Source organism: Ascidiella aspersa, chromosome 2, assembly GCF_963924565.1.
Source record: "Ascidiella aspersa chromosome 2, kaAscAspe10.2, whole genome shotgun sequence".
NCBI lineage: Eukaryota > Metazoa > Chordata > Ascidiacea > Phlebobranchia > Ascidiidae > Ascidiella > Ascidiella aspersa.
This window is the reverse complement of record NC_139448.1, coordinates 2309342-2453520: the sequence shown is the minus strand read 5'-3', so window position 1 is coordinate 2453520 and position 144179 is coordinate 2309342. Positions and strand designations below refer to the sequence as shown.

The window sequence follows — 144179 nt, the reverse complement described above, 5'->3', positions numbered from 1 at the left end:
ACAGGAAGACATTCAAAAGATTTACCAAAACATGCCAACAAAACAGATCTGAAATATAAAACCTTTAAAAAAACCTGCAAAATGATAAAACGCATTACACTTTAAACCTGCTTATAACACGCGATACAGTACATCGAAACGAATAGTCAAATAGTTCACACCCTTCCGAACAACTTTCCTTACTCATTTGGGAAACCTGTCTTCCGCGCGCCTTACTTAATCGGCGTCAGAAACAAAAAGTGCATGCTGTCTCAAATGTGCTTGGGTTTATTGAGGTTTTATTTTGTGCAACGATCTTACTAAGTGAAAACACAACACACAGTTCTTTCGTCGAGGATCCACTTTTCATCACGGTTACTTTTCATTGCAAAAAGGTTCATTTCTAATCAAATGCAATGACCAATTTAGGAATATCGCATTAGCTTAAAAAAGAATGTATTTGCAATAAGAGTTCGTAATGGTTATCACAAATACAATAATAAATGTGCAAAACATCTACAATAGAAGGCGTGGCTGCCACGCGAATTTGCCAGTTGCGAATATCGAATACGTAACTTTTATGAAATAATTACAAAATGTTAAATCACAATTACCATCGCCAAACTGGACTGTGGAGTAACACGTTTAGGTTAAACAAAAGCCTTAAAAAAAATTCTTTAAAACAATAACGATAAGAAATGGAGCTCATGGCCGGACGAGAAGCTTTTCACAGTAAGACAACTCGTTGTTGGGATTTCTAAAATGGAAAAACAGAATTTCTGATTTTCCTGATCAAACCGCTTTTACTACCTTATGTACAAGTTTCTAATAGGCCTACGTTCAGATTTAACTGATTTTCAAGCGGTTGCCTTGCCCAGCAGTTTTATTGCTACCTATTCACGGGGACAGAAGAGAAAATTAAAGAGTGGGGAATAAAACTGCAAGGCAAGGCCTGATTCTGCCACAGAACATTTTTAAATTACTTCGGGCTAATCCCGTCAACTATCTTGAAAACCAGTTTCTACGGGGACCAGTCATAGCTCCAGGAAAAAGGAAAAGCAAGAACTAAAATTGATTTAATTTAACACGTTGTTTTAAAGAACGGTGTTAATTGCGCAACCCTAAAAAGATAACAAAACACCGTTCTTATTATTATTAAACACCCATTTACCCAAAATAAGGGAGGTTAAAAGCGCTGTTTAAAAGCTAAAGGGGGGTTGGGGGATCCTATGCCCTACGCGAGGTTTGGTGCCAATACCGGTTTGTATTGACTTGCGTTACACGGACAAAAGACAAGCCCGTGAACACAACCGTCGGAATCTAGCACGAAAGTCCCTATTTAGCTAAAACCGCCACACATCTACGACATCCTACGCAACTTGGTGGCGGCTTACCCCACTATTTGCAACGCGAAGCTAAAAGCAACCTATTTATTCAAAATGGTGCCACGAGCTCTTCTATGGGCCACCTACAACTTACCCTAACCTTCTCGTGGCACCAAAACTACGTTGCACCGCCAAGATTAAGCAAGGTTCCCTGCCCGAACCTTGTTTTGATCCAAGCGGTTTCCCTGCGTCAAAAGAGGTTAACACTAAAGCCTATAAACTCCACAGCCGAGATTGACGCGCGTGACAGCCACTAGTTGTTACAGCACCTCGTAATAGTTCTACGCCCCAGTGACGCATTAAACGAGATCATCCAAACAAAGTTTACCAACATGATGCTTTCCTCTACAGTAAGTCTTCACCAGAGTAACGCAACCCTCCCAAGATTAACATCATCGCCAAGAACTTCCAAACTTGAGAGCAGCTGTAACAGTCAGTATTTTCAACTTCGATCAGCTGATTTTTTATCAACGGAGAAATTTTTTTCGCAGCGCCAATTAAACCGTGGTAAACGGCCTTTGCATATTGACATTTATTTCTATGTTTATTCTGAGAGGGGCGTTTTTACTATGGACAGATCACTTAAAAATACTAAAACATTGTAGAGGAACGACGCATGTCTATTTGTGCTTGTAATTATAGCGTGTTCGCCTGGTAAAGCGTTAAATATTTCACCTCGATACTCATTTCCTTTCGTGGCCGTTCTGGCAAATCCAGCCGGCATTTCAACTCAATTAATCCCCATCGCAGTCGCTCTTGTGCTATATAGTGTCACGCTACTGCTGGATTAAACACTACAGTCAACGATGCATGCCTTACTGGCAACACGTGTTTTTACTGCGGTGTAAGCTCTTTTATTGAAATCGAGCTATGCTAAATTATGTGAATGTACAATAAATCTATAAGCGACCTGACAGTATGCTCTTTAAATTACAATGGCAGTTTGTTTTAGTTTCGATTTAGTGGAGTTCAGATAGTACGGTGGTCATGTCTCACCTGTTGAAATATACAACATTATATTTGTTATTGTTTAATTCGGGTATTCTGAATACGTTTACCGCCAATCCTTTTAAATGTCTACGTCAGTACTGGTGGAAATTAAAATAACAATGACAACAAAGTTTGCGCACTCACCAGATGTACGGTGTGGAGTTTAGTTGATGATTGTACGGTGTGGAGTTTAGTTGATGAATTTTTTAACTTCGTAACAGTTTTTTTGTCTGATTTTTGTAAATTTTGCTTTTGAAAATTCCAGAGAATATTTGTGACAGTTTTTCAACGGGGAAGACCTAAGGAAATTTTAGCAGCTTTGTGTGGGAAATTAGTGTTATTATTTGGAACAAATTAAGAGTTTGTGGTAATACACAGTTCTGTCCTATTTAATACCGAACTTTTTTCTTTTTAGTGGAATTTAAATTCTAACCTTGTGAGTTTTGCGTCGGCGCTTATTTAAACCTTGTTTTTTAAGTTAAGAATTTTTTTAACGGTGTTGTCAATTACAATAAATATGTTTTGTGTTGGTCTGGCTTTCCACATTCACGAGCGTATTTAGGGGGAAAGTGACTTTCCTCCCCCTAACCTTTTGGAGCCACGTAAACTAGTCTGAATTATGTTTCTAGCATGTATTGGTCCATTTCGATCAAATCGGTTTAGTCCAAAGGCGCCGTGCCTCTCATCGCCCCTTGAAAATAAAACTAGCGTGGTTTCCGAGCTGGATGCGCCACGCCATTGTGTCGAGTCGCACGCATTTCCACGTCGAAAGCAAAAAAGGGGGCTCATACGCCTACTTCGAGCCATGCTGCTGTTGTTTTGAATTTTGAGAATCTTAAACGGGCGTTCAAAACCAGTCTATGGCTTCTACTTTAAAAAAAAGTAACTATGATTTCGGTTGGACGTTTACTGTTGACGTGTTTGTAAATAGCAATGCCTGTTTAAAGCACAATAACCTATGTGCACCAATATTATCATAACATAGTTTGGAGCATAATGGTTGGAGGTTGTAATAAGTTGTAGTAATAATATTAAAGTTTATACACCGATATTAAGGCATTTTCGTTTTTCATTCTTCCAACCTAAAACTTGGCAAACGAAATGTGTGATGTTCCTAAGAGTACTTCTTTATACCGTCACATTTTGGCGTAATTTTGTGACGCCACGTTTTGACGTAACTTTGTGACGCCACGTTTTGACGTAACTTTGTGACGCCACGTTTTGACGTAACTTTGTGATGTCATTTCTGTATTTTTTCATGGCTCCCTAAACTATAGTAAAAGTGCTGCTATAGGCACACTTCAATTCTGCTATTTTGGTTTTTGCTTACAGATTTTCACGAATTTCGCAAGTTCTACAATCTTATCTGTTCTTGTGAGGTATTTTGGGTTGTGTAAATAAACCGAAATAAAAGATGTGTTATTAAATTTACAAGTTAAATAAAAAGTACGATTTTCCAGCGTTATTTATTACAAGGAACGAAATAAAGCTTTATGTCAACTAATAACAATGACAACTCTATTGAAAGCGTACTTCTTTGATATTATTTGCCCACGTCTTACGTATCTAAATAAGTGGGAGGTAGAAATGCTCATTCAGTCGCAATGATGATATTGCAACACAATAGACCAGTGCTTCTAAACAGAGAGTGGCGAGTCTTGATGTTTTTATTCTAACATTATTGAAACAAAGACAAAGTATATTCAATAGGCATTAATATGTTAAACTAAAGCAATATAATTCCATTTTCCTAAGTGACAAAAATGTAACTGCAACATTTTATATATAGTTATTCTACCAATGTCAGCAAGATTAAAAAATCTAATTTTTTTAACTAGAAAAAGTAGAGTGCTTAAGAATCCAGCCTTGTCATTCAGTAACAATGTTGTTAGCTGTAATACTTCTAAGTTGTCTGCTTACTGAAACTGTTGCTGTTACTTGGCATAAGTTGGACAACTTGGAATACTACGTTGCTCTTAATGATTCCAAGAACTTTAGTGAATCACGTTCTGTTTGTGCTGAAATGAATGCGACCCTTGCTAAAGTCAACTCGTCAAAGATTGAGATGTTTCTGCCAAACTTGGCAGGTACGATTTTACAATAGTTGTTCATAAACCTTGATGAAACATAATCTATATTCTATAATGTATTCAGAAAACCAATACGAATGAAATAACATTTCCTTGGAGTGAAATAAATTCGTATTGAGAACCTTAAACCTCTATGCTAAACTCAACAAAGGGTGCTTAAGTTCCACCCAAAATAGTGGAACAAAACGGCTATGCCAGAGTAATCTGTGCCAAAAAGGCGGCACCCAATCGTTCGGTTGTTATGTAGAGTTTTACGCGATTTGAGAGTTATTCCGACGGGTTTAAGTTTTATCCTTGTGGATAATGTTGCGCATTTCGTTTAATTTAGGCGCAAGTTTATTTAAAATATATTAAACACACCAAGGTTTTGGGATACTACCATGTAAAAAAATAATTGTGCTTTCTAAGTATATATTTATCCACTGTAGATGTTATTTGTCGTAGTACGTTGTTATAGATAGTTTTCGCATCGACAGGATATACAAGTTCCACGCAGGTTTTATTATTTTTCCCTACGGTGTTGTTTCTTGCGCTCTTTGTATAGATATCTACATCAGGTAGCTAGTTCCGTTGTAAATCTGTAAGTAATCTGTGCCAAAAAAGGCGGCGCGTAATCGTTTGGTTGTTATTTAGAGTTTTAGACGACTTGAGAGTTATTCTGACGGGTTTAGGTTTTATCTATATGAGGATGGTTTTGCGCATTTGGTGTAATTTAGACGCAAGTTTATTTAATATATATTAATCTCGCCAAGGTTTTGTTATACTAGCATTTAAAAAAGTCATAGTGTTTCCTAAGTATATATTTACTCACTGTAGAAGTTATTTGTCGTAGTAAGTTAATATAGATAGTTTTCGCATAGACAGGGTATATAAGTTCCACGCAGGTTTTATTATTTTCCTCTGGCGGTGTTGTTTGTTGCGCTCTGTGTATAGATATCTACATTAGGTAGCTAGTTCTGCTGTTATACACTTTCTGTCTTACATGTTATACTGCGCTATCACAAATAATTTCGCAGATATAATTGCATTATAGGTAGGCATGGCGATACTTGACATTTTATTTCGATACCGATATACGATATTTTGGGCAAAACTTAACGCGATTAATACCTGATGACAGCATAACTATGCTCAAATAAGTATGACAGATGAACGTGAATCTTTCAAATGTGTTTGTTTTAGGCTAAAATTAGCTTTAGATTAAATTGGAATTTTCTTATGCTATTTGTATTACGTTTTTTTGTGTTACAAAAGAGAATTGTGCCGCCAAAGCTTCGCTGTTAGCCTATACTTCGCTTAGTATATTTGGGTCGCCGCGAAAAACGGTTGAGAAACACTGATTTAATACCACCAGGTGTAAGTTGATCGGTAAATATACCAAAGAAATTCCAAAATAACATAGCATATACCAGGAGTGGGCAAATGTATTCAGTAGAAGAGCCATTTGCAGAAAATACCAGAGAGCGTCAAAAAAAGTTAAGAAAACAGAGGTTTGTTTGATTGACTAGCATACGCATAGTTTTCTCGCCACTCTAGATTATAACCTCTGTTTTTATTTTCCAATTATCGTTTTTTGCTAGCATAGAAGTCATCGTTTTTATTTTGCAGTGAATTTAAGCAGACTTAACTGAGCTTACTGTCTTAGCAATGAAATTGCGTTGACCAGGTGTTAACTAACTCTTCGGAATTCGGATCAGGATTGCCAGATTAAAACTTTGAAAAAAATGCCAAACCGTGAATGAAAAAAACCCAGAAAACTCCAAACACTAATCAAATCAATTCAAAACACATAAAAGACTATAAATAATACTATAAGTTGATTTGTAATAAATAACCTTCAAGGTTCAAACTAAACAAAATGAAAATTTTTGTCATTGGAAAAGCTCAGTTATCCTATGATCTTTAGGCGGAAAAGGTAATACTTTTATCAAGTTTTCTATTGAAAATACCTCTGCTTGATGAGCTCTCCCTAAAGCGCGGTATTTGCCAATTTTTTTAGGCTTCCTGCTAGAAGTAATAAAGTGTGGCTTTGCTAACTTAATCCATTTCACTGAACCGTTTGAGCGTCCAATACTTGACGTAAATTTTCTTTGTACTGCTCGCAATTTTTCCAAATGTGTAAATTGTAAAATATCGGGGCTTTTATTTTGTTTATTTGTGATTCGACTAGAAGAGCCACAAAAACATGCCGAAGAGCCGCATACGGCTCGCGAGCTGCAGTTTGCCCACTCCTGGCATAAACACTGTAATTATAACAATATTGATGCAACCTATTGATGATATAACGCGAGCGGCTCGGTTACATGCTATTGTTAACCTTCTATTTTTGGTTACTTCACCTTTAAGGTAGAAAACGCTGATTTGGATCCCAAATCTTGTGTAGAATTCCAAATTTAATTTGGCATCGGATCGGCTTCGATCCCAGTCGGATAAATACCGATAATAACAGTTAGCATTGAGTATCGGCCCCGATTCGATATTATCGGACATCCATAATTATAGGTCTTAATTGTGTCCTCTCCAATTTATTTTCAGTTCCATACAAGGGATTCTTCATCGGTTTAAAGCGAATCGCAAGTGCTGGTGAGTTCCGATGGTTGGATGGAACAGCTTTGCTGAATAACTCGTGGGCGATAAACGAACCAAACAACTATAATGGAGATGAGAATTGTGTCACCATTGGAATTTCCTGGATTACCAACTTACTGTGGTATGACATTCCTTGTGGAACAACATTCGGATACATTTGTCAGAGAAGCCTGGGTTAGTGAATCTTAGAAGAAAAATACCTTTACTTTATAAGCAGTGTAAAATAAAATATTATTTTTTAATTTTTTTGCGGTTAATACGCAACTAAAACATGCATTATCAAAAGATAGATTTCTATTTGACAAAATAATTTAACTCATCGTGCAAAAACAACAAGTTAAAAATACATCACATACAGATAGTTCATTCTAACGTAACTGTATATTTTAAAATATTATGCCGGTTGTTCCGACGATAAGGTTCAAATTTGTAAAGGTTTTTTTAATCCAATATGTTACAGAAAACGTAGAGACTACAGCAGCGGGCCCCGAAACCACTGCTTTATCTTTCCACCCCACAACTACTACAAAGAAAGTGTCAGCTTTTACTTCGTCTCATTTCACCAAATCTACAATGACGCAATCTACTCATCAATCATCGCCTGCTTTGTCAACCAACACAAACAACGTAGAACGTGTGGGTGTAACAACTCAATCTCAACAAACAGAAGTTCTGACAACATGCAACAGTAAGTTAAACTTGTATTAATGACAACAACAATATTAGTAGAAGTTTTTATATATGGCATCTCATAAATTACAATGAGAAAAATTGAAGTGACATTTTTATATTGCGATTTACTTATATTTAAAAAGTGAAATAAATCCGAGCGATAAATTAAATATTTTTAATCAACTAAAGTCAAAACCCTTTAAAAAAAGAATTTTATTTATTGCAAACTAAATGTTAACAACAAAGTCTCGCCCTTGCAAGTTATTCACAACAATAACTCGTAATCAAAGTGACATTTCCTCGGCAAATCTAAGTAAAATTTGTAAATTTTAACCCTAACCTTGTTTAGGTTGCTCTGTGTCAGCTTCTCAATACAACACACCAATTGCTTTACTTGTAGCAGCTCTTGTGATCATCTGCGTTCAACTGGTCGCTGTTGTTTACTACAGAATGTAAGTGGGACTCGAAAATATGTGTTTGTTGTTTTAAACTGACTTTGTCAAAGACGTATAGGGCTTTTATGATTTATTCAATAAAGTCAATTTCTTGTACTTTTATAGGAAGTTTCAAAAGGCACTGCGCTCCCAACCACCACAAGAAAGGCACCAAGGTTGGAAATAAACAACTATTGTTTTTTAGTTTCTCTAAACGTACTTTGATACCAATTAATTCACTGCTGGTAAAAAACTTGTATAAAAATGGATATAAAAAATCATTAAAAAAGTTCGAAGCTAAAGTCTTTATTTTCCATTTCCACAGTTGGTAAGCATAAAACCTCAATAACGACTCAAAAGCTTTTTAATTATTTCTTTGTTTTCTGATTTCGATTATATCTGTTTGCTTTTGATTTACAGAGCTTCAAATGCAACCACAATACGCTAACGTTGATTTGGTCGTCGAAGAAAGGAATCAGAATTCAGAATATTGTAAAATTGGTGAACTAGTTTCACCACAAGACATCGCTCTTTATCAAAACGTCCCAAAGTAAATAATGATTTGACCAAATAATTATTTTACACAAACCAATTTTACAAACTAAAAAAAAATATTTTACACAAACTAATTTGTTAAACTAAGAAACATTTCACAAACTAATTTGTCAAACTATCTGGCACAGGTGTTTTATATAAATTGTTAAGTGGGTTGTTTTATAATTGATTTACTAAGCAAATTTAGATCATTTTAAGGAGTTTTACTATGTGTATAGCAAAATGTAAAGTAAAATAAAGGCTTACTGAAACGTATTTCAGTTGAATTTTTTTAAATATATTTTAAACGTCGTGAGTAAACATGTCCAATGACACTTAATTCCAACACCGATCCCTAAAATGTTGAACCAACTATCGCGATCTGACCCGACACCAAATGTTTCATTACTATCTTAAACAAGCAAAACAAATTGAAACGTTCAATTGTATTTTACCGCTGATTAGGCCACAATTTGCTTAAACGTTAACAAGCTTAGTTTACTTCAACCTACTATTTTATGACAAATTTATATTTTAAGATAAAAATTCTTGTTTCGGATCGAAAACCATGAGCTAGAATTTCAATATTAACTTGATGTCGGAAGCGATACAGTATCGGACATGCACGATATTGTTACCTGGTAAGGAGTATCAGCTCCAATCGATATTATCGAACATCAATACTTGCGTGTATAACTTTTATCGCCAACTAAACCTGCTGTATTAGGCTCCCTCTATCAGTAAGTAATGGCGGCGTTCTTGTACTTATTTCATAAACCTTTGTTTCGTTTGTTTCTATTTTATGACAAATTAATATTTTAAGATAAAGATTCTTGTGTTGGATCGCAAACCATAAACTAGAATTTCAATATTAATTTGATATTGGAAGCGATACAGTATCGGACATGTACCGATATTGTTACTTGGTAAGGAGTATCGCTAACTTTCCTGCGCTCATTTCTAACGCGATTTTCAAAGTTTGCAACCCCCAAAGTAAATGTACTGATATATCATAAGTCAATAGCTAGCATTGAAGTTTCATTTCGACTGGTTTTATTGGATCAAAGCCTGACGACTGTTAAAAATTCTCTTGAAAGTTACAGCTTGGTTCGGCTTTTGATGAAAATATCGAACATCAATACTCGTGCGTATAACCTTATACCGCTAACCAAGCCTGTTGTGTATTAATTAGTGCTATAGCGACGTCCTTGTCCTTATTCATGAACTTTTGTTCCGTAAAATATTTTAGTTGTTATCTTTGTTTGGGTATACTACCCAGTGAGCAAGTCGCAGTGTCATAATGTCATTTTAAAATGACTTCAGGCCAAGCCAAGCATTTTTAAAATATAACAAGTCAAGGTCCAGTCTAAGTCATACGTGAGTCCAAGTAAACCCATAAAGCAATAAAATTAGAAAACTCGCCCGATTATATCAATTGAAATGACTCACAGGAAGTTTGACTGAAGTTCATTGAAAGTGGAGCTGTGCTGAATATTTTGAATTTACAATAAATCTATATGCGACCTGACAGTATGCACTTTGAAATGCAAAGACAATTTGTTTGGGTTAGATTTTGTGGAGTTCAGATAGCACGGTGGTCATGTCCTCCTTTTGAAATATACATTGGAGACCAATAAATACAAAAATAACAACAACAAAAAACACTTGAAGTCATTTCATCTCATTTACATGAAAAAACAATAAGTTTCGAACTCAAATATCAGATAAAAGACCTAACTTAACAAAGTATTTTGACACAATAACTTAAGTCAAGTTACGCCATTTGTCCAAAAGAGTTAAGTCAAGTAACGTTATTTCACCAATTGACTTGAATGCCCTTAAGTTAAGTCATTGACTTAAGTCATCGGCACAATGGTAGGCCGTTACTTTTTCCAACTTTCCTAAACTTTAAAAATGTGCATCTGATGCAAAGCATTTCTGGTGTATCAAGCGTTCGACAGTTCGTTTACTTGTGCTTATGCGTTAAGCATAAAACTACGACTGACTTCAACTTATAGGCTTTTTAATCTAAAATTTGCGGCTAGCGATGGGAGCGATATTTTAGTAAAACGCCACTATAGTTGGTACGTGGCCTTAAAAGGTTGAAAAGTCTGGGTAAAATAAGTTCCACAAACCACAAAACACAACAACAACATGGATTTAAATTAAAATAACAAAACAAGGTTTAAATATGGATTCAAATCGTAGCAAACCGAATAAATATTTCACACAGTAGTTTTTATTCATGACTTACACTTAGTTTGTTACCACAATATTTTGCCAAAGGTTTGTGAAAATTACGCATGGAAGTTTTTATTATAACTGAAAACACTTTTATTATTTTAATTACTTATATATAATATCTTCAAGGGAAAGTCGAGCAATTTTAGTTTACAGTTTAAGTTCCCAGGATAACACTCATAATCGTTAAACGCTCGTTAATAAAATAACATATATACAGTGGAGCTGGAAATAGTAAACGAAAAGTTTTCTGCGTTTAGATTCATTTTTGTTTCTAGTTTACATTTACTGCGTTTGTGCTTTGCTTGAAATAACATGTATTTGTGGGCCGCGTGTTAGTCGTACATTTACTTCACTATATATTTTAAAAGTTGGTGTGGCTAAGATTTTTATTATTGTCTCATCATGGTATAGGCCCACTTTCCAAATGGCTTTGAGACTGCCTGTCAAACTGTATTTTTTGTCAACTTTAACTATATGTTAACGCAAAATTTTCACGCTTCGTGCGTATATTCTTCGTTTTATAGTGTATGTTTTACAATATGGTATGGCGTTTTTTTCTGCATTAAGGCGCCGTGTAGCATGTCGCCTTTTCTTGGTGTCAAGAGCCTGAAGGGGTGGGTCAGATTAATGAGTCTTCATTTATATAATTGCCAAGATGAATCGACCACACTCCTACAAGATTTGAGATGGCCTGTCTTCGTGAGGCCAGACAGGTCCAATTCTTCCTTTAGTTCAGATACATGAACAGTCAATTTTGCTGTCTTCAGTCAAAGCTGTAAAAGCCTCTCTGCACTAGGCAGTCACAAAAGCACTCAAGTTTGCTGTCTGAGTAGAAGCTATAAAAGCCTCTATCTCTCTTTATATTGATTGAACACGCTATTTATAGACGAGAATCAGTTAAGAAAATTTCTGCGATAAAGAAAGATTTACGTCATTAATTCTTATAATACTTAACAAAATATCAAGTGATAACAAGGCGTGGTCTAAACCTTTTTCTCTCGACTCTTATAGACGGAAATAATATTTTTGTCCCAATATGGCTTGAACAAAAGCGCTTCGATCTACATTGCGACGTAACTGGCGTTCGATTCTAAAAATAATGGATTGTTGACAATAAGGCGAATTTCAAAACAAAGCGCTCACATTAAACGGATATACGTAACATCACATACAGCGCTGACGCATAAAAATTGGTGTAACAAGGCATTCGTTGCAAACTCTAGCAAGAGATATCGGCAATCGAATTTAAACAAAAAATTTCATGACGCAACATTAAGGCGATAAAACAAAGAATTAATTTGATGTGCTGACGTGTTGCGACAAGCCTAGGCTGACGCTGTGTGAACTTAGACTCCCTGCTAAATGCAATTTCTACTAAAATATATCTAGTTAAATATAATTTTCTATTTAACTTTGCAATATGGTTATTGTAACATGAGTAACATTTATTCAAATTTCAAAGCAAGATTGACGTAATGCATCCCTCTTACGTGTTTCTTGCGAACGTATTACATGTTTGCGGGTGCCGCCATCCAACCAAGGAGATGATTTAGTGTTAATCTTTTATGTATCAGGTACACATCTAAGGCAAGCGATTATCAACTAAAACCAAATAGACTTAATCATCCATGCTGTGTATGATTTTCTTTTTCACGTAGACTTAAATGTCTGCACAGGAAAACCAAGCTTAAAGAAAAAAAAAAAAACAGTTTAGAAGAGTGCCGAAAACAGCAGTGAAGTGTTTGAATGAATCAGCATCATGAATCTGAAATTTATTTTTTTGGGACGTGTATTTTTAACACAACCGCAATTTATACCTTAAGGTCTTGATAATATGTGCCTCATGACGTCACACTTTGTGACGTCATCGTTAAAATTTTTACCACTCGCCACATACAAAAGCAAAAGATTGAACTGCCGCGGGCCCCTGCCAACGCAGCCTTAAAATTTCTTGCGCTCTAAAAAAAATGTTTGCGCAGTGGAAGATTTTCTTAGAGGGAACTTTGGTTCTTAATGTTGCATCTTCCAACAAAAATTTGTTCAATACAAAAAGTGGTAATAAAGCTAAACCTTTGAAACAATTTATTAAGCAAGGTTGTCTACTTCAATATTTTACCAACTGGTTTATAAACCAGAGCAGCAATGATGCCAATGAAAAAAATTGCAATTATTTTGCCAATTCGTTATAACGAGAAATATTTCGTAACTAAGACGTTACCAAGGCTTTCTACACGTGCAGTGAACCGTATCATACGACCAAAACAAAATGAATTGGTTTAATAAGGAAAGGGATAACCTAACTATGGAGTTGCCACTTATTTGTTTAAATATTTGTTATATATTTACAAGTTAAACAACCTTTCAAGATGGCTGACCAGGTATGTTTTGGTATTAACAGTTTGTTTTTTTTACTTTAACCAGTTTAAAATCTTCAATAATCCTGTACTTTTGAATCACAAACAAATGTTAAGTTAAAGCCTTTAGAACACCTTTGTTAACCCTTTCATAAATTTTCTATAAATTAGGCCTTTAATACTAAGATGCAACAGGACCCCAAACAATAAAGTGAATTTGTGTGTAAATTGTGCAACGTAAAGTGTTTCTGAGTATGTGGTGCGCGTTATGTAGCAACAAGAAAATACTTTATATTTAAACAATTTTTGGCACTGGTCTTGAATCCACCTTTTTTACAGTAAGGTCATTCCATTGCTACTGGTACAGTGGTGGCACCATATGTCGTAGATTTTTTTTAAATTTCATATGTAGAAACTCCGTGCCATTCTATGAAAAGTGATACCAATTTTACCGAAATCTGTCAAATACTTTTTGATATATCAGCGATTGAAAATTGACCTTTTTCAGGCTTTTTCGTGATCGCTCATGCGTAAAAATTAAATGCAAATTTTGTTTGATCTTTTATGAACGTGTTTTAAATGGTAACTTAAAAATTACAAAGCATATCAGTTCTTCAAAATAAGGAGATTATGAAAATATATATTGTTGTATGATTTTGTATCACTACAGGCCACCAAGTGGCTAGTTTCACACATGAGAATTTGTGATCAGTCATGCATGACAAAACTTTGATCACCTATAGCGAAAAATACTCTACTTCGATTTTTTTGCAACTTAGCTTAAATGAAAGGTAATTTTGTTGGCTTTCTACCCTCCAAATATGAAGTGGGATATTTGAGTAGAAATGACAAAATTTGTTTGCTTTGTAATACAATGATGAAAGACGCACTATTATATTGTATAACTATGAAGGATAGTTGTGTGGTGCTTCCAGGAAGTCAAGAAACTTAAAGAAATCTGCTGGTACAAAAATGCACACTACAAGCCAATACATAGACCAATAATTTTAATCAGTTTGTGGAGAAAATTGCCATTAATTTTAATGTTTTGCAGCTGAAACACTTTATGCACAGTCCGTGCACAATAATACATATACTAACACAGAGAAGGATACTATACGATGTTAAGTACAAGTATATATGCAATATGCATATTGGAAGGCACCTCATACTATATTTAAGTAACAGTTTACTGCCAAGAGCTTAAATATTTAACAATGTTATTGCAAATCACTGCCCCTCATTCAGTTCCACCAGGGGCTGGAAACCTTTTTAGCTAAGGGAGCCATAAATGTCAAATATTCTTAGCAGGGCTGTTTATTTTGTTTTTATTTAAAGGACAGAACATAATATGCACCAACATTTAAATAGCTAAGTTTGCACAACTCTGATTATATAAAGAGATTCACTCGGAAGAGCAAAGAAAATTTGCTACTATGAGTAGTAAAAAGGAAATATAAAGTTAGGAAAGGAGTTCTGGCCGCTTGCAATTTTATTCAGGTTTTGCTGCGAAATGATTACTTAGATTTATCTGCAAGCAAGATTCTTTCACCAAAAGAACCATATAGCGCTCAAGCCATAGGTTCCCGACCCCTGAGTTACACAATAATAACAACTGTACAGTATGTTCTAAACAGCCCTTATTACTAAGTAATAACTAATAATACATCTGAAGATTCATCACTCATTAAGGTTGAAAATTTAATGGAAATAAACTTGGGTGCGATTTTCAAATCATGACTGAAATTAGCTGCAATTCACACTACCTGTTACAAAACGCTTATAAAGATGCGCGAGACCAGTAACACCACTTTTCCAAAATCAGGCTTTCATCAGACTTGGAGATGTGGTATTGTCCTCTTGATGTAACAAAATAGGACATTATATGTGGCACAAAAAATGATCCAATGGAAAAAAGCATTGGTCTTGCCTTTGAGGCCAGTAATATGAGTTTTGGTTGCCAAACTGTTTCAAATATTTGTTTTGAAGTGATTCCCAAGGACATGAAATCAGTTTCTTCCATTTGCAAGATGGGTTTCAGTCTGGAAAGACTTTAAAAGGTACTAGACTGTTCCACTACTTCAACTACTGGATGAAGTACTTATAGGAACAAAAAGGACAAGTTGTGACCTTAAATCTGCTGTGCAACCCAAAATTTGTGGCACCACTACACCTCTTTCCATGCCAACCCTTTCTCCTGGTGCTTATGTTGCAGTTGTATACGAGCATGACTGATACATAGGCTTGTTGTCACTGCTAAAGATGATGGTATATATGTCTGCATGTATCTAAAATGACCTGCTCGATCATATTACCGGCCTCAAAGGCCAGACCAAAGCTTTTTTCCATTGGATCATGTTTTCAGTCATGATTTGAAAATCGCACCCAAGCTTATTTCCATCAAATTTTCAACCTTAATGAGTGATGAATCTTTAGATGTATTATTAGTTATTACTTAGTAAAAGGCCTGCTTAGAACATACTATATAGTTGTTATTACTGTGTAACTGAATGAGGGGCAGTGCTTTGCAATAACATTGCTGAAAAATTAAGATCTTGGCAGTTAACTGTTACTTGAACATAGTATGAGATGTCTTTCAGTATGCATATTGCATATATACTTGTACTTAACATCGTATAGTATCCTTCTCTGTGTTAGTATATGTATTATTGTGTGTTTTGTTTGTTAGTAATGTTAGTATATGTATTATTGTGTGTTTTGTTCACCCCTAGCATCTATCTCCAGATTTCATTCACCCTTGTAAAAAAAACTTAAATTGATTTTGTTTTTGGAAATTCACCTGTTCAGTGAACAGCTTAAACCCCCAGAATATCCGCCCTGCTCGCAAGCTATCATCCATTTTTGACGGTTCACCCTTATTCACCCCTGCAAAAATTATTCACCCTTGGGTGAACCATTCACCTAATTAATAAGCACTGGTGTATAGTATCCTTCCTCTGTGTTAGTATATGTATTATTGTGCACGAACTGTGCATAAAGGGTTTCAGTCGCAAAACATTACAACTATTTGCAATTTTCTCCATAAATTCATTAAAATTATTGGTCTAAGTATTGGCTTCTAGTGTGCATTTCTGTACCAGCAGATTTCTTTAAATTTCTTGACTTCCTGGAAGCACCACACAACCATGCTTCATAGTTATACAATATAATTGTGCGTCATAACGCTTTTTCACATTCTACTACAAAGCAAACAAATTTTGTCATTTCTACTCAAATATCCCACTTCATATTTGAAGGGTAGAAAGCCAACAAAATTACCTTTCATTTAAGCTAAGTTGCAGAAAAATCGAAGTAGAGTATTTTTCGCTATAAGCGATCAAAGTTTCGTCATGCATGACTAATCACAAATAGTCATGTGTGAAACTAGCCACTTGGTGGCCTGTAGTGATACAAAATCATACAACAATATATATTTTCAGAATCTCCTTACTTTGAAGAACTGATGTGCATTGTAATTTTTAAGTTACCATTTAAAACACCTTCATAATAGGTCAAACTAAATTTGCAGTTAATTTTTATGCATGAGCGATCACGAAAAAGCCTGAAAAGGGTCAATTTTTAATCGCTGATATCTCAAAAAGTACTTGTATATACGCATGTATAATTAACTAAATTCACAGGAATTGGGGATGCTAATTTTTGACGGTTTCTCGGTATTGCAGCCATTTTGTTTGGATTTGCTTCCTAATATGACTTTAAGGTTTATTCATTAACGACCTCTGTTGTACACAGGGTGCAACCAACCTAATTATATTTCCTGCCGTCTAGCAGCAACTGTATTTCACAAAATGGTTTTAAATCTTTGTCATTTGTCTCACCATGCCAAAATGCTTCGGTTCGCATAAAATATATCTAATAGGCTTTAAATCCTCCAGCTCATATTCTTTGCTGCCCCTCAATGTGTTTTGTAAATTTAACTATTGTTAATGATTTTCACATTTTTTTGTAAATAAGTGAATTTAGCCATAGCAACCCCAAAGCGTGATCTTTCTAAATAAGACTGACCCTTCTAAAGAGCCATGGTTGGTAGGCAAACTCAACCTTAATACGGCTTAATCTCTTTTAAGTATTTGATTGGTATCATTAATGATTTGGAAATTACCATGGCAACATTTGTATTTACAGAACCTGTCATTCTCTTCAAAACTTACAGTATTTGACCCAAGTGAGTTTTTAACCAGCAAAGATGAAACTCACTACGTTGGCTGCGGAGGTTTTGCCCATGTTCGAATTTGTGAACATCAAAAGCTCGGAAAAGTTGTGGCAAAGTGTTTCGCAATCACAGGAACAAAAGACGTTATAAAAAAACGCCTCAATGAGTAAGACTGTTGTTTATTTTCAACATTTATTGCCTTTGTTGTTATTTTTTTCATCACAATATTTGTTGATTTTTTGCTACTGAAATCCCCTAAATGTCAAAATCTTTTTGTTTTTTTTGCTTAGCGTTAAAAGAGAAGCAGATGTGTTGGTTCGAATGACTCATCATCATATTGTAAAAATATATGGCACCACAAACTGGAATTTTAATATAGTTGCCATTATCCTGGAGTATATTGAGTGTGGAAATCTTGATGGTTTACTCCAATCAAGTGAGGAGATAAGTTGGGATCAACGATGCCTAATTGCCTCGCAAATTAATTCAGCTCTTAGATACCTTCACAACCATCCAGATGGTAAAAGTTTTTACCATGGAGATATCAAGCCAGTTAATGTGCTTCTCGACAAGCGCTTAAATGTAAAATTGGCGGATTTTGGTTCTGTAAATATGGTCAAAGCTACTGGGTGGGACTCTACAACATTAGATGTGGCAGCAACAACACAGAACACTGCACGTTATACAGCTCCTGAGCTGATGGATGAAATTGAAGCCAATCGAGGTGGTCCTCCTTCAGATATGTACAGGTGGCAAGTTATTTAAAAACATTTTGATGTAAATTTGGTAATTTTTAGGCAGATGCTTACAGTTTACCAATGTAAAACAAAAAAAGTATGTTAACTTATTAATTCTTTCAAAGAGAATAAAATTTAAAAAAGAATAAAAAATAAGTTTTAAATACATTAAAAGTAAGATAGTAATGTAATTGACCAGGTTTTTTATTTATTAACCTTCTAAATGGTGCAACTAACAGAAACCTGATTATTATGTTCACAGTTACGGCATGTTGTTGTATGAGATGATCTTCAGAACCCGGGTCTACGAGGGAGCACAAGTTTCCGAATTCCAGCTTTCCATTCTCATTTTCAAAGGTGAGAGACCTCGCTTGAACAAAGTAGAAGAGGTTAAAGCCTCTTTGACAAACGACAGAGATCGAAACATCGTCTCTCTTATGCTTGAACTGATGCAGAAATGCTGGAATGGAAACCCAACAAAAAGACCAACTGCCATAGAAGGTATTTCACATTTTGTCTAGTAACAAAAACAATAATTATTTTATGCTTTCTGTGTTTAAAATTATAGTTGGAAAATCTTTGGAAAGTGTAAATAAAAATGATTCTCCATTGGAGAGAGAGAAAAGGGCAATTTCCAAGAAGCTAAGGCGGCATCACAAAACAACTGAACAACTGACAAGCCTATCAAGTTTCCTTCCACCATTTAGGGAAGCCCCAAATTCCCCCACAGTAACAATGGGAGAAACATGTAAGTTTTGAGCTATTTATCTATTTTAGTGTCGAGCAAATTGTTTAATGTTAGAGTCATTGCAAGAAAATGCAAACAACAGTGGGCCGCAAAGTCACCATAATCAATATCGTATGTGATGTTTTATAACATTGGCATCAGAGTAGGTACATTATATGCCACAATGTTTCATATTTTATCCTAAAGTGTTGTATTAAGCCACTATATGTAATAACACAACTATGTACTTGCATTTCCAGCTGGAACAGTTATACATTCGACTCTATCAAACCTGAACTTCAATCAAAGTATCAACATACAAGAAAGTACCAACATACAGGAAAGTACCAACATACAGGAAAGTACCAACATACAGGAAAGTACCAACATACAGGAAAGTACCAACATGCAGGAAAGTACCAACATACAGGAAAGTACCAACATACAGGAAAGTACCAACATCCAGGAAAGTACCAACATACTGGAAAGTACCAACATACAGGAACGTACTGTCACCGACTCGCACATTGGATTACAAAAAGCTGGTAAATACCTTGTTTTATTGTTGTTACCAGATGAAATACCCGACGTTGCCCAGGTTAAAACGATTTTCTAATTGATAAGGGACTAGTCACTAATGCATAGTTGTGTACCTGCTATATAAATACACTACACCCGCAATACGCGCGATAATTTGTGAAATCAACCTGACTTTTGCGTGGTTTAGCAAAATGAAGCAATCTTTAATGCTGTGGGCTCTTCGTCACTATTACATATCACTTTATTCTCGGGTAGGTTTAATGAAGAGGCGGTAAGGCAAACTGCTTCAACATATATCGTCTTTAAAGGTGCACTACATTACACGGTCAGTAAATGCCACACAAAATATTTTTGCTTGTACACCTGCTATATAAAATACATTACAGCTGCAATACGCGCAATATTTTGTTAAATCAACGAAAATGATACACGGTCAGTAAATGGACATTTTTACATTAGGCCAGAGTAAGTTTTTTAAAGCCGCGTATTATAAACTATTCGAAAAGCCACCACTAACACATTAACCATCAAGACTTTTTTTACAGTTATTTTTACAGTTACGAAAAAGCTACATTTTTTTTTAAGTGTTACCGCACCTTGGACAATAATTACAAATTAAACAAAGTTCAATCTAAACAAAAAACATCGCTCTATTTATCATTGTGTCACTAATTGTGTTTCATGTTAAGCTTCGTCTAAGAGTGATGACGTCAAACATCAAAGCACTTCAAAAGGAAATGTTTGGAGATCAAAACCACAGAGTCAAGGTAATTTGCTTCCATGCATGTTGTCTTACATTCAATTTGATGTCAGCATTATTTAATAATTAGGATTTCTGAGCATATTACCAACATGAGTTTGTTGTATTGGTATTTGTCCAATGATAGGGTAGTAAGGTGCCGATCAGATGTTAAATAAACATTATGCAACCAATAAAACATTTAACTATGCGAAAGCTAGAACGCGCTGGTCTAAGATCCTATTTATCTATTTTTAACATAACTTAGTGATAATAAGAACTCTGAGATATGGCTTATGGCAATTGCTCGATTTAGGTGTTTAAAGTGTTAATGGACACGTAACAGTAAGAAGCCATTGAGCTTTGGCGTAAATCACTAAAATTGTTCTCGCGGATCAAAGTATGTTTAGGATACGACCCGTGGCGTGTAGTAGCAGTATTTGTTCGAATTGTGTGATAATTAAGCAAACACGTCATCCCAGTACCAAATGGCATACAACGTAAAAAAAATCCATGTTTATAAGCAGGCTGGCAGAATATTGCCAGGTTTCTGGTGACAAGCATTTTTGGCCTAAATTCTTCGGTTTTTGTTAGCGCCCCTAAACTAAAAATGATGTGGTCGTCTAAGAAATGTATTTTGCTTGCCACGTTGTGGCGATAAACAAGGCTATTATTAAGTGAACTAGTAAACAAAACGTTGCGCCAAAAGCGCAAAATTTTTTTTGACAAGGGACATGCGAAGGTACAACCAGGGGCCTGGGGGTGTACATGTCTAATTTTCTTACAAAAATTTAAAAAGTCCCTCGATGTGGTTATAATGTAGACGTTTGTATGTTACAGCCTTTATATAGTCCAGCTATATACAAAGCACATAAATTCCTGAAAGTGCGTGACATTGAATGAAATGATTACTTAAAACGAACAAAGCTCTATTAAAAATTGTTTATACGACAATTTACACCAATACACCGCTGAATATTTTGTAAAATCTTTTATTCTTGGAAACCTTTTTAAAAAAACGTTCGAGCTCAATTTTTTAGGTGTTTAAAACAAATTGAAAAAAATATTATTTGGATTAATAAGGATAAATTTCCAATTTATATTGCACGAAATATAGATATTGTTACAGTCAAAGTGCAACTTGCCACATTGACACATAGTATGCATATTACCCTTGGGATAGATTTGTTTAAAACAAAGACACATAAACCTATACTTTCCCACAAGTAAAGTAGGATGCGGCCCTTGTGAAAGCAGCAACAATATTAGGCCCGACATATTGTCAAAGGCGCTGTGTCCATAACAAATATTTCCCGGCCAAACATTTCTCGAGTATAGGTTGAACATAAATGTAAGATTCCATCAAGCTGTGGCCTCTTTATAACTATTACATATTATGTTGTACCCTGCGTCATTTGCTTAAACCACGTGTTATTGCTGATGATTTATAAAAGGCAACTTAATATGTTACAAAAAATAATGAACCATTGGAATAGCGCAATATCCTGGCTAGAGTGCTAAATAGTTCGTAAAATGGTTAAACGTTTTAGTTTTCCTAATCGTTGCACTACGTGAAGCTACACGTTCGGTAAAAGAAATTCCATATTATGTGTTTTTTTGGTAGCTTATAATAGTCAAACAGCAATGGCACTGGCAGTTGGTCGTCCCTACGCTAAAAAGTTGTTCTTTGTTAACCACCATTACATATTATGATGACCCATAACGTGTCAGTGTGCTTACATCTCGCTTTATAACTGATGATTTAAAAATTAGTTGTGGCAATGTCACATGCAACCGAAAGGTAATGTTCTGTGTTGTGTCTAAAATAGGTCGTCGAAATACACATTTAAAATAAAACTTAAATTTCTCTTTTTGTGGCAATTTTTGTGTTTTTGTAAATTTTTTTTGGCAATTTTTGTCTTTTTGGGAGGGGGGGCAATTTTTCTCTTTTTGTATTAGTTTGATCTTTTTTTAACATAAAAATTATGAATTTTTTAAATATAACAAAAAATGCCTAAAAAAACTAGATTTCATTTGGATTTTTCTTAGAAAAAATAAAATCCAAAGAGGTTCAAAAAAAGCCTAATGTTTTCAAATTTGGCTTTAAAAAATCCTAACTGGCAAACCTACATAGCTCTTGAGTGCCGGGTTTTATGCTTTGCCTAAACAGGGGCGTATCCAGAAATCCCAAAAGGGGTCCGTCCCGAATTTTCGACTTAGGGAATTCCGTACTTTCCGTCTGACGTTAATGAATAATGATGTCATAAACAGGGTAAGAATAATCAGAAACACCCAATTGCAGCCAGCAAAAGCGAACACGTGCGTCGTCCACACTCCTGCCAGGCGCCAACTGCGAAACCGCTTGATGTGTGTGCAATCGTTAACTTCAATATACGTGGTTTCGAGACTGACTATCAGCAGCGCAGTTTCAAAAAGTTCTATTTACGGACAACGCTAAATAACAATCACACCTTTCGTCACCTGCAATAAGCGAAGAGCGTTTTTCCCGGGTGTTATTATGCCACAATTAGCGCTAGGTTGGGTAATTGAACACTAAACACGTGGTCTTAGAATATGCTTATAGAGAATAATTCTGCGGTAACTATCATTATATAAAAATGGCGACTTCAAAACGCGCACGACAGTCACAGTTATACCACGTTTTAAGTTAAGAGAATCTTCAGTTAAAAACTCAACGTTGTTACTCAACATGGGATATTAGCGCAGACAGCGAACAGCGAGAAACATTAGCTGCGCCTAACTCGACGTTTTAAGCGAGAAAAAAAATAAAAAAGGCTTGACTTAGCTTTGTAAATTTTCGAATGCACACTTGCTAATCAGCCAACCTTAAAGAATAAGGAAAGGGAAAAAATATCCTGCGTTTACGGTCGACCCTTGTACAAACAAAAGACGAAAAACGGCGTTTTGCGTTTGATTTTGGTTTCACTTTAGCTTAAGACGTGCGACCGAATGACATTAAAAACATTGCCGCTTCGTACAGTGAGTTGAGCCCTGATAAAATCGATAATATCACTTACAAAAAGGGGTGTGGTCCGATAAATTTGTAGTTGCCCAAGTGTGTAGTATTAGCGTATTACGCAACAATTGGGTTTTCGGGTTTTAAGATATAATTTGTTGCAGATCGAACAAATTGAGTCCAGTAGGTCTGATAACAACAATTTTTGAACTCGTCAGATCACAAAGTGGGTCTCAATCAGCACTCGGCATGGGCGAACTGAACTCGCATTGCGAGCGCGGTTTATGGACAAAGTTCATTTTCTTTTAAACTTTCATCACGCCATTTTGAGTAAAATTTTGAACATGTTAGAATTCACTATTACCAGGGAAACCCGAATTTTATAATTACAAATGTAACCCCGAATTTTATAGAACCACCGCTCTTACTTTGTTCCAACCAAGTTTCAAACCCGATGTTCTTTTCAGATCCAACGCAATTTCTTCAGATCGGAGGTGAAGGGTCAGAACAAGACTGCACGAAGTATGACGTCACCAACAATGACATCACAATAATGCCGGTAACATTTTGTAGGTTATATGCTGAAACGATAACCTCTATAGTGAGTGACTTAAGGTTATTTGTCTCGTTAGTAAAGCTGAAAACACCGTAATGATCGATTGTAAACTCACCCAAAAAGTCATAACAGGCAAATACATACAGTTTTAACACTATAACCAACCATATGGGCAATAATAAAATTCGAAATTGATTATTCATTTTAAACTACCAAAACGCAGGGTTTCACTTAAAAAGTTCATTGAAAGTTAATTTATCCCGGTTAAAGGTCAAGTTTTTGTAATATCGCCTTCACAAATAGCTCATTTATCGAGATACAAGCGTCATTGTAAATGTTAAAACGATTTTGAGCAGAAACTAAACGAGGGAAGGTTTGGATCAACTTCGGTGAAGGTTGGGGATTGCGTTTTCACATGCGGTGGATGGGGTATCGCAAGTTGTGAAGTGCTCAACGTTATCACTGGAGAAAGTTGGGAGTTCGTGGCTCCAATGCCCCGAGGTCGGTGTTGGGCCGCATCTGCTGTTATCAACGGTGAGACATCGTTTGAACTAACTAAAGTTTTGTAAATTTATGGGTTTAATGTAAATATACTGAGATTATGTGAATCCACCACAGCATAAGTGTGGCAATGTTTAAACTATTTACGTCCGATATAAATGCAACAACATATCGCCACCCCTTTACTTAAGGGTAAACACATCAGTATAATGACGTCACAATTACAAACAAATTGCGCCAATTTAAGTCACTGATTTGATTAATGTCGAACTTAAAGTTAACTGAATGAGTTTTGTTGTGACCAAAACCACCACTTGCTTCTCAGGTTCAATCCTCGTCTCTGGTGGGTATGCTGGGGGCAAGCGTCATTCCACGTGCTTGCTGTATGACGTCACACGAAACTTGTGGTCCAAGTCACGTGACATGAATACTGCGAGGGCAAGTCATGCAATGGCGGCTTTGGATGGTGAGATGACTGTTGCGTCATAATGTAACTTGATCTAAGCGAGTAACCGGTTTAAAATATTAAAAGCAGGTCTAAGTCGGTTCTAGAAGTGTTGCTCTTGACTGCAGTTCTTTGTCTGGTTTGGTTCATTTTTTTACATTATTATCCCGGTTTCGTGGCTGACTAGGATGCAGCTCTACGAACCCCCAAAATACTAGATTTTACAGGAATATGCTTGAATAGTGTCAAAAACATCTCTTCGGTTGGTTTCCTTACTAGGACCACCTTAAAGAAAGTATAACCCAACTTTTGAAGTCCTGACCAAGAACTCATTAAAAACAAACATTCAATAAGTCGCTAACACAAAAACATTGGGAAACACTTGTTCAAACAATAGAGCAATGGTTCTTTAAACTGGGGTTCATGAAAGCCCAATTTAAATATTTGTGTATAACTTGAAAAAAACGATTTTTTAAAAGAAATTATATAATGAAAAAATGCTTTTGGCGCCCCTTTTTTATCTGGTTAATGAGGAACGTGTTTGGTCCGCGGTCTAAAAACATTTACTTGGCCACTGGCTTTAAATGTTTGACCTAAAACTTGTTCTCGTATCATCAAGGGGAACTCCAGTGTCTCACGGACTCCAGTTTAAGAATCCCTGTTTTAAACAGAAAGCGACAATATAAATAATTTTCATCAAAACACAATAAAAATGCTTTATGACATGAATTTGTGACGTCATCTCTAAAAACGTCATGCCTACCGACACCGTGGTTCATGCGAACCAAAAAAATGTTTAAGGGGTCCGGTTTAAAAATTGGCAAGAACTTCTGCAATAGGAATGCTGATACACAAACTAAAGGTGATAGAATTGGCATTAGTCATGTTCCCATTTGACTCTATTTACATCTTTATGTAGGTTTCGTGATTTGCTGGAAAACTTGTTGCTCTTTTTAGTTGGATAATGGTAAAATTATTATAAGGTCATCTTGAGTCTGGTGAGTCTGATTACTGTTAAGAGTCTGATTACTGTTAAACTTTACCACCATAATGTCGGCAGTGGACTTATATCAGTCTAAACGGGATTCATGCACAACAAAGGTAATTGTTCGCAGTTTATCTAACTGCAAATGAACAACCAACAGAAGACGTCCATTTGTGGTCGTGTCACAATCGCTGTCACAACGTGACGTCATTATTTGCCTTTTAGCTGTTTACATATCCTATTATGTCATAAAGCAGCATTGTTGCTTGTTTCACATCCAGATGTTGCTTATTCTATTGGAGGGAGTGATAACAACTCAAACCTCAGTTCATGTGAGAAATACCAGGACGATCGCTGGTTGGAAGTTCCATCAATAAACTATGAAAGGGGTGGATTAGCAGCTGTTGCATTCGATGGATGCATTTACGCAATCGGGGGTAAGCAATGTGTACGCGATAAGAACTAAACGGCAACAATATTCAACGCATCTAAATATATAATACCATAGTAATAAGACCAAAAGTCATAAAAAATCCAAATGCACTGTAATATCCACGACAGTATATTACCTAAACCTGTCGAAATACGCCATAAATTCATTGGAATGAAGCCTAAATCGCCAAATAACGCCTGAAACTGTAAGAAGACGAAATGTGACGATCGGGGGCCATCAGTCTGGCATCGGCCGTTTTGGTGTCGACGTTTGGGCGTCCTAGCTTAAACGGCTTCGTGAGGGCGCCGCTGTTTTGGCACCGGATTTTGGTCCTGTTTGTGGTTAGAATATGGGTTAGGGTGATATTTTTAGGGGAGATAGTACTGCACTTAGGGGTGAGGGTTTGGTAAAATGTTTTATTGGCATGATTCCGGCAAATTTATGTCTTTTTTTGAGGAATTTAGAAATTGTACGTTTTTACGACTATTAAGTATAGTACTGTACTTAGGGGGTGACTTATTTTCGAACTGTGTTTATTCCGACGTTGATGTAGTTCTTATTTCGATCTTATGGCTGGAGTCCTTTGCAGCATGTTAATGAGATCTGTATAAAATTAATTTGTTAGTGTTTGAGAAATAATCGATTCTACACAACGTCATAAAATTAACATGTTAATGTTTACACGGTCAGGATATTTTTTACATGTGCTCATTAAAAGGAAATATTTATTGTAATTTGGTAATTTTCTTGAGGCTAAACTTATTTTAATATTACAACGAATATACTCGGTTATTGACATTTTTATCTTAAATTGATAAAAGTATATTATCGTTATGTTATTTTATTTTTTTGCTTTAGTCACTCCGAAGCACTTTGGTTATCAGCTTAACGTTATATTTGTTACATTTATAACTTTGTTCAGTACGTTTCTTGCTTGTTTAGGTTATCCCGACACACAAACAGTGGAACGTTACGACCCAAGAACGAGCAAGTGGAGCGAGGTCGCATCAATGAACGTTGGACGTGATGACCACGGAGCTTGCGTTTTGCAAGGGAAGATTTACGCCGTGGCTGGGTGAGAACTTGTTTCAAGATTAAACGTTTATAGATAAATAACATTTTATGAGAATTTATTGAAAAAATAGCTTACGAATAAGATCACGAGTCACAGCTGTTTAATATTATTATGTCATGGAGTCTACTATACGTTTAACGAACCAGATATTGATTTTTAAGGAAATTAAATACCGACATAATTAAAAGTGGTTTTGAATCGACGTGCAACATAACTCTCGGCTTTGCAAAATTAAAAAAAAAAATTTAGTTCGTTGTTTTTTATTTTTAAGCTCAACATAACCGTGGTATTGATTTTAGGCGCAACGAGAAATCTGTTGAAGTTTACGATCCACGCGCAGACAGATGGACTCATTGCTTCGACACACAAGTTGTTCGCAACTACTGCAATGTTGTGGCCGTTTAAACTAAATTCAACTTAATATTACCTAGCGAGAATTAATTTAAACAATATTAATATTAACAAGCCGCAAACAAAATCAAACATTGTTTTTTTTCGCGGAACAAAACCAATTAACATTTCAATATAATTTTGTTTCACACAATGTCATCACCACTAACTCTAAATGTAAGTGTTTTAAAAAACGTTTGCCAAAACAGCGATCTTTTTATGGATTATAACGTATGCTATCAGCTTAAAAAAAAGTAGATTTTTCTGTTTTTTAAACGCAACATTTTCAAATAATTTGTAGGCCTACGCTTATATTTTTTTACATTGCTTGTTTTTTTTAATAAAATGAGAGTGTGTTCTTTGAAATTGTAAATATCCACTGTAAAAAATTTCCCAGTAAAGAAATATGCAAGAGTTGTTTGCTATTTCTAGCATGTAGTAGATTCAAAATGTGACAACTTTCTAACAAACGGCGCTTTAAGTTATATACATGAAACTATATACAACATTTAAAAGGTATGGCATACATGCTATATTTTTCACTATGTTAAAGCAAAAACGTTTCTTATTTACCTCAATGTTATGTTTTAACCCTCGGAGGGATTTTGTTTAACCCAAATGTGCCGTGCATTCTACACTCTCGTATAAGTAACATGTTTCGTAACTTAAATAATTAACATTTTCGGCTTTTTAAAACATGAAGATAACCTATTTTATTTCATCAGGACATGTGAAAGCACCGTATGTATATTAAGCTTCGTACAAACTTTTTATATGGATTCGGTGCAGCCATACACTGGTGGGGTAATTAGCAGGGGCGGATCGAACAAAGCGGATTGGTTCTTGGTTCATGACGTCACATTATGACGTAATGTAGTGACCCGATCTCAAAAAACTTGGCTCCCCTATTAAAAAATGGAACCGCTTGCCAGGCATACTTACCCACCCTAAGATGGATGGATATAATAAGGTGGGTTTGTCCAAGCATGGGTGTTGGTTTGCCCATCATGCTGCTCATAAAATTGGTTGCCTTTAATTAATTAAATCAATAAAAACAAGTGGTTGCCTTTACAAGTAAATGAATAAAAGGGGGGTTGCTTGCGTTTGTTATTTTTTATGCTATAGCCAAAACAGAAAAAGAAATCCGTCTCGAGTAAAAAATTCAGGAAAACAAAAAGATTTGCCAAAACATGCCAACAAAGCAGATCTGAAATATGAAACCAGCAAAAACTAACTGCAAAATAATAAAACGTATTAGACTTTAAACCTGCTCATAACACGCTATTCACAACATCGATACTAATGGTTGAAGAGTTCAACATTTCAAACAACTTTTCTTACCTATCTGGGAAACCTGTCTTACCGCGCGCCTTACTTAATCGGCGTCAGAAACAAAGTGCAATCTGTCTCAAATGTGTTTGTTTATTGATGGTTTTATTTCGTGCAATGGTCTTACTAAGTGCACACAACACACAGTTCTTTCGTCGAAGATCTTTTTTCATCGCGGTTATTTTTCATTGCAAAAACGTTCAATTTTAAGCAAATGTAATAATCCAATTTAGGAACATCACATTAGTTTAAAACAAAATGTCTTTGCAATAAAGTGCTCGAAACGGTTAGAAGAGTTCGTCACCAACATTCCATCTTGACTTTAACTTGCAGATGTCGTATTTTATCAAATCCTGCAAATTACCATAAACGCATGTGCCGATTACTGCGCTAATGGTTCAGAGCTGTGCAGTGGCTTACAATAAAGGTGCAGTGTTAAGTGAAAAAGCTCTGAACCAATCCTGACCTTTTTGCTTTTCACATATACAATAAAAGTGCAAAACATCTACAAGGCGCGGCTGCCACGCGAATTTGCCAGTTGCGAATATCGAATGTATTAACTTTTCTATAAATAAAAAATATAGTTAGTTCGCAATTAGCAACGTCAACATCGACTGTGGAGTAACATTTAGGATAAACAAAAGCCTTAATAAAAATGCTTCTAAAACGTTAACGATAAGAAATGGAGCTCATGACCGGACGACAAGCTTGTGACAGTAAGACAATTCGTTGTTGGGATTTCTAAAATGGAAAACTAGAATTTATGATATTCCTGACCAAAGCGCTTTAAAACTATTTGCACAAGTTTAATACGTTCAAATTAAACTGGTTTTCAAGCGGTTGCCTTGCCCAGCAGTTTTATTGCTACCTATTCACCGGGACAGAAGGGAAAATGTAAGTGGGGAAATAAATTGCAAGGCAAGGCCTGATTCTGCCACAGACCATTTGTAAATTACATCGGGCTACTCCCGTCAACTATCTTGAAAACCAATTCCTAGGGGGACCAGTCATAGTTCCAGGAAAAAGAAAAAGCTAGAACTAAATTTGAATTTAAGTTAACACGTTGTTTTAAAGAACGGTGTTAATTGCGCAACCCTAAAAATATCTAAACACCGTTCCGATTTTCATTAAACATCCATTTAGACAAAATAAGGGAAGTTAAAACTGCTGTTTCAAAGCTAAAGCCAGGGGGTTGGGGAATCCTATGCCATACGCGAGGTTTGGTGCCAATACCGGTTTGTATTGAATTGCCTTACACGGACACAAGACAAGCCCGTGAACACAACCGTCGGAATCTAGCACGAAAGTCCCTATTTAGTTAAAACCGCCACACTTCTACGACATCCTACGCAACTTGGTGGCGGCTTACCCCCTATTTGCAACGCGAAGCTAAAAGCAACCTATTTAATTCAAAATGGTGCCACGAGTTCTTCTATGGGCCACCTACAACGCACCCTAACCTTCTAGTGGCACCAGAACTACGTTGCACCGCCAAGATTAAGCAAGGTTCCCTGCCCGAACCTTGCTTTGACCCAAGCGGCTTCCCTGCGTCAAAAGTGGTTAATACTGGGGCCTATTAACTCGACAGTCGAGATTGACGCGCGTGACAGCCACTAGTTGTTACCTCACCTCGTAATAGTTGTACGCCCCAGTGGCGTATTAGACGAGATCATTTAAACAAAATGTACTAACCGAATGCTTTCATCTACAGCCAGTCTTCACCAGTATAACGCAGCCCTCCCAAGAATACCATCATCTCTAATAACTTTTAATTTGGGTATTCTGAATAAGTTTACTGGTAATAACACTATACATGTCTTCGTATTTACTATACCGGTGGAAATTAAAATAATATCAGGAAAAAAGTTTGCGCATTCACCAAATTTACGGTGTTGAGTTTAGTTTATATTTTTTTATTTCGTGACTGTTTGCTCTGATTTTCTTTAAATGTTGGTTTGAAAATTTTAGAGAATATTTGTGACAGTTTGTTCCACAGGAAAGATGTAAGGAAATTTTAAATTTTTGTGGGAAATTAGTGTATTTAAAATAAGTGAAAGGTTTAGTAACCCAGGATATTGTGGTAAATTCCACAGTTCCGCCTTACTTATTACCCGAACCTTTACCTTTTGACATACTTATATATGTTCTTTGATGCACTTGAAGTTTCTTTTGCGTTTTCCAGTTTACGAGAAATAAGTTTTCTGTGAAAAGTCAATACTATTTATCACAAAAAAGACAACCATTTCAATTTGAAAATCGAACACGTTATCAGCGAATGCCCACGACTTACGTATCTGAAATAAGTGGGATGTTAAAATGCACATTCAGACGAAATGCTAATGTTGCAACACACTAGATCCGATAAGAAAAGTTCGGATTACGAAACAAAGATGCCTTTTCAGGCGAAGTATCTTCCTTTTCAAATTAACACCTTTAAAAATAATTAAAGTTTACCTGTTTGTTTAAAACCAAGAAAGGGATAAAATAAATGTCTTTAATGTTAACTATGAAAAAACGGTAACTATTCTGAGAGCTTATTTCCTTCATACTGACTGGCCACGTCTTACATTTCCGCAGCAAGTAGGACGTTAAAACGCACTTTTAGAAAAAAATAAAACCTTTTGCTTTCCATTTTTTGCCTGTGAAATGAGTCACGCACCGTTCACAAGATAAATGTTTTTGTGTGATGACACTTATTTCCGTTGTAGATAAAAGTATTACACCTGTGTAAACGCGTTGATGTAACAGTTCCCGGATGCCAAATAAATCATTTCCGCTTTTTCGTGTCGCCTTTTCTCTTTCATGCAAACTCCCGACTTGTTTAAGCAAAAGCGGTATGTAAATATATACCAGTTAGCGTCAGTTAATACACAGAAAGGTTGTGTTGCTTGCCGGCTTCTGGCTTGCTAAACACCAGCCAACAAACACTGTGTGGATTTGTAATCAGACTCAGACAAATCTTGATTCATTAGGCAAAAAGACATTAAAGAGGCTCATAATTGACCCGCTTGCTTCAAATCGCTGCTTATTAAAAAGTCTACGAGAAAAAATAAACTAAACTAGTTTCAAGAAAATTGTAAGAAGCTTGGTCGTTTTCGTCGTGGTTTATATTTTTATACGTCATAAATAAGGATGTCGGATACTTTTTATCCCAAAACCGATATAATTTTGTATAAAAATCACTTTTAATACCAAATAATTCATTACTATCTTAAACAAGTTAAACAAATTGAAACGTTCAATTGTATTTTACCGCTGATTAGGCCACAATTTGCTTAAACGTTAACAAGCTGAGTTTACTTCAACCTACCATTTTATACAAATTTATATTCCAAGATAACGATTTGTGGGTTGGATCGCAAACCATGAGCTAGAATTTCAATATTAATTTGATATTGGAAGCGATACAGTATCGGACATGTACGATATTGTTTCCTGGTAAGGAGTATCGGCTCCAATCGATATTATCGAACATGCATACTCGCGTGTATAACTTTTTATCGCCAACTAAGCCTGTTGTATTAGGCTCCCTCTATCAGTAAGTGATACAACGGCGTTCTTGTACTTATTTCATAAACTTTTCTTCCGTAAAAACTTTGACTTGTCATTTTTTCGTTATACTAGTCATAGTCAGTAAGTCGCAGTGTTATAAAGACATTTTGAAATGACTTAAAACAAACCCAAGCATTTTTAAAATATAACAAGCTCAGAAGTCATACGTGTGTCCATGTCAACCAATAAACTATTAAAGTACCGATTATTTCACCAATAAAACAGCACTTGTTATCTAATCGTTTTACATGCGAAAAAAGTTTCGTACTCAAGTATTAGTTAAGTCATTTGTCCAAAAGAATTAAGTCAATTAAAGTTATTTCACCAAAGTGACTTAAGTGCCCTTAAGTTAAGTCATCGGCACAATGGTAGGTCGTTAGTTTTTTCAACTTTCCTAAACTTTGAAAATGTGCATCTGATGCAAAGTATCTCATGGTAAATCAAGTTGTATTAATTTGGCAAACAATATTTAATACTTGATTGCGATAAAAAGTTGAAAACGACGACAGAACTGACTGATATTTTTATGGACCTTGCTGTGATGGATTTAATGTTGAGGATGCAGTTTTGTTTTGCGTTCGACAGTTCGTTTATTTGTGCTTATGCGCGACAAATAAAACTATATACGACTTACTTTACCTTATAGGCTTTTTAATCTAAAATTTGCGGCTAGCGATGGGAGCGAGATTTTTTTTTTTTTTTTAAGTTGATAAAAATTAGTTAATGCAACAAAATGGTTTCTTTAGAAACATGGTACTATACGTAACTAGAGTAAAACGCCGCTATAGTTGGTACGTGGCCATAAAAGGTTGAAAAGTCTGAGTAAAATAAGTGTCACAAACCACAAAACAACAACAACAACAACATGGATTTAAATTAAAATAAGAAAACAAGCTTTAAATATGGATTCAAATCGTAGCAAACCGGATAAACTTTTGGTAAGGCCCCCTGGAGGTAGTAAAATCATCAAGAAGAGGAAAATAAAGTCGCGACTTGACTCATGGAAATAATTCTTCGGGTCGAAATACTTCCCATTCAGAAAAGCAACTTATCGTGAATCAAAAAACAAAGTCCATCTCGCCTTCTTACATCGAGAAGTTTCCGATCTGCGAACTATTGCTGCCATCTAGCGGAAAGTTCATGAATAAGCGGCCGTTAGTTTATTACCACAATATTTTGCCGTAGGTTTGTTCAAATTACGCATGGAAGTTTGTATTTTAAAGAAAACACTTTTATTATTTAAATTATGTATAATATCTTCCAGGAAAATTAAGCAATTTTAGTTTACAGAACTACCCTGCCAGAATAACACACATAATCGTTAAAAGTTCTTAATTGAAAGAAATATATATACACAACGTCTAAAAGTTTATTCTGGTTTTAAGTTACATTTGCACCAACAAACAGATTCTCAAACTCAGGCGACACTTTCGAATAAAGAGCGGAGCCGAAAATAGTAAACGGAAAAGTTTTCTGCGTTTAGATTCATTTTTGTTTATAGTTTACATTTACTGCGTTTGTGCGTTGCTTAAATAACATGTAGTTGTGGGCCGCGTGTTAGTCGTACATACATATTGTCTCAGCGTGGTTCAGGCCCACTTGACAAATGGCTTTGAGAGTGTCTGCTAAACTGTATTTTTTGTCAACTTTAACTATATGTAAACGCAAAATTTTCACGCTTCGTGCGTATATTTCTGTTAAATTATATTATAAATGCCGTTATTTCAAACAAAATTTGACTCCTTTATGGGCCATATACGTCACTTACCTTTTAATTGGAGTTTTGTCAATTTAAAACTTATCAATCGTATTTTATTTATTTTTTATACGCTTATTTTGCGCACGAGTTCGTTTAAGAAAAACAAGTGTTTCTAAGTTTGTGACATCATTATAATGACTCTAACTTAAAACATATATCCTGACACTGTTTTCGTAGTGGTTTTATGTGACTGGCTTTTAATAGTTCCGAAAAAAGTATTTTGGACCAGGACGAAAAAAGTTTGCCGACCACTGGTCCAACCGGTTTTCATCATCCATGCTGTGTATGATTTTCTTTCTCACGCAGACTTAAATGTTTACACAGGAAATCCAAGCTTAAAGAAAACAAAATGAGTTTAGAAGAGTGCTGAACACAGCAGTGAAGTGTTTGAATGATTCGGTATCTTGAAACAGAAATTCACTTTTTGTGGACGTGTATTTTGTGTCACTTTGTGATGTCATTTGTAAAATTTTTACGACTCGCCTTATATAAAAGCAAAACATTGCCAATTCAGCCTTAAAACTTCTTGCGCCCTAAAAAATGTTTGCGCAGTGGAAGATTTTCTTAGAAGGAACACTGGTTCTTCTTAATGTTGAATCTTCCAACAAAAATTTGGGCGGTGGCCTAGAATCCTACCACATTATTATTAAATCAACGCACTTTAATTGGGTTAGGGTGCGATTTAGCGTTTGGGTAAGGCCTGTGGGTGGTTCAAGTATTATTACTTTATTTATTATTTAATAATAATACTTGTCCCATCCTAACCCAAATCATGTGCGTTGTGGTAGGATTCTTAGACCAGCGCCCAAATTTGTTCAATACAAAAAGCGGTAATAAAGCTAAACCTTTTTACCAATTGGGTTATAAACCAGAGAAGTTTTATTCGCGAACAGCATAAAAATTTTAACAGTAATCAAAAAACATATTTCGCCAATTCGTTATAGCGAGAAATATTTCGTAAGTAAGACGTTACCAAGGCATTCTTCACGTGCAGTCAACCGTATCATACAACCAAACCAAATTAAATTGGTTTAATGAGAAAAATAATAAACTTACTATGGAGTTGCCACTCATTTGTTTAAATCTTTGTTACATATTTACTTGTAAATTATTTACGGATTGTACATTCTTCCTTTAATAATAATTTGTTTTGATACTGTACCTTTTGCTGGCGAAAAAAGTTTTGAAAAAGTTTTACTGTATGCTGAATGGAAGTAAAATGAGGAACTTCATGTAATTGTTCTACTCCATTATTGGGGTTTATTAAAGTTATATGAGCAATGTAAGACATAACAAGATGGCTTGTGGTTAGTTGATGCAAAGTTAAACAACCTTAAGATGGCTGACCAGGTATGTTTTGGTATTAACAGTTTGTTTTTTTACTTTAACCAGTTTAAAATCTTCAATAATCCTGTACTTTTGAATCACAAACAAATGTTAAGTTAAAGCCTTTAGAACACCTTTGTTAATCCTTTCACAACTTTTCTACAAATTAAGCCTTTAATACTAAGATGCAACAGGACCCAAAACAAAAAGTGCACTTTGTGTGCAAATTGTGCAACATAAAGTGTTTTAATTCTGAGTATGTGGTGCGCGTTATGCAGCAACACGAAAATACTTTATATTTAAACAATTTTGGGCACTGGTCTAGAATCCCACTTTTTTACAGTAATAAAATGAAGTGTTCAGCCACTGGGTTACTGCATATTGTTAGTGAAAATACACCCAAGCAAATCTGACTTGAGTAAACGCGCGAAACTTCTGTATGAAACTAAATTATCTAAAAATGAGTAATAGCCTACTGCTAAAATATTAATACGGGCTTTAAAAAACTTTACTATTTATGAGAAGTATATTAACATAATAGAAACGTTAGTATGGCTCCTGCAAAACTGACGTCACATTTATTCACTCATCACTCGTGTATGACCGAAAATATGTGACCTTAAATCAGGCCTGCACATCTAAAATGGTACAAGGGCCACAACAAAACGCTTAAAAGCCACAGTTCGGCGTTTTGGTCACGTGTATAGTGACGTTAAATTAGGCAATATCGAGTAATATTGCATGTTAAATGCTACACTATCAAACTTTTTAAATATTCAGCTGCGCCCGCACACCAACCAAAAATTGCTCAGTGCTTCAAGTATTCTATGAACGCTGTAAACCTGTAAGGTTATTATAATGTCGTAACTTACAACGTTCGGTAGCCTGGTGGTTTATTTTCAGCCGCGCAAGTTCAAGTCGAAATTTTATTTTCAGCTGCAAAACATCTCCCCAGCGCAATATCCAAAGTTTCCAATCTGGTATACAGATACTGGGTTACTGCATATTGTTAGTAAAAATACCACCAATTTTCACCTTGGCCCAAATTTCTTTGAACCTCTTCAGTATTTAACTTTTTGTATATTCGTTTCAATTGTCGTATTCAGTTCGTGCTGTTAGGTCTGCTTTTATGCTGTCCTGTGTATAAGCATGTCTAATTAACTAAATTCACAGGTTTTGGGGATGCTAATTTTTGGCAGTTTCTAGGTATTGCGTCATTTTATTTGTATTTGCTTCATAATATAACTTTAAGCTTTATTTATTTACGACCTCTGTTGTAAACAGGGTTCAACCAATCCAATTATATTTGCTGCCATCTAGCAGCAACTGTATTTTACAAAATGGTTTTAAATCTTTGTCATTTGTCTCACCATGCCAAAATGCTCCGGTTCGCATAAAATAAATCTAATAGGCTTTAAATCATCCAGCTCATATTCTTTGCTGCCCCTCAATATGTTTTGTAAATTTAACTATTGTTAATAATTTTCACTTGAGAAGGTATGGCATATCTCAACAAGATCTCGTAGGTGCACGGCCGAAATATAGTGGGTTGTCAACACATGTTCAATAAACTTTTCCAAAGTGTCACAAAAAAATTAGGAATCACTGGTTTCATTTATCCATTGCACATACTTTAATAAAAACATATTTATTAAATGCAATTTTTTTTTAAAAAAGGGTATTCAGCCATAGTAACCCCAAAGCGTGATATTCCTAAATAAGACCGACCCTTCTAAAGAACCATGGATGGTAGGCAAACTCAACCTTAATGGGGCTTAGTCTCTTTTAAGTATTTGATTGGTATCATTAATGATTATGAAACTAACATGGCAATATTTGCATTTACAGAACCTGTCATTCTCTTCAAAACTTCCAGTATTTGACCCAAGTGAGTTTTTAACCAGCAAAGATGAAACTCACTACATTGGCTGCGGAGGTTTTGCTCATGTTCGAATTTGTGAGCATCCAAAGCTCGGAAAAGTTGCGGCAAAGTGTTTTGCAATCACAGGAACAAAAGACGTTATAAACAAACGCCTCAATGAGTAAGACCATTGTTTATTGTCAACCTTTAATGCTTTTGTCGTATTTTTTAATAAAACCGCACACCCTATATAATTTTTCTACCAAAATGCAAACATTTATTTCTTTGTCAAACCATGTTTAATTTTTTTGCTCAGCGTTAAAAGAGAAAGCAGATGTGTTAGTTCGAATGACTCATCATCATATTGTAAAAATATATGGCATCACAAACTGGAATTTTAACATAGTTGCCATTATCCTGGAGTATATTGATTGTGGAAATCTTGATGGTTTACTGCAATCAAGTGAGGAGATAAGTTGGGATCAACGACGCCTATTTGCCTCGCAAATTAATTCGGCTCTTAGATACCTTCACAACCATCCAGATGGTAGAAGTTTTTACCATGGAGATATCAAGCCAGATAATGTGCTTCTTGACAAGCGCTTAAATGTGAAATTGGCGGACTTCGGTTCTGTAAATGTGGTCACAGCTAGTGGGTGGCAATCCACCACTTTAGATTTCGCAGCAACAACACAACATACCTTGTGCTATTCAGACCCTGAAGTGATAAAAGGTGGAAACATTGGACCTCCTGCTGATATATACAGGTGGGCAGGTTATTAAGTGTGTGTAAGTCACAGTAGGAGGAGACTTTAGTATATTACATATAAACAACAGTCCGAGCGTGGACACTCTTGGTGGCACTGTCATTTAAAACAGGCTGTTTCGGGTACTTTTAATCTGACAAATCATTATTGCGTACTGTAAAATATTTACAAGGCTGCAAAATAGTGGAATACAAATTATACAGTGTATGTGTATCCTACACTGAATAGTGAACAATACATATTTTTGTAAAGAATCAACATGTAAGATTTTTATTTTAACGAACCTCTCTATATTCCCGGTTAAAACATAATTGCATATTCCTACATGGTGTGTGCCTGTTAAGAGATCTATTTCTTCTGATTAAATTATAAATTTGTTTAAAAAATAACCATATTAGGAAATATTGTAACCCCATTCCTATTGTGATTGGCAGTTTGGGCATGATCTTGTATGAATTGACGACCAGAACAAAAGTGTATTCGGGAACCCCGCCGCCAATCATTGGTGTTCAAATTTTGGGCGGCATCAAACCAGATCTTGCCAAAGTAGAAGAGGTTGAAGCCTGTTTGACAAACGACAAAGATCGAAACATGGTATCTGTTATGATTGAACTGATGGAGAAATGCTGGGATGGAAACCCAACAAAAAGACCAACTGCCATAGAAGGTATTTTGCAATCTGTATACTAACAGTCGGTAATTAAAAAATGCTTCCTGTATTAAAAATTTTAGTTGGAAAATATTTGGAAAGCGTAAATGAAAATGATTCTCGAGTGGAGAGAGAAAAAAAAGCAATTTCGATGAAGTTAAGACGACATTACAAAACAACTGAACAACTGACAAGCCTATCAAGTTTTGTTACATCATTTAGGGAAGCCCCAGATTCACCCAAAGTAACAATGGAAGAAACATGTAAGTTTTGAGCTATTTATCTATTTCAGTGTCGAGCAAATTGTTTAATGTAAGAGCCATTGCAAGAAAATGCAAACAACAGTGGGCCGCAAAGTCACCAGAGTCAATACTGGTAGCAGTATTTGTTGCCAATTGTGTAATAATTAAGCAAACACGTAATCCCGGTGCCAAATGGCGTACACTGTAAAAACATCCATGTTTAAAAGTAAAAACAGCTAAGTGATGGCATGAATTTAGTTTTACCGTTACGAAAAAGCTGCGTCCAGCGTCAGACAAACCCGTAAGCCGTTTGAAATAAACTGCTTATTGTTCAAACTGAGATAACAAACGCAAACATTATTATTACATCACAACTAGCTAAATGGTTGCACACATTTGCAGTTCGTAACTGCTGTATTCAACATCGAAATGTATAAAATAGCGGGCAAAGTTTGTGTTGGTAAACGTTCGTTTTTTCGACCAGGTTTAGGGTATTTTTACAGAATTTAACTTATAAAATTAGGTTTAATGCCGTGTACCAAGATACTTAACTTAAATATCATATCACTGCAGGGCTCCCGGGTAGTAAGACTATAGGTAAAACTACCCAAGTCCGACGTGAGCAGTGCCAACCGAACTCGGGTTGTTTTTTAACCGATCCGTAGTCCTGGTTGCAAGTGCAAAACCAAACAAATAAAAATGTTGGCACGCGAGTTGTATTTTGAGATTATTTATTGACTGGCACACTGCATACGAAAGGTTGCAGACCCCTGGTGTAGCTTATTGTACAACAGCAAAGGCCTTTCAAATTCAAGTCTTTGTTTTGTGAGATTAAATTACATTTTATACTCAGTTGTGTCTAAAATGCAAAAATATATGTTTCCAAAAAAGCAATATTGTGCACTACCAAACTGTATCCAACGTAAAAAAACGCAAAATTTTGCGAAATTTATCTCAATTTTGCGTGGTTAGGCCTACACATAAAATAAATCATAATGATGATTTTTTTTAATGTGTTTGCCTCGTGGATAGAACATGTCTATGAAAAATGAATGTGGCAATTCACAAGTAACGTCAGAGGGCTAATAAATATGTAAATATGTTTGAAATTCGCATAACAGTTTTACTTATGTCTAAACGTTGCACTACCTAGGGCTACACGTTCGGTAAATATAAATTTCATATCATGTTTGATGTGTGTTTTTTTTATTTTGCTGTGATGGAAAAAGTACATTGTAAAACAGAAAATGCGATGATTGTCCCTTGACTATTGACCACTGATTGTGACTGAAAGTGTTTAACTAAATGCTTTCTCGACTGGCGTGGTATTAAAGTATGCTGAAGCCGCCTGTTCAGTCGATTGTTTAAACAGATTGGGATGCAAACAAAGTGCGGCGTTGTGTTGTTTCTGTGATGGTACGACAAAACACTCGACTATAGCACACAACACTTGGCTAAGCGTGTAATACAACTTTTAAGTGACGAAAACCCGAGACATTTATCGGTCCTGAATTATGAACAAACGTAACCGCGTGTTATTGCTGATGAATTTAAAAAAAAAGGCAAATTAATTTAAAAAAGGCAATTTAATATCTATGTTACAAAAAAGTAATGTTACGGATAGCGCAATATTCTGGTTAGAGTGCTAAATAGTGCGTAAAGTGGTTAAACATTTTAATTTCCCTAATCGTTGCACTAGGTGGAGCTACACGTTCGGTAAAAGAAATTTCATATTACGTGTTTTTTTGGTATGAGCTTATAATATAAAAACATCAATAGCACTGGCAGCTGGTCGTCCCTATGCTTTTAGCCGCTGATTGTGTGTAAAATGACAAATATTTAGCCACAATACCAGTAAAACCTCATATGGAAACGGCCTGTGTGAAAGCAGCAATTAATCGATTGGCATCATTTAAGGGAAATATGTAATCCCGGTGCCAAATCGTTCTCGGGTGGCCGTCAAGTTGTTCCCTGTTAATCACCATTGCATATTATGTTGACCAATAACGTGTCAGTGTGCTTACATCTCGCTTTATAACTGATGATTTAAAAATTAGTTGTGGCAATTTCACATGTAACCGAAAGGTAATGTTCCGTGTTGTGTCTAAAATAAGTCGTCGAAATACGCATTTAAAATAAAACCTTTCAAAGAAACACTGTTAATATTTGGCGAAGGCGATGGTCAGCCCTAACAAATACATATTTCCGGCGCCACATATTTCTCGGGATGGTTTAGTCAATAGGCGCTAACATAATCGACTACAACGCAGCTCTGTGATAAACTTTAGCACTTCAGTTTTAAACATAATTATTGTTAAATTGTGTCACTAATTGTTGTGTTTCATGTTAAGCTTCGTCTAAGAGTGATGACGTCAAACATCAAAGCACTTCAAAAGGAAATGTTGGGAGATCAAAACCACAGAGTCAAGGTAATTTGCTTCCATGCATGTTTCTTACACCCAATTTGCTGTCAGCGTTATTTAATAATTAGGGTTTGTGAGCATATTACCAACATGAGTTTGTTGTATCGGTATATGTCCAATGATAGGGTAGTACGGTGCCGATCAGATGTTAAAAGAATTTCAGCATTTCATCCATTGTTATTTAACTTCAACACAGGAAAAGGTGATTTTAAAAATATATTTTTGTCAGTGTGAATAAAAATTCGCCATGTTTTCAATGTTTAAGTAAACCGTGATATATAAAAAAAACTCCTAGGTTAGTTGGAGAAGTGAAATGTGGCAGCTTCTAACAAATTTGGGATTGTTTAACTGTTTTAACCACAACAAGCTAAGTTGTTGATTTTTTGCAACTATTTTAACCAAAATAGGTAATAAAAGATAAAAATTGTCATTTATAATTGGTACTTTTATCGTTGAAAACTGGTCGCTCATAACGCTTGAGTGCCGGGTTTTATGATTCGCTTACCCTACTTTCCGTCTGACGTTAATGAATAATGATGTCATAAATAGGGTAAAATAATCAAAAACACCCAATTGCAGCCAACAAAGTGAACCTTAGACGCAAAGCGAACAGGTGCGTCGTCAACACTCCTGCCAGGCGCTAGCTGCGTAACTGATTGATGTGTGTTAACTTCAAAAAAACTAAAAACAAAAAAGCCAAAAACTAAAACAAGACCCTGAAATATATGTGATTGATTTTGGTAGAATCATGCTTCGACTATCAGCAGCGCAAAAAATGTACGGGACTGCGCTAAATTACAATCACACCTTTCGCCACCTGCAATACTAAGCAAAGAATGCTTTTTCCGTGTGTTATTATGCCACGATTAGCGCAACATCTGCGCCGACCTTTGTGCCAAGTCAGCTAAAATACAAGCTGCGCTTGAGAGAAAATAAGTTGTGCCAAATGCGCACTAAACACTTGGTCTTAGAATATGCTTATAGAGAATAATTTTGCGTAAACTATCATTACATAAAAATAGCCGCGACTTTAAAACGCGCACGACAGTCAAAGTTATACCAGGTTTTAAGTTAAGAAAATCTTCAGTTAAAAAACTCAACGTTGTTACTCAACATCGGATATGAGCGCAGACAGCGAACAGCGAAAAAAATAGCTGCGCCTAACTTGATGATTTTAAAGACTTTAGGGTTGTAAATTTTCGAATGCACACTTGCTAATCAGCCAACCTAAACGAATAAGTAAAGAGAAAAAATATCCTGCGTTTACAGTCGACCCTTGTGGTTCGCTTTAGCTTAAGACGTGCGACCGAATGACATTAAAAACATTGCCGCTTCGTACAAAAAAGGGAGGTCCGATAAATTTGTAGTTGCGCAAGTGTGTATTATAAGCATTTTACGCAACAATTGGGCTTTCGGGTTTAAGAAAATTTGTTGCAGATCAACAAATTGAGTCCAGTATCAATCATCACTTGCCCGAAGCGAAATAAGAGCGCGGTTTATGAACAAATTAATTTTTTTTTAACTTTCATCACGCCATTTTAAGTAAAATTTCAAATTTGTTCAAATTCACTAATATCAGGGATCTCAACCAATCAGATCGCTCCAAACCAAGTTTCCAACCCGATGTTGTTTTCAGATCCAAAGCACTTTCTCCAGATCGGAGGTTACGAGTCAAAACGAGACTGCACGAAGTGTGACGTCACCAATAATGACATCACAATAATGCCGGTAACTTCTTTGTATGTTGTATGCTGAAACGACAACCTCTATAGAAGTGGTCTTCAACCTTTTCAACAAGCGACCCCAATTTGAATAAAATGAAATCAAAATTTACATTGTGACCCCATTTTGTGTCAGATACAGATACAAATAATCCAATTATCGCTGATACAAAGTAACTCAAGCAAATATGCGTAAATTATACACAATTCCAGAGAACTGTGGCTGCACATGTGCACAAAAAATGATTTCAGTTGGTTTGAAATTGCATTCAGTGCGATAAATGTTTTTGCCACTAGTTTTTTGCAAACGCGGCTCCACTTTGCATAAGCATAGCCATATGTCATGTTTACTTCCAAGCGATTCAATGTTACATTTTTAATATTATGCTAATTACGCTAAATCCAGCCCCACAAAGCCATTTAGGTAAACACGGAATAATTGCTTCAATAATATAATTAAAATTAGATAGAGTGGGGTACGTGGTGGATTGCATCAAATTGTATAAGCAGCTCTTAAGAGACTAAAATAGTGTGTGACGTAATCGTAAAGAAAACGAAATACATTGATCAAACAGTAGGAATATAATGAGTTTGGCGACCCCACAAAATTTCTAGGCGACCCACCGGTTGGAGACCACTGCTCTATAGTGAGTGGCACAAGGTGAGTTACTTAAGGTTATTTGTCTCGTTATAAAGGTGAAACCACTGTAATGATCGATTGTAAACACACTCAAAAGTCATAACAGGCGAATACATAAAGTTTTAACACTATAACCAAACATAAAAAGAAATTGATTATTATTTTTTAACGTGAAACCAAATCGCTGGGTTCCACTTTTAAAGTTCATAGAAAGTTGGTTTATATGTTAAAGGTCAAGCTTTCACAAATAGCTCGGTTGTCGAGATACAAGCATTATTGTAAATGTTGAAACGATTTCGAGCAGAAACTGAACATGGGGAGGTATGCATCAACTTCGGTGAAGGTTGGGGATTGCGTTTTCACATGCGGGGGATCGGTTGGTCTCACAACAATCGCAAGTTGTGAAGTGCTCAACGTTATCACTGGAGATAGTTGGGAGTTCGTGGCTCCAATGCCCGAAGGTCGATGGGGCGCCGCATCTGTTGTTATCAACGGTGAGACATCGTTTGAACTAACTAAAGTTTTGTAAATTTATGGGTTTAATGTAAACATATGGAGATTATGTGAATTCACCACAGCATAAGTGTGGCAATGTTTAAACTATGTACGTCCGATAAAATACAACAACATATCGCCACCCCTTTACTTGAGGGTAAACACATCAGTATAATAACGTCACAATTACAAACAAATTGCGCCAATTTAAGTCACTGATCTGATTAATGTCGAACTTAAAGTTAACTGAATGAGTTTTGTTGTGACCAAAACCACTACTTGCTTCTCAGGTTCAATTCTCGTCTCTGGTGGGTATGCTGGGGGCAAGCGTCAATCCACGTGCTTGCTGTATGACGTCACACGAAACTCGTGGTCCAAGTCACGTGACATGAATACTGCGAGGTCAAGTCATGCAATGGCGGCTTTGGATGGTGAGATGACTGTTGCGTCATAATGTAACTTGATCTAAGCGAGTAGGTTGAAATCATTAGAGGCAGGCTTAAGTCGGTTCTTAAGGAAATGTCTGCAGTTCAAATATAAATGTTAATCTTAGGTCGCATTTTTGCTTGGGTGAGATTTTATCGTTAAGTGTTGCTCTTGTCTGCAGGTGATTATTTTGGTTACTTTTTACATTATAATCCCAGGTTTATAGCTTGGAATGCAGACCACTTTAAACAACATTTAAACGAACTTTTGAAGTCCTGGCAAAAAACAACCGCCAAGTTTTGTGGCACTGAAATCCGCTGCTGGCAACTCGTATGTTTAATACCATGGGCCTGGGGCAGCTGGTGTTTTGTGAATAATTAACAAAGAAGCTGTTTGCTAAAAGTAAATATTTTACATTAAAGCGAGTTACATGGCAATTGTATTCGCCGTTATCCGAAACATCGTGTTTTATCTGGAAAGGAACAAAGCAAAAAAGATGCGAACAATATATGCGTTTTCAAACATTAATCTTGACAGCTGGTTAACTTGCGTATTACAAACATTAAAAAATATTGCAAGGTATGTGGAGAAAAACATAAATGCTTTTATTACGACGTGTAATGTTTAGCAAAAGGTTTCCATCCTCAGTTTTCTAATTGATTATTGATTAGTAGGACGATTATTTTTTGACCTAAAAATTAAGAAATTTTTTCCCTGAAAAATTAAAGTTTTGACAAATTTTGACCTAAAAATAATTTATTTTGACCTGTTAGAAATACATTAATTTAAATGACCTAGGCGTCGTGATTCACACGTTTTTTATTCCGTATATTGCTCTAATGAAGATATAATACTGTTAAAATGACTTATAATCTAAATCAAAACTTTTTTTTTTTTTAAATAATAATGAACGATAATTTAAAAAAAATAATGAACGATAAATTAAAAAAACGACCAGTTTCAAAAAGCTGACTATATTTTTTTAATTTTGTAAACGATTTATGTGCAATTTTTTTCGATTTAGACCAAAGTAACCAGAGTCTGATTACTGTTAAACTTTACCACCTTAAAGTCGGCAGTGGACTTATATCAGTTTAAACGGGATTCATACACATCGAAGGTTATTGTTCGCAGTTTATTTAACTGCAAATAAACTACCAACATAAGACGTCCATTTGTGGTCGTGTCACAATCGCTGCAACAACGTGACGTCATTATTTGTCTTTGAACTATTTACATCTCTTGTTATGTCATAAAGCACAAATTGCTTGTTTCACTTCCAGATGTAGCTTATTCCATTGGAGGGTTTAACAACTCATGCCTCAGTTCATGTGAAAAATACCAGGACGATCGCTGGTTGGAAGTTCCATCAATGAACTACGCAAGGAATGCATTAGCAGCTGTTGCATTCGATGGAAGCATTTACGCAATCGGGGGTAAGCAATGTGTTTGCAGCGGGAAAACGCAATAAGACGTACAAAGCAACAATACCTAAAGCAAAAAAATACTATAGTATTCAGACCAACGTCATTATAAATCCAAATACGCAGTAATATCCACGACAGAATAAGATATTAACCTGCCGGAATACTTCTAAATTCATCGGAATAAAGCCTAAAAGGCCAAAATAACGCCATGGTCCGGCATCGGCTGTTTTGGTGTCGATGTTTATGTGGCCTAGTTTGAACGACGTCGTGAGGGCGCCTCCATTTTGACACCTGATTGTAGGGGGGTTCGGTTTGTGGTTAGAAAATCGGCTAGGTTGGTATTTTTAGGGGAGATAGTACTGCACCTAGGGGTGAAGGTTGGGGCTAGTTAAAATGTTTTATTGGCATGTTTCTGGCCAATTAGGTCTTATTTTACCAAAGTGCAAGTATTTTTTTCAGGTTTTTAGATTTTTTTGCTCCAGGCACTCCGAACAAAATGACTTGGGCACTTTGGTTGTGAGCTTGGCGTTATATTTGTTACAGTTATAACTTTATCCAGTACGTTTCTTGCTTGTTTAGGTTTTCCTAACAAACGAACAGTGGAACGTTACGACCCAAGAACGAGCAAGTGGAGCGAGGTTGCATCAATGAACATTGATCGTTATTGTCACGGAGCTTGCGTTTTGCAAGGAAAGATTTACGCCGTGGCTGGGTGAGAACTTGTTGTAAGATTGAACGTTTTTAGTTCAATTGCACTAAATGAGATTGAGACTATTACGTTTAACGAACCAGATAATCGTTTTAAGTAAATTTTTAAGGAAAGAAAATTAGTGATTTTGAATCGACGTGTAACATTACTCTCGGCGTGAAAATTAAAAAAAATTAATCATTTCTAAATTGCAGTTTTGTTATTTTTATTGTGAATATTTCTATTTAAGCACAACATAGCTAAGTTGCATTGATTTTAGGCTCGACGAGAAATCTGTTGAAGTTTACGATCCACGCGCAGACAGATGGACTCATTGCTTCGACACACAAGTTGTTCGCAACTGGTGCAATGTTGTGGCCGTCTAAACTAAACTTGTCAAACTTAATATTAACAAGCAGGAACGAATTCGAACATTGTTTTATATAATTATTCGCGGAACAAAAACAAGTAACAGTTCAATATAATTTACTTAGCTGTGTAAGTTTTGTGTTAAGTGGTATATATCTGTGATATCTTAATATCTGTATTTGTGATAAAAGAGCGTTGCCCAATTACGGACAAATTATCCAGGGCAGTGCAGTAGAGTTACAAAGGTAAAGAAATGCTCGTGATGGCCTTTTTGATTTGCCAGTCTCAAGATATAATCGATAACCTTCATCGCTCATACCTTGTTGTACCTTGTACGTGCCAACATTTCCCAACCTGTGCTACATGTTTCACACAATGTCATCACCACTTAGTCTAAAATGTACGTGTTTAAAACAAAAGGTTTGCCAGAACGGCGACTATTTTGTGGATTATAATGTTTGCTATCCGCTCAAAGTGTAGATTTTTCTGCTTTTTTAACGCAACATTTCAAATCATTTTCAGGCCCACGCTTATATTTTTTACATTGATTCGTATTTTTTTATAAAATTAGAGTGTGTTCTTTGAAATTGTAAGTCTCCACTGTAAAACATTTCGCAGTAAAGAAATATGCAAGAGTTGTTTGTTATTTCCGGCCTGTAGTAGATTCAAAATGTAACAACTTTCTAACAAACGGTATTTTAAGTTATATACACGAAAGTATACAGCATTTAAAAGGTATGGCATACAAACTATATTTTCTACCAATGTTAAAATGCTGAAAATATTCTAGCATGAACTAACTCAAATCAGCCGAGGTAACGTTGTGCTAATGAAGGTCGAAGATGAGATGTATTAAGGTCAGCTCGGCAAGGTTACATGGAAATACAAAAGCAAGTTATTAGAATAAGACAGGCATAGCAAGGGCAAAAAATTGTACGTGCCTAACCCTATAACCATAATTCCTAAATTCTTAAACCATGCACCCTATTTGAAGCTAATCCCTAAACGAAACGTTTAAATCACATTTGTGTTTCAAGAGACCGCTGTTGTTGTTGTTGTTTGTTGTGGGAGTGAGGTTGTTTGTGTTTGTTGTTTTTTATGCTATGAACAAAACAGAAAAATAAATCCGTCCCGTGTAAAACATACAGGAAAACCTGCAACACAAGATTTGCCAAAACATGCCAAAAAAGCAGATCTGAAATATGAAACCTTTAAAAAAACCTGCAAAATGATAAAACGCATTACACTTTAAACCTGCTTATAATAACACGCGATACAGTACATCGAAACGAATAGTCAAATAGTTCCCACCCTTCCGAACAACTTTCCTTACTCATTTGGGAAACCTGTCTTCCGCGCGCCTTACTTAATCGGCATCAGAAACAAAGTGCAATCTGTCTCAAATGTGTTTGTTTATTGATGGTTTTATTTTGTGTAACGGTCTTACTAAGTGAACACACAACACACAGTTCTTTCGTCGAGGATCCACTTTTCATCACGGTTACTTTTCATTGCAAAAACATTCAATTCCAAGCAAATGCAATAACCTATGTAGGAATATCGAATTAGCTTAAAAAGAATGTATTTGCAAATTGCAATAAATAGTTCGTAACGGTCAGAAGAGTTCGTGACCAATATTCCATCTTGACTTTAACTTTTAGATATCGCAGTTTTACCAAATCATGCAAATTACCATGAACACATGTGCTTGTCGATTACTGCGCTAATGGTTCAGAGCTGTGCAGTGGCTTACAATAAAAGTGCAGTGTTAAGTGAAAAAGCCCTGAACCAATCCTGACCTTTTTGCTTATCACATATACAATAAAAGTGCAAAATATCTACAATAGAAGGCGTGACTGCCACGCGAATTTGCCAGTTGCGAATATCGAATGTATTGAATTTTCTTTAATAAAAAATTTAATTGGTTCGCAATCAGCAACATTAACATTGACAGTAAAGTAACAAGTTTAGGATAAACAAAAGCCTTAATAAAATGCTTCTAAAACGTTAACGATAAGAAATGGAGCTCATGACCGGACGAGTAGCTTTTCACAGTAAGACAACTCGTTGTTGGGATTTCTAAAATGGAAAACCAGAATTTCTGATTTTCCTGACCAAAGGGCTTTATAACCTTATTTACAAGTTTATTAACCGAAATCATCCGAACAAAATGTACAAACTGGATGCTTTCCAAAACAGTCAGTCTTCACCAGAATAACGCAGCCATCCTAAGAATGCCATCATCACAAGGAACTTTCAAATTCTTGAGCTGCTGATTTAAATAGCCAGTATTTTTACCTTCGATCAGCTGATTTTCAATCAACGGAGAAATTGCGCACCGCGCCAATTATACCGTGGTAAAGGTCTTTGCATATTAATATTTATTTCTATGTTTATTTCTAAAGGGGTGTATTCACTACCAACAGAGCACTAATAAATAACTAAAACAAACTATGTATGTTATTGTTTAATTTGGGTATTCTGAATACCTTTACCTTCAATACCTCTAAATGTCTACGTATTTACTGTTGAAATTTAAATAGTAATAGGAAAAAAGTTTTCACCAGATGTACGGTGTGGAGTTTAGTTTATAATAACAGTTTTTTGTCTGACTTTTGTAAATTTTGCTTTTGAAAATTTCAGAGAATGATTGTGATCAACGGAAAAGATATAAGGGAATTCTAGCAGCTTTTTGTGGGAAATTAGTATTATTCGAAACAAATAAGAGTTTGAGGTAATACCACAGTTCTGTCTTATTTAATACCCAAACTTTTTTCTTTTTAGTGCAATTTAAATTCTAACCTTGTGAGATATGCCTCGGCGCTTTTTTAAACCTTTCTTTATCATATAAAATTGTTTTCCTTTGTAAAATGTTAAGAAATTTCTAAAGGTGTTGTCAACTATAATAAAGATGTTTTGTGGTCGTCTGGCTTTCCACAACCACGAGCGTATTTAGGGGGCAAGTTACTATTTCCTCCCCCCTAACCTTTTCAAGCTACGTAAACTAGTCTGAATACTGTTTCTAGCATGTATTGGTCCATTTCGATCGAATCGGTTTAGTCCAAAGGCGCCTCTCATCGCGACGGCTTAAAACTGCAACTTCTTCTGTCGGCGGGCGAAATATTGAAAACGTAGTACTTGGCGGGCCGGAATAAGTACTGCCTAAGCTTGCATGCTTTGTGGAATAATGGCGGCTAATGTTGCACGGTACTCTTTAAACACGGCAACACTTTCATTGCACATCAAACATAGGCCAACTGTTTTCTTGCCAAATTAAAGAATAAACTAAGTACAGAACTTAGTAAACCGAAAATTAGTTTGTTTGGATGTTATAAGATAAATATATTTCTATTAGATTATACTGAGTATGCCTTTAGCAGCGAAATATATTTATCTTATAATATCCAAACATTCTTCATCATTTATGTGCAACCAGAAACAGATTTTGTTAAGTTCGACACTCCTTGTCAAACTTACGTTTCTTGGCAAATCCCTTGGAAAATATTTGTTATAAATTCTAAATATACTTTTAACCCAAAACAAAGAATCTAAATCTAAACAAAAAAAAACAAGAACTAAAAATCAACTAATAATCTCAAGCAAGTAGTGGGGGATTGCGGCAGAATGTGGCCGCGGGTCACATTATCATGTACGACCGGAAGATGTCTGCGAGCCGCTCGAAATCTCGTGGCGAATGTTGCCCGCCCCTGACTTGAACGATTTTAAGAAAACATTTGCACGAATTTCTTAAGGTCTACTATTTTATCTATTCTTGTGAGTTATTTTGGCGTTGTGCAAATAAACTGAAATAAAAAATGTGTTGTTAAATAAACAAGTTAAACTAGACGGGGGTGCGGTTGTTGTATATTTTGTCAGGGGGTATATTGTCAGGGCTTAGTGTTTATTTTTATTTTGTTTTAATTTTTTTTTTAAATTCATTTTATTTATTTATTTTTTTTCAATTTTTTTTTTCATATTCATTTTTTAATTTTTATTTTTTATTTTTTTTTTTATGTTTTTTATTTTTTTTTATTTTTTTTTTTTTATTTTATTTTTTTTATTTTATACTTTTTATTTTTTAATACTTTGTATTTTGTATTGTGTATTTTATATTATATATTTCATTATTTGTTTTTCATTTTCCTTAACTTGTTTCTGCAAGCAAAAACAGATATGGGCCGAAAACTTCCCCACTTTGATGCGAAAGGGGTTCAAATATGGCGTAGTATTTGGGGAATGATCGAAACATATATTTGATAAATAGAATTTGCGTAGATAATGTACATGGCCATTTTATTACATTTTGGCCAGAGCTTACGTGTTTTAAAACCAAATATTATCATTCTCCTAAAGACTTAAAATGGTTTAACGCCTATGGTTTGCAATACTTAAAAAAAAAACTTTTACTCGGTAAATTTTTACCATGGCTTGGTCCGAGCAATCACTGTTAAAACAGACTTTAAATCTGTAGTTTCAAACAATATGAAACACACTATTATGTGCCTAATACGCAAACTATTAAATCGAAAGTTTTGCTAGTTGTTTAGGCCTGATATTGGTATGGTGGTTGGAGCAACATGCACAACAGGTACTAACAGAGAGGCGTACACTGCCTTAAGATTTCGCACTTAAATTTGCGGCGGTAAATACACCCTATTGACACTTGATTATTAGGCGAAGCTTATCGCAAAGTAATTGGTCGCCCCAAAAAATGCTGACGCCGCATTGAAAGCAAGCATTATAAATGAGTCGCCGATATTCTGCCTTGAACATTCCTACTCGCAATGCTTCCCTCCGTTAATTGTACGGTGGGTGAAACTTTATTCACGGCCTTATCTCTTTGTGTATTACCGCGACAATACGATGAAATACGATTTGAAGAATATTTGAAAAAATCGTATTTGGAGAATATTTGCTATTTGCACCTGTATAGTATGTTACTCCAATCCAACATATCAACACACAATTTTAAGTTGTGTAGGCCTGGTGTTGATATGTTGGATTAGAGTTGCCACCAGATTTCGCATTTAAATTTGCGGCGGTAAAATAAGTTGTTTCTTAACAGCATTAAGTAATTTTACTAAAGAGAAGCCTCGTTTTAAAATGCAAGTCGCACGAGCCCAGTTTAAGACGTGACACTTCGCACAATGAAAGTCTCACGCGCGGGACAATAAAGCCCAGCAGGCGGTAAGTCGCTTCGTCACTTCACAAGCTGGACAAAGCAAGCGAATATGAACGAATTCTGTATGAAAGTTTTTCTGCTGCTAGATGGCAGTTGTTAGCTACAAAGTGCTAAAACGCAATATTTCAGGTTTTTACCCCCCAAGCAAAGGCCCCTGGGGGTGCAGCCTCATAAACTTTTATAAAGCACCTACATACCACTCTACGCCATGTCTGAAAATTTGAAGGTTCTACGATGTATACTTTTTCTATAAAGCTTCGGACAAAAACCGGTCTGAAACATACCATAGGAAACCAAAAAAGACTAGACGGGGGTGCGGTTGTTGTATATTTTGTCAGGGGATATATTTTCAGGGCTTAGTGTTTATTTTCAATTTTTACTTTATTTTAATTTTTTTTTTTTTTTTAATTTTTTTTTAAATATTTTGTATTGTGTACTTTATATTATATATTTTGTTTTTCATTTTCCTTAACTTGTTTCTGCAAGCAAAAACAGATATGGGCCGAAAAATTCCCCACTTAAGCCTTTGATGCGAAAGGGATTCAAATATGGCGTAGATTTTGGGAAATGATCGAAACATATATTTGATAAATAGAATTTACGTAGATAGTGTGTATGGCCATTTTATTACATTTTGGCCAGCTTACGTGTTTGAAAAACAAATATTATCATTCTCCCAAAGACTTAAAATGGTTTAACGCCTATGGTTTGCTATAGTTTTGCAAACTTTTACTCGGTAAATTTTTACCATGGCTTGGTCCGAGCAATCACTGTTAAAACAGGCTTTAAATCTGTAGTTTTAAACAATATGAAACACACTATTATGTTCTCAATACGCAAACTATTAAATCGAAAGTTTTGCTAGTTGTTTAGGCCTGATGTTGGTAGGTTGGTTGGAGCAACATGCACAACAGGTGCTAACAGAGAGGCGTACACTGCCTTAAGATTTCGCATTTAAATTTGCAGCGGACACTTGATTATTAGGCGAAGCTTATCGCAAAGTAATTGGTCGCCCGAAAAAATGCTGACGCTGCATTTAAAGCAAGCATTATAAATGTGTCGCCGATATTCTGCTTTGAACATCTCTACTCGCAATGCTTCCCTCCGTTAATTGTACGCTGGGTGAAACTTTATTCACGGCCTTACCTCTTTGTGTATTACCGCGACAATACGATGAAATACGATTTGGAGAATATTGGAAACATCGTATTTGGAGAATATTTGCTATTTGCACCTGTTCTGTATGTTACTCCAATCCAACATATCTACACACAATTATAAGTTGTGTATAATAATATAATAAATTATGGCTTTGAAGCGAAGGGGGTTCAAATATGGCGTAGATTTTGGCAAATGATCGAAACATACATTTGATCAATAAAAATTTACGTAGATAATGCTTACGGCCATGTTATTACATTTTGGTCAGCTAGCATGTTTAAAAAGTCAATATTTTCATTCTCTCTAAATGATTTAACGTCTATGGTTTGCTATACTTTTTCCAACTTTTACTGTGTAAATTTTTACCATGCCTTGGTCTGAGCAATCACTGTTGAAACAGAGTTTAAATCTGTAGTTTTGAGCAATATGCAAACACGTTTATGTGCCTAATAAGCCACGTTTTATATTGAAAGTTTTGCCAATTTAAATCCAATAAACGCAAGATTTAATTATTTATGACGCCATGTTATGACGTAGGTTTGTAACGTCGTCGTTAAGAATGCGTTAAACTTAAGCTTTTTGTTGTTGCGGCCCTTGTATAATTATATTTGCTTAGACCTGGTGTTGATATGTTTGAATGGTGCAACAATTACAACATGTGCTAACAGAGATGTGTACACTGCCTGTAGGATTCGCATTTAAATTTGCGGAGGTAAAATATTTTGTGTTGTAAGAGCAATAGGTTTTTTTACTTAGAGAGGCCTCTTTATGAAAGGCAAGTCGCATGTGCATAGTTTTACTAGGCAAGCCACTTCCAATACAAATGTTGCACGCGCGGGACAATAGGGCGCAGCAGGGATGCCAGCAGCCGCCTCGTCGCGACGCGAGCTGGACAAAGCAAGCGAATATGAACGAGTTCTGTATGAAAGTTTTTCTGCTGCTAGATGGCTGTCGTTAGCTACAAAGTGCTAAAACGCAATATTTCAGGTTTTTACCCCCCAAGCAAAGGCCCCTGGGAGTGCAGCCTCATAAACTTTTACAAAGCACCTACATACCACTCTACGCCATGTCTGAAAATTTGAAGGTTCTACGATGTCTACTTTTTCTATAAAGCTTCGGACAAAAGTCGGTCTGAAACAAACCATAGGAAACCATAGGAAACCATAGGAAACCATAGGAAACCATAGGAAACCAAAAAAGAACTAGACGGGGGTGCGGTTGTTGTATATTTTGTCAGGGGGTATATTGTCAGGGCTTAGTGTTTATTTTTATTTAGTTTTAATTTTTTTTTGAAATTGATTTTATTTATTTATTTATTTTTTTTCAATTTTATTTTTCATATTCATTTTTTAATTTTTATTTTTTATTTTTTTTGTGTGTTTTTTATTTTTTTTTTTTATTTTTTTTTTTATTTAATATTTTTTTTATTTTACACTTTTTATTTTTTAATATTTTGTATTTTTTATTGTGTATTTTATATTATATATTTCATATTTTGTTTTTCATTTTCCTTAACTTGTTTCTGCAAGCAAAAACAGATATGGGCCGAAAACTTCCCCACTTTGATGCGAAAGGGATTCAAATATGGCGTAGTATTTGGGGAATGATCGAAACATATATTTGATAAATAGAATTTGCGTAGATAATGTACATGGCCATTTTATTACATTTTGGCCAGAGCTTACGTGTTTGAAAACCAAATATTATCATTCTCCTCAAGACTTAAAATGGTTTAACGCCTATGGTTTGCAATACTTTTGCAAACTTTTACTCGGTAAATTTTTACCATGGCTTGGTCCGAGCAATCACTGTTAAAACAGACTTTAAATCTGTAGTTTTAAACAATATGAAACACACTTTTATGTGCCTAATACGCAAACTATTAAATCGAAAGTTTTGCTAGTTGTTTAGGCCTGATATTGGTATGTTGGTTGGAGCAACATGCACAACAGGTGCTAACAGAGAGGCGTACACTGCCTTAAGATTTCGCATTTAAATTTGCGGCGGTAAATACACCCTATTGACACTTGATTATTAGGCGAAGCTTATCGCAAAGTAATTGGTCGCCCCAAAAAATGCTGACGCCGCATTTAAAGCAAGCATTATAAATGAGTCGCCGATATTCTGCTTTGAACATCTCTACTCGCAATGCTTCCCTCCGTTAATTGTACGGTGGGTGAAACTTTATTCACGGCCTTACCTCTTTGTGTATTACCGCAACAATACGATGAAATACGATTTGGAGAATATTGGAAAAATCGTATTTGGAGAATATTTGCTCTTTGCACCTGTATAGTATGTTACTCCAATCCAACATATCAACACACAATTTTAAGTTGTGTAGGCCTGGTGTTGATATGTTGGATTAGAGTTGCCACCAGATTTCGCATTTAAATTTGCGGCGCCTTTGATGCGAAAGGGGTTCAAATATGGCGTAGAATTTGGGGAATGATCGAAACATATATTTGATAAATAGAATTTACTTAGATAATGCATATGGCTATTTTATTAAATTTTGACCAGCTTACGTGTTTGAAAATCAAATATTATCATTCTCTTAAAGACTAAAAATGGTTTAACGCCTATGGTTTGCTATACTTTTGCAAACTTTCACTAGGTAATTTTTTACCATGGCTTGGTCCGAGCAATCACTGTTAAAACAGGCTTTAAATCTGTCGTTTCAAACAATATGAAAAACACTATTACGTGCCTAATACGCAAACTATTAAATCGAAAGTTTTGCTAGATAAGTTTAGGCCTGATGTTGGTATGCTGGTTGGAGCAAGATGCACAACAGGTGCTAACAGAGAGGCGTAGACTGCCTTAAGATTTCGCATTTAAACTTGCGGCGGTAAATACACCCTATTGACACTTAATTATTAGGCGAAGCTTATCGCGAAGTAATTGGTCGCCCCAAAAAATGCTGACGCCGCATTTAAAGCAAGCATTATAAATGTGTCGCCGATATTCTGCCTTGAACATCCCTACTCGAAATGCTTCCCTCCGTTAATTGTACGGTGGGTGAAACTTTATTCACGGCCTTATCTCTTTGTGTATTACCGCGACAATACGATGAAATACGATTTGGAGAATATTGGAAACATCGTATTTGGAGAATATTTGCTATTTGCACCTGTTCTGTATGTTACTCCAATCCAACATATCTACACACAATTATAAGTTGTGTATAATAATATAATAACTTATGGCTTTGAAGCGAAGGGGGTTCAAATATGGCGTAGATTTTGGCAAATGATCGAAACATACATTTGATCAATAAAAATTTACGTAGATAATGCTTACGGCCATGTTATCACATTTTGGTCAGCTAGCATGTTTAAAAAGTCAATATTTTCATTCTCTCTAAATGATTTAACGTCTATGGTTTGCTATACTTTTTCCAACTTTTACTGTGTAAATTTTTACCATGCCTTGGTCTAAGCAATCACTGTTGAAACAGAGTTTAAATCTGTAGTTTTGAGCAATATGCAAACACGTTTATGTGCCTAATAAGCCACGTTTTATATTGAAAGTTTTGCCAATTTAAATCCAATAAACGCACGATTTATTTATTTATGACGCCATGTTATGACGTAGCTTTGTAACGTCGTCGTTAAGAATGCGTTAAACTTAAGCTTTTTGTTGTTGCGGCCCTTGTATAATTATATTTGCTTAGACCTGGTGTTGATATGTTTGAATGGTGCAACAATTACAACATGTGCTAACAGAGATGTGTACACTGCCTGTAGGATTCGCATTTAAATTTGCGGTGGTAAAATATTTTGTGTTGTAAGAGCAATAGGTTTTTTTACTTAGAGAGGCCTCTTTATGAAAGGCAAGTCGCATGTGCATAGTTTTACTAGGCAAGCCACTTCCAACACAAATGTTGCACGCGCGGGACAATAGGGCGCAGCAGGGATGCCAGCAGCCGCCTCGTCGCGACGCGAGCTGGACAAAGCAAGCGAATATGAACGAATTCTGTATGAAAGTTTTTCTGCTGCTAGATGGCTGTCGTTAGCTACAAAGTGCTAAAACGCAATATTTCAGGTTTTTACCCCCCAAGCAAAGGCCCCCGGGAGTGCAGCCTCATAAACTTTTACAAAGCACCTACATACCACTCTACGCCATGTCTGAAAATTTGAAGGTTCTACGATGTCTACTTTTTCTATAAAGCTTCGGACAAAAGTCGGTCTGAAACAAACCATAGGAAACCATAGGAAACCATAGGAAACCAAAAAAGAACTAGACGGGTGTGCGGTTGTTGTATATTTTGTCAGGGGATATATTTTCAGGGCTTGGTGTTTATTTTCAATTTTTACTTTATTTTAATTTTTTTTTTTTTAATTTTTTTTTTAATATTTTGTATTGTGTACTTTATATTATATATTTTGTTTTTCATTTTCCTTAACTTGTTTCTGCAAGCAAAAACAGATATGGGCCGAAAACTTCCCCACTTAAAATATGACTTTGATGCGAAAGTGGTTCAAATATGGCGTAGAGTTTGGGGAATGATCGAAACATATATTTGATAAATAGAATTTACTTAGATAATGCATATGGCTATTTTATTAAATTTTGACCAGCTTACGTGTTTGAAAACCAAATATTATCATTCTCTTAAAGACTAAAAATGGTTTAACGCCTATGGTTTGCTATACTTTTGCCAAATTTCACTCGGTAATTTTTTACCATGGCTTGGTCCGAGCAATCACTGTTAAAACAGACTTTAAATCTGTAGTTTCAAACAATATGAAAAACACTATTACGTGCCTAATACGCAAACTATTAAATCGAAAGTTTTGCTAGATAAGTTTAGGCCTGATGTTGGTATGCTGGTTGGAGCAAGATGCACAACAGGTGCTAACAGAGAGGCGTAGACTGCCTTAAGATTTCGCATTTAAACTTGCGGCGGTAAATACACCCTATTGACACTTAATTATTAGGCGAAGCTTATCGCGAAGTAATTGGTCGCCCCAAAAAATGCTGACGCCGCATTTAAAGCAAGCATTATAAATGTGTCGCCGATATTCTGCCTTGAACATCCCTACTCGAAATGCTTCCCTCCGTTAATTGTACGGTGGGTGAAACTTTATTCACGGCCTTACCTCTTTGTGTATTACCGCGACAATACGATGAAATACGATTTGGAGAATATTGGAAACATCGTATTTGGAGAATATTTGCTATTTGCACCTGTTCTGTATGTTACTCCAATCCAACATATCTACACACAATTATAAGTTGTGTATAATAATATAATAACTTATGGCTTTAAAGCGAAGGGGGTTCAAATATGGCGTAGATTTTGGCAAATGATCGAAACATACATTTGATCAATAAAAATTTACGTAGATAATGCTTACGGCCATGTTATTACATTTTGGTCAGCTAGCATGTTTGAAAAGTCAATATTTTCATTCTCTCTAAATGATTTAACGTCTATGGTTTGCTATACTTTTTCCATCTTTTACTGTGTAAATTTTTACCATGCATTGGTCTGAGCAATCACTGTTGAAACAGAGTTTAAATCTGTAGTTTTGACCAATATGCAAACACGTTTATGTGCCTAATAAGCCACGTTTTATATTGAAAGTTTTGCCAATTTAAATCCAATAAACGCAAGATTTATTTATTTATGACGCCATGTTATGACGTAGCTTTGTAACGTCGTCGTTAAGAATGCGTTAAACTTAAGCTTTTTGTTGTTGCGGCCCTTGTATAATTATATTTGCTTAGACCTGGTGTTGATATGTTTGAATGGTGCAACAATTACAACATGTGCTAACAGAGATGTGTACACTGCCTGTAGGATTCGCATTTAAATTTGCGGTGGTAAAATATTTTGTGTTGTAAGAGCAATAGGTTTTTTTACTTAGAGAGGCCTCTTTATGAAAGGCAAGTCGCATGTGCATAGTTTTACTAGGCAAGCCATTTCCAACACAAACGTTGCACGCGCGGGACAATAGGGCGCAGCAGGGATGCCAGCAGCCGCCTCGTCGCGACGCGAGCTGGACAAAGCAAGCGAATATGAACGAATTCTGTATGAAAGTTTTTCTGCTGCTAGATGGCTGTCGTTAGCTACAAAGTGCTAAAACGCAATATTTCAGGTTTTTACCCCCCAAGCAAAGGCCCCTGGGAGTGCAGCCTCATAAACTTTTACAGAGCACCTACATACCACTCTACGCCATGTCTGAAAATTTGAAGGTTCTACGATGTCTACTTTTTCTATAAAGCTTCGGACAAAAGTCGGTCTGAAACAAACCATAGGAAACCAAAAAAGAATAGCGGCAAAAACAATATATGTCCCGAAAATAAATTTTCGGCCCATATAATAACGGCAAAAACAAGATATGTCCCGAAAATAAATTTTCGGCCCATATAAATAGCGGCAAAAACAAGATATGTCCCGAAAATAAATTTTCGGCCCATATAACTAGACGGGGGTGCGGTTGTTGTATATTTTGTCAGGGGATATATTTTCAGGGCTTAGTGTTTATTTTCAATTTCTACTTTATTTTAATTTTTTTTTTTTTAATTTTTTTTTTAATATTTTGTATTGTGTACTTTATATTATATATTTTGTTTTTCATTTTCCTTAACTTGTTTCTGCAAGCAAAAACAGATATGGGCCGAAAACTTCCCCACTTAAAATATGCCTTTGATGCGAAAGTGGTTCAAATATGGCGTAGAATTTGGGGAATGATCGAAACATATATTTGATAAATAGAATTTACTTAGATAATGCATATGGCTATTTTATTAAATTTTGACCAGCTTACGTGTTTGAAAATCAAATATTATCATTCTCTTAAAGACTAAAAATGGTTTAACGCCTATGGTTTGCTATACTTTTGCAAACTTTCACTAGGTAATTTTTTACCATAGCTTGGTCCGAGCAATCACTGTTAAAACAGGCTTTAAATCTGTCGCTTCAAACAATATGAAAAACACTATTACGTGCCTAATACGCAAACTATTAAATCGAAAGTTTTGCTAGATAAGTTTAGGCCTGATGTTGGTATGCTGGTTGGAGCAAGATGCACAACAGGTGCTAACAGAGAGGCGTAGACTGCTTTAAGATTTCGCATTTAAACTTGCGGCGGTAAATACACCCTATTGACACTTAATTATTAGGCGAAGCTTATCGCGAAGTAATTGGTCGCCCCAAAAAATGCTGACGCCGCATTTAAAGCAAGCATTATAAATGTGTCGCCGATATTCTGCCTTGAACATCCCTACTCGAAATGCTTCCCTCCGTTAATTGTACGGTGGGTGAAACTTTACACGTTTATGTGCCTAATACACGTTTATGTGCCTAATAAGCCACGTTTTATATTGAAAGTTTTGCCAATTTAAATCCAATAAACGCAAGATTTATTTATTTATGACGCCATGTTATGACGTAGCTTTGTAACGTCGTCGTTAAGAATGCGTTAAACTTAAGCTTTTTGTTGTTGCGGCCCTTGTATAATTATATTTGCTTAGACCTGGTGTTGATATGTTTGAATGGTGCAACAATTACAACATGTGCTAACAGAGATGTGTACACTGCCTGTAGGATTCGCATTTAAATTTGCGGAGGTAAAATATTTTGTGTTGTAAGAGCAATAGGTTTTTTTACTTAGAGAGGCCTCTTTATGAAAGGCAAGTCGCATGTGCATAGTTTTACTAGGCAAGCCACTTCCAACACAAATGTTGCACGCGCGGGACAATAGGGCGCAGCAGGGATGCCAGCAGCCGCCTCGTCGCGACGCGAGCTGGACAAAGCAAGCGAATATGAACGAATTCTGTATGAAAGTTTTTCTGCTGCTAGATGGCTGTCGTTAGCTACAAAGTGCTAAAACGCAATATTTCAGGTTTTTACCCCCCAAGCAAAGGCCCCTGGGAGTGCAGCCTCATAAACTTTTACAAAGCACCTACATACCACTCTACGCCATGTGTGAAAATTTGAAGGTTCTACGATGTGTACTTTTTCTATAAAGCTTCGGACAAAAGTCGGTCTGAAACAAACCATAGGAAACCAAAAAAGACTAGACGGGGGTGCGGTTGTTGTTTATTTTGTCAGGGGGTATACTTTCAAGGTTTAGTGTTATTTTTTTTTAATTTTTAATTTTTTTTTTATCAATTTTTTTTTTAATATTTTTGATTGACTTAATTATTTATTTTTATTTTTCAATATTTTTATTTTTTAATGTTTTTATTTTTATTATTTATTTTTTTTTATTTAGTTTTTTTTTTATTTTTGTTTTGATTTTTAATTTTTTGATTTTTCATTTTTCATTTTTTATGTTTTATTTTTATTTTTATTTTCATTTTTTTTTTTATTTAATACTTTTTATTTTTTAATATTTTGTATTGTGTATTTTATATTATATATTTTGTTTTTCATTTTCCTTAACTTGTTTCTGCAAGCAAAAACAGATATGGGCCGAAAAATTCCCCACTTAACTTATGCCTTTGATGCGAAAGGGATTCAAATATGGCGTAGATTTTGGGAAATGATCGAAACATATATTTGATAAATAGAATTTACGTAGATAGTGTGTATGGCCATTTTATTACATTTTGGCCAGCTTACGTGTTTGAAAAACAAATATTATCATTCTCCCAAAGACTTAAAATGGTTTAACGCCTATGGTTTACTATACTTTTGCAAACTTTTACTCGGTAAATTTTTACCATGGCTTGGTCCGAGCAATCACTGTTAAAACAGACTTTAAATCTGTAGTTTTAAACAATATGAAACACTCTATTATGTGCCTAATACGCAAACTATTAAATGGAAAGTTTTGCTAGTTGTTTAGGCCTGATGTTGGTAGGTTGGTTGGAGCAACATGCACAACAGGTGCTAACAGAGAGGCGTACACTGCCTTAAGATTTCGCATTTAAATTTGCAGCGGACACTTGATTATTAGGCGAAGCTTATCGCAAAGTAATTGGTCGCCCGAAAAAATGCTGACGCTGCATTTAAAGCAAGCATTATAAATGTGTCGTCGATATTCTGCTTTGAACATCTCTACTCGCAATGCTTCCCTCCGTTAATTGTACACTGGGTGAAACTTTATTCACGGCCTTACCTCTTTGTGTATTACCGCGACAATACGATGAAATACGATTTGGAGAATATTGGAAAAATCGTATTTGGAGAATATTTGCTATTTGCACCTGTATAGTATGTTACTCCAATCCAACATATCAACACACAATTTTAAGTTGTGTAGGCCTGGTGTTGATATGTTGGATTAGAGTTGCCACCAGATTTCGCATTTAAATTTGCAGCGGTAAAATAAGTTATTTCTTAAGAGCATTAAGTAATTTTACTAAAGAGAAGCATCTTTTTAAAATGCAAGTCGCACGAGCCTGATAAATAGAATTTGCGTAGATAATGTACATGGCCATTTTATTACATTTTGGCCAGAGCTTACGTGTTTGAAAACCAAATATTATTATTCTCCTCAAGACTTAAAATGGTTTAACGCCTATGGTTTGCTATACTTTTGCAAACTTTTACTCGGTAAATTTTTACCATGGCTTGGTCCGAGCAATCACTGTTAAAACAGACTTTAAATCTGTAGTTTTAAACAATATGAAACACACTATTATGTGCCTAATACGCAAACTATTAAATCGAAAGTTTTGCTAGTTGTTTAGGCCTGATATTGGTATGTTGGTTGGAGCAACATGCACAACAGGTGCTAACAGAGAGGCGTACACTGCCTTAAGATTTCGCATTTAAATTTGCGGCGGTAAATACACCCTATTGACACTTGATTATTAGGCGAAGCTTATCGCAAAGTAATTGGTCGCCCCAAAAAATGCTGACGCCGCATTTAAAGCAAGCATTATAAATGAGTCGCCGATATTCTGCTTTGAACATCTCTACTCGCAATGCTTCCCTCCGTTAATTGTACGGTGGGTGACACTTTATTCACGGCCTTACCTCTTTGTGTATTACCGCAACAATACGATGAAATACGATTTGGAGAATATTGGAAAAATCGTATTTGGAGAATATTTGCTATTTGCACCTGTATAGTATGTTACTCCAATCCAACATATCAACACACAATTTTAAGTTGTGTAGGCCTGGTGTTGATATGTTGGATTAGAGTTGCCACCAGATTTCGCATTTAAATTTGCGGCGCCTTTGATGCGAAAGGGGTTCAAATATGGCGTAGAATTTGGGGAATGATCGAAACATATGTTTGATAAATAGAATTTACTTAGATAATGCATATGGCTATTTTATTAAATTTTGACCAGCTTACGTGTTTGAAAATCAAATATTATCATTCTCTTAAAGACTAAAAATGGTTTAACGCCTATGGTTTGCTATACTTTTGCAAACTTTCACTAGGTAATTTTTTACCATAGCTTGGTCCGAGCAATCACTGTTAAAACAGGCTTTAAATCTGTCGTTTCAAACAATATGAAAAACACTATTACGTGCCTAATACGCAAACTATTAAATCGAAAGTTTTGCTAGATAAGTTTAGGCCTGATGTTGGTATGCTGGTTGGAGCAAGATGCACAACAGGTGCTAACAGAGAGGCGTAGACTGCCTTAAGATTTCGCATTTAAACTTGCGGCGGTAAATACACCCTATTGACACTTAATTATTAGGCGAAGCTTATCGCGAAGTAATTGGTCGCCCCAAAAAATGCTGACGCCGCATTTAAAGCAAGCATTATAAATGTGTCGCCGATATTCTGCCTTGAACATCCCTACTCGAAATGCTTCCCTCCGTTAATTGTACGGTGGGTGAAACTTTATTCACGGCCTTACCTCTTTGTGTATTACCGCGACAATACGATGAAATACGATTTGGAGAATATTGGAAACATCGTATTTGGAGAATATTTGCTATTTGCACCTGTTCTGTATGTTACTCCAATCCAACATATCTACACACAATTATAAGTTGTGTATAATAATATAATAACTTATGGCTTTGAAGCGAAGGGGGTTCAAATATGGCGTAGATTTTGGCAAATGATCGAAACATACATTTGATCAATAAAAATTTACGTAGATAATGCTTACGGCCATGTTATCACATTTTGGTCAGCTAGCATGTTTAAAAAGTCAATATTTTCATTCTCTCTAAATGATTTAACGTCTATGGTTTGCTATACTTTTTCCAACTTTTACTGTGTAAATTTTTACCATGCCTTGGTCTGAGCAATCACTGTTGAAACAGAGTTTAAATCTGTAGTTTTGAGCAATATGCAAACACGTTTATGTGCCTAATAAGCCACGTTTTATATTGAAAGTTTTGCCAATTTAAATCCAATAAACGCAAGATTTATTTATTTATGACGCCATGTTATGACGTAGCTTTGTAACGTCGTCGTTAAGAATGCGTTAAACTTAAGCTTTTTGTTGTTGCGGCCCTTGTATAATTATATTTGCTTAGACCTGGTGTTGATATGTTTGAATGGTGCAACAATTACAACATGTGCTAACAGAGATGTGTACACTGCCTGTAGGATTCGCATTTAAATTTGCGGTGGTAAAATATTTTGTGTTGTAAGAGCAATAGGTTTTTTTACTTAGAGAGGCCTCTTTATGAAAGGCAAGTCGCATGTGCATAGTTTTACTAGGCAAGCCACTTCCAACACAAATGTTGCACGCGCGGGACAATAGGGCGCAGCAGGGATGCCAGCAGCCGCCTCGTCGCGACGCGAGCTGGACAAAGCAAGCGAATATGAACGAATTCTGTATGAAAGTTTTTCTGCTGCTAGATGGCTGTCGTTAGCTACAAAGTGCTAAAACGCAATATTTCAGGTTTTTACCCCCCAAGCAAAGGCCCCTGGGAGTGCAGCCTCATAAACTTTTACAAAGCACCTACATACCACTCTACGCCATGTCTGAAAATTTGAAGGTTCTACGATGTCTACTTTTTCTATAAAGCTTCGGACAAAAGTCGGTCTGAAACAAACCATAGGAAACCATAGGAAACCATAGGAAACCATAGGAAACCATAGGAAACCATAGGAAACCATAGGAAACCAAAAAAGAATAACGGCAAAAACAAGATATGTCCCGAAAATAAATTTTCGGCCCATATAAATAGCGGCAAAAACAAGATATGTCCCGAAAATAAATTTTCGGCCCATATAAATAGCGGCAAAAACAAGATATGTCCCGAAAATAAATTTTCGGCCCATATAATTACGATTTGCTAGCGCTTTTATTTATAACAAAAACGAAATGAAGTAAGTTTTATGACACCTAATAACAATGAAAACAATTTTGAAAACGTACTTACTTGATATTTTTTGCCCACGTCTTACGTATCTAGATAAGTGGGAGGTTAAAATGCACATTCAGTCGCAATGCAAATATTGCAACACTATAGACAAGTGCTTCTAAACAGAGAGTGGCGTGTCTTGATGGTTTTATTGTAACATTATTAAAAAATAAATACGATAAATTATATAGGCAGTAATATAATGAGGTAGCGCGATAGAAACGAATACAAATACTTTCCAAGCGGCATAAATGTTGCTGAAATATTTAACAAATAAATAGTTAATTTACTTAAGTCAGCAAGAAAAAAAGAATATTTTTTAACAACCAGAAAAAAAATGGACAAGAATCCAGCTTTGTCAATCAGTAACAATTGTGTTAGCCCAATACTTCTAAGTTGTTTTAACATTCAGAATAAATAAGAGATAAAAAACAGCCTCGAGATTAAGTAAAAATGTTGATGGTCGTAATACTTCTAAGTTTTCTTCTTACTGAGACTGCTGCTGTTACTTGGCATAAGTTGGACAACTTGGAATATTACGTTGCTCTTAATGATTCCAACAACTTTAGTGAATCACGTTCTGTTTGTGCTGAAATGAATGCGACTCTTGCTAAAGTCAACTCGTCAAAGATTCAGGCGTTTCTAACAAACTTTACAGGTATTTTTAAACACGAAGTTTACGTAAAACTCCGAAGCTGGATTCGCGCATATGTCTTTATTTCAAGTTGCATACAAGGGATTTTAAATTCATGGTTTAAATATTGATTTTGAAGTTTTATTGATGCGAATTTGAACTTTTTCCAGTTCTACGCAAGGGCTTCTACATCGGTTTGAAGCGGTTGGGAAGTAGTAGTGAGTTCCGATGGTTGGATGGAACAGCTTTGGTGCATAATTCATGGGATGGACGGCAACCTGACAACCATGGAGGGATTGAAAACTGTGTCGAATATGGGATTCACTGGACTACTAGTCTACTTTGGAATGACCTACCTTGCAATATTCTCAAAGGCTACATTTGCCAAAGAACTGTTGGTGAGTGACTATCCACCAATTTCTTTTGTTATTTAAGAGATAGTTGAATCATAAAAGGTCGCACATTATGTTATAAGTCCCAAAGTAAAACACTAATTCAGCTTTCACTAGAGAACATATAAAACAAAATGCCTCGTTTCCCAGAAAAACCTTAAGATCTGGTGCTATGGTTAAGAAACCCTTCGGAAGAGAATTTTATGTTTGCATTTACTCTTTTGCATTTAACATAAATATTTAAATTGGATAGTTAAGCTTGTCATTTGTTTAAACAGTTACCCGAGGGTTTAGCACAAGGTTTTTTGAACTTTTTTTATCATGGACCCCCTAATTTTTTTTATAACGTGGACTTACTAAAAAAATTTGGGGAGTTCGCCTGGACCTAGGATTTTTAGAAATGACGTCATAAAAAAGATAGATTTAAGTAACCTGCTGTTTACAGTCCAACAAATGTAAGACTGGAATGACGTCTAAACACTTTTAAGTAAAAGGCGACGAAACTTTTTTTGCAATTAAACACCTTTCTTTTTCAGTTTTTAAATTATACACCAAGATTTCTATTTTGGCTATTAAAAATTAGCACGTACCCCCAAAGGTTTCATGGACCCCATAGGTTAAAAATACTGATTTAGCACATTTATACAGTGATTTCATCTCCGGGCACAACAACGAGCGTTCAGTTCACGTCTGCTCCACTCAATCACCTTACAACATCTATGATGACGTCATCCAGTGACGCGATATCTTCCACTGTTGCCCTGACAACCAATGAACCCCGAACCGACGTCATAACGGATGGACCAAAGAAAACTACGCAAGGTTGAACAGGATTGCCAGCATTTACAATGTTATTTTCGTAATGCACGCACAGAGCGGCTGCATAAGTGATAAGAAAACGTGAACACTAAGCTTTACCCATTTTCGTTATTGTCTACCTTTAATAACTTACTAATAACAGGTAACACCATTGTATGCACACAAGGCAACTTAACAACCACGATATCAAGCGTTCTTCTCGTTCTGGCACTTCTTATCAACTGTCTTCAATCTGCAGCCGTTGTATTTTATAGAAAGTGAGTATTTTGTGCTTGATTGGACCTAGCATGAAAACATGCTTTTTACCAACATTTTGCATTTAGTTTTCTTGCTTTTTTTTAATTTAATAATAAAGATTGTTATGTTTCTTTGTTTCAGGAAGTATTTGGGAGCAGTTCGTGCCCAGCCAAATAAAGAGAAATACGAAGGTAATTTATTGAGCTGATTTATTATTTGTATCCGTAATTTATTCCACTACGTAGGAAAAGTACAAAAAAATAGTCAACAAATCCTAACCGGTTATCCTGTCTATTATACCAATTATAATGGATTGGCCATCATTTTAAAGATTTGCACAATATTTGCAAGTAAATGTCGGTTAAAAACAAACATAGATTAAATACACTTTTCTATGGAGATAAATTCAATTAATTCAATAAAGTTTGACACAAACGTTCTAAAGCTAACTGTGTTAATGAAGGAAATCCAACAAAAGCTCACTGTATTTATCTTCAGGAAATCTAACGACTGTACAATACGTCAATGTTGATCTGGTGGGAGAAGAAAAACGTCACAGTCGCGAATATTGCGCAATCGGTGACGTCATTCCACCACAAGAGGGTTCTGTTTATCAAAACATCCCAAAGTAAACATTTAGTGTTTTGTGAAAACACTCTTCAGAAGTCGTATTTTGTTTAAACATCATTCACTTCAGTTGTAAATACAGTTTAATTTATCATTTATTAATATATCACCTACAATCAATTAAAGAATATAAAAAAAACGCAATGACCTGAAAATTAGCATTTTATTCACTATTAAAATTTAAAAACAATATGAAAAGCAGCTGTGTTTTCTATTCAGCATTGAACGATAGTTGTCCAATATCATTATTAAAAACACACCTTATAAATTATAATGTCAAGCTAGCCATAAGTTAAACTCATAAGTTTTTAAATAATTTTTGTGCATATTTTTAAGGTAAAGGTGCGAATTTTCCAAAGCGACAATTTTTGTTTCTCTGTACCAATTTGATGCAACAATAGTTAAGAAGCTAAGCTGGCAAAAACGCCTAGAGTAATTTGATATACTCATACAAAGCTAACACAGCAACAACAAAGATTTCCTGACAATGCTTGCTAGAAGCAAATTAGCTTCTTAATACCCTCTTGGGAATTCTGTCTTTTACATTCTAGTTGGTTTGTTTTAATCTTAGATTTCTTTAAATATATTTGGAAAGATATTTTGCAAACTTTTCTGGAATTTCTCATTTAATACAAATTTCATAGGTTTTTAAATATATTTTTTTTAAATAAACATTATATCTATGATCACACAACGACATGATTTTTGGCGAAATAAATATGGTTAAGAATGGCAAATAAAAAGCGTTTTTTGTGATACAACGCAGTTTTGACGCTTAAATTTTCCTCGTCTGATTATAGTTGTAAAGTTTTCTTATATTCGTGACTTTTGTGCAATTATTAGTTACCCTTGTGTCATTTAATTATCATTATATCACCACAAATCAAACTAAAATGCAACTAAAACTAGTATAGGATAGTTTAAGCGCTTTGCTAGTTACAAAAACATTTTTGTAATTGCCCACCTGTTATTAAAGCAATCAATTTACTTTGAATAAGTCGAGTTGCATTCAGTGCATTGATGTTCAACCGATGGCTCGCGATAATTAGTTATTGGGTTGACAAAAAAACTTGTCGATTTGTGAACTTCGCACACTTGGTTGTTTTCACCAAACTCATGCCCTATAAATATATCATTTTATGTTAATCTTACAATAGCTTACAGCCACCTAATGCACTGGGCCAAAATACGTTTTAGCCTAAAATGTCCAAGTTTAATATAATTAACGTCATTGTCACCTAGCACACTTAGCAACCCTGATTACTCTATACTTCTTTGTATGTTATGTTTATTATCCCTATAGCTGTCCCAGTAGATAATAATTAATTGTACCTTCGAAACTCTAGCTGGTCTCTGAAGGATTTTCTATTTTCACCGGTCTGGCAGTTTTATTGGTTTTGTGGCTTACAGCGTTTTATTTAAAAAGATAAATTTATTGGCGAATATCGAGTGTTCATTTGCGAAACAGACAAGTCAGTATTTTTTGCCACGACTTGAAAGTTAAAAGCACACAGAAGAGGTTGACGAGCATATTGACGTCAAATATGGTCAGACTGAGATACAGCGAGTAGCTAGCGACCAAGTGTTGGTCAAGCAAGGTGGTGACCAGGTCAGTCACAATACACAAGGATGCGATGGCCGCAGAGCGCTTGGCGATCCGCATAACAGCCCCTGCTGTCTTCCCACTCTGCTGGAAGCGCAGAGGGTATACGAACTGGAAGATCATGAGTCCTTGAGCGAAGAACACCAATACTAAGGCTGTGTAGAGCAGCCAGTGCGGCGTCTCCTCATTGGTCGACGCACAGCCAATCGGTGAGCTCCAACAGCGCTCGTGATAAGCGTACAGCGCGCTGACCACGATGTTGCCGCTCCCGATCACGAGCAGTGACATGTACTTGACACGCGCCGCCCACGCCCCGAGCGCGTGCACACGAGCGATGTTCTCGTAGAGGAAGTGGAGCCGGAACCAGAGCACGAGGTAATAGCCGAGGTAGAAGAAAGCGTAGAACACCACCGACAGATCCACTATGACGTCACACTGGGAGGACGCGATGTGGCTGTAGCCGATGTTAAAAGCGACCTGGCTGCAAATAAGTCGCAGGAAGGCGAAGGCGATGGCAGCAGCTAGACTGGAGTTGACCTTAGAAGCGCCGCGTTCAGTTGGAAGTTGAGGTTGGGTTGATTTAAGACGGTTCCACTTTATGAAGCTGACGCCGATCCACAAGACAGAGGTGATAGCGAGAAGGTTTATCACTTCAGATGCGATCCAGTCTGGTTGGCCAAAGCGCGGTGAAATGTCGCTGCTGAGGTTGGAGCTAATGTTTGTCATTATTATGGTTAAACTTTAAACAGATATATCTGAAAACACATAAGATTCGCTTTAACTCGCCTTGCAAGAAATCCAATACTTTACTTCCACCTATAGTTTTGCTTTTGGGGACGCATTATGAACTTGTCTATTCTGTCAAGTTTTAAAAATTATGATCGTTATTTATTGTTTCCAGAATCTTTCCGGTTTTGTTTGGAAAACAACTAATTTTAAAAAACAACTTTTGAATGACCAAACTGATGTTCTTTTGAAGGACACAGTGTATAAACTTAACTTTAGTTTTAGAATAATATTTAGGACTATACACACAGAGATAGAAACATCGAGATATTTTTTCGTATTCAGGTGACTGTAACAGAATATAAAAAACGGATAAAGAAGATTCACGTCAGTAAACTTAACTTTATTATATAGTAAGGACTATTATAGACAAAATAATTTAAGTTTTCTTTCGAATAACAAAATCTGCCTGAATCCGAATGGTGAAAAACAAACGATTCTGGTTGCACATCAATGATAAATATTAAACTAAGTACAGAACTTAGTAAACCGAAAATCAGTTTGTTTGTATGTAATAAAAAGATAAATATATTTCCCTATAAAGCATCACCAGTATCTTAATTCATTCGAATTATGATAACAAACTGATTTTCGGTTTACTAAGTTCTGTACTTAGTCTAATCTTTATTTTAGACAAATAAAGAAATTTAATAATATCAGGTTCCTGAAGTTAAACATATTCGAATTTGAACAAAAAGCAATTCCGCCTCAAGTCGAAAAGTACTCGCCGAGTAAGCGCAAAAATACTCGTTAGTCAGACGCCTCCCTAAATACTCTTTCTCGACAGCAACGAACTACAGCCTTCGCAGAACAACACACAGAAGCCCAACACTTCATCTAAGCTTAACCACATCTCTCTAACAGCTGATACGTAACTTCCTCTATCTGTCTTAAACTGCGCGTCTATGCTGAGCTAAGGGAAATAGACAATCAGCGAGAGGTTTCGCTTGCATGGAAAGCATCAAAAAGTTTACCATTTTGTCACCGCATTACGCTTATGCTGATGTTAAATTAACAATAGTGGAGGAAGATTAAACTAAGTTCAAAACTTGGTGAATAGAAAATGAGCTAGTTTGAATGTTACAAGATAATTATATTTGACTTCTAAATACATCATTAGTATCTTTTTGCATAGACTCTTCGAAGATTAAAGTTAAGCACTGTGTCAGTGCAATAAAATACTTCTGTTGCCGATTAAGTGGAGGTGATTTTATCGAATATCAGAATCTGCCTGAATTCGAATGATGAAAAACAAACGATACTGGTTTCCATCAATGATAAAGACTAAACCAAAGCACAAAAGCGAAACAAACTGAGAGCAAGAGGTTTCGCTTGCATGGGAAGCACAAAAAAGTTTACCATTGTGTCACCGCATGATGCTTATGCTGCTGGTAAATTGAGAGTAGTGGAGGAAAGGTCAACCCATACTAACTAATGCGTTCCTCGATTTATTATGATTTGTGCAATTTAACCAAAAGGCTTTACAACTGAGATACATAATCTAAACTAGTGTTTTTATTTCTCAATACAGAATGAATTCGAAATTTCTCATGTTTAAAATCATGCACATTTCATATTTTTTAAATTAGTTTTTGGAAAGTAAAAGGTAACTAATTTATTACAGAGACAGCAGTTAACAAATTATTATCGGACGAGTTGTTTTATTTTTGTACAGTAATTTGATTTGAAAATGACTTGCTCTAATAATGACTTGACTTGAGCAACTGATGATTTGGACTGGGACTTGGCTTTTTTAAAAGACTTGACTTTGGCTTATGACTTGCTTACAATCCTGGCCTTTGGTAAATGTATTGCGGTTAAGCGAATAAATGAGCAAGGATGAATAAATGCACGAAAATATGTTGATTTCAAACAAACGCGCCATGCGGTTCAGTAACAGTTTGTAATCTTGTTAACACTGCGTATTGAAGTACACAAGTTTGTTAGTCGGAAAATTTCAATCTGTATATTAGTTTTGCACATACAACAAAATCACAGCGGTAATATGCACTCGGAATTAGAAGTAAATGGCTAGTAACATTTAAAGCAGGGGTTCTCAAACTGGCGTCCGTGTACCCCTTTGGGGCGAGTGGAATAGTTTTGGGGGTACATAAAAAACTAGTTAAAAACTTAGTGAAAAATTAAATTTCTTTTGTTTACTTATTTGACTTTTCATTTCTTGCATGTGCTACATAAACAGCAGGTATCTTAAATCTACTTTTTATGACGCCACATGCCGACCCTGGTCCGCGCAAACCAATTTTCTTCTCTAGTGTTTCGGGTTTTAAAGAATTCAAGAACCCCTGTTTTACACAATAAAGTCAATGCAACAACTAGGGCCCGGAAAAGGCTGTATACTTAACGCAGTAATAATTTTACAATTAGAAGCAACTGGAAATTACTGATTTTTTATAATAATTCAGGGCGAGTTAATTTTGAGGCGAAATGCGACCACATTAGAACGTAAATTTAGAAAATTGTAAAAGTTATGGTTATTTACGAGCATGCAGAAAACGCGATAAAGTGGTTGGTTTTACGCCAGAAATGCCTACAAAAGACGCTATTTTACTTTAAAACTGAAATAACAGCATTTGCCAAAGCAGACTCGCGCTCAAATTGGTGTAATTGCTGACAATGGGCATTAGGTTTACAATAAAGCATAAATTGGCTGATAAATGTCAATACTAACAATCATGAAAATGGCAGCAAGCAGCAACAGGTTTAGTGTGTGTTCGAGAAAGTTGATTTTTCCATTTTTTCCAACTATGATCGTCAACTCAAAAAGCCGTCAAAAATAATTTCTGGTCAAAATGTTAGACTTCAGTGTCCATCAAAGGGTATTCACTAACGTAATAAGAAGATCAAAGCCCATACAGAAGTAGGAAGCACTTTGAAAGTTTTGAACATTTTTTTATTCATTCGAAACGTTCAAAATGATACCTACTTCTGTTACAACCTCCAAACATTATGCTCCAAAGGTATTCACAAACATGCACTAAACACGATAAATTGACAGGTTTTTAAGCTAACATGTCAAAAAGACGGCGAAAATAGAGCTAAAATCAGCAAACTAAAAATGGCCAGCGATTTGTAAAGGTCAAACTTTAAAAAGAAAGACGAATCAGCTCAGAGTCAATTGAACGTCGCAAAATCTAGCGGTTAGGCATTATTAGTGGAATGTTCTTAATATATTTCTTGTATTGGGATATATGAGGTTTTAGGTTGTCCAAACCTTCATTTAGTACTTTGACTAATAATTTTTTTAATAGATTATTTACCCAGCTAAAAAGTAATTTAAATCAATACACATCGCAAATGGGTGTGTGGGTACCCGGCTAACCAGTATTCAAATCAATGTACAATTACAAACACGTGTATGCGTAACCAAGAGATTTGTGCAAATAGCCACTTCCTAAATTATATTGATTAAAGCGCATTTATTATTTGAGAGCTTTTTGTACACAAGGCAGGCTAGTTTGTATAAATACGGGGTTGAGAGTAAGAGCACGCATTCACACCGTGGCTCATTTGTTTATATCGGTCAATATTTAAAGAAAATAAATTTGAAGAAGATAGAGATACCATTGAAATGTAAACCAGGACTTCCTAAACTTTTCGACTTGCTTAAGTATCTTGCTTTGACTTTTTTTTATTTTAACGGTTGCATATGGAAAGTTGCAGAAGTGAAATTTATATAAAAGTAAAACTTTTAGTGCTTTAGGAACAGTCCATTAAAAAGCGGAATTTCCGCGATTGAAAGGATGGCTGCAGTGAAAAAAAAACGGATTTATCCGTCATATGTGGACAAACGGCAGCTACTTAACGGAATAGTCCGCTAAAATCCGAATATTTTTCCAACTTTGAAGGATGTCTGTAACTAAAAGACGGATTTTCATCATTTACGGATAATTGGCAGTGGCCACTTTGCGGAATTATCCGCAACTTTACGCGGAGTGTTCCATGTTTCAGTTGCTGGAGGAAGAAGCGGAACTCGCAAAACTTCCGGTCGATTCTTCCGGGGAACTCTTAACGTCGCTCAACTTTGTCATGATCTTTTTCAGGATGTACTGAGAGAAAAATTTTCAGAATTTAGGAAAATTTTTTTTTTAATTTTGCAAGAAAAAGAATTACGTCGATCGCGTTTAAAATAAACAAATATGTTTAATATGAAAAATAGATTGATCAAATGTTGAGTCCAAGGCAGGATAAGGTGTGGATTAGGTTAAAAAAACGTTTGAATTTGATGAATGCTTTTTACATTTAACTTAAAAGGAAAAAACTTTTAAGAAAATGCGGGGGTATGCAATAAAAACTAATAAATGAAATTATCTTACAAACGAGAGAGAAAAAATGTACGTCTTTGTGCAGTTTAGGACAAGCGCTTACTTCCAACTTAAAGTGATTAATAAGAAAGAATTTTATTTAATAAATATTTAGCAAAAAAAAAACTTTATGAAGAGTATTAAAGCTTAAATGATCGAGTAAACCGACATTATCTTGATGAAAACGTTTCGGTGCGAACTTGCATCATTATCAGTTGCTGGAAAACGCTTTAAAAAACATAAACAAACAAACCAAAAACCTTAACTAGCAATGTGACAAGTATTGGTGTAAATTGCTTTTATTACCTCGGCATTAGCGGCTTCGTGAAAAGATGTGGTTTCAGTAATCAGCTTCTTCCCAAACAACGAACGGGTTTTGGTCTGGACAGAAATAAAACGAGTAAAAATCAACAAGTTTACATTAAAATAAGACATTACGCCAATTTTTTAGAAACAATTACAGTTTTAGGTCACTAACTGCTCGTTTTTGCATACATTTTCCCAATTAAAAAAAACTTTTTCGACTTGTTTTTGCATACTTTAAATTTTATTATTATATTAGTGTAACCAACATTTATTTAAATTAAATAAATAATTTAATAAGCGCATAAATCTACTTTTTATTGTTAATATTTGTTTGTATTATATTTTTTAAGGTTTAATTTAACTATTTAATAAATGCAAATCAGTTGACAAAAATCACTCTTTCATTATAACATAAGGGGTACCTAAAAAATAAATAAAATTCATTAATACACGGCAACGTCATTGTAAAAATCACACAAAGCATTCAAAAAGTCACAAAATTTTGCAAATCATCGCCAAAAAACATGCTCACAAGATCACTCGTGCATAACTTCCGCCATTTGTGGTCTGCAGCGGATCCACTTGGTGAGACAATGCAAAATCATTTACTATGTGTCAAATTAAATCAAATAAAAATCAAGTCGGCTCCAAAAATCACAGTTTTCGTCAATATATACAGATTCGTAACACAACGTAATATTGAACATAAGAGAAAAGGGAAAGGTTTTGATCACAATGACTAAATTGATAAACACGCAATAAATATATTTTTGTAATAAAACAATAAATCTATTTTTTTTTTGTTCGTATTTGTTTAATTCTAAACAAGGTAATCCGGTGACACTATATAAAAACAAATTGTATTGAATTCTCGACAAGCTTTCGCACAACCGTGATTCATCAGGTCAAATTAGGAATAAATAAAGCAGGTTGTGCAAACGCTTGTCGATGATTGAATACACTTTGTCTTTACATATTGCCACCTGATTATCCTAGGATAAATCTAGTGGCGGAGTGTTTGTAACTCTTTTAGAAATTTGCTGGATGATACACTTGGATATTTCTTCAATACTTTGGTCGAAATACAACGTTTGTGAAGATTACACAAAAAGCAGAAAACAGTAACGATGGCTGAAATGATTTAGAAAATCTTGATTTAAAAAAATGGTTGGATTTAGTTAAACATCATTAATCCAAAACGACAAAAATATGTGAATGCAAAACAACAAGTTAACAAGTTGCAATATATAAAATTGTGTTTATAGTCAAATTAGCACCACATTAATGTCAAAAATTAAGACAAAATGTGTGATCGGGGTCACATGGGGTTTTCAGGGGGCAGTAAAAGCAGCATAATTGATATATTATTACATTTAAAAATCTTTGTAGTTTATTTGTGTAATTGATTCGTACATTTGCTTAATCATTTGTTTTTCCTGACTTTTTTTTTACTCTGTAATGTATGAAACATTCGGGTATGTTGGGAAATATAAAATTACGTAGTAAGAATATCAGAGTGCATGCAGAAGTAGGTTTCCATAGTTTTGAGGGAATAAGTGCCTTCTAACCATGTTTAAAATAAATAAAGATGTATATTCGAAATGTTCAAAATGCTACCCGCTTCGCTATGGCTTCAAAAGGGCCAGTGACCGATTTAAGGGACAAAAAAGGCAGAAAAAAGGTTGAAACCAACTTGCCGAAATAATAAACTGCGCAATTCAATTTTTTCCACACTGTAACTACAATTGCATAATTCGTATGTTGTAATGTTAAACACAATGTAACTAAAACAAAAATTCCACCAAGAATAAATAAATTATCAGCCATGACAAAATAAATTAATTTTTTTTTAATATAAAATCAAGAGCTACGCTCTAAAATTTGGGCAACAATAAATACAAATTGTAAAGAAGTTATAAACCACAACACACTGCAATTAACCAATAATTAGATCAAGATTAAATTAGATCAGCCATACAATTTTTTTTTTAAATCAAGCTGTATAGACATTAAGTTGTAATATACAAAACACTTTGATCAAAGAACAGCTTATCAGGGACAACAGACCAATACGAAAACAAATTAACCCCACCACAATTACCCAGCAGCCTTACAAGAATTAGGAAACCGCAAGATGATAACAAATAACGTCACAAACACAGAACAAGTGACGCTGTGACGTAACAAACCTGGTCGTCGACGTCACTTTGCTGCTGCATTTTCAAGTTGGCTTCCCCCGAGTTGTACTGAACCGGGGGCGGTTCACGCGAAAAAAGCCCCTTTTTAGAGAACATGCGCCCGAAGGGGGTCCGGGTGGCCGTCTTGGCCTGACTGGCCACGGTTCCAGCAGCGCTCCGGCCGAAGGAGACGGCGAATCGAGCCAGCTTGAGGGGGTTAAAGTCCTGCTGAAGGGCGTCCAGTTTTTCCTGGCTTTCCTGGCGCAGAATTGACTGCGGATCCTGGGAATTGGTCGGCAACAAAAAATAAAACGCAACTTAAAGAAAAAGACATGCGTTGAACGGAAAACAAGCATTTGGTAGATGTTTGATGATTTAATCGGCGGCCAGAAATGATGTTAGACCTCTGTGAGATGACCGAAAACTTTCAGCTGACAAACGTTATTTCAACGTGTTGCAACATACCAGGGTGAATACCCGTTAAAATGCAATTTTGTTCCGCAAACGCCCGATACTTTTGTTCCGATAGTTGATACTTTTGTCAAATAGCGTTTTTGAATTTTTTTTAATAAAACCCTTTTTATTAATAAACCTTTCAATGTCGTGAAGATCCAGATACGATATTGTCGGATATTTAAACGTTAACTAAAAACTGTTTGCTGTAAAGCAACTAGCCACAATGTAATTCTGGTGGGCTATTCAACGTATTACGTCACAACTCGTAATATTTATTTATCGCATTACGTCACAACTTTTTTCCAATAAGTCATAAATCCGCTTGCGGCGGTAGAGAGGTAAAACCGACAAACTCTAGATGCTAAGTTTGTTGATTGAACGTAAAAATTTTATAATTTTTTTTCTATTTAAAGAGGTGCATCATAATCTTAATATTTATATGCGGTAGGTCCGAGATGTTTTCACACGGATTTTTTGGCACAAGTTAAAACAAGCAATCTTAAATGCAAACGTCATTCCGCGATTTAAACTGGCAACAATCCAACAAATTCGCGATCCCATTGTTGCGCAATCCAGCCCATTGTTGTCTAACAATCGAATGCAGCAATCAGTCCATGCAAAAACTCGCGCAGTTTTGGCAAAAACGAAAATACCTTCAGACGTTTAATCGACGATCTAGGCTTATGTCTCTGTAGCGAAGAAAACAGTTAAAAATATAGGTTTGTCACACTTTTATGTATAATCGATTCTAAGACTTTCGAAAAAAGACTTTTTCGAAGACCTTAAAGGCAAAGAAATTAAGATATATGACAATTTTCAAGAAAAAACGAAAACTATATCTTTGGTAAACTCTTAGTTTAGTGGTAAACACTATTGTTTTTTATCTCGGTAGATAACAACAAAGCACCATAATTCTTGTGGTCCTTTAAAATATTTAAATTGAAAAATATATTTTACATTAAGATTTATTGAAAGTCCTACCGTTATAGGTATTATAGGTAAGAAAACATTAAGTTACAAAGGCAGGGTTGTCACACTTTTAGTGTAACAGAAGAAAAGACTATTCAAAAAAATCAATAGGTTTACAAAGTCCTAAAATTAAATTACCTGATGTTTTCTATATATTTTGAAAACAAAACACTATAAATGCCATGTTAAACACAGTAGCAACTTGTTTAAAAGTTTGTTTTACTACAGCACTCCCATAATTTTAGCTTGAAATAAAATATATTTTTTTGTATTTCGCTGTCAGTTAAAAGAGGTTTTAAAGGTAAGCATTTAAAGCAAAATATAGAACTGAAAAAGACAACATTAAATACACTCTAATACCACAAAAAAGCTTTATGTTTAACTTAAATAATAAATTAGCTTATCAGTTGCAAAAGGTGGAAAAAAGAGTCACAAAATAACAGAAACTTGTGAACTTTTTTAAAACAATAAGAAAATTGTCAGTGACTTTGTATCAACAGACATAACTCTAAATACAAGTAGGCAGCCTAATTGTTGCACGAATTAAACGTTAGTAGTGAAGTGTTAGAAAAAGTTAGAAAACAACTACGGTTTATAAACAGTGAATGAACATTCTCATACGTTGCTACAACATTCATACTGCTACAACTAATGCTGTAGATCAATAAAAACACATTTTTCTCACATCCGTTAAACAAACAATTGGCCCAATGGGTAATCCTAGTTCAGATAACAAAAAAAAAGTTTTTCTCGAAACAACAGTAACGCCTATTAAAGGTTTTAAACGAAAAACATTGAGCAGCCTCACAAAAAAAAAAAAATACTCCTCCACCCTATAAACAAATACATAATAAAGTTAAACCTAAAAAATATATAAAAAGGTAAATTCCTTACTAAAAAATACAAGAACTAAAACCCGTGTTGATATAAAAAAAACTCGTGACCCTACACGGGAAATCCCCGTCTTTGGAACACAGTACAGTGGTGGAAGGTGAAATGACCAAGTTCTCACCTTAATGTTGAACTTGATAGAGTTACGTTCAAGTTGAGGTGGACCTGTAAGCTCCTCGTAGAAACACTTCCAATCACAAGTCCACTGACCAAGTATGTTACCGGTGTGTGTGCTCAGAATCATTCTAAACAAAATGTAAAAGTTGGTTGACAGCCGGAACAAGACTGATTTTTCAAGTTTTCGGATGTTTTTGTTGCTGTGTAATGTACCATTTGTTTTCTAGTCAAAAACCCTCCATAATTATATACCGAACACCTTCGGAAAGGCCATCAGTCTTATTTAGAATCATAGTGCAAACAAACAAGGACAAGGCTAGTAAAATCCAGCCTGTGGTGAAGTTCGAACTCACGACCTCGGTCATACCAGGACTGTCGCGATACTAACTGAGCTACACAGGCTCAGAGGGGAGCAAGTCGAGAAACAACACAGCACAGTTGCCTGTTGCATACCGTTCGTAAAACGAGACTGTGGCGAGGTTCGAACTTACGACCTCGGTCATACCGGGACTGTCGCGATACTAACTGAGCTACACAGGTTCAAGAGGAGCAAGTCGAGAAATGACCATAGCACCGTTGCTTGCTGCATATCAATATGAGTGCATCGCAATTGTTGGTAAGTACTACTTAAACAATTGTGAAGTCAAATTCGTTTTAAATTTAGGAATATTTGTTGTACTCACTTGTCTGTGAGGAGCAGAACTGACTTCCGGTCCTTCTTGGTTGCCACGTGGTCCAAGTACTGGTTGCTTGCTGTAAACTTCCCTCTTTCAATTTCCTGAAACGTTAAAAAATATGTTGGAAATGAAGTTATTCGAAACGTTCCAAATGCTACGTACTTCTGTATGGGCTTTGATATTCTTATAACGTCTTACTACAACCTCCAACCATTATGCTCCAAAGTTAAAAAATACCATTCCCATTTTAGTAAATGTAAATTTTTATTTAAATATACTGAATTAGTTTTGTTAAAACGATGAAAACCTTTACAACGATATTGATTAAAAAACTCAGTTTGGGCTTTTATCTAAAGAGAATGTTATAAATATTTTTCTACGATGGTGCAACATTTCCAAGTTTGTTAAATCGTTGAATTTTTTTTTGTCTTAACACAGAGTCACATAAACGTTTTCGTTGAAAAAACATTAATATCCCGTGTATCTAAATATCTATTTAGTTTAGATTATTATTTACTTAAATCTAGCTTTTTATGGTGTGTTATTAAATATAAAGTAGTATTTAACCTAAAAAGGTTTTAATTATGTAATAGAAGCACTAATACTCTCAAATCTCATCCTTCATTGGTTTGAAATTCCCCAAAACCCCACAAACGAAAAAAAAATGTCGAAGTCAAAACTCTCGCGTCCCGCACTTTATGGTTACTCTGGTTTCTCTTCATAACTCGGATAAATCTTTCGCCTTTTACTAAAGATTTCCGTGGAGAGGAGCATTACAATGAGTCTTTTATAATTTTTCTCCCCCACCATTGTGGGGTTATTAACCCTCAAATTTATCTCGCACGTGAGCAATTTCGTACAATTTTTTGTGCGTTGGAAATTCGAAATTTGTTTCGAATGCTAATATGTATATGTTCTCCGTAAATAAATAGTGGAATAAAAGAAACAATATTTTTGTCGCATTTTGAAACAGTTTTCCAACTGGAATATATTTCATATTCATTTCACATACCTTAAAAAAAGTCAAGGGTTTTCTATGTGTAAAAGAATCATGTTATATTTTCATACGAATAACAATGTTTTTGTCGCATTTTAAAACGGTTTCTTAATGGGAGATTTGTTTTATGTATTTATCGTGAGTAATGATATTAAATTATTCATACGAATACCCCCAGTATCCACACAATCCGATAGAAAGTACAACACATAATGTACCTGTAGTATAGCAGCGCCCTGTGCTCTGCGTAGCGAGTAAGGTTGTATAATCCCCGTACTAGGGTCGATCCACCTTGCTGGACGAATCCTACCCACGTCCTCGCTCATGTCCGCCACCCTGTGGACAGAATAAGCCGTGAGAAAAGGGAAATTAGATTGGGGGTATTATTACGGAAAGCTATACCAAAAAGGTATGTAGGTACAGGATTGGGCATAGGATACGTATTGTGCAAAAAAAGGTATACGCAAAAATATATAGTGTTTCTAAATAGGATCCTGAAACCGGAAAATAGAATATACAGAACTTTGAACAAGTGAATTAATAATAACTTAAGTCCAAGTCAAATCGTTTAAAAATAACTTAAGTAGAATTAAGAAGTAACTCAACTAAAAATAACAAAAACCTAACATATAGGAAGTAATCGAAAGATTCTTGGAATAGCAGAATATGCTTAAATCCAAATGGTGAAAACAAACGATTCTGGTTGCACATTAAATACAAAGATTAACTCAAGTACAGAACTTAGTAAACCGAAAATCAGTTTGTTTGGATGTTATATGATAAATATATTTCGCTACTAAAATAATAAATATAATAAGTATATTGTTTTTCTGAGCAAATTTTTTTACAAAATTATCAAATTTTATAATAAAAAAAAGTAAATGAAGTCATTTATCCATTACAGCACTAATATTTTAGCTTATAGAAAAATCAATATATTGTTGTCAATCATAATAGACTATTTATTTTCTCCGTATGAGCTACCTGTATGTAGTCAAAACGCTGGAGAAAAAAATAAGTACAGAAATAAATTCCTTTTAGTAAATTACGCCTGGAAGCAGGGCTTCGGAGTCAGACTCGGGATTCGAGTAAGACCACGTAAAACTACCCGAGTCCCGAGTCCGACGTGCGCATGCGCAGTATCAAATTTTATACTATTAAGGCGGCAAAGTGTAATTTGTAAAGGTGTAATAGCAAATGGTGAAATATTTTTAAACCATGTAATGCGGGTGGATCAATTATGACACCAAGTCCTGAGTCTTACGTACGCATGCGCAGTTCAAAATTTAAAACTGAAATGGGCACCAACTGTAAATCGTAAACGTGTAATAGCAAATGATGGAATAATTTTCAACCATTTATTGTATGTAAATGAATTATATGACACCCTTATGAGTGGATTGCTGAAAATCCACCTTAACTTACTTAAATTGGCGGAATACGGGCTGTGGAGTCGGAGCCTGATTAGGGACTCGACGAAATCACACATTTGGCCGGAGTCAGAGTCGGGAGTCGGACTCGGGTTTACTTTAATTGCCGGAGTCGGACTCGGGAGTTGGACTCGGGTTATTTTTGCCCGACTCCGTAGCCCGGCTTTAAATAGCATATTTATCAATCATATAAAGTCCAGTATATCTGTGAGGCACAAACGTCCACTTACTTCTGTATTCCCTCGAATGTGCTGCTAGCGAGGTCTACCACCCCACTGACGGGCCGTGCGACCACCCCAATCAACCCCTTGCCGACCCCCTTGAAGAAACCGGCTGCCCCCTCTTTCTTTGCCCCCTCCACTGGCTTGGTGACGATCCCTGTTACCCCACCAACGAATCCCTGGAAAGAAAGTGAAATGTTGATTAGAAATTATATTATGCACAAAGAAAGTTGAGTTCGGGGTGTCGGGATGTCGGGATTTAGTTTCAATTACAGCACTTACAACAAGTTTTAGGGATATAATTTTTGAAAAATATTGTTATTATGATACAATTGAACAATTGTTCCGATATGAATCATCGTCATTTTATGCCTTTTACCGCCTATACGGAAACTAAACGTATTACCTTTTATATACGCCTTTGGCAATGATAGTTTTTTTATCAGATTTTTTTGCAAATTTCTATTTTTGTTTTAATTTTGCGTAATGTGGTTTTCTATTTTTTTTATAAAATGGTTCCAGAGAAAAAAATAGCCACTTTGTTTCATAAAATTAAAGTTTAACCTTAAAATTACCTTTTAACATTTTTTATCGAACATAACGACTAGCATTGTGACGTAACTATAGGTTGTTTACGTTCAAAATCTCACCATAACGAAACCCTTTCCACCTCTCGCCAATCCTTCCTTAACATCAGCTGGTTGTTTGTTCTTCGCTTCCAAACGTTTCTTCTGGAAATCGTCGTCCATTGTCATGCTCGCGATGCCCTTGCCAAGCGCGCCCGTGACCTTGGAAACCGCCCCCGCTGCGCCACCTGGCGGGAAGAATTTATTTATTTATTAGGGATGATTTGTTGATGTTTGTCAAATCGTAAATGATGGGTAAATGCGTTTTACTTTTTTTCTATAGTGGTTTACAGTTAGTATTTCTTGTTACAGCACGAATTTCGCGATAAATTTTAAACTACTAAGTTTGCAACTAAAACCATTTACTATGACGAAACAGGATAATATCATACGATACATGTCAAAATGGTAAATTACGAAGAAAAAACAGATTTTGGAACGAGTTGAGAATGTATCAGATATTCTGCTTAAGTATCAAGTTGTCCACTAACCCACTTCACTTACCCACTGTGTGCCCCAGCAGACTTAAAGCCCCGAGTCCGAGCCCCTCGAAAAACTCCCCTGGACCCTGGATAATCCCCTGGTAAGGTTCGTAGAAGAGACTCGTCACACCTTCGGCGATTCCTGGGTGGACGATAAATTGGGGTTAATAAGGGAAAAATGTAGATGAAACAAAATACAAAGATCAGTTAAAACAGAATTTTGCGGAATGCGGATTTGTCTTTCTATAACAAACATAATCGTTTACAAATCTAAACATTCCAAATACATTATCAAAAACAAAATTTTGGCAAAAGATTACTGTTATGAGACACTTGCTAACAATCTATCTTTAAGACTATATGACGTCATCATCTCACCCATGACGAGTCCGTAGGGGTTGCCGATGACGTCAAGCCCCAGTACAAGAACATAAAGTTGCTTGATCGCTTGTCCTGCGTAGTGAAGTGTAACGGCGCTGGTCAACTGTGACGAGCTCATGAACTGGAACTTCCGCTCGTAATAAGCGAGTCTGTAGGAGTATGACGTAATAAGTAAGTTTGAAAAATGACGAATAAGCAAGTTTGCAAAAATGACGTAATAAGCGAGTTTGCAAAAATGACGTAATAAGCGAGTCTGTAAGTATGACGCAATAAGTGAGTCTGTACAAGTATGACGTAATAAGCGAGTCTGTACAAGTATGACGTAATACGCAAGTCTGTCCGATTATGACGTAATAGGCCAGTCTGTACGAGTATGACGTAGTAAGCGAAAATTTTTGCTTGAAAAATCTAATTCATTGGACAATGGAACACTTTACCCTAATATTGTAATGGACTTTCATAATTTATAACATGAAACGTATATATATATTATACATGATAGTTTATATAACAACGACAAGCCAACATTATAAATCTTCTTCATCGATAAAGTTAGAATCACTCACTTGAAGACGATATCATCCACATCTGACACAGTGACACCGACCGACTGTAGAACAACTGAGAAAGCATTGAAGGGAAGTTTGACTACCTCTGTAGCGCCACCCTGTGACGAGTGTCCCTTATCGTCGCTGCTTTGGTTTTGCATCGAGAAGGAAACATGCACCTGGGAAAAAATGGAAAGTGTGCGAGTGGCTATAAAAACGTTAAGTTGAAAAGCAGATAAATTTCTAGGACAAAACTACTTGTTTTTCAACATCATGCATCATTTATCTATTTAGTTAATTGAAAACATGGCAAAATTCTGCCGCTTCGCAAAGTTATACTCTTCTACAACTCTTGAAAAAACAAGAACAACATTTTTGTAAAATTTGTCAAATCTAATTTTTTTTTCGTTAAGTAATAACTAAATTTATGCTACAAATTTTGCTATTTGCTTGACAAGTTTGCTTAATAGATTAAATGTTACAGGTTAACTTAATAGTTAAAAGTTCAAACCTTAATAGGTGAAAGGTGAAGGTAGTCGTAGAAAACCACGCTGCTTCCTGCTGAGTCATCATCTAAATTTGTTTCACTCAACGCTGTGCTGAGGTCATCTTTGAAGTACTGCAGCTCCTGCCAATAACAACAGATCTTTAACAAACTCATTAAATTGCAATTTGCCGTTAATTTTTTTAATCATAAAAGTTCAAACAATTCTCACATTGTTTTATTAAAATTTTAGGTTCTTTTATTACTAATTTTAAAGCAGCATTAATTTAAATCCATGATATTTCAAAAATTAATTTTGTTTTAGGTTGATAGTTTATAATTACAGTTATATGTGACTGTGAGGGTTGCACAAACCTGTTGTGGTGTGACCTTGACCTCCTCCGCACCAAATATGGGCAAAAGAGCCGAGATTAATCCCTTGTCAAGTTTGACGCTGAACTCTTGGACCAGGAGCTGGAGGTAAAGATCATATTACTAATTAATAATATTCTATCATTAGATTTTGGTTGAAGAAGGTAATATAAAACAGCAATTGGAGAGTTTTTGTTGTATTTTGAACTTTATATAAGAACGGGATTTTTTGCACCAAAAAGTCAAAAAGTCAATATCGATGCTCAAACAAACATACACACACATAATACAAACAAACACACACACACATATTACAAACATAATACAAACAGACAGACATACACACATACATATTACAAACAAATAGACATACAAACAGACATGCACACATAATACAGACAGACAAACATACAAAATACAAACAGACACAATACATAATACAAACAGACACACAAACATAATACAAACAGACACACAGGCATAATATAAACATACATACACACATAATGCAAACAGACATACAAACATAATATAAACAGACATACAAACATAATATAAACAGACATGCACACATAATACAGACAGACATAGAAACATAATACAAACAGACACACATACATAATACAAACAGACACACATACATAATACAAACAGACACCCATACGTAAATATTACAAACAGACACATGTACACAAAGCATCACTCTACTTTGTCAAGCTAAACAACTAGAATTATCAAGTTGTCCAAGTTTACACATAAACACCAGTAGATATAAACCCGACCTGAAGATGCTTTATATGTGTGAAGCTGTGGTTCTCGCTGCTTCGTTGTATGAAGCTGAACTCGACAAAAGGCTTGGGAGTGCTGTCAATCGCTATAGACCGGGGCAGTGGGATCGGGTGAAGCATCACGGGGAAGGTGGCACCCGATATCTGGCTGTCCATCTGCATTCGGTTGATCTGCGCGCAAATATGACTTGAGTGAAAAACTACGGTAAATATAGGTCCAGTAAATACTATTAAAGTTTGGTGTATCTTATTATTATCTTACCAAGTTCTAAATTCAGAATTTTTACTAGTTATTACTACATTTAAGTCCGTTTTGCCCATAATGCGCTTTACATATATTTTAATGGCATGTTGCGCTGTATGTAATAAACTTTACAAATTGTAATTTATTTCAAATTGAACTATGAATGTCGTTGTTGCGAATCTCTTTAACGTGTTCTCTTGCAGAAAATATTTCTGCAAGAAACCAAAAAAGGTACTTACAAAAGGGACGAGATAAGAACAACATCCACGTTCGAATAAATAACAGTTTGAAATAAAACCATAATGTAATAATACCTATGGTCAGAAATTAATTAATAATTTCCCTGATCGTTTTCTGCACTCTCTGGGCTATAACGGTTGACTCCAAGTCTAGCGGCTACTGTGGTATCAGCGCGTGAATTATGCAATGGCCTTGCAAGGGTCATGAAATGACAGTCGGAAATTTTGATAAACAATTCATTAAGGAACGCAGCAGTATTTGTGGCATTGTATAACGATAATCAGGTTGTTGAGGTTCAAAAAAAAAAAATTACAGTCGATCCTTATCCTTTTACATTAAAAATTTTGCCAATTTTAACCAAACAAACGCATTTTTGCGAAATAGACTGAGTTTAAACTGTATATTTGAGCACGGGCCCGCTAAAGAACAATAGGTGTTCTCAAGATATAGTTTTTGACATCACGGTATGACATAACTTTGTGACGTCAAAAAATGTCATGGAATTACGTAAACCTTGCACTAATTAATTAAGGGTAGTGATACCATGTCATCATAGAGAATTTTTGTGCTTAGCAGATAGTACACCACAAGTTGTTTACTTTGGCGTGAACCGACACTTGTGTGTTTGAGCTGGCGAACTGGAGGTAAAGACCCGGGGTGAATGACCGTTGTAGGGGGCAGGAGTGGGGCTTGGTCACCCTCATCTCACCCAGGTGGAACTCGTGCTTGTCCAGGCCAACCAATTCTGCCAAAATACGAAAACTATGTTGGACAATAACATAAATCCACCAAACCCAATTAAATGAAAAGGTGAATAATAAAAAGAGAGCACATACACGCAAAAGGTTTCCAATAAATTTTAAAACTGAAAATCAAATTTTAAATGCTATGAGAGTGTTTATAACATTAGCGATTTACATGAGATAAAATGTTATAACTGTTGTGATTGGAAACAAACTTAAGCAGAAAATTTAAATTCAAAAGCAGAAATCTAAATTTGTACTTACCGATCAGCCCAGAAAAAATGTTTTTAAAAAAAATAAGAGACAAATCTTTTTAAAGCGTAAGATTCTCACCATTTATATTATTGGCGAAACTAGATGATCAAAGTTTAATACTTTTTTTTCAAGTGCTTACCGGGAGTATTTGCACCTGACAGTTTCTTTTGATATTCTGTCTCCAACAACTGACTGAACTTTGTGGCAAGCGGCTTCCAACGACGATTCGGCTTCTCCTCCCAAACAAGACCTGTGGGAAAAAAAAACAACGTCGCTTTTTACCAGTGTGGTAGTAAAAAATGAGGCATAAAAATATACTTATACGACCGAGTTAAGGTCTTCATATATTACAATTCCTAAATAACGGGGTATTCAAAAAAAATAGTGTTTTCCTCAAAAAATTTAGCGCAAAAAACTACTTTATTTTTCTGACATTTAAATCAAACCCACAGAAACAGTTTTACCCACTTACTAGATCTAGTTGCTTTAGTCATTGTGTGGAAAAAAAGAAACTCATGGAAACGGTGTTCCCACTCACCCGAGCTAGTTAGAGCGAGGAAAGCGACTTCTCGATGAGCTGAGCTGTCAGTTAATGAGCAGGCGACCCCGTGTAGAGCCAGTGTGAGCTCGAAGCTGTTCCTCTCGAACTGGAGAGATGCCTGCGCAGATTTAGCGCGATCTTCGCTCGATGTGAAGAGGAGGACGCGTTGTAATCCGTCCACAAACAACACAAAGTACACCTGAACGTGGAGTATATTATTATAATTAGAGATAAAAGATACACTTCGTTCCGTTATGGACATTTTGAGCAAAAATACCCAAACATCTTCATTACTGTCACAATGCGATACTTTGAACTTGACATTATTTCGAAACCAAAACTATTAAAAAAAGAATATCGACCGCCCACAAAACAACACGGAGTAAGCAAATTGTTGTGGATATAGATGAGCCATACTTTGGGCTTTATTTCGATATTTTTGTGGAAAAGTATCGGCCGTTCGATACGATATCACAGGTCGCTATTGTTATGGTCAATGAAAAAAGTTACAGTACAAGCACACCTGCGATGGTGGAATAATGTAATGCTTGTTTGGGAAGCTTAACTAAATCCCAAATTATGCTTTTTCTGGGTAACCCTAAATACTAACCTGTAATAACCTTATTAATGAGATATATTTTGTAACTGATTTTTATCTATTAATGTTAAAAAGGACTTGACTTTGACGTTAGTTTGCAGATTACGTCACTGGCAGTTAAGCCGTTCACTTAAATTACTTCTAACACGGCGCAATCCTAATAAAATATTTACTAAGGTATTTTAATCATAAATCAATATGTGATTTTGAAATATATATTTAACAGCAAATATATATTTAAACAAACAACATGAATTTTGTAGGGCGAGGTGAAATAAAAATAAAAATTTGCGTCAGCCCAGAAACAAAAAACACAGCTAATCACATCAAACCGACAAATCTACACAAAATAACACAAGTTATGCTAAAAGTGCTGCTAAAAATGTAATGTGGTTTGCAAATCAGGGTTGCCACACAGTTTTATAAAATTATTTCATCATTCAAAGACTTCAAACGAAAGGGTAGGTTTTTCAAAACACCTAAAATTCGACCGCTTGGCGTTTTTCTAAATAATTTCAAAACAAAACAGTAAAATTCCACGTTCAGCACAATAACAAAGAGTTCAATTTGTTTTATCAAGGCACTAATCAAGCTACACGTAAAATAAATTGAAATACTTTTCAAAGATTTTGGAAAAGCATAGGGTTTTTTAAGGACTTAATATGTAGATCAATTTAAAGACAATAATAGAGTGTGTGACAACCCTGTAAAACATACCTTTACTAGAAATGTGGTTAATCAATGGTTATTTTTTTAAATCTAATAATAATATGATAAAATCAAGAGAATAAGTTATGCCTGACCAATCAAGTTTATATTCTTTAATCACCGTTGCATTTTGATTGTTGCAAATAATAATGGCTTGAGTTCGCTTTTGAAGGTAAACAAATAAAACAATTGCATTGTTCACCAAACAATGGACAAAACAAAGGACGACAATGAGTGATTGTGGGACGTTGAAAGATGGCGACTTTCATTGCCGAAAAATGTAATGCGTTGTTGAGGAAAGAATCACTCAAATGCAATCATAAGATGTTTTTGTAAATGTGTGATTTCATCGAATGTTTGTGTTAGTATGGAATATAAATTTAGATTAATCCTTTTTAATATTAAATGTTTTAAAAACATAAAAATAAACTAGTTTTTAGTTTAGGTTAGAAAGGTCAAAACAATATCGCATGAAATTATTTAAATAAAGTAGTTAAATTATTTGATTTTTAAAATTTACCACATATATGACTTAAATTTGTCAATCTTTTAGGTTTACATTTTATAAAAAAAAATATCAAATAGGTTTTATAGAAAAATAAAACCTATTTAGGCCAAAAAGTTTTGATCGTAATGGTTAAACGTTTTAGTTAAACGTAGAAGAAATATCAAAGCCCATACAAAAGCAGGTAGCATTTTAAACTTTTCGAATAACGTTAATAAAATAAAAGTGATTAGGTTTTTAAAGATGTTATGTTGTTATTAATGTTTCAAGTTTATTTACCCCCAAAAAAAAATTAACAAAAATATTGGATTGATTTCAGGTAAAATGTTGATTAAGTTTAAAATGGAGTTTATTTATGTTGTTCGAGATTTTATGTTGTGGACGTTTTTAGTTTGAAATTTATAAAAAAAATTGAGTTAAAAAAGTTAAAAAAAACTTTTGTTCAAGCTGAAAAGTTTAAAATATAATGGTTAAAGGTTTTAGTTTTTGTGTTAACGTTTTAAATGCCTTCATTAAAAAGTGATTTAAGATGTTAGAAATCAAGATTTTGCCACGATGGTAGAATAGCAAGTGTGAGTGTTGGCAATGAAAGCAGTTAGCCACCCATGCTACCATTGTACCTTATTACTCCCGCCTGTTGAGCTTATTTTGTGTCGAATCGTCTCAACCAGTTTCTGGCCTCCTGTCTATAGCAACCGAAAAGTTAAACATACAAACCTTATGAAGCAAACCTGTGTGGGATAAACTTTTACCGTTAAGTAAATAACATATTTCCACCTTAAATAGGAACTTTTGTGTGAGCTTTGGTAAGGATTACAAGTACAATACATTTGTGGCAGTTAAAAATCTGGAAGTCAAAACTATCCGACTCTCCAGTAAGAATCACGTTGTCAATGTACATACAAACTTTATCGAATGCAAAGCTGTGTGGGATAAACTTTAAGCATTATATAAATAAGCTATTTCAACGTTATTTTATTTTGCTGAAGAACTAGTGGCTTCTGTGTGTGTTTTGTCATAGTCTAAATTCTACAACTAAAAATGCATTTCTAGCATTTCTGTATGAAACAAATATCAGGATTTCCATTAAAAAAATCATTTGTAGCCTAACTGTACGAAATAAATGTCATGCGTTTTGATATGACTTAAATTTTGAATTGGCACGGTTTAAACAAAAAAAAATTTAACAATAAAAGCAAAAACCCTAAATCAATTGTATCGCGTGGACCAAGGTCGACATAAGGATGACGTCATGAAACAAATAGGCTCAAGAGCCAGCTGTTTGGGGTCAAAGAAATGTGAAACTAAAAAAGCCCTAGTGCATTCAAGGGAAAATTCGCCTAACCTATGTTGCAATTAAACTATTCTCTTAAGAAAAAAATATATATTATTCCTTAATAAATTCATAAAGCAAAACTGTATTTAGGTCATGGACGTAATGAACTAATGGCCCACGGACCCCAGTTTAGAAACACTTCCCTTGAGTAATATTTATTCGTCGTACCACAAAATCCAGCAGTATTTACCTTTCCAGTTGCCATAAAGTTGCCGGTTTGTTCCCTGAACACATCAATTGTTTCCTGGTTTCCCGATGAAGACCTCCAAGTAATTTCCCGCTTCTCATTTGGACTGGACCACAAAATGTGGCGACTACTTCCAGTAAACACCGACTGCTTGCTATCATCCTGCTTGCTCTGCCTGGAAACCATAACGTCAGAGGTTTTTATGACGTAATGACGTAAAGTGATGACGTAAAAGTCTTTGTGACATAAGTCGTAAATGGATGACGTCAGAGTTTTTGTTGCGTAAATGGATAACTGGGGTTTTGGATATCGCTCTTGGTTTTAAGAGAATCTTGTCATTCTACCTTAATGATTGGAGGTGCCATGGCGGGATCTAATGTATAGCGATGATTTCTTATTTTAGTCGACCAAAATGAAACCTTAAATATGTCATAATTTAACAAAAAATATCACCAATATTGATCCGAGGGGTTATTATAATGTTAACACTCTTCGATATAGCTTAATGTTATCAGAAGCATCGTAAAAGCAACAGTTTAGTAAAGGTTAAATAATTGCAGGCCGAGGTCAGAATGTCCTTTAATTAATTAATGTATTTAATATGCATAAATACAAACAGGGTTAGACTTTTTTAAACCAATAACGACAAATAAAGAACAATGTAACAAACATCCACTGATGCGTGGCCCATATTTATTTATCCTAGACCTAGAGCTTTGAAAAATAAAATATAGTTGCCAAAATCTCAATTTTATATCAGAAAACTAATAAAAACAAATCACGTAAGAGGTTCCGAAGAGATGACGTCAGAGTATTTCAAGACGTAAAGCGTAAATTGATGACGTGAAATGTTTTGGAGTGACATAATGACGTAAGGTAATGACGTCAAGAGTTTTTTCAAAACGTAAAGCGTAAATTTATGACCTCAGAAATTTTCATGAGGTAATGAAGTAAAGTGATAGGGTCAGAGTAGTTTTTGTATGACGTCAGAGATTTGGGGACATCAAGTGATGACGTTAGATTTAAGGTGATAATATGACGTTTATGGGATGACATCGGAGTTTAAAGGCGTAATGACGTCAAAGGTTGAAAAAATTGCCAAACGTCACCTGAAGCCCAAACATACTATTTTGCAAAGATATTTAAACATATTACCTTCAGCGCCCAAAATTTACTAATGTTTAAAATATGTGTAAATGGACCCTTTTGGGGAACTTTTAACGTTTGATAGTTTGGGCACGTAAGCACGTGGCAAAAAGTCTCAAAAACAGAACGCATTACAAAATTCAAACAATCAACGTACCAGCATTCGAATGAGAGGTCGAGTGTATCGTTAACGACCAGCAATGCAGAGGCACCAGCAAAGTAGTTACGAAGTGATATTTCAACTGAAGCTTCGGTCACAGCAACTTCAGCGAATAAGGAATGATCTCCGACACGAAGCAAAACACCGCTGTCAAGTTTGTCGAACCTGAGGCAAACATGAAAACAATATTAACTTTCTCGTCTTATGGTGAAATCCTTTATTTTCAAGGGTCTGTGGAAAAAAATTCTGAAAAGCTTGTTTAACTTATTTTATAATATTTTCCTTACATCAAAGCTTCTTGTGATTAATTGTTATGTCCAGGTTTTAGCAATTGAGTTATAATATTCCAAAGAGGAGACATTTTTTAGGCAACAATATTTGTAGCAATAATAAAAAATAAATATTTTTAAAGAAACAACTGCTTTTCTTCTTGATGTGCTAGAAGTTTGAGAAATAGTTCATTATGTATTTCTTTTTTGTGTCTTTTAACATATTTCAGCAGTTCGCTTGATAAAAAATGCGCTATAAAATGTACCTGTTTAATAATTTCTTTCGGAGAATAAATACATACGAATACCTAAATTGTGGCAATTTTAAAATAATATCACATTTAAAATTATTAAATATAATTTTTTTACCAAATATAGTTTAAAAATACAAATTAAAAAAAATTCAGTTAAAAAAAACGAATAAAAATAAAAAAACAATTTTCGCGCAAACCTGAACTTAGTTGAGACCGATGGTTCGTTTCCTTTGACGCGCGCGACGAGACAATGGTCTTTGTTCTCGGGCCACAAGGTCACCTTTTGCCCTTTTTCGACCTTGAGCCACGTGTCAGGGTTGACCTCGCTCAGTTCAAGGTCAAAGTCGGACTTGTTTCGAAGGGAGAAGTAAGGTGTGAATGTGATCAACTTGGTCAGACTAAAGCTTGTGAGAGAAATCTGGATTCCTGGAAATAAGTGGATTTTTTCAGATGTTTTTTAAATCTAACTTTTGTTGACTTTTCCTTTCATCGTTTTGTTTTTAGTTTCGTACTTCATTGATTTCACCGACTTCGCGACTTTAAACTTTGGACCATAGCGCACAGTTGTAATACATTTTTGATTTTTTTAATAATAATTTTTCGTAGTTCATATTGGTATTTAAACCGTTTCGAAAACAATTTTAGGGACATAATAACTGCTTTTAAAGGAACAACATTGGAAACGATAGTCAATGTTTGATTAAAAGGAAATAATTTTATTCAGTAAAACTGTAAAATCACAAAACTTCCTCCGAACGATTAGAACATCATTTACTCGCTGATTATGTCATTATCATCTTGTAAGACCTCAACCCAATTGTAAGACCTCAACCCAAACAGTGACGTCATTCACTCCATAGTGACGTCATTAAAACAACGATGATGTCATTTATACTCATAGATGTAGTTAGTAACCTACTGAAGGCATCTCCTAACCGAGTAATGTCTTGAGGCAATCTGGATGTCCCTCCTTATCACATAAGATATTACTTGAAAACTAATGACGTCACTAACCTAAGGATGACGTCACTAACCTAAGCATGACGTCACTAACCTAAGGATGACGTAAGTACTCACCGACGATGTAGTTGAAGTCTTTAGTCTTGCATACGATGGATCCGGAACTCCCGACAGCGTCGAGCGAGAAACTCTCGCTGAATGAAGAATTGCAAACTCGCAGTTGGAACTTGTTGGCGGATAAGAAGGACTTGGAAGTGTACGAGAATAACATCGCCTCCTGGAACGTTAATACAGGGCTTATCAGGTAAAATATGATTGAGGATCATAATTGCGAAACAGAGGAAGTTCTGACGTTCATTTTTGTATTTATAAATAGTAATTGTAAGAAAAAAAATTTGAGACAAACATTTTAGCCTTTTAAGAGTTGTGTTCTATTGTGACAACTATGTTTGTTGCCAAAATTTCTGTAAATTTGAATTACTCTTATTAAAATTGTCAGAAAATTTTTTCAGTTTTTATTTATTGATTTCATTTAAGTTACACTTGTACTTTCTTTTCAAATTGTGAGAAAAAATAATTATTTGTGGACAACATCGCCTCCTGGAACGTTAATACACCACTTATTAGGTAAAATATGATTGCTAAAATATATCGCTTACTGGAACACAGGTGTTCAACTTGACGTAAAGTGTCAAAAAAATAAGGATCTACCATTTCGGGGTTTAAAGTTGTGCACTGTTGTGATAAGTAGATGTTTTTTGTAACAATAAATTCTGTAAATTTGAATTACGGTAATAAAAGTTGTGAGAAAAATACTTTAGTTTGATTTATTGATTTCTCTTAACTTACACTTGTACTTCCTTTTTATATTGTGAGAAAAAATAGTTTTTTTTGTGACAATGTTTTGGTTCGGAAGTTTATGACACAAGTTTTATTGTATCAACGAATTTTCAGACTTTTTCCATATAACTGTTCATTTAAAAAACACAAACTTTTATTTTAATATAGGCTTTACTTTTTCATTTTCTCCATGTTGGATTGCTTTGTCAGCATTATCATCACTAGCTTTGTAATCGAGGGGAAGCCCCGTCTTGTTAACCAGCCAGTAGGGGCAGTAGAGGGTCACTTGGATCATTCCGTTCTCGTAACCTAAAAAATAAAGCTCCTTAGTTGGATTTCTAGCTTTTTGTAATGTTTCTACAATACAAAACAATCGGGAATTAAAAAAGTCAGTTGCATTAACACAAGCTACAAACATTGTTATGCATTAAATGTAATTATTGACAAACTGCTTTTCATTCAATTTAAACCCTAAATGCATCTCCTCCTCGAATACTTTTTTGCACTTAACACTAACATTTGATATTTAAGCATGATATTCATTTTAAGAAATCGGTTTTAAAATTGTAGTTGTGCGAAGGTAAAATTTAGCACTTATGTTTTTGATATCGCCATTACGTCATTTACTTTAACATTAGACTAAATTATTTTGTTTTAATGGCTACATCATCAAATTACTTATTTGTTTAGCTAGTTTTATTACGTCATCAATTTACTTATTTGTTAAGGTAGTGCCATTACGTCATCAACTTATTACGTCATCAGTTACTTACTTGTTTAGCTAGCGTCATTACGTCATAAACCTATAACGTCATCATTTTACTTATTTGCTTAGCTAGAGCCATTACGTCATCAACTTATTACGTCATCAGCTTAATTATTTATTAGCTAGAGCCATTACTTCATCAACTTATTACGTCATCAATCTACTTACTTATTTGCTTAGCTAGTGCCATTGTCTTCATTGTGTCATTAGTATCGTTAAATATCCACGGAGTTAGTTGGAGCATTCCACTTTTAACTTGAACCGAAGCTTGCCAGTTTGTATTGCGCTGGTTGGGAACCTGGAACAGTTAGAACAACTAGCATCAGGGATTACTGGATGGTAAAGCACATAAGCAGTGACACAATAATTAAATAATCCCTATTTCTTTAAAAATAAGTTTAATTTTGAAAAAAAATATTTTAACCTTTTCCAAAAATGCGGTTCAAAAGCTGACGCAATCATGAAAAGTTGAATATGGATTAGGTCGGCTAAACAATAAGCAAGTTATTATTACAGGAAACTTTTAATATAATCGTTGTTGACGAATTACAATGTTATTTTAATGTAAATGCAATATAAAAAGCAGTTAAAACCACTATACAACACAAGTAAAACAGGAATGGTTTACATTACTGTAACAAAATTGGGGCTGCCACACGCTAAAAAAATAAAGAAGTATAATGCCATGTTCAACACAATAACAAATAGTTAGTTAATAAAGCTTTACGATTGCACTTTCTTTAAACTGCATAAAAAATCAATGCAGGGACTATTTAAAAATTTTGGAAAAACAAGGGTATTTCAAAGACATTTTAATGCGCAAATCCAATAAAAACACTTTTATAGATTCAAAAGACTTTGTGGCAAACCTGTTTCAGTCAATTGTAAGAGTAATAAAACGACGCTAAAAGTAGAAATCATTAAAAAAACGCTCTTTTTATCGATTTTTTTAATGCCTAACTTCAAGGTCAATTTTACCTCAACTTTGATGAAGCTTTTTTCAACCTCAGCATCTAGCACTTGGGTGGTTCCCCCAGCCTGCAACTCCTTGGTGCGGCCTTCGTAGGCGACTCCTGAAACATGGAACTTGACGGGGAAGGGAAGGAAATTGCGGAACGATACGGAAGGACGGAGGTGGACGGAGAGCGAGGGATGATCCGATTTGACACCTAAGATAAAGATTAAAAAACTATCAAATTAAATTGTGTTAGAAATAATATTACAAAAATAAATTAAATTTGTTAGTAGAAAATTTCAGGTTTATAGTTTCTTAAGATCACAGTAAAACGAAAAAAGGAAGTTTATTAAATTAAGTGGAACCTTACAAATCTGGCTCAGTAGTTGTCATATTTTAGAATGTTTATTTATTTTATTTTTTTTGATTTTTAATGTCCAAAATGCCCAAGATTGCTGGGAATAAAACAGGTTTGTCGATTCCAAACATTTCAAATTATTTTTAAATCCAATTGCAACAGACTTGCTTGTTATTTGTTACAAAACGACGTGCCGCGAACTTTTTATTTTTTTTTGGCAAATTGAATGAAATAAAAGAAAGGTAACGTGCAAATAATATGACCTAAAACTGATTTTAACAATGCTAAAAATGCTCAATTTAATTTATAAATCACCATTAGCGTTGAGGTGGTTCTTATCATCAAACTCGAGGTTTACAAACACAGCCTCGGAGTATTTATCTTTAGGGGCACATCGTAGAAACGTTTCGCTGTGGAATCCTGGGGTGGCGAGAACCTCCTTCCAAGAAACCTCACAAGAACCTACTTTCTTGCTGCGAAAAAAGATTTGCTGTTTTAACATATACTAGGACTAGGCTTTGGTTCGATAATACGTTGATATTCATCCAACACTAGGTTCCAGTTAGCAATTTAAATGTTTGACTTTTACAGATGCTGTATTTAAGCAATTCTAAAAGGGGTGCGAGAATTGGTTGGTGACTTGAATGGGGTGCAACAAGGAAAAAGATTAAGAACCAATGACTTAGATATACTGTTGATCCAAAACAAATCACAGACAACATTTTAACCATTACTGGTATTCCTTATCGTATTCCATATGCTATTAATTAAAAACAGTAATACTAAAAGCGAGCTTCTTAATCAAAAAAGAAAACAATTTAAATAAAAATTTAATTTCTATAAAAATTGAGAAATGCAGGGGAAGTTAAACTACAAAAATGTCACCTTGGAACAGTAAACTCCAAACATCATAGTTTGTTGTTGCGAGAAAAGATTGTATAAAGTTTAAACTTTACTTATACTAGGTCTTGGTGCTGTGTTACTCAACATAGGTCGCTACACATAATGTTTTCCCCGTTTGATTTAATTAGGTCAACGACTAAATCAGGGGTCGGCAACCTACGGCCCGCCAATGTAATTCATCCGGCCCGCCGCCTCTTTGACAAACTAGACACGAGTCCATTTCAAATACTTTTTGACTATTTTAAGTACGTAAATGCTAAAAATTTTCCCGCTTTGCGCGAATCATCTTTCTACGTCCGCTTTGTTTACGTTTTGTTGCTGTTTTTACGTACGTCGCTGTTTTTACGTAGGCAGTACGTCACGGACAAACGGAAAACGTATTTAAAAATATTGGACATATATTTTTCAACCATTTTGTTGTTGACAATGTAATAAAAACTCGATAGATATTTAAAAGAACTGCCGGTATACCGAAAAAAATCGCGCTCGCTTTGCTCGCCAAGTCTGCCTGGACTTCAAAAGGTTAACAACCACTGAGCTTTATTAACTAAGTTAACGCGTTTCCTCAAAGCAGTTTTATTACACCTTTTATTAGTAATATGCAAGGAGAGGTGTAAACTCCAATTTTAAACCAAGCAAAGGCTTTATTATCGCTCTTTGCGCCAACACTTTACTGCCTTCTAGAATAAAATTAAACAGGTTTTTAAAGTGCAACAAATCCCTAGGCTCGCCTGATTCACAGTTGTTCTAACATTTTAATAACACATTTTTTAGTTAACATTTTGTGCGGCCCACAAAAACCTTTCTGAGTTTGGTTTTGGCCGCGACTAGAAAAAGGTTCCAACCCCTGGACTAAAGTATTTATTGATGTTGGTTCAGAGCGAGATTCATCCGTAAACCAAGGAAACTACGAAAGTAATACGAAGGCATGGCTCATATTAAATAAATTTGAACTTACTTATGCTGACAACTTTTTTTTTAGTTACAAAAAGTGAATATTCTGTCAAGAGAATTGGGTCGTCAAAGCTTAACGGTTAGTATTTGAGGTCGCACAATAAAAATATCTGTGTCTAATTATTTCATTGACCTTAGTAGCGAATCAAAAATTAAAGACAATATTCCAATCACTACTCAAAATAATTTATAATTTATCCCCCCCCCCCAAAAAAAAAAAAAATTTAAAAAAGTATTGCCCAAAAAATGTTTTATCAAAAAAAAAATGACATTGTCGAAAAAAATACTTGAAGAAAAAATAGGATTTTTGTTCTAGGTTTTTGTGATTATTTTCCTTCATTTATCCGATGTATTTGTCGAACATACTTTTCGATGACAGGTTCAATAAGTACACTCCCGTCTCCCAAGTACTGGTGGGGAATGGCGAACTTCTTGTCCGCTTTGATCAGCCCAAGCTGGGTGAAAGGGGATTTCCGGTAGACCCCCAAGCTGATTGACATGTGGTTGAAAAGAACAACTTTCGATTGAAGCGTAACCGTCCTTATGCCTGGATAAATACAAGAAATGCGCGATAATTTAGGTTAAAAGGATGCCAAACGTTTTTGTTACAATTTACAGTAAACTATGAGAAAAAATCATGCAACCATTTTAAATCTTGAAAATGTAGGTAAATGTTTACCCTTTTAAGTTTAAGTTAACTCTTATACTATTCAAATCTCTATAATTTATACAAACATTATAAAAATATTTAATAGACAATAACAAAAAAATTTATACTATACATAAAATTGTGTTTCAATTTGTTATTAATGATAAAAAACTTTAAAATTTTCTAAAGGCCAAACAATTTTACCTTAACCTATTATATTGCAATTTTAAGAAAACATTTAACTATAGGCTAACAAAAATTGTAAACAAATTAATTGCTATTAAAAAGAATGAAGAAATATAATATTTGAAAAACATAAAGTCTAATTATAAAAAATAACATACCACAAAGAAATATAAACACATATACTTTGAACAATATATACAAAATTTTCCGAAACAAAATAAAAAAATACATAATAAAAAAATTGCACATATAAAAAAATATACCTAAAAATAAAAATATAAAAATAATAGTTATTTTTAACTTGCAAATTAAAATCCACCAGGTTCATAAATAAATATATATACCTAAATGTAATACAAAATTAACTAAAAAACAACAATCTTTATTAATTTACCCGCCACACTTGCCACCAGAACATCAAAAGTAACCGGCTTCTCGTTAATCCGTAGCGTCTGGGTCACGGCCCCTGTGTGCGACACATTCACCCTCGTCACGTGATTCGCGTCGCCGTGCACGCTGATTGTGACGTCATCGCGTCGCGCCATTTTCTCCTGATCAGAGAGGACAGCCCAGAGTCCCTGGTCCCCGGTCTGTGAGTAGTCAAGTCGCAGTTTGGTTCCGCTGTCCAACTTGTACCTGGAATGGATAATATTTTGCGTGGTTAACTTGTTTAATTAAGCATTATGAATTGGTCATACACTACAGCATTTCATTTTGGTTATGATCTTAAATGACGTCATGAATCGACTTATTTCAACCTACAACAACGAGTATCACGTAATTAATATTTTTTACCGATTTTTTTAATTAAATTATAGTTTGGTTCCGGGGCTTAACTTGTACCTAGAATGGGTAAAATTTTTCTAACTTCTTTAATTTTTTGCTTGGTTAACCTGTTTGGGTAAGCAGCATATCACGTTGTTATTCAGTAACGCATTTGACTTTGGTTATGACGTCTTTCACTTATTATGACGTCATTTATTGCCTCAATTTACATCATCACAATTGTCTGAGGTTACGAAGGAAATAAAAAAGCGGTGCGCAAACTTTGGATAAAAAAAGTGATTTTAACAATACGACTAGTAATTTGCAAACTGTGTTTTACAGCTTTAACTTCAACTGGTTACATCACAATACCACGCATTCAAACAAACCAAACCTCACCCGTTATGATGATGATGCGCTTTTCCGACCAGACAAAGCGCCTTCCCGAAGTCGATTGTTACGTCATAGCCGAGCTTGTTCTTGACGACAATGGCGGCGCCGCTTTGCACGTCATCGGCGCCGTCGGCCGCGGTTCCATTGGTTCCTCCGGAACCGCTCAACTTCTGTGTAAGGGCAGCGTCCTTGAACGCCGTACCGAGCCCGTTCACAGCCTGTGTTAAAAGTTGCATTGTTTAAGTATTCCAGTAGAACAATTGGCATTGTCAACTTAACAGTGGACATTATTTGAAGTTATGGTTGGAATAAGGTAATCTACATTTAAATGACATTGTTTCAGTGTTTCAGTAGAAAAACGAGCATTGTAAGCATCATAGTGGGTTTGAGCGTTCCAGAACAATAATTTTAATTATTGTAAACCTCGTTGTGAATAGAGTTTAAAGTAATAGGTGAAATAGGTTAATTTACAAATAAATGGCAGCATTCAAGTTAAACATTAGGCATAAATTAATTTCTTACAATAAAACAAAGTTTTACGAAAAAATTCGATGTTACTAGATTCACCTTAAGTGCTGCGTTGCTGATTGTGGCTTGCAGAAGTTGTTTTGACTCGACACTGACCGACATTAGGGCGGGAAGGTTCGCGTTTACTGCGTCCTCTTCAGTCTGAAACAACACAACACAACTTGATATATCAACACAACTTAATGTAATCAACACAACCTTTAAACAACACAACACAACTTGATATATCAACACAACATAATGTAATCAACACAACCTTTAAACAACACAACACAACTTGATATATCAACACAACTTAATGTAATCAACACAACCTTTAAACAACACAACACAACTTGATATATCAACACAACTTAATGTAATCAACACAACCTTTAAACAACACAACACAACTTGATATATCAACATGATATTAAGAAAAAACTTTTTATAAACAACACAACTTTAGGTATAACAAAAGTAAGATTAAAAAAGCTTGAATAAACAACAAAAGTTGTTGTTCTTTACCTTTATATAAATATAATTGGCGACGTGTGTCGTCATAAATAACAGTAAGAAAATAGTTTTTTGAGAAAAAACATAACAAGGGAACAACATTAATGCAAGGTCAGAACACTTTGGTTGAACGTAAGCATCCTAAATGTGTACCTAGGTTTAAAAAGCTACAGGTTACTAACCGGTTTGCTCTGTTGAATATGAGCTTCCACCTTCCACGGTTCGTACTTTGGCACAAGAGCTCCAGAATCAACCTCAACTGGTTCTATGAGGGGTTCCCACACAGAGAGACTGTCGTTGAAGTAAGCAGTACCAAGGGTGAGGCTGAAGTCACCTCCCATCTCACCACTGCTCCAGTTCGAAACGTTTCCTTTGAGAACATTTGCTTGGTTATTAAACAACATGTAAAAATTAGGAACTGTTTTTAACAATATTGTTTGCCTTTGGAACACAATACACGATTTTTTTAGTAATTTCAATAAAAATACCAAAGCCATAATATTCGAAAAAATCGGCATTCCGCAGCTTACAGACGTTTCAGCAATAACTCATGCCATTATCAGTGTAAGCTGCCATTTTTTGTCCTTTTTTCCTTTCTTTTTATGTTTTATCGCCTTTATCTTCACTTGATTTTTCCACTAATGATGACGTAAGTTATTGCTGAAACGTCTGTGAACAACGAAATGTCGATTTTATCGAATATTGTTTGCCTTGTTTCCTAATTAAAATTGTTGTCTTAAGCGAACTTTCCCTTGAGTGTTTATTATCCTAAAGTGAACTTAAAGTTAAGTAAACTTTTTCGGTTACAATGTAATTGAGTTAACTTACGCCGGCATTTACTTAAATTATATTACTTTTAAGAAAACTTGATGACTTGACTTCTGAAGATTTCGTTTTAATTAATCTTAACTATTATGTAAATTAATGCCGGATTACGATAAAAACCTAGGTTATCTGTTAGTAAACTAATCATTAGGTAATCTAACGCTTAATGAAATGAACCCTGGAGTTATTCATCCATAAGTAAACTAAATATTAAGTGAATTACTTGAAACTTAACCTTTCGAAGTTCAATTGTGGATTTCCTTAACTTTGAGCGGACATACCCTTAAGAGTGCACTCAGTGATGAGTAGGGGCGTAAACAATTCTACTTTTGATGGTCTCACTTTAAAGTAAACTGAACTTTGAGTGACCTTACCCTTAAGTGTGCACTCAGTGATTAGTAAGGGCTTAAGTTAAAACAATCTTACTTTTGATTGAGCTTACCCTTAAGTGTGCACTCAGTGATGAGTAGTGGAACAGTGTGATGTCCCCTCCCAGTCTCCAGTTGTATATGGAGCAATGGAAGGTCGACCTTGGCTGTTTCCTGTTTTGGCGACGCAACTTCAACCGGATCTGATCAAACAAAATTAACGAAACAATCCATAATAAACCGTTGCTATCAGGAAGAGTAATATAAATAAAAAACAGCTCCTCTGGTAATTTTAATTCTTCACCAAGTGAATGACATTCACCCTGAAGAAGGCGATTTGCATAGGTTGCCGAAACGTTGGTAAAGAATTAAAATCACCAGAGGAGCTGTTTTTTGATATATAAAACAAGATATACAGTATATAAAAATACGGCATTTTAACACAAAATTTTTCAAAATTGTCACCAATAATGTTCCGAGGGGTTATGATGCTGACAAACTTCGAATATAGGTTAATTGTTTATCAGACGCACCATAAAAAAGATTATGTAAAATTGTTAAAACAAATGATAATAGCATATTCTGACAACCTTTTTTGGCATCCACTGAAGTGGACTCGTCTCTCATAAACCAAGCTTTTAGATCTTCATTCTAAAAACAAGATTACATTTTATTATCATGTTTAAACTCTATTAGACTGTTTTTGTTAATGTTCAAAGCAACTATACATTAAAAATTAGTGAATCTATTGACTTCAAAAGAATTAGTAGAATGTAGAACAAGTATCTTGATTAACATTCCTTGGTAATTTATATTCCAAGAGTTAAAATACCAAAATTTGACATCACAATTTCAGAGTTTTGGTCACAATTTCAGCCATCCAAAGCGACTTGTATTTGTTGTTTAAAGATAGGGGTGCGAAAATAAACTGCTGAATATAATCTTTATCTATACATTTACTTTTAATGTGATGCGGCTCATGCCCAGATTTTTTAAGATTTTTTTTCTTTTTTTTCTTACGAATTAAATTATAGGAACTTAAACTACTAAAAACACAAAGGAAGATCTTACAATACTCAAAAATCTTCGCTTCCACCAAAAACTGATTTAATTAACCAAAAGCAACAAAATCCATGACATTAGGTTAAAACCAATTAAGCGATTATGAAATACCCCCAAAGATAAAAAAAATGTTAAAAACCAGCATTAAACAAACCTTGATTGGCGACCAGAGGTTCTCGATGAGTCGTGACCTTCGTTCGACCTCCGCCACGTGCTTGCTTTCATCCGCTGGAGGGCTCATGTGAGCAGCTACTTGGCTTATTGTGTTGATGATGATCGGTGAAGCGTTAAGTCGGATCTCACCAACCAATACGTCAAAGTCCTGTGGATGAATGAGAACATATAATAAACTATAGAAAAATATTAAAAAAAATAAAGAAACGAAAAAAATTAACCATAATAAAACAAACGAAATAACATTAATTTTAGAAAATTGTGAAAAGGTATTTAAAAGAATGAATAAAGAAAATAATATACATATTTAATTATTTATACATAAAACATATTTGTCAGAAGAACCCCTTTCTAAAAGAAAATAAAACAGCAAAAAATTACTTATCGAAAATATTTACAAAAATCAAGCTTTAGAAAAAACAAACAAATGAACATTAAAATTAATTTTAAGAAAACAAATTAGAAATAAAGTATCTTTATTAGAAATCTGAAATTCTTTATTAGAAATCTGAAACAACAAATTGTATTAAAATCTTAACAAGCTTTCACACAAACGTGATTTATTTTATACAATTTTTCCTTAAACAGTGGCACCCAAGAGTTAGACAAATAGGGCTATTAACAAAAACTATCGCTAGTGTGTTTGTCATCTGCGGTTACGCGTTAAAGCACAAACAAAATCAGTAACTCTAACTATAAGTGCCTCGCAAAACTTCTACCTGAATATCTTCGGTTATGAGACCGGCGACTTTGATACCGCAGGGAGCCAATATCTTCTTGTGTGTGAACGGGTTGGGAGTGCTACGTAACATCACGTGATTGAACGAACAACCGGTCAGACTCAACTTGGTCAACTCGGCAGAAAGCTGCATAATATGAAGTATAAAAATATAAATGATATAAAGTAAAATTAATAAAAGCTCTGTACATAATAAAAGCAATGGCCGGTAAATTTGAAATTTTCTTTTATAAATACGCCAGGTTGCATTTAATGGTGGTTTTCAAGCAAAAAATAACAAAAGCTGATTAGAAGGATGAAAATGGAGTAAACATACAGAGATGCATAAATATGAAAGATTGTTTTTAGCGACGATTTTAAATAAAAATATTAACAGACGCTATATACATTGTAGGAGCACATGGAAATCGACCAAAAGTTTTTTTTAGTAATTTGTTTTTGTACGTTGGTTTGTTTATATATTTATGGTTTCTAAAACTATTAGGAGTTTCTAGTTTGGTTTGGAATAAAAAAAAAAAAAAAAGTAAAAACGAGGATGAAAAACGCAAACTATAGATTGAGAGATAGGTCTTTCGTTTTTTTTTACATATTAAAACGAAAAACAAGTCAAATGTTTTGAATTCATTTGATCTTTAAATAAGCAACGTATGAGAGATTATAATGTGTTTCCAGAAACATTTTATTCTGGATTACAACATTAAATGATCGCCCAGGTATTTGGGGAAACACCGACTTTTCGTCAAGAACAATGGGAACAATGGCGTCGCTAGGCAACCCACCATCTGCTTCTTGCCGTCGGGGGTGATTTCGAACTTGACGTTTGCTCCCATCCCGAGCACCAGAGCTTCCGATGCGAGAGATCTGACGTCAGTGACCAACACGATCTCTGGCTCCTCTAGTGAGAAGGTTACCTTCAACGACTTCGATCTGGAATTGATTAATTGGTTGAATAATTGGTTGAATAATTGGATAAATGATTGATTGGTAAGTTGGTTGGTTATTTGAAGATTGGTAAATTGGTTGAATAATCGGTTGGAATATTGATTGTTTTTTTGGTTAAATGCTTGGTAGGTTGAACGTTGGTAAATAGGATCATTAATCGGTTGAAAGATTGGTTGGTTAAGTGGTTGGTTGGTGAATTGGTTGGTTGGTTGGTTGAAGATTGGTAAATTGGTAAATTGGTAAATTGGTAAATTGGTAAATTGGTAAATTGGTAAATTGGTAAATTGGTAAATTGGTAAATTGGTAAATTGGTAAATTGGTAAATTGGTAAATTGGTAAATTGGTAAATTGGTAAATTGGTAAATTGGTAAATTGGTAAATTGGTGAATTGGTGAATTGGTAAATTGGTAAATTGGTTGATTAATCGGTTGAAAGATTGATTGATAAATTGGTTAGATTGTAATTAATTGGATGTTTAAAAGATTGATTGATCGTTAAAAATTTGGTTAGCTTGATTCGCAGAAATTTTTGCAACGTAAATGGGCCACGAAAGAAAAAAAGTTTGAGAACCACTGGGCTAGAAGGTTTGTTGATTAACATATTGATGTCGCATCGAGTGCGCGGCACAACCTGATATAAACTTAATAAATGTACAAATACGACATGAGATAATGACGAGTTGAAATATCTAAGGGTAAATGCAACGAATTACTTTTCGTTCTGCACAATTTCTTCCACTTCTTCAATTAGTTTTTCTTCGTTGGACGCAAAAACTTCAACTTCAGTTATGGCCGTAATAATCTCCTCGCCATCTGCTAAAAAAATAAAATAAAACTTGGCGTACTTAACTTAAAGATAAATTACAGAAAAGCGTTTTTAACTGCTAGTGATTTATAAGACCTTGGTTTTCATGAAAGGAACATAATTCCAAATGAACATATGGAAAATTTCTAATAAGGCTAGGAAAATAACAAATATGACAAACCATCGTGTGCACTGTGCAGACTATGAAGCATTTATATCACTATCTAATTCTGCTTAAATTGCGCAAAAAGCAACATGTTCTTACCTCGTTCTAAGCAAAAAAAACTAAAAAAAACGTGAACTATTATTTTTAAACTAGTTTCATCTTGAAAACTTTTTATGTTTTTAAAAACTTTTTTTAATAATCAATTTTAATACCTAAATTTCGCCTATTTTTTTATGTTTTGTTAATGTTTTTGTCCACCGCATATTGTGTTAAACGTACATTTATACCAATAAATGCAAATCTATATATATATTATAAAACACACAGTTAATGCTTGACTCACCAGCTGGCGTGATGCTTTTCGCGGCTTCCTTGGGCTTCATGGGATCCATGAAAAAGCTCACCAGCCGTGATATGAACTCTGCGCTTATGATGGCACTCACGCCGCTCACGGAAGCCGTGATGTCCCTGGAACCATCGGCCTGTTGGGCCAAGTACGCCGAAACTATCTTCACATTGTCTGGATGGATGTGAAAATGTGAACAATTAACATTACCCGAATCGTAGTGAAAATTGCTAGCTTAACAATTTTGATGTAAGCGCTTTATGACTGATTTAATTATGTAAGTATTCTATGAGTCACGGTCAAAGGCCTTGGAATGGACAAAATATGCCGAAACAGCTTAACATTTTTTGGTTATATTTGGAAAAATTTACGTAAAAAATTCTCAGGATTAAAAGAAAATTATATTGAATGTTATAGTTTAGGATTCCAGATATTAACTGTTAACCCCAAAAAACATCAGTTGTTTAAACAGATTACTTTTATAAATTTATTTTTTTAATAAAACAACAAAATTACGATGAAAACTTGAACAATATTTAAGCACAAAATATATATTTTACATAAAAAAAATACAATAAAAATTTTTTTTTTGTTTTATTTCCACACAAAAAAATGCAAAAATTTATATATTTTTTTGAAAAAACGACAACAACAAAAAAATTAAAAAAGAACTCGTACTGCCAAAAAAACAATTTCTATTTTTAAATTTACTAAAATGCAAAACAAATTTCATATAAAAACTCTTACCGTCGTCTGATTTTCTGTTCCGCACAAGTTTAATAATTCCGTCTTTGTGTGAATCTCGCCTGTCAATCAAACCGAGCTCCCCCAAGCAAACGTCGACGTCAGTGGAAGCGTCGTTCCGCATGGTTACCTGTGCAACGAAGCGTAACAGCTCCACCCTGGCTAACGCCACCTTGTGGTTCTTGTCGTCGAACAACTTGAGGTTGACGCTGTCAAGTTGGAAGAAAACCTGCGGCAATATTTTTTGTTTTTGATTAGAATTGTTGTTGATATCTTATAAACGGATTGTTTATCTAAAAACCTGATTTTTTTTCCAAAAAAATTTGTTTGATTTTAAATTACTTCTTTTTGTCAATATTTTATCCCCAACAACCATTTGTTTTAATTTAATCCAAAATTTTTATACTTTTTTCGAACTGTTTTTAACCCAAATTTAGATTGCTTTTTTAAATATTCTTAACAAGGATTAATTCCAGTATTAGGCCTGAAAAAAATACCGTTTGAAAAATATCAATGTTTTTCTATTGACAATTTTTTTCATGCAATATCGATAGCTTGAGAAATATCGTTTAGCCACCAATTAGTTTGCAAAAAAGACTTTTTTATAAATTTAACCAGTTATAATTATGTTTGATTGACTTGCGTATCAAAATAATTGATATGAACAGGAAAAATACTGCTAAGACAACCTTAACCGTCCCACGAACCTTTAGTGTTTCCCATATTTGAGTGACTGCGATTTGCTGCTGAGATTTGGAACCAACGTTTGTTGTTGATTTCTTCGCAAGATCTTTGCTCGGTTCAACTGAAGGCAAAATAAAAGTTGAAAAAAACTCAAGTACGACAAAATATATTGCAAATAAATAAAACTAAAAAAAAAACAAGTATATAAAAACTAAAAGTTTATAAAATTGTGATTAATGTATATCATTTAATGTTAAAAAAAAAAACAGGATTAAAAAAAAATCTTAACGAATAATAGTAAATAGGCAATTAAAATAAAAAAAAGTTGCACAAGGTATTTAATTTTTTACCTTTTAATTTTTTTATCCCTACCTTGCTTCATTTTCAACCAACTGATTTCTAAACGAGGCAACTCAGTGATCAAATGATTTTTACTTTTATTCTAACCTGGTTTTGCGACTTCATTCGGTTGTGATTGCGCAATCTCTCCAGAACCTTCTTTCAGGTTCTGATCCAACACCGTCATCACGCTGCTCAAATCTGATTGGCTCACGCAAAGGTTAATCGGGGGCACTCGGCCGTCGATGGCGACGTCCGCTACTTCATGGAACCAGGTCGCGGATAAATTGCGGACAATCTGCGGATTCACGGATAAAACTGGTTGAATTTTCTCATTACGTTGGAAGGGGTACATCAGATGCTTTCCAGAATCACATAAATATAGATCTTAAAGTAGTAAAGTTGTATTTAAATGCTTTTGAGTAAACGTGGAACTTGATTAAGAATTAAAGTTGTTTTTTATAACTAAAAAAACAAAATTCTCACAAAAAGCTTTAGTTTTTCTATTCCTTAGAAACCAAAAATGTTATCATCGGCAAACTAGAAGTGGAGCAACATTATATTCATTAAATTTATTTCTACACATGCAGTGTCTTGTAACAACACCGCCTAAAATCACGTTGTTTTGGTGAATGGTTAAATGAGTTCACCAAGTTGCATAAAAATAATTTCATAACAGGAAATAAAAAAGTTTAAACCAGTAGTTTAAAAAACTCGTGGCCTACAAATAAAAAACGCCCGGCAAAATATTTTTTTTTAAATGTAAACAATTTTTTTAAAGGCAATCAATAAAAAACTCCCCTTCATTTAAAGATTAGCGAAGGCCTCTTTAATTATGGGCGCATTTCAACTGTAGTTCCAAAAATAAATGCTAATCCAATCTAATCGTTCTTAAGATTTGACTAACAACTTTCCAAATTAACGTTGTTAACATTTCCTATACAATTCAAACATCGTTTAGTGCGATATTAATAAATTCCTACACAATGATAGACTTTAGTGGATCCACTAGTTTTCAACCAACAAATCCAACTCACATCAACTCCAACAGAGACTGGTTCCAGGATTGTGGTTTCAGTGTTGAGTTTAAGTTCTTCATCCAACGAACACGTGGTGATCTTCATGTTGCTTAGTGATATGGTCATGTGATCTGTGACGGCGGGCCCAGTGGAGCCGGTTCCTGCCACCAAAAACTTGTTGGAAACCTGGACAAGAGTTGGTGGTTTACACTTAGAGAGTGGATTTAAGTTTTTAACAGTTAACTGAAGTCGTCAGTTGGCGTTTTATGTAAACTGTATTTATTATTATTACAAACTAAATGAGTGAAAATTGAAGAAAATATTGAAAACAAGCTTAAATCCTAAAAACAATCATGCAACTCACCCTTAAAACTCCCAGATCGACTGCTAGCGCCTCTAGCGAGTGCGAGTTGACAGGAATGACAACGGTTGGTGCGGAAAGTGTGACGTCAAGCGACACCCGGGGGTTCGTCTCCGCCAACTTCATCGCTTCCTCCGCCGCGCGTTCCTTAACAAAGGAGTAAAGTGACGAAACAATGGAAATTGTAAGTACACGAAACATGGCTTAAATTGGTAAAATGTTAAAATTGAATTAGTTTTATGACGATTTCAAGTTTAGGCAGAATTTCTTTACAAGGTTTCTAAGTTTAATATACAATTCAAAATTTTCTTAAGTTTGAAAGAAAACGCAGTTGTGTGCAAACAACTATGCGATCAGTTCAATAAATCTTCCGCAAATTATTAATTAGAAAATTTATATTTTAACTTTTCAAATACTATTAACCAAATATTTCTTTCCAATCTTAAAAAATCAAACCATATAGATTTTTAACTTTACCTGGGCATAAAGGGTTTATTAAGTACACATATAAACATTTCATTTACTAAAATAAACGGATTTTCGAAATGTACAAATATTTTATGAAAAATAGTGCCGCCTTAACAATTTTACAAAAACAAAACTTTTATTTAACACACACCATAGTTAACGAACCTGTGCAGCTGCCCCCGCTTCTATGGCGACCTGCTTCGCTTCTGAGAAGTTTGATGCGAACCCGATCACAGACTGGACGAACTTGTTCAGGAAAACCACCCGAGTTGCTCCCATCTGGGGTAAATAGGGGGTTAAACTTCTACAGCACTTTATGTAGGTACTTAAAGCTTTATGAAAACTAAACACTTATATATATATATAAATCAAAATCAGTAAATTACTGTTAAACGCGGGATTTTTCTCTTATAAATTTTACAAATCCCTAATTATAATGTATATCTAACTCCAAAGCAGTAAATTAATTATTACACATCTTCAATACAATAAAAGTTTCGCAAATCGCAATTTTGTAGAAAAAAAAAAACGATTCGGTTTTAAGATATACCTGATTCGACATAAGTATCTAATAAGATGTTTTTCAAAACTATTTAAGTAAACCAAACTGGATACAAATATCCAACCTTTAATTTTATCCTGGTGTCCACAGCCTCCATGTTGTCCTCATGTCCCTGGGTGGCGCTGTTGTAGTTGGTCAGTTCCAGCACGAACACGTCATTACTGCTGACGTCATCAGTAGTGACGTCATGCCCAACAGCGCCCACGATCCGCTTGTAGCGGGTTTCGGGCGACGAATCGGTGATCGCCACGTCACGCAACCTCGCTTTCAAGTTCATCAACTCTGACGTCATAATGATCGACGCGTGAACCCCTTCGACCTGGGGTCAAGTTCAAAGTTTAAAGGTTAGAGGTTGAAAGGATCAAGTTTAAGTTAAACAGTTCATATATAATACAAATGAAAAGTTCAAATATGAGTAAGTAGCATTGTGTGAAGATTCTAATGGAACAATACGTTTTATCGACGTCATAATGGTTTTGCTTTAACGGTAAACAACTTTTAAAGTTGATTTACAACAAGTTATATTGTGTAAACATGATTGGGATTTAAACATAATTTAAAAGTTTACGCATTGTTGCACACTTCTGCATCAAACAGATGTTTCTAGAAATTACAAACATTTAAAAAATTTATAAAAAAATATATTTTTATATACTTTCTTCAGTAACGCAATATAATAAGTTGAAATTTTCTGTAAGATTTGATGAGAAGATATGTATCTGTTAACAATTACAAGTTTTTACCTAATAGGCTTTGTAGTTGCAGTATATATAAATACTGTGGGTTTATTAATGAGATTGGCGAAAGAAAAAAAAGCTAAAAACGTACTTATTCCATACTAGCACATGCATCAAAGGTACTGCATTGCACGATCACAAACGACTAACTCAACATTACATTTGAAAAGGCATATATGCTTGTCGCAAACTACTCCGCGCCACAATACCCAAAGTTGGCAACCTTCCATGGCGCACCGGGTAACAAGCGGTTTATTGAAGCTTTCCAAACACAATAAAATTATTCTCAAACAAACTGGCTTTCATCAAATTACCTTTAAATCCATGATGAACTTGCGCTCATCCAGTATAGCGATGTCAATGGATGAGAGCTGTGCTTCCACGTGGAGGTTAATGATGCTCTTGTCTTGGGGGATTTCCCTACTGCTGAGAGCACTCACGAAACTTTGATCGGAGAAAGTTCCAATTGTTGCGTCTGGATCAAAGGTCAAAGTTAGAGGTTAAAAGTTCGTTAAAACCAGTGATCACAAACTTTTTTAAATTAATTTTATCTCCGAAAGCTCATAATTATTTGGTGCTGAGAGTCCAAATAAAGACAGTCCCAAATTATTTATGCAGTTCTTGTAACTTGATTTCTGGTCGAACAGTTTAAAGTTTGGTAAAATTAGTGGCCACAACTTAAATATTAATAAAAAATAAAACATTAATAAAATTAAAATAAAATACGGGCTTGTAAATAGTGTGTAGTCAGTAGAACCAAAGCAATGGTTTAACGTATACACAAAAAATGTATAAAATATGAATATTATTGGCTATTCGACCTGTGCGACTAAATAGGTATTCAAGTGTTTAAAGAAGTCAACATGCAACGTTGTTTTTGCAACTAGGAAATGTACTTAATCGGATGTAACTAATCAAAACAAACATTAAAAAGTAAAGTCAACTGCATGATGTAGGTTTGTTAAAGAAATACATACTTAAGTTCATACAATAGTAAAATACGTCCAACCTGCGTTTAAAAGGTTTTGGATTTCAACATAAACCCTTTACTTAACTGTAGCTTAAACAAAGTAATATCTTGGGTACACTACGCACGGATCTGTAATGTAGCTTTATAAAGAATTGCAAAGCAAAAAAGGTCGAGTAGATCGACATCATCTTGATTAAGACGTTTCGATACGAACTTGTATTATTTTCAGTTATAACAAAGTAATGTGTACCACCAACCTGATGCGATGGCCTCCACCTCTTTTGCTATTTCTTCTCTCACTTTCTCCTCCATTCCCACTCCCTCCTCCTCTTTGCTTTTTCCCTGGATGTTGGCGAGAGTTTGGGCAAACTCCATCAGCTTCTTGGTGGCTTGTGCGTGGAGAGAGAGCTTGATCGTTCCGAACCTGGGAGAAAACATCGGGGTTTGAATGGAGAGTTTTACAAGAATTAAGGCTCGGTTGGCTTGGCCGGGTATGCCTTAAATTCGTGGCACTTTACAAAGTTAAAATTAATAGCGGTTAAAAGCATAATGGCTGGAGGTTGTAGTTAGACGTAGAATTAATATTAAAGCCTGTACAAAAGTAAATAGCATTTTGTGAACATTTTGAAGAAATCCTAAGATAATGGTGGTTGTACTTGGGTGTACAATGAATGACGAATGTCCAGACAGAAATAGGCAGCATTTGAAGCTTAGCGAGGTCTCCGTGAAAAATCGTATCACTTACTAAGTTTAAATCAGTGTTTCTTAACAAATACTAGTTGTAAGTTTAACAGCGAAGCTATCAAATCTTTAGGTGAAGCGATTTATAACAATGCGCCTAAACATATAAAAGAAAACTTATTTCTGCAACCACACTAAATTTAACCCATTTTTTTATTTCTTTTACTTTAGCTGCGTTTCACCTGATTTTTATTGAAGCAAAAAATGAATAAAAATACATTTCAACAAGAGCTAGCTGTATCGATTTAATTAGGAAAAACAAATCAAAACTTACGGCAGCCGCAACAATATTGCACTTGCGTTAATTTATTGAACTCAGCATAATACTTAGAATCTTCCGCGTACCACAAGTGCCAACCACATGTTAGCCGATTTAGGCAAACTATTGCTGACAAAACTAGTGCCTACTGGATCGGAGCCGATACCCGATAATATGATAGTATCGGACACTTCAATTTACCAGTGTAATCGCTCAATGTCACACTTTATTAATCAAACCACTGTGATAAGCAGGCCTTACTTGACCAGTATCTTCTGCTCTGTTTTGTTGTGGACGGACTCGAAGTCCGGTGATTGTTTCTTCACTTGTAGAACTTCAACATGGAGAAGATGCTTTGATCCTGGCACAGCACTGGAGTCCAGTAAGTACAGAGGGAAACCTCCGGGTTCGGTGTACTGGAGGATAAAGATGTAAGTTGAATTCAACCTATTCACTTTGCGTGTTTTAGTGTAATTGAGTCAGCAATCTATTACTGGCGGCCAAAGGTGCTTGAGCAAAAGAAACACTGATGTTGTTTCTGTTTTAATAACATCGTTTTGTATGTAATAACACTTTATTCGAATAAAGATATAATTCTAATTAAGGTATTGTTGTGTTACTAATATATTCCTGTACTACATAAAATACGTCAGTGTCAGGTCGGATCCATTCGCTTGCACAATTTTCATATGCATTTTACATGAACAACAAGTAGAAAGTTATTGGAGATTGCATGTTCGCACCAATCCAGTATAATTATTGATTTGACAGTTGTTATGGTCGAGTTGGCACAGTACACCAAATATAATCAATATTTATTTGCAGCTCACAGAAGTATTTTTATATTTAGATTGCTGTTGCACAACCAGCCTATATGCTTCAAATTCTTAGTCTCTTTTCTGTTTTTTCCATATTTGTAACAAAAAAAAATTAGTCTGCAGGCGAAAATTTTCACAAACCTGCATGCATCATTTAAAGTTTTGAAAAAGATGGAAATCTCTGCAAGTGTCCACCAAATAATTGAAAAAAATAAACTAGCCACAAGTGGTTTACGCTACTTTAATGAATATAACAAGTTTTACGAACCTGCATCATTTGGGCTGATATCGAGTTGAGATAAAGCACAACTGTCGTGTCCCAAGTTCTCATTGAGAGGGAGAGGGATATTGTGCCGATCCGGAGCACCAGGAGATCGCCTCCCCCCGAGAGAGTCAGCTCCTCTGTGATGGTGACAGACATCTGGAGACACAGGTGGACAGACAAACATTGGTTGAGGTTAACGATTAGGATAAGGAAATAAGTTAAACATGTGAACATAAGGTCGACTTTCTCGTAGAATCAACATCTATAAGTTTGTTTTATAGTTGCAATAATACAAGATATGCACAATCAGCGTGATAATGGTTTAAGGTTGAAATAGGAAGTTTAATGAAATACGAAGGCTGTATAAATTTGATTATTGTGGTGACTTTTTTGATAAATTTTGATCTATTTAAACAAAAGTTTTAGATGAGCAAACGTTTGAATTAAGAAACCCATATAAGACTGGATTATATTGTATTAAATAGAAATCTTTATCTATATCGTAGGAAATATTTCAAATATATTGGTCATATGTTTCGTCAAACGACCCCATGCTGACCTGTTTGATGCTGAAGGTCAACTCAAGGTCGGTCATCTGTTTTTCGATGGTATCCTGTCGAACCATGGCCTTCTTCAGTGCTTTATCGTCGGCGTCGCTCCTAGATGTGAGGGAAAGTGTTAGTTTAAGTCATGATTGTCGCAATAGTGGAAGTGACAGTGCCAAGTGCCAAAAAGTGACATGTGGGGAATAAGTGAGAGATGCGTGATAGAGTGCGACGAAGGTGCCAATGACCAGTGCCAATGACTAATGATAATGACTTGTGCCAATAACCAGTGCCAATGATAATGACAAGTGCCAATGACAAGTACAAATGACCAGAGTCAGTGACAAATGCTGATGACAAGTGCCAGTGACAAGTGTTAGTGACAAACATCTGTTATATCTGACAAAACCGGATGGCAAAAACCTTACACAAAATAAATGGTCAAGTTTTGATGAGATGTGCGTGTGTCAGGGACAACGTGTTGACAACCTGTGGCATTTACGTGTGCCAGTGACGCGTGTTAGTGGTCAGTGACATGTGAAAATGGCGCGTCTAGTCGCAAAGTGTTGTCCTGTGGCAACTGTATATGAGAACGTTAGAAGAAATGCCTCGTGGCAATGACTTTAACAGTGATAAAGTGATTGACGAGTGCCGTTAGTTAGTGGCATGTGGCAATAGTCACTACCAACCAATAATGGCGGGTTAATATCACACTACTTATTATTAAAAGAAGGAAAAAAGAAAAAAGAAAAATAATTACCCGATGTCTGACTCAGCAGTAAAAAACTCATCTTCGTCTGAATCCAATTCCTTCGATGCTGACTCAGCTAAAGCGTTGGCCAAGGTCATTTCGTTCTTTTCGACCTTGGAGATGGTTTTCCATTGTTTCACAACCTGCAAGAAATATTGAAAAGTTTTACTGGAAAACTGACTATTTTTAAACGTTAACTTAAGGTACGAAATTATTGTGAGACCGATGCTCTATATTTTAAACAGAAAGTACCGCACTCCAATGCAAAACCAAATGATTGTATATGACCGTATTTGCCTAATTCTAAATAGAGGAATCACGTGGCACTATATAAAGACAAATTGTATTTGATTCTCGACAAGCTTTCGCACAACCGTGCTTCATCAGGTCAAATTATAAAAACCCTTTTTGTTTGTTTTGATTGATCTACTTTGACCTGATAAAGCAAGGTTGTGCAAAAGCTTGCCGAGAATTCAATACAATTTGTCTTTATACAGTGGCACCTGATTCCTGTAAAACCAAATTATGTAATTTCTACGCTCAAACAAGCAGAATATATTAAATTGAAAAGTTTAGCTGCCTTTTTCCCATGTTATTGAGCAAAATTTTGCTTTATTGTTTAGAAGTTTATTTACCATCAATTGTTACGCTAGTATTTATTAATAAAAGTACATTTCAAGGTTAATTCAATCATGGCTGATATTTCTATAATAATTGGGTATTGGATCAAAACGGACGAGTACCGATACCACTACTTGGCATCATGTATCGGCTACGATCCGATATTATTATACATGCATACAACTAAATAACACCACTTTACAAGGTTTTATGCTAGATTTTGACGTAAAAGTTTTGCTTCTTTTTATTATTGTTATATGTTTGATTTTTAAAACTATTACTACTCCCACGACAAAACGTATTTGACAACCGACTGGTTATATGAAACAATACAAAATTGGGAGCATTAGAACTATTTTTTTTTTTTTTTGGTTTAAAATTTTGTGTTCTCAAAACCAAGGGGAGTTCCAACTCACCTCCATCTCGGCTTGTTTTTGCTCTGGACCTGGATCCGGAAGAGGGATGCTCTCTCCAAGAGCAAGAGCATCCTGCAACTTCCGCTCCGACATCCGGACGCTCAGGAGAGGGATCTCGCCGTTGATCTTCATCCTGGAAAGAAAAGAAGTTTTTCGTTGAAACTTCGAAGGTTAGCGCCGGCTTTATTTACACATTTTTAGTTTTTATTTGAAATTTTATTTCGTTGTTGCGAAAACATATATAATTTATCCCCTTAAAACAGCAAGTTACTATAAAAAGAAAAGTTTTTCAGTATCGAATTTTAATCATTTTTTTCGTGCTTACTTGGGAAGTGCTGCGTCATTGGTGACCATGCATTTCTGCAGTAGGACCTGAAGGTTGATCGGTTCAAGGACGTGAAGTGATGACGTGTCCAAATTTCGAGCCGATCGCCAATCCTCACCTAAGCAAATAAATCGTAAAAATCACCAATTTTTATAAACTTTGTGGTAGTGAGCTCGACCTCCCCTTAAGCCAGTGTTTCTTAACCTTTTTTTGCCACAAACCAAATACTAACCGTTAGTTTAACAGCAAAACTTTGGCGACTCAATTTATACAATTGAGTAAGAGAATAGCATAAAAAAAGTTCGAATTTAATTAATACGAGTTATGTCTTCGCATTGCTCGGGCAATTTTGTTATATTTTGGAGATTTTTTTCTTAAAGCCATGTAATCTAAAAAATTGCCAACTTCTTAAACTTGAGGTTGTGAGCTCGAATCTCGCCTTGAGCTTTAAAAATGTGCAGGAATGTCCGATAATATCGGATCGCAGCCGATACCCGCTACAAAAATCAATTGCTTGAACTTTGCGGTTAAAAGTTTAAATATCGCATTTTTCCAGTTTTTCCTAACTTTTGTTCGCGGCAAACAAAATACTAAGCGTAAGTATAACAGCAGCTGTAGCGAACCAATTCTACTAACTGAACAGTTTGTAAGAGAAAAAAATATAAAAATTAGAATTTAATTAACATGAGCCATGTCTTTGTACTGTTTTTTCAATTTTCTTATATTTTGGACAAATCTTGCTTAGAACCAATTTCAATAAACCGAGCCATGTGAAACTACTGGCGACCTAATAAAAATTAAACGGCGAATGCCAAGTGATAGTATTGGCGACGATCAGATACCAAATAAATACTTGAATTTCAGCCATTATCGTTTTCGAAATTACATCTTTAATTTGTCAGAAATATTAAATTAATCATCGAAGGTAACTATGCTTCTAAAGCTAAACCAATTTTTGGCCTAATACCCTTCGGATATCAACTGGTTTCGGCAAATTTAATAAATTTAGTAACAACTTGTTAAAAATAAAGATATTTTAAACAAAAAATCAATTTAGAAATACATTATTAAGCATGTAAAAGTTAGGGCTTATAAAAACTCTTAATTAGGATTAAAATGCAATATTAAACCTGATCTTGCCAACAACAGTTGTATTTTTTTCAGGTCGATGGTGAAATTATCATAAACTTTTGATCGCATTTCTTCCAAGTCAAGAGACTCATCCTGGGATTTAAGTCGGCACCAAGTTAAAAAATAAAAAAATTACAAGAAAATATACAACATCCATGCTATTGGAAAATTAATAGTTGGCATAAACATTTAGTTTAGCCACATTCTTCTTACCAAACTTACAAAGCATAACAATAAATGCATCATATTAAAATATAATTTACACAGTGTACATTAACTTAAGAGTTTTCTATGAATAAAACATATATCAAACTGAAATAACGTAGGTAGCAAAAAACTAGTAATGAACAACAGTTTATAGATATGAAAAACTTAACAGTCTGCACTTATATATGTTAGAAATTGATTTTATTCACAAAAGTTCTAGATATGCTTCAAAGTGTACCAAAGCTGATGAACTTTTCCAATTTGATTTTCCCTTTTTTCGGCGAGTTTTTTTCTAAATTCAAGAATATTGGTAAAAATAAAAAGGCTTAAGGTTTCGTTAGTGCGGGGTTAGTAGCCAAATCAACGGCACAACATGCTTCAAAATCGCCGCACTGCTCGGAATATTGTTGAAATATGCCAGTTTTAAACTTTACCAGATAAGAATATTATTCAAAGTATAAGTGGATCAAAAACTGACATAGTAGACTATCAGCGAAACAAAAAATCAACAGCACCCCATTCGGCGAAATCAGGGGTTCTTAAACTTTTTTTAACGCATGCCCCTGACAAAATATTTTTGCTTCGAAGGTCGGCATTAAATTGTTAGAGAAGACGACATGACCCGACGTAATAAAACAAATAAACCTGAAAAAAATGTTGTTTTTAGTCTAACAAATGTGAACCTAAAATAAAGTCTAAACAAATTGACGAAAATGGCGGCATAGCGTTGTGTTTTAATAAACTCCATTTATTTGAAAAATTTATTATTTCTTAAATACATAGTAATATTTAAATTAGGCCTTCATGAACCCCCTAAAACTAGTCCACGTTTCCCCAAGGGGCTAACGGACCCCAGTTTAAGAACCCCTGGGCTAAATAAAGAGAAGCCAATCAAGGAACAAACATGTATTAAAATCACAACTATATGCTGCCAAACAGAAGCCAAACAATGAAACTGAAGACAAAAACTAAATGGCAAATTTAAAGTGCAGCGTAGGAATTTTTACACATGAAACCAAACAATACACGACAACCAAAGTAAATAACATTTGGAAATAGAAGATTCTATGAAACTAAAAACATCAAAACTTAAATTTTAACAAGAATTTATCCAAAACCTTTATGAAAAGCAAAACTTGTCAGGGAAAATTATACTGTGATTGAACACTTAATATAACAAATAAGTGGCCCAAATTATTATAAAATGTTAAACATGTAATTTCTATACTTTATTTCAAAGGAAAATAACTCAAAACACCATCATTTTAGCTTTACAATTTGCACATAACAAACCATTAATTTTTTATTTTTGAAACAGAACTTTGCAAATGTGTCAGACAAAAAAATAATAAAACAACAAAATTCCACACAGCGATACACTTTTAAGCAACTATTAGTTTTGTTGAATGTAAATAAGCACAGCAAGTACATAATGAAGCACAGCAAGAACTTTTGTGGTTCACAAAGTCGGAAAATAAGTTTGCAAAAAATAAAAAATTTGACATACCAAGCAATTTCTAGGTTCATGCTATACATTATTGTGATAAAAGTGAACTAAATATTAGGTAAAAAACAACAAAATTGAAGTCTTAATGGTCGAATTTTGAAATCTCATTTGTGGTGCTATGATTTTTAGAAAATGTAAGTAGCTTAAAAGCAAATTTTTAGCAAAGTTTGTGTAAAATATTAAAGGATAATCTTTTACCTTATAAAAAAAATACAAAATATAAGTCCTACCCTGCCATTTACCAAAATAAAAACGTAATTTCAGTTGAAACACAAAAAGGAATGTTAGAAAATATCATAAAACCTTATTTAGCGCTCTGTATGTTAAAAACAAAATCGGGTAAATGTATCTTTTTGCTTTTTTTAATTTGGATAATAAAGTTAAATAAAGGGTAAATGTAATTAAAAAAAGATGTATATAAAGCCTAGCCTGATTTACTCAATTAAATAAAATGTCCATTGGATTTTATAGAAAAATATACGATATTTGAAAATAAAAAAACATGTATAATCGGCCTGTGTATGAGTTAATTGATTAGTTTTTTATTGTTTTTTTACCGAAGATTTCAATATTTCGCACACTAGGCTGTAGGTGTGTTTTTACTAAAGAAATCGTACCATGAGTGACCCTACTCAAAGGAGTGCGCGTTATGAAAAAATATATGTACTTGAATGAAAAGTGTGTTTCTGTTTCAATATCTTAACTTATTTTATCTTTAAAAATTTTCATTCGGGTATTTGAAGACAAAAACCTGTAAAAAATTGAATTTAGGATTTAAAAGAAAAATTTTAACCTGTTGAAATGTAAAAATACCAATTTTGTCATTACCTCTTTAATTTGCTGCGTCCATGCAAATGCATCTCGCTTCTAAATGCAATAAATAGAACAAGATGCTTGTGATGAAATAAGCTTCGTGCATTAGACTTGTGCATATTCATGCATGCGAAATGCAAACAAGCCATTCACATACACTGTGACTACATTACATGAAATTATAAGTATAAAGTTTTATTGTACTAATAAAAAAACAGACGTCCATTTTAACAATTTTTTTTTAATAAAGCTGACCAGAAATCTAAAATTGAGCTAATTTTATGTACAACATTTTGAATTTAAATGTACTACTCTTTTAAATTCATAAAATCCCTTTAAAAACAATGATACAAATAATAAAATAGCATCATACTTCTATTTATTTAAAGTTTTAAATTATTGTTTTTAGGCCAGTGTTGACACCAGTGGTTCCCAAACTGTGTAAAACGTTCTCCAAAAAATTACATCAAGGGCTACCAAACTAAATTAAACAGCGACACAATTCTAGGTCGCGACCAATGGGTTGAGAAACAACGCTTTATAGTACGCAAATAAACAACACCACGAGATTTTAAGATTGTAATTTCTGCAGCTACTAACTTAACAATGGTAACTTAAACAACAATAATTTATTCTGTACCGACGTTTCGATAACCTATCCAGGTAATCTTCATCAGGGCATATAAACTTGTAACCTTGCAGAGGTATATATATACAGTGAAGAAAAACGACGAAAAAACAGTATATACCTCTGCAAGGTTACAAGTTTATATGCCCTGATGAAGATTACCTGGATAGGTTATCGAAACGTCGGTACAGAATAAATAATTGTCGGAAGAACCCTCTTTATAATTAATATAATGCCTGGCAGCAGCAGTATATTCATTAAACAACAATGTGCCTTAAAAGATTGTTAAGCATAATTTTTTTTAATTTTAATTTTGAGGTTATGCAAATTTAAAATAGGCATTAAAGCAAACATGTGAGACTTAAATACACAAACTTTCTATTTGAAAACTGTTGAGATTTAGGTTTAACCTATCGGATTTTCATGTATTAAGGGCGATTAACAAGTTCTAAAGTTTTTTTTTTCGGTAGACAGAGTGACGCTAATATTTTTTTAAACTGCGCCGCTAGCTGAAAGATTTTGGGAACGACTGAACTAGCTTAAATTGCAGAATGTGTCGGAAACGTAAAGAAACTGCATTTGTTGAACTGCGATATTCATGAAACCGATCTACCACCTCTAACCGATGCCATATCTCACTTGGATCAACCTGTAAGTTTATGACCATTAGGTGCGCTGTAGTTCAAAACTCTTGTTTAAATACTTTACGTTATTTCGTTGATTATCAAGTGGTAAAATTTTTGTTTAGGAGAAAGTATGACATATATAATTTTTTATTTTTTATTTTTTTATTTTTTATTTTTTACCTGCGCCGCTAGCTGAAGGAGTTTGAGAACCACTGGGTTATACAGAAGATAATAATAACTCTTTGCGATAAGAAACTATAGCAGAACATGCACAAAATGTGATTGTTGAAGACATAAACTTACCCCCTTCTTAGACATTGGAGTTCTCCCCTGGTTGTCACTTTCAAGACTTAGTTCTCCCAAGTCAAGAACCAAAACATCTGGGTCGCTAAATTATAAAAACAAAACAGGGTAGTCACATGTGGCCGCTGGAAATTGTTTCATTCTGAGACCACATTTTTTCTATATCCGTTTGCATCAGAAGGAATAGCCAAAGTTAAATATTTAAAAATGGTAAGTGTGTTTAGAATTGATAAAAACATCAAATAATAGTGGGTTCACAACTGATGGTAAATAAACTCCTCAAATTTTGGACATACGCTGGGAAAATTACCTTTAAACTTTTCGATTGCATATATTTTTTTTATTTGAGAAAAGTATTAACGACAATCACATCGGATTTAATGTCGAGTATCGGAAATTCCTAATTGTAATAAAATTAGTTTATTCTTTTTTGGGTTTTGGTATTGGAATGACGTCATTTAGGGTCGGTTAACGATAGTTTTCGTTAAAATATCGTGCATCGGTATCGAAATCAAATGTCAAGTATCGGACGCCCCTAGTCGTAATAAAAATAATTAATTCCATTTTTTTGGTTTCAGCATAGAAATGACGTCATTTGTATCGGATCAAATCGCGATACTTTTTGTCCAAATATAGAGAATCGTTTGAAAATAAAATGCTAAGTACTGGGCATTCCTTAACATTAACCTGGGCCAAACAATAAACAAATGTAAATAAATCAAAATAAGTGAAAAAATCCTATAGATGGTTGCGTCTAAAATCCAACAAACTTTTCAAAGCATTGCAAACAAGCTTGAGGCCCACTGTATTAAACAAACGTAGCAACAGTTGTGTGAGGTTGAATACTTACTCAGTAAAGGCCCCGTTCCTCGGCACCACAACGTATGACGAAGCAAGTCGGATGCCAACCTCCAGCACATTGCGGTTCTGCATCACATGCTGGAGGCCTGTGGCCGTCTGGTCTTTTATTTCATCGTAAGCAGAAGCTGCCACAGTGCGTAGCCTGGAGAGAAATCACAAAAATTGTTTTTATAGTTATCATATGGTTATTATCATGTGATGCGCGGAATTCATATGATATTGCAGCCCATAATTGACATAATCTTGTGATATGTTGTACTCCATAATGGTATCATATGATTATATTCAAGCAATAAAATGTTCCCCATGATGGTTATCATATGAATATGGATATAATCATGTGATACATGTGTACTTCATGATAGTATGCATTTAATCATGTCACACACTGTACCCATGATAGTTATTATATAAATATGAACATAACCATGTGATACTATTTATGTGATAAATGTGTACTTCATGATAGTTATTAGTTTTTGTACCCGATGATAATTATCATATGAACTATAACCATGTGATTCATTTCACTTTACAATGGTTATCTTGTCATATGATCATAAACATAAAAAATTTAATTTTGTGATACGTTGCACCTCATGATAGTTATTATATGGTTAGATTCATGAAATGAACGTTTACTCCATGATAATTATCACATGAGTTACTCACTGTTGAAGCTGAACATTTTCAGGAGGTTGGAAGAATTTCAGCAAATTGTTGATTGTGACCTGGAAAAAAAATAGTGATAAACACAAAAAAGGCCAAAAATACTTTTGCAAATTATCAACGAACGTAACTTTATAACATTCTGGTGAACCGGGAAAATGACTGAATAAAAAAGTCTCTTTTTTTCCCTATCGAAGCAATTATTAAAAAATCAAATTGAATAGACGAAAAAGCATTATGCTTGGTAAGTTTTAGTATTTTACCCGTTTTATTGTTATAACTAAAGGTTTTCCAACAATAAATTGAAAACATTTAGAGCAGGGGTTCTTAAACTGGGGTCGGTAAATTAGTTTTAGAGGGTCCATGAAGGCATAATTGCAAAATTAGTGTATATTTAAAAAGTAATCATTTTTTCAAAGAAAGCAGTTTAATTAAAAACAAAACGGTTTTGCACTGAATGTATTAAGACTCCATATCACTTTCACATTTTTTAGACCAAAATCAACAGATTTATGAAGTTTATTTGTATTGCGACGTCAATTTGTGATGTCATGTTTTGAAAATTTTTGCCTATCGTGGTCCACGCTACGTCAAAAAAATTTTTAGGGGTCCGCGGTAAAAAAAGTTTACGAACCCCTGATTTAGAGTATTAAAGTACTTACAGCGTCATACACGATCTGAAGCGGTTGTGAGTTGACAATAATCCTCTGGTCGCAAACCTCATCGAGGGGATTCACCTCAAATAAAACCGTGAGGAGATGCTGCTTCTCTGGTCTGGATTAAACGAAAGCACAAGGTCAAAGGTAACGTTAGAGGGCAATGTTGAGATGAAGTCAAATTTCAAGGTAATTTTTGAATATTTTGTAAAAATAAAGCTAGAAAGTGCTGCTTTCCTGGTTTGGATTAAGAAAAACACGCACAAGGTCAAAGTTAAGGTTCAACGTCAATGTTATGTACAAAGGTATAAAAATAGGTGAAACAGGAATAGTCAATTTTAACGGTATTTGCAGAATACTCTAACTAGTAAATAGAAGTCACCTTGACCCTTGCAAGATAAATGTCGACCTTAATTCCTGATCATTAACAGCAGAATACAGACACTATTAAACGATCTTTTAAGATGCACTCAAAATATTGTCTGACCTGAATTGCTACCTTTGCTAGAATATTCTGTTGTTAGAGATCAGGAATTCAGGTCGACATTTATCTTGCAAGGGTCAAGGTGATTTCTATTCTCACATATTCAGTGCAACACTACCAATGTTTGCTAAATAATTTTGCTAAAGCTTTAATGAGATACATGTTTCATTTTATCAAAGGTTTTATAAAAAAAAAAAATTTATCCGGTATAGCTGCTTGAAATAAACAGTTTAAAACAAAATATTTAAAGATCAATGGTTTAACGCGGACCTTCATACATTTTAGTTAACATAAAGCAACGGACGCCAAACTTTTTTATTCAGCGATCGCGGACCGGTCTAAGGATTAAATATTGTTGGCCGAAAATAAAACGTTTTTTATTCACCTTTTCAGACTGAATTATTTTTAGACTGAAATTATTATAAAACCAAGAAAATACTGTTTGTTTCAATTGTAAAATTGTGTTAATTGTAAAACTGTTGTCCAGCATTTTTTTCTATTTGCCCGTATAGGTGGTCAAATCGTTGGTACTTTTATAAAATTTGCCAGAAGAACATACATATCTAAATTGGCACTGAGACAAGATTTTAGGATCATTAAGGAATAGGCTGCGGGTCAGTAAAAATAACTCTGCGGACCGGATCTGGCACACGGGCCGTTGTTTGGTGAGCCCTGAAATACAGTATAGACTTAACATTATCTTGTTATACGTACACAACTGCTGAACCGATGTCAGACGACACAATACAGGGTTTATGGGAATCCTGTGTCTGCCCATCAACTTCAAACGAACTCATGTGCGCTGACACGCTGCAATAATTAAAGAAGGGATTATTCTGAGTGTTAGGATTATGAGCATGTTGATTAGAATGGAAATTTTCTCTTCTAATTCTAGCAATAGATACCGCTGTATTCATGTAAGGAACTTCAAAATGTTTGTTTAAACTAAAATATTATTCATCGTAAAACAATAAACAGAAATAAATGAAGAGAAAAAAAAACTTATTTAACTTTTAAGGATTAGACAATAAAAATAATTTTGGTAAACGGTCATATTGCAAAATACTGCTAAAAATAGGTTGTAACTTTTAAGCATAAGGGTGGGATCTTATGGCTTTTGTAGTATCAAAGCCCACGCAGAAGTAACTATTTCAATGTTTCGAATAAATCTTTATTTATTTTCGTCATGACATCATTGATAAAACGTTTAAAATGTTTCCGACTTCTATATGGACTTTCGTCTTAATGTAGTTTTAAGTCTATTTTGTTGATTTTCGTGACAAACAATAGAAACCTTAGTGCTTGTGCTGAAGGTCGTTGCGCTACCAAGGTCGTTACGTTGATCAGCCTCAAACTTAACAAATCATTTGTTGACACCGAAGCATCAGCTAGTTCAACACAAACCTGCAGAAAAGTACATTTTATTAAATTATATTATTGGTATGTACTTGCACATACGTATACAACGAATGACCTTCTAAAGTCATTCGACCAACGATTACAACATTTTATCGAAAAAACATTTGATTGATCTTTTATTATTGACATGTATACTTAAAACTTGCATTTTTTAACATCTATCTTAAGTATTTCACGCAAACGTATGCCAGTCTCATCTGGATTGCGTCATTAGGATGGAAAAAATGATGAAACTAAAACAGACAAGTAAATGTCTTTCAGGTTTTACACGAATTAAGGAAAAATTTACAAGGAAATTTAGCTGCGTCAATTTTGTGTCTCGAATTTCACATTACCGAAATAGTACAGATTAAATTATCAATTGGTATCTGGTATCGGCTTTAATCAAATATTCGAACGTAACACTTTAACAAAAGTTTTATTTCTGACTGTTAAGTTTTTTTGTTTGTACTTTTATGAAAAAGTTCTCGATTTAACTAAAAATTTTCGATCTTTAATTAAAAATACATCCTGTTGGTTTTAAGTCTTACCAATTTAAGTTCAACATTGAGTTCGGTCCCGACATATGACTTTGGAAAGCCACTCTCGTCCATTATTTGACCTTCAGAATATCCGATGGCGGAATATAGACTCGCTTTTTCATCGTCAGTCATCACAGAGTCAAGTCCTGGAAGAAATAACAATAAATAAAAAAATACATTACTGATAAAGCAGCTCAACAATGTCAAGAAAAACAATAACAAACAAGTAATAAAAACAAATTAAACAAAAACAAAAGGTAAAATACGGTATTTTTTAAATACTAGCTGAACGTGTCAATGACAGTTTAGTCAATAGATAAGTTTGGGAATTATCGGTATTTTTTATAAAGTAAGCGTGTCTAGAACGGTTGCTATATAAGGCAATTAAATAGACTAGTGATTTCCCAAACTGTGTGCCTCGATAGATAGTCAAGTGTGCCGCAAAACTTTTTGTAATTTCAGAAAAGAGAGTATTTGTATTTCCAATTGGCATACAATCAAGCAGACTTAAACACGCACTCTGGTATTAATTTCCAGACAGTTACATTATGTTTGTCGTGTGTTAAGGGCGAATGTAAAATGACTCCATTGTTGTTCTGTTACAAGTGTGCAGCGAAATAGTAAAGATTTTTTTAGTGTGCCGTTAGCCAAAGAAGCTTGGGAACCACTGATATAGACCTTTGAACATTTTAAGTTGTAGTTTTCAACTTAGTGGTGGAGCATCATAAAAGATTTATTTAATTATAACCGACATTTGAGATAAAACGAGAAGGACCTAAAAAAGTTGTTAGATTTAGCAGGCCTAAATTTAGTATAAATGACTTTGAACAAATGTTTTATTGCGTGTGTATGACATATCTTAATTTTGGCGTCTAATTATATGTACATATTAACAGCACACGAACAAACCACAATTCACAATAAAAAACTAAATTGTTCTGAATTAATTTGCAATTGTTTTAATCTTCAAAAGTTGTTTTGTTAATTGTGCAGGACATGTATTAGTTGTAACCTTTTTTTAAATTATGTCAAAGATAACAGCATTCAAATAAACTGAACTTTATCGCAGTATCCCAGCAAACCCCAACTTCACCTGCTTTATCATCTCCAGGTTGATCCTTCTTGGATTCCTGAGGTTTTTTCTTGAAGAAACCCGAGAACCATCCACTCCCTCCTGACGCTTCATCCTTCTTCTTCTGGTGGATCGATTGCTTACTGCGGATCGTTTTGCCAGCTCGAACAACCTTCAAAGCATATACAATAAATCATGTTTGACAGAAGTTTTTATGAAATAAATTCTTTGGAGCATATCATTTATGGAGGTTGTAGTAAGGATGAATATCAGAACCCATACAGAAGTAGGTAGCATTTTGAACGTTTTGAATGAATCTTAAGATAATGGCAGTTTTAGTTAGACGTAGAATGAATATCAGAACCCATACAGAAGTCGGTAGCATTTTGTAAAGGTTTAGAATATATATCATATATCTTTATGTTCAAAATGATACCTACTTTTGTTTGGGTTTTGATATTCTTAAATTTAAAGACTTTGCAAAAAAAACTTATAGCTTTTCAATGAATTGCATCCTTAACATGTTTTTTATCTAATTCAAAAAAACAAAACAGTACAAATGCCAAGGTCAACACAATAACAAATAGTTAAAATGTTGTTTTACTCTGGCACTTTACAAACATATAACTTAAGCGCAGAAAAAAGCATAGGGGTTTTTCAAAGACTTTTCCTTATGCAAAACAATTCAAAGATAATAATCGAGATACATTTAAAGATTTAAATACTTTGTGGCCTTCGTGTTAAATATGGTCGCCATACAGCCTGGCGTTTTTGTAATTATTAAATATTTGTAAATCGCATGGTAAAGAGAAGTATTTTAAATAGAATAAAGATTGTGGGAAAATTAGGCATTCTTACTATACTCCAAAACTTTTGGTTCCATGGATTCCGTGGTGGTAAGTTATGGTAATTATTAACAAATGTTGTTAGACTTGAGAAAAATAGATGCTTCACTAAAAGACCAAAGTAGCAACTTAAAAAAGTGTTTTGTTATTTTTTTAGCAACTGTTTATTGCTTTTAAGCATATTAGTATTCAATTTCCAATTGTACAACTGATTTGAATTAAAGTTATGTAGGAGTTTTTCCCAAAAGGATTTAAACAGAAAAAATTGAAAAATTAATATTTTTTTAAGTGTTTTTTTAAATTAAGTATTTATCCGAACCTCAGCTTCAGAAGTTTGTCTTGCAAGGGTGATGTTAAAAACGTCCAAATCATTCTCCATTTTAATCAGCTCATCTTCCAAGCTCTAAAACAAATGTTTGCAAAAAGTGTTTAAATTAAAAAATTTATAAATTTCAGCAAACAAATTTTAATATCAGAAGAAAACCTGGTTATTGTCAAATTTTGTTTTTATTGTCATTTGTTTTGCAAAATCGGTTATAAAATAGTTGTTCATTTTTTTGTCTTAATCAAAACTTATTTCAAACCCAAGACACCATAGTTGAAAGTTGAAAATAATTTATTTTTTTCATGTAAGCAACAACTATTTTTTTTTTCGTATAAAACTATTAACCTGTGATGTTTTTTTTTGCTGCAGCTTTTCTTTGTACTTTGCCTTATATTGCCGAACTTTTTGTCGATGTACTTTAATGTGGTTCCAAGACCAGTAATCGGATCGTCGCACAATTCCTGTTTCCATAACGCTATTGAAGGCATAATGCCACCTGTAAAAAGCAAATGGACAACAAATTAACATTTTTTGTCAAATAAATATACCTTTAATGCAATTGCTGTTGTAAATATAATTTAATCAAAATTTCCACTTTCTATATTTAATCATAGTTTGTAAGGTGTTTTTGCACTTAAGTCAGTCTTATGGATAAATGACTTCGCTTGACTTGACTCAAGTCTTATGGATAAACGACTTGCCTTGACTCAAAGATATTTCATCAAAGGACTTACATTAATCAAATGTATTATTTAAAAATATAACCTGTAACACCATATAGCAATCAAGGATAAGTGTTGTTATAAATGTCACGGTATATTAGGATTAAAATTTGGTTTGCAAAATTAAATCATACAGTAGTGATAGTTACATTACAGGATTAAATCAAGGTAAGTTATTATTAAAGCACATTAACTGTGACAATATAGCTGGTTTGCAAATGAACAGCAGAACTCTATAAATAAAGTAGACATTACAGCAAAACATGATCATATCTAATCTGGGGATATAAAGCAAAGGGGCGTGTCGCCATGATTTGGGGCGTGTCATTTACATATTACACAACAGACAGGAAGCATTTGGGAAGACAGGTTACCTGAGGTCACAATTGGTGGAAGAAGGTTATTTGAGGTCATATGTTGCAGTGTTGTACTACAATTATCAAATTTTAGACATTTAATGTGCAAAAACACATTTCTTTGGCAGGTTTGACGATTGGCACCACCAAATATGGATGTTGCTCTAAAGTTCATTTGATAAACTGATCAACTAAATTTGCCTTTTTTTCAACTGGGTTTGAGAAACAAGCCAAAAGTTTTGAAGAAAATATTGTTTTCAACACTTTATTTATATAATTTACTGAACATTTACCTGTAATTATAAAAATGCTCCTAAAATAACTGGGTTTTTAAAATTATTTATACAAATTGTCTCTTTTAAAAACGATATTTAACAAATGTGGTTGTGCAGCAACTAAATCCGTCAGGAAAGAATTACTTGAACCATTTAGAAAATGCATTTAAATAAATGCTGTTTGTGTTGTTTTTTTAACCATTTCTACAAATACACCTCCCATAGTAGTGAACAACCGCTTTCCATTTTATACTTTAATCGCGCTACAACCAACTTTTTTTTTGCATTAAGGGTAGTTGTGGAAGCATCATATCTTGAGCAAAGTATTTAAAATATGGCTAGCAGATTTGTAACACAGATCATAAATAAACTAGTTTTTTCCCCTTATAAGATTTTCATCAAGTAATTTAGGTGTAGGTAGCACTAGTACAGCATTTTCAGAAACAGCGGGCAAATCACACCAACTAGCTTTTTCTTTTATACCCATTTAATAAAGGGTAAACCAACGGTTTACTGATTAGGGTTGCTAAGAGTTATTTAGTTGTAGGAAGCACTACAGCCTTTTGGGGTAATATGGCTGTTAGACTTGTAACAGTGAGCAAATCATATAAACTTTACCAATTGCCAAACCATATAATGGTAAGACTCTAGTTTTTTCCCCTTGTAAAATTTCAATGAAGGGCAAATCACAGGTTTAGCAACTTACCATAGTTTTGAGTTGTCTTTAACATCCACAGTGGGTCTAAACTTGCGAAACGGAGCGTTGAGGGCCATCTTATCGAAGCTTTCCACCAATTCCATGATTCCGTGGTATTGGTCGTGCATCATTCTCAAGCCTATCTCCTCAAGAACCAGCGAGAGAACGATCTTTGGGGTCGTGGGGTCGCTCTGGGGGTTAGGGTTCAAACGAAGTCGCGCTTGAAGGTTGATCGGCTTTATGACTAAACAATGCAATAATAATTTAAGCAAAAATAAGCGATATACAATTTATTTTTAAATGAAAATAAAGGATATATATATATATATATATTGTAAGACTCTTTTCTTATATATACCAGATTTTTTTTAGATTTATTTTGTGAAATAAAATATATGAACCAACTCTTAATTTTAACATAAACATATAGTTTTACCAATCATCGGATGTACAAAAAATACCATTCATTTTGTAGAGATACTCAATTATTAACAGCACCACTGTTTTAATCAAAATAAATATATAATCTTACTGTATGAAAAATGTGGAGGAATTGAAGTTTTATTTGCGATTGTATCTTTGAAGATTGCTAGCTGCTCTGCCCTCGTCTTTTCTGGAAAGATAAAAACAGTGTAAATACATCAACAAGATTTAAATACAACATAAAACCTAAATAAGAATAAATAAAGAAAACTATAGCTATTTATAACATGTTATTTAGCCATCAATAAAAAATAAAACAAATTTGAGATTTCTTCTTATGGAGATTAGAATAAAATTGCAAATAGGTCCCTCAAAAGATAAGTAGAGTTTAAGTATTTTTTTAATTTGCAAACAGAATATTAATGTTCTTGAAAATTTGTTGCAAAAAGTTTAAGAATCATCTTCTAAAATTGCAAAATCAATATAAATATTTTTAAAAACTTAAAAAAAATAACTTGCAAAATAACTCTGGTTTAGGGGTTTGTGTTGCAGACAAGCTGTTTATTACAGGTGGGTCACTAAAAATGTGTAGTGGCTGGTGGGTCACGGTCTGTGGTTTGCCATCCCTGGTTTAGAGGTTTGTGCTGCAGACAAGCTGTTTATTACAGGAAGGAAAGGTGTGAAGTAGACAGGAAGTAAGTGTGATTACAAATGCATTTCTGCAAACTCGGCAAGATCACACGCTATAAAAAGCAACCGATTATGATGCAATACATAAAGGTGTATCACTAATAACAACAAAGATTAAAAAAGTAAACAATAATTCTGATTTGGGGTAGTTAGCAATAATTTCAACAAAAGTAGAATGTTTCCCTAAAAATTCACACAAAATGTCAGTTGTCAAACAAAATACTAATAAATACACAATACACATATTTGCCTTTAAAATGTGAATTATAATACAATGGCAAATAACACACTTTATTACATTTCTACTGTTCAATTTCCTTTGAACAAGTATTTTTGGCCAAAGTTTGAAAACTACAGAGCATGACAAACTTGTTACAACGAAAAAAATCTGTTAGTTGTTGCAGAGTTTTTAATAAACTATCAAGGGTTGGTATTGAAACAAAAATTTTGCACAACTAAAATGTGCCATTCACAATTTAAGTCAAAGAGTGTAAAACTTAAACATTTGTTGATAATGTTAATTGTCAAATAAGATACATAAAATAAATACTAGGTTTTCCCTTAAAGAAATAAATAGCACTCTTTTCATCAATATATCAAAAATGTGAATATTAATATGTAGTAAAGAGAACAGCTTTTATTATATCGCTCCTAATTATTTAACTTCGAATTAAAATTTAACAAAAGTATTCTAGTCAAAATTTTAAAACTACAGAGCATGACTAACTTATTACAAAAAATGATTTTAGGTTGTTGTACAAAAGAAAGTAGTCAACTATTGGGAAATGGCCAGTATAACAAAAGTATTATTAACTATATTTGTCATTTACAAATTTAGTCACAAACCTGTCAAAAAGTTATCCTGGGCTTGATTCCAGTAAACAGATAAGGAGTCAAGGTCAACCATCTTATAAATGACCTTGACAGATTCATCCAACAGACATGGAATCCAATTCTCATTAGTGGTCTAAAAATAATATGGTTTAATATTGATTTATTGATAAAAAAACGGCATAAATACATACAAGCAAAGAATAAATACTGGCAGCGTTTTAAAGTTAAATGACATAAAAGTTATTTACACAGAATGAAATATATAACAAAAAAAGTATTTTGCACCATCTTTTACCATCATATGTTACTATTTATTTCACATTTTTATTTATTTTTTTATTTTAAATTTTGTAAAAACAAAAAACATCTTGTATAAAAAAAGATATATAAATATATTAACCATGTAAAGCCAAGCCTATTTTTTTCATATTCTCCCATTAACTTCTAAGATGAAATTAGTTTGTTGTCAATAAATTGTTTGTTTGTATTGGTGATCCAACATAGGAATAATCCATATTTAGCATAGAAAACAAACTAATTTCCAGGGGTATAGTTTCAAAACTTAGTTTACTTATATTTATTAAACAGTAAACATACAGCATAAATCGTTTTACTTTTTGAATTAACATTAATAAAGTTTACTTTGCAACTTTATCTACCTCAAAGCTCAGTCCATTGAGTGTCACTCCAAGAGCAAAAGGATGGTCCTTTATCGTCATCTGGAATATAAAACATTTATATAAGGCAATTTTTTCTGTACTCTACTGTTGCCTAAGTTTTACATTGAGTATGCATTTAGCAATAGGCAAACAACTTGAAAGCAAAAATGGAAAATTTATATAAAAATCATGATTTTAAACAACTTAAAAATTTGGCATCGCATAATTGAGCAGCAGTATATCAATATCACACTGCCAGTGTTTCAAACAAGTCATTTCAAAAAGGATTAAGTCCAAGTCAAGTCTCTTGTAAAAATAACCAATCAAGTCCCAGTACTAGTCATCAGTTGCCCAAGTCAAGTCATTATTTGTAGAAGTCCAAGTCAAGTCATTTGTCCAAAAGACTCAAGTCAAGTCATTTAAAAACAGTGAATTAAGTGCACTTGAGTCAAGTGATTTACTTTAGTCATTACACACGACATACTACACTACATTGTACAACTATAAATCAAGGGGGTTAAATTATTTAACATACTGTAATTGTGTTGATAGTAATAAATAACTGACATGTTTTACAGTTTAAGACTAGTAAATTACCATACATGCAAGATGCCACTTGAATACTGTAAATATCTTGCTCAATGCAAGTAACTATGTAACTTGTTTCCTGCATATTACCAGGCCCAAAGTGGTGCTTTTAAATAAAAAAAAGAGATATAGGTCACTCCCAAAAGGGGCTAAATAATCTAATTGTAAGATTCGCATAAAGTTTAATTGGGCAAATTTTTTAAACAAAATAATTTTAATTTTATTTAAATTGGTTTACAAAAAAGGTGTTTTAACCCTTACAGGTAGAATACAATTAATAAAAAAATATTGCTTGTACTGATGTAAAGGCAAAAAGTGGCTAAAAGTTTTGCTGAAAAAACTGTAAATGATAACAGCGTTATTCAGGTGACATCACAATCTAAATAAATACCAACAAGAGACATAAAACAACTCGCTTTCACACGATTTCTATTTATATTGCTTTCTGTTAAGGACGTCATAAGGCCATTTCCAACAATAAAGGGGAAATGCGTTGTTTTGCAACGATCACTTCTCAGAAAAAACACGGTTATAGCTCAACGAAAAGGCCAGTGTGACTAATTGCTGCAAAATGCAGAAGGTAAACAGTAGTTACGTTATATTTTTTTAAAGGCTGATTGCTTTGTTTCAAATAAAATCTAATATATAGTCAAACTGCAATTCAAACATGTTTTGCCTTGTATTCTTTAAAATAGGTTCGTCTGGCATATATATATATTTCTTCAATCAACGTTTCGGCTTACTATACGCGGCAAGCCTTCGTCAGGGACTGACACACGTAGCCAACAGGGCGCAAAAATATATGCCAGATGAACCTATTTTAAATCTACCATGCCTGGTAGCAACAGCATAGTTATTTATGTTTTGCCTTTGCCTTGCTATATAAAGCAAGTAACTTATTGTTTGTACTTGTAAGATATTACCTTTGTATTAAGGGTCAACTTAAATTGCTCTAAAGGCCAAATAAAACCGAATTCACAGTTAAGATTTGCTATTGGCCTCATTATATTGAAACACATTCAAGAGGCACTAAATGAGATAATTAATTAGTCAAAACTGTAAAATATAGAAGACTATTTCTTAAAAACTGTAGAAAACTTCATAAAATTGTTGTTGAGTTGTTTTTAATTTTTATCAAAATTTAGCTTAGAATTGCATCAAACAATATTTCAACTGTATTTAAACTTTATTAGGACAATATGCCACAGGTTGGTAGAATTAACTCTGCAGGGCCTAGTTTGAAGACCCATGGATTAGACATACCTTGTCTTCATATCGGATGTGAATATTCCTGACGTGAATTTGTAGATTCTTGATAATTTGAGTCGCAAGTTTCTCCACGAAACCATCTTTCTTCTCCTCTGTTCCTGGAACAATTACATTCAAATTATTGGGTTACCGGGTTTTTAAAAGTTTAATCTTGGCGTTTAAAGCGCTGCGAAACAAGATGCTAATCAAAGTTTTTAGGCAAACTGTCTTGGGACTTCATCGCTAAAAACTCAGGTTTATTTAAAAATAATTAGGTTGCACATTTGTTCAGCTTGTCACAGCGTGTTTGTTCAATTAATAAAACACAGCTAAAATGTCTAATCTAATTTATTAGAAAATCTGCATGAACAAATTGGATAGGATTATATCTGAATCCCCCACCCAGCCCCTATTGCAGGGTTCTTACACTGGAATCTGTGTACCCCTTTTTCACCCTATTATAATAAGATGATGCAAAAAAGTAAAATTACCTTTAAGTTTCAGAAGTTGTTGCTCTTCAATCGCTTTAAGTTGATCTTGCTTTGCATCTTGTTCTTTCTTTTTCTCCTTTTCAGCATCATACTCAACACCTGAAAAAAGGTAAGTTTAGAATATTATTTCACCTGAAGATAGCTCAAACTGAACAATATTTTTATAGCTTATTTTTATCACAAATTTACAAGTACGCTAGTTTATAGTACTGTGTAAGTTATTCAACATAAATTAAGTGGAAATTAGAAGTGAAAGTGATAACATTAATTACTGACAAAATAGGTTAACAAAGTGATAATATCAGAGAGCTCATATAGAAGTAGGTAGCTATATATTGGGCTTTAGTATTCATACTACGTCTAACTCAGGGGTTCTTAAACTGGGGTTCATGGACCCCTTGGGGGTCCGTGGACTAGTTTTAGGGGGTCCATGAAGGCCTATTTAAAGAACTAGTGTATACTTAAAGTAATTAATTTTTAAACAAAAACACTTTAATTAAAAATTAAACGGTTTTGCACTGAATGTATAGTTAGACTCCATTTAACTTTCACATTTTTCGGACCGAAATAACAGAGTCATGAAGTCTATTTATATTGTGACGTCAATTTATGACGTCATTTTGGAGCATTTCTTGTCTACCGGGGTCCATGCAAAGCAGAAAAAAATTTTAGGGATCCACAGGGAAAAAAGTTTAAGAACCCCTGGTCTAACTAAAACCTCCAACCATTATGCTGCAAAATATATTGAGATTGTGTACATATACATTAGATTTGTATATAGATCTAAATAATAACTTCCTATAGTGTTGCATAGCAGCTGATACAAGGGGTGTTACTAGCACGGCCAGCACTTAAGTGTTATCTGTGTCAATTCATCAAGCACATGATGTGGTGGCTACAAGGGATTACGTGCTTCGATAAAGCACACCTAGGAAATTGATTTTGGCTTACTGCTGTTTGGGACGGTCAAGAGGAAAAGTCCGTCCAATGTCGCCTCAACTGCTTCTTTGTAGAGGTTCTTCCATGGAATTTTCAGGGTCAGTTTGCCTATTCATAATCACACATTAAATTGTTTAAAAAAATTCAATTAACATGTTTGTGCTAAAATGGTAGTCCATTATAAACTAATCAAAAAACAAATGAAGGGGAAGCAGTTATTAAACACAAAAGTACTTAAATAGTTGGGCAATACAGATATTCTTTTTTTGGTATTCTACCGAACACCATTTTTTTTAGCCAACCTATACCCGAAACAAATACCGATTTATTATACATATATAATACTTGTGATATGGTAATAATTTATATTAATTACAAAAAAAAAATGAAAACCAATAACGATTAGTTTATCTACCTATTTAACCATGCAACCCCCATTTTGCATATTTAGTTTGCATGACACTGAACATTATAAACAAAACTATATGTTTAATCAGTCAGCCATAAAATAAAACAAATGAAGAAATCAAAAGAACAAAAATTGGAAATATTCTGGTTTATAAGGAAAAGTGGTATAATATTTTTTATAGAAAAATTTTGAAGAAAATATATATGGGCCTAAAGTTAACCATACCAGTATATATTAGTAAAAGCGGAATATTGGGCAATGGTATGAGTAAATCAAAATATATTGGTATATCTTTATTAAGTAAATAAAAAATATAGTTATCACAAGTAGGTGAACATACCAATATGACCAGATTTGATTTGAACGGGTAGATCCAAGTCTTTCTGCAAGAATAAACAGAGTTACAAAACAGAAACATATCACTATATTTTCATAGAGTTAATATATAACGAATAAATGATTTTCAACATATTTGCAGACATCACAGAATGTTTTTGTGGAAATACTTGAGGTCGACATTGTAAAGCCAAAACATAACTTTTGGAGCCTATGTGTATATAGTTTCACAGTTTGGGACCAATATTAGTAGAGTAAATACAAGTGCATATCAAAATTTATTTTCAAGTAGATATTTGATTCACTGGGTGATTTTAGCTTTTATGAGATTCATTATAAAGCTACATTACAGATTCGTGCATAGTTTACCTAATATTAAACCCGTTTAAGTTCAAGTACTTAATATTAAATCCCTAATAATGAGGTATGAGAATGTTGGTATTAATCATGGATTAACTTACCAGTGCATCTCCTTTAACATGAAGGTTCTCCAGAACTGCATCGCCTGAGAAGGTTTAAACAAAAGATTAAAGCAAATTGCATAATTGGCAAATAAATAATTCACAAGGGTGTTGCACTAAAATGTGCAAAGAAAAGAATACATCAATGCACATTGCACGTGAATATTGTTTGATTCCCAAACTTAGTTAACTAATAACCTTTTGACAAAACTTGAAAATGTATCTTTCATTGGCCACAAAATATAATAAAGTGAAATACATGTAATGAGTACAAAATGATAGTTGTGTAAATAGTATTTTTTTAAATGTTGACAGCAATAAATTTATTACTCATATAGAGATTTTACTGTTGGGTGCACTATGGTCACTCAATGTATAAAAATTGAGCACATGCTGTATGTAAAATTGTGATTGCTAAAGCTGACCACATTGCAACTATACCAGAAGGCATTTTTGGGCTCATACAACAATGTTTCAAAACCTTGCTACTGACAATTTATAATATGCATGGTTGAGATGTTGCACTCGCCCGCTTGCCAATGCGAGCGCAATTCGCTTTGAGATAGTACTGATTGACAGTTGACAACCACCCGCCCGACTGACGAGTGTCCCACAAAACTGGTTGTTGTTTAAGACCTGCTTGACTCATATTTTTGTTGCAAAGACCCAAGTCCAATTATTGCAAGAATCACTAACGATACTGGCTTGCACAATAACGAATTAAACACCTATTTCAACAGTCTAGAAAACAACTGAGGCCAGCCATGCGAGAATTATACAAAATCACTGACATAGGAAGGAGGTAAAATCTAGTAAAGAACATTAAAGTAAGACTTGAATTCCTCGCGAATAATATTTTGTCAGGTGGAGTGTTAATTGGTAAAACCTTGCATGACTGGCGAGTGCAAAATTCCCTGTGATGCATATTTCCAAGTCAAGCACAAAACCTAACAAATTACAGATTTTTAACTTTAAGCGATACTTGCAAACATGCATACATGCCATTGCAGTAGTTTTGGCAGGATCGGACATATTGCAACAGGGTACAGAATTTAAGAAGATGCACCTTGTTGTATATAACATAGGTGCATATTTATCAATTAGTTTTAAACATTTTGCTAAAATTCTTACTGTGTAGCTATGATTTATATAACTATATTACAGTGTTCTAATCTTAGTACATTACCTCCCCATATTCCAAGTTTGAGTTGTGAAGCATCAAGATTTTCGATATATTCCCCGAGATATTTGTTCATCAATTCAACAACTAATGATTCAAACACCATCTTGAGAGTTGATACTTGTATTAACCACAATAGTATTCAGATAAATGTAACCTCTTTGTTTCAGGTCATTTTAGTAATCTTAAAAACATTTACTAATTTGAACAAAAAATATGGTTGGAAATACAATTCTTTATATACATACTTCAATTTCATAAATATGTACCTCAGTTTCATGTACATACTTCAGCGTTTATAAAGGCGCCATTCAACCATTATAATATTAAATGTGTCATTATTTGCATTTTAGAATGGAAACTTTGGATATTACACATGGAAGATGTTTATGCAGCCTAATATTGCATGGCTGTAATAAAGTTATTTCTAAAATTTGTGCGACTGTAAATGAATTACTGAAACGTGTATAAGCGTGACTCAAGTTTGCACTGCTGAATGAATTTTAAAGCAATTTTCTTGTATTGCATGAATAAAATGTAACCAAACTTTCCACTCTCAACTGTATTAAAAAAAAATCTTGAAGGGGTGAATATTTTATACTTATACATATATATATATATATATATTAACATGTCAGAGGTTAAAAAAGTATATAAATTTGCATTTCACAAATTTTTAACAAGCCATATTATTTAAATAGTAACAACATTATATTATAATTTGCAAAATACGCTCTGTATATTTAATGCAATATCAGACAATTTCCCTAAGCATGCTGGTATATTGTGACTTGTAAAACATTACAATTGGTTTTCATAACCTTATATATAGATAAAACAGGTGTATTGCTAAAAGCAAGATCTACAAAGTATGCCTTGCACTAATACTCCAAAAACAAGTAAACAAACTGATATATTCCTTATTCAAAGTTATAGTTTTAAGCATTTATTTTTTAATCTATGTGGATTATAATGTTAACTAATAGCAAAGTTGAAAACAATTTGTTTACTATACTTTAGTTACCTTGATAGTAACTGACCTTTATTGAAAGCAATATCCGCATAAAAGTTAGACAACTTTGACTTTTCGTAAACAGAATCAACAAAACGTGTGAGAATTTACGACAAACTGCGAACGTCTAATTGAAGTATAGTCAGAACGTGCCCACAATACACTAGATGTGCCTGAAGTACGATAAACATTACGGGCTACCCTGCAAAATCGTGCTTTTATGACAGTTTAAGTTTACGTGTGAATATCGCAGTTAAAACAAAACTAACACGCCTTTAATTCACGATTTAAATTTATTAGCAGCTGCAACCTGCAATAAAAGGATAAACAGTGCGCAGTGGTTAAAATTAGCAGAACAAATTAATTAGATCTTAAATTTTATTTTTTGCCACCATAGATCTTAAATTTTATTTTTTTGCCACATAAATTAATATTTCAAACTATTATAAGTAACTAAACATTAAATTAGTATTGCATATTGTAAAAATAAAACATTCATAAATTACGTTCATTGATGTCATTTTTACCCCTGTAGTCATTTGGGAATTACCCTGAGTAAAATCATTTGGTCATGTTTACAGAGTCACATAAAGTTTACATAAGAGGGGTATACCGGTATAAGGTTATATGCCGCAGCTATATTTCTAATTCTACATCGTTACAATAATTTAAATAATCCAGCGCTCTTTTAGTTATAATTTTATACTTCTACAATTTTTCATAAATCTGAAATTGCGATTGAGTTTGGGTTTGGATTCGGGTAGAGTTTGGGGTGTGACAAGTTTGTTTAAATTTTATTCTGGTGGGTTTCGTCTTATCCCAACTTATTGTTAGTCTTATTTTCGTCATACCCTAATGTGTTTTTATAGGCTACTAACGTTAATGTTATACCAATCCCAATCTTGTTTCTAAAGTAGGGCCTACCATTATTAACCGAAAATCTATAGGCTTTGCTATATTAAGGACAACGACTAAAATTTAAGCCAGCAAATACTATTATAATTTTAAAGAATGAGCTCCTTAGCCTACTGGCGTTTTCCCAGCGTTTATGTTATAGCCGTTTTGTTACCAAACAAATATTTTTCAACTGATTTTTTTTACTGTGAAGCCAAATGTAAGAATCCATCAAGCTATGGCATGGCAATCATTTGCGTGATTTAATCAAATATATTAAAAGAAAATTTGTTATAATAAGAGGATTGCGTCTTTGGAATTTATCCTTTGACTTTGTGGGTAAAAATTTCATCCAACCTAACCATATTGTTACATGAAAACAAGGCTGTGGTGTTTGAACTCTAGTTAGACCACCCAAGTCGCGCAACGCAGCTCCATATTCGAAACCAAAAAGGTCGCAAATCGTTAATTATAAAGGTGAGAGAGGATATTGTGAAGTTAATATTAAACCTTTACGTCGGGGTTTCTTAACCAGAGGTGCGAGAACTATTTCAAGGAAGGGCGGGGGGTGCTGACTCAGACCCATAAAATGCATTACTGTATTGATTTTGTTGCTCTGAAAAATGTAGAACTAACTCACATTTTCGTATTGTTTACTGTGTTATCAGTTACTTTAGTTTGTTATTAAAGCAATTCTAGAAGGGGTGCAAGAATTGGTTGGTGATTTAAAAGGTGTGCGATATTCGA

At 34.5% G+C, this 144179-nt stretch overlaps 5 protein-coding genes and 1 non-coding gene across 6 annotated transcripts; 5 read left to right on the top strand and 1 right to left on the bottom strand.

Annotated features, from left to right (window-relative positions):
- Positions 1–7519: 7519 nt before the first annotated feature.
- On the top strand, positions 7520–9713 carry LOC146163120 (uncharacterized). Its single transcript, XM_083382753.1, has 4 exons — positions 7520–7721; positions 8055–8157; positions 8266–8315; positions 8560–9713. The coding sequence occupies exons 1-4, from the start codon at positions 7607–7609 to the stop codon at positions 8691–8693; spliced, it is 402 nt and encodes a 133-aa protein (XP_083238879.1). The 5' UTR covers positions 7520–7606; the 3' UTR covers positions 8694–9713.
- Positions 9714–13163: 3450 nt separating this feature from the next.
- LOC146163119 (uncharacterized) lies at positions 13164–27909 on the top strand. The gene is made up of 13 exons (XM_083382438.1): positions 13164–13295; positions 17418–17611; positions 17736–18194; positions 18445–18683; positions 18751–18930; positions 19170–19454; positions 20139–20216; positions 23633–23724; positions 24078–24255; positions 24548–24688; positions 25934–26089; positions 27028–27160; positions 27460–27909. The coding sequence occupies exons 1-13, from the start codon at positions 13284–13286 to the stop codon at positions 27563–27565; spliced, it is 2253 nt and encodes a 750-aa protein (XP_083238564.1). The 5' UTR covers positions 13164–13283; the 3' UTR covers positions 27566–27909.
- A 7433-nt stretch (positions 27910–35342) lies between these two features.
- LOC146163118 (uncharacterized) lies at positions 35343–43213 on the top strand. Its single transcript, XM_083382893.1, has 7 exons — positions 35343–35540; positions 37365–37557; positions 37694–38144; positions 38579–38811; positions 38877–39056; positions 41387–41464; positions 43095–43213. Exons 1-7 carry the CDS (start codon positions 35529–35531, stop codon positions 43211–43213), a joined length of 1266 nt encoding a protein of 421 aa, XP_083239019.1. The 5' UTR covers positions 35343–35528.
- A 919-nt stretch (positions 43214–44132) lies between these two features.
- On the top strand, positions 44133–46883 carry LOC146163117 (kelch-like protein 36). Its single transcript, XM_083382890.1, has 4 exons — positions 44133–44313; positions 44605–44745; positions 46024–46176; positions 46747–46883. Exons 1-4 carry the CDS (start codon positions 44133–44135, stop codon positions 46881–46883), a joined length of 612 nt encoding a protein of 203 aa, XP_083239016.1.
- A 26990-nt stretch (positions 46884–73873) lies between these two features.
- On the bottom strand, positions 73874–141711 carry LOC146163115 (intermembrane lipid transfer protein VPS13A-like). The gene is made up of 76 exons (XM_083382889.1): positions 141533–141711; positions 140347–140390; positions 139890–139932; positions 139153–139248; positions 138202–138300; positions 137726–137829; positions 135875–135934; positions 135228–135348; positions 133801–133881; positions 133278–133512; positions 131564–131714; positions 131213–131296; positions 130070–130220; positions 128986–129122; positions 128331–128440; positions 127751–127846; positions 126559–126670; positions 125900–125958; positions 125217–125369; positions 124367–124451; positions 120728–120781; positions 120282–120375; positions 119152–119269; positions 118827–118959; positions 117799–117932; positions 117053–117152; positions 116497–116649; positions 115672–115826; positions 114668–114834; positions 113755–113915; positions 112768–113022; positions 112307–112420; positions 111677–111820; positions 111331–111498; positions 110402–110591; positions 109978–110075; positions 109274–109499; positions 108524–108700; positions 107923–108025; positions 107048–107195; positions 106249–106395; positions 105510–105677; positions 104884–104944; positions 104368–104496; positions 103279–103470; positions 102645–102739; positions 102084–102295; positions 101314–101555; positions 100451–100631; positions 98543–98700; positions 97893–98083; positions 97083–97212; positions 96324–96457; positions 95426–95585; positions 94546–94774; positions 93823–93990; positions 92523–92694; positions 91617–91682; positions 89183–89384; positions 88784–88894; positions 88246–88391; positions 87157–87333; positions 86378–86476; positions 86030–86146; positions 85537–85697; positions 84968–85119; positions 84612–84731; positions 84132–84295; positions 83491–83660; positions 82049–82166; positions 80840–80934; positions 80161–80284; positions 78833–78868; positions 77736–78005; positions 75547–75621; positions 73874–74985 (listed from the first exon to the last, which is right to left on the bottom strand). Exons 1-76 carry the CDS (start codon positions 141630–141632, stop codon positions 74884–74886), a joined length of 10287 nt encoding a protein of 3428 aa, XP_083239015.1. The 5' UTR covers positions 141633–141711; the 3' UTR covers positions 73874–74883.
- LOC146163116 (U5 spliceosomal RNA) lies at positions 81536–81651 on the top strand. Its single transcript, XR_014494624.1, has one exon. It is a non-coding gene; the product is annotated as a U5 spliceosomal RNA (small nuclear RNA).
- Positions 141712–144179: the final 2468 nt, after the last annotated feature.

Bases quoted from the DNA above. Each gene is read 5' to 3' on its own strand.
- LOC146163117 (XM_083382890.1), top strand. From the start codon at position 44,133: ATGGGGAGGTATGCATCAACTTCGGTGAAGGTTGGGGATTGCGTTTTC. The intron at 44,746-46,023 runs GTGAGATGACTG...TTTCACTTCCAG, and splicing joins TGCAATGGCGGCTTTGGATG to ATGTAGCTTATTCCATTGGA. The intron at 46,177-46,746 runs GTAAGCAATGTG...TTGCTTGTTTAG, and splicing joins AAGCATTTACGCAATCGGGG to GTTTTCCTAACAAACGAACA.
- LOC146163118 (XM_083382893.1), top strand. The intron at 37,558-37,693 runs AGTAAGACCATT...TTTTTTGCTCAG, and splicing joins TATAAACAAACGCCTCAATG to CGTTAAAAGAGAAAGCAGAT. The intron at 38,145-38,578 runs GTGGGCAGGTTA...TGTGATTGGCAG, and splicing joins CCTCCTGCTGATATATACAG to TTTGGGCATGATCTTGTATG.
- LOC146163119 (XM_083382438.1), top strand. The intron at 20,217-23,632 runs GTAATTTGCTTC...TGTTCTTTTCAG, and splicing joins ATCAAAACCACAGAGTCAAG to ATCCAACGCAATTTCTTCAG. The intron at 24,689-25,933 runs GTGAGATGACTG...TTTCACATCCAG, and splicing joins TGCAATGGCGGCTTTGGATG to ATGTTGCTTATTCTATTGGA.
- LOC146163120 (XM_083382753.1), top strand. From the start codon at position 7,607: ATGACGCAATCTACTCATCAATCATCGCCTGCTTTGTCAACCAACACA. The intron at 8,158-8,265 runs GTAAGTGGGACT...GTACTTTTATAG, and splicing joins GCTGTTGTTTACTACAGAAT to GAAGTTTCAAAAGGCACTGC. The intron at 8,316-8,559 runs GTTGGAAATAAA...TTTGATTTACAG, and splicing joins ACCACAAGAAAGGCACCAAG to AGCTTCAAATGCAACCACAA.
- LOC146163115 (XM_083382889.1), bottom strand. From the start codon at position 141,632: ATGGTGTTTGAATCATTAGTTGTTGAATTGATGAACAAATATCTCGGG. The intron at 110,592-111,330 runs GTGAGTTGGATT...GTGAATCCGCAG, and splicing joins CAGTCTCTGTTGGAGTTGAT to ATTGTCCGCAATTTATCCGC. The intron at 88,895-89,182 runs GTGAGTGGGAAC...TTTTTCCCACAG, and splicing joins CCTCGCTCTAACTAGCTCGG to GTCTTGTTTGGGAGGAGAAG.